The sequence below is a fragment of the Lethenteron reissneri genome, chromosome 17, assembly GCF_015708825.2.
Source record: "Lethenteron reissneri isolate LAM-NWPU_2019-01 chromosome 17, ASM1570882v1, whole genome shotgun sequence".
NCBI lineage: Eukaryota > Metazoa > Chordata > Hyperoartia > Petromyzontiformes > Petromyzontidae > Lethenteron > Lethenteron reissneri.
In genome coordinates this window covers 9,335,581-9,479,759 of record NC_083795.1, presented here as the reverse complement: position 1 = coordinate 9,479,759, position 144,179 = coordinate 9,335,581, and the positions used below count along the sequence as shown (strand labels likewise).

Here is a 144,179-nt window from a genome sequence, read left to right as displayed (position 1 = left end):
CACCTGAGAGTGTTCCAGAAGGAAGGTGTGGCCAGGGCGGAGCCGGCCATGAACTGGTATACAAGCCAGGGCTCAGGGAGTTCTGGCTCAGTTATCCACACGCCGAAGACTGAAGCCCGGGATGGAGAATAGGACCCTGGACCCCAAGCTCTGCAGCCCTTCTAAGGGCTGGAGCTCAGAGAGGCCAGTGGTCAAGACCCACGGACCAGGAGGTCAGGGTCAGTTAGCCTCCCCTAGGTCCCAGCCGGAGGACGATAGGGAACGGGTCACCAGAGTAGGTCCAGTATAGTTCGGAGGCCATAGCTCCCTAAGCAGCGGGTGAAGGGACCGATATACCCTTCATGCTAGGGACCCTGTAGTAAAAGACAATAAACAACGTGTGCCTCATAAAGAAGTTTATTCGTCATATTTACAACACTACACAGGAAACAGTTAAAATTGTACAAAAAAAGCGCAAGGCAGCAAGCTTTAAAAGCTGAATCACAAACAGTGTGTAAACTTTTGTTACATACTGTAACTAACCATAAATTATCTCTGATCATGTTTGAGATGACTGAGTATCTTCCACTGATTGAACAGTTGCGAAAAACGCATAAGGGCAAATATGTGGTGGGTTTTGAAAAAGTGCATTGATTTTGTTTTCACATGCATTATAATTTCGCCAAGAAATGTAGAATTGAAATAAACTTACTCTAATGATGAAACAGTTGAACAAGTCACCGTGAGGGGGTTATACAATACAATTCAGCATCCATGAGCAACGTATACATATCGCACAACATCTCGGGGGACACTAACCCTCAAGCACGACATTAAAAGCATACCACATTTTTTTGTAAATGTGTGGACGTATTTTTACATATACAGTATAGTAATTTCACAGTTGTCATATATATATCATAGCAGTCGACATGGAACAATGCAAAATTGTGAATGACCATTAAATTCTTTATATGAGGAATACAAGTTGACAGAACGTGCAGTTTTATTTGTCTAATTTGCTTTTGAAAATAAATGACAAGCATGTGACATGCGCCTAGCATTTATGCTGTATTGAACTGCACGTTGCAATTGTGAAGGGGAGCTATTGTCCTCTCACTGACCAAATCACATCCCTGATAGCAACAGATTGGGTACAGGCACCATGGTTACTTACGTCCCAATTATTTTAGTATTCCAAGTGGTTTGACAAAATGGTCACGTCTCATCAAGATTCATATTATCATTGTTTGAAAAAAAGTACATTCACCGATTTAACTTTGTAATATTTCATTGTTACAATATTGTTACGAATAATATTGTTGTGTCACAGGATCGTGATAAGTGCTGGTGGCGACCCTTATCCAGCAGTAGACTGACTGGCTGCTGATGATGAATATTGGTGTCGTTTAGAAGATGTTATAAAAATTTATATATTTTTTTTAAACAACCTTGGTGCCATTAAAGCATGGTGCACTTTGTGTTATGATTGTAATTGTAGAAACAAAATACAAGGACCATTAGACCTTGAAAATGCTTGGCTAAATACAAAATCACAATTTTCTTCATGGCTAATGCAGTTGTCGATCTCTTTGTCTTTATGTAGTGATTACGGCTTTCCTGGCCTATGAGAATATTTCTAAAGGTGGACCTACTCAAGAGGCGGTACATGTAATGGGCTAGTAATGGATGTTTTTCACCAAAAAATGTGCTCTTAAAACATCATTATGCCTTTGGTTACAATTTATTGTCTTTATCTTTTAAAAAAACCCATATATTTTAATATTTTAAATGGGAGGTCTGTTTCTCCGTTACTAAATTCACACATGTATAATATATATTTGTATGTAAAGCTTGTATAACACAAGTGTAGTGGCATCGGTGGGTGTCACTGCATGTCATGTAAAGCCAGCCTGTGTGAGGCACTCCACGTGCAGTGCCAGGCTCTGGAGGTTAGGGGGCGAGAGTGCCAGGGAGGGTGCAGGGGTTCACAGAGAGCCATGGCACTCCGTATGAACCCGGAGGCCTGGTGACCGGATGTACCGGCCGAGGGGCCCCAAAAGAGGGGGCTGGGGGACCACGGGACCAGGACCAGGGCCCTCGCGAAGGCTCGAGAAGGGTGGCTAGGGGCTAAGTAAGCCCCGGGGCTGACAATAACACATTCCTGCGGAGGGAGCTGGTAGGAACGTTGGGTTGCTCGGTCAATGGCCAGGGTCAACGGCGGCGTGGTGTATTCCGCAAATATGGCCGACTGTGAGGGCGGGCACAAGCCGGCGTGAGTAGGTTAAATGTTGTATAAGGGCACCACGGGGTGACCAGCCCCTCCCCACCCAGCCCCATCCTCCCCACCCAGCCCCTCCGCACCCACCCCTCCCCACCCAGCCCCTCTCCACCCTCCCCTCTCCACCCAGCCCCACACCTCCCATTTTTGGATCTACAACGGACGGACGGACACAATAATCCCCTGTGGGCTGGTGGAACCAGGTGGTTCCTACCAGTATAAGCCGGACCCCTGAACGATCCGGCTGCTGTTGTACACCTGAAGACCTGAAGCCGTCATCCTGAAGAGAAGCCCCAAAGACAAGACCCGGACCCGAGTCGGGGTCCGGTCTCTGATAATCTCCCCAGTTGTATTAGGGCCTCGATTAGCCCGGAGGGACTACCTCCTTAGGTTACCTGGTGGAAGGGGCAGATACCCCTTTGTGTTAGGGCTTTTGTTATTGTTATAATAAACGTGTTGCCTCCAGAGAAATCTCTCTCTCTCTCCATTTGTCCCCACTACACAAGTAATATCTTTGTCAGCCACTGAAAAGAATGGCAATGATTTAAAAAACACATTTTGTGTATTTTTACGTATAAAGTATACATGCATAAGCATCAGCTGCACTTACCAAATAATCTTATAAGAGCTGTCGCCGTACCTATAAAGACCAGAAGCAACTTGGATTGTCAACTGTATATAATATGGACAGTACATATGTCATGTGTCCACAGCACTATTTTGATTGTGTGAATCCTTTGTGACAATGTGTTAATTGTTCTTCAGGAAATGCGAATTTGAAGGTCTGAGAGATACTTCCAAGCTGGGATGTCACTTGAATTTGATTAAATGCAATTTAAAATCACCCAGGAAAACATAAGAATTGATGGGACGCTACGCTACTGTACGTGCTTGTGTGCATGCTGTTGCTCGATTCTTCATCCATTGACTCCATTACCTTTTGATTCTGTTGAGCATGAAGTCTACTTTGGCCAGTTCAGATAACACTTGCCACTGGTTCGCCGTGTCCGGAAATAAAACTACGTTTTTATGCCAAACCACTACTCCATCCATTTATTTTCATATTTAAGTGCAATATCTTCAAGCATTATGTTTTACGGTTTAGGAATCTTATAGTATTAAATGTTAAAGTAGAATTTAATAAACCACACAACAGATGTATTTCTTTAAATGCATATTTTTTTATCTACAGAAAGCCTTACTCTTTGGTTTTTTCGGTAAAGTCACGTAGGTATGAAATAAAAGAAATCACGACATTTCGGGCGCAACACAAGCGTCCGTCATCACCTGATGACGACGTCGTTTTTTTATGTTAAGCCTACGTGACTTTACCGAAATAACCAAAGAGTATGGATTCCTGCAGTCACGAAAGTTTCAAATCAACACAGAAAGCCTGTTTGTGACGGGTTGGGCTTTTCGAGCATCTGGCTGAGAGTACATAGTGCTATTTACGAGTACCCAAGGGAGTGCAAATGCCAGAGAACAGACTCTGCACTGCAATGTTAGTTTATGTAATATTTATTCACCCACACATATAATTTCCAACATATGTATATATGAATATACCAATGAATATTGTATATTCAGAGAATGATGTGCCGATGAAGACATCCCCACTCCATTCATTCATGTGGGTTTTTTTACTATACTTAAAATTGGTGAAGGCAGCAGTCGAGTGTTGGTGACAATGCCACTCTCAGCCACTGCTGTTAGGCATGACCTCGAAACACTCACATAGCTGGACTTTATCGTGAACAAAACCCTTTATTATGAATCATGTTGGTCGTGAAAGCCTAAGTGTTAAACATATTTGCTAACCCAAGAAATGTTGGTTGAAGGTAAAAGTTTGTAAAGGTTGGTGTGTATGCAGCTACCAGTGTCAGCTGGTAAGATGAAGGAGCAGGAGGTGCTCCAGAGTAACAATCACTGTGTACAAACAAAATGCCAACTTCAGACATTTCTACCAAACATGCAAACTCTGTCTGGCGAATCAAATATTGAGCGAGACGGAACTGCAATAAATTAAATTGGGACCGTTGAGGGGTGAGGAGAGAAAATTATAAAAGGATAGAAATCAATAGTTTTGAATGGTGGTGACATTTTCTCTATTCGTGGAAATTCCACATTCCTACGGCAGTTTATATGAGATAACCACTGTGAACGTCCCCAAGGTGGTACTCATTTGAGATCTTGGAGAAATGAGCTGAGTGAATCCCCAACCAGGCTTTGAACTCATCACCTAATGAATGCAAACTGCTCATTGCCTCAGAGCCACCTGACCTATTATATGTAATTCATAAGCCACCTTTCAAAGTTTAAATTAAAATGGAAAAGAAGTTGTGCGCATAATTAAAAACATTTTTTTACTTATTTATTTCCCCATTGCATCTTTGGCCCTGTGCTGTAATTAATACATGGCCCTATTTGCATAATTTAAAATATATATACTTTTGTACTTAAATGATATGTGGAGTATATTAATGATTGAGAATAGGTTTTTCCCCTTGTATCTGGCAACAAAACAGATGTTAAGTTGTTAAAACACCAAACTGAAACCTTTTACAAGGAATCATGTCTGCATTAACCACTATACTTGTGGTTAAAATGCAAACAAAAACATACTCTGATAATATATGCATTGCCTTTTAAACTGATTGGTCCACACCAGAGACAGCTTTCTTTTGAGCCTCGTCTCAAACGGTGTTAAAAGGTTTCAGTTTGGTGTTTTAACAACTTAATACCTGTTTTGTTGCCAGATAATAGGGGAAAACCTATTCTCATATTTTGGTACTGGCAAAGGAGGTCCCATGATGTAGATATAAATTATTATATAATTACCAAATCAACTAAAAATATCCGGGAGCATCATAAAAATGTGTGTAATGTGTATATATGTTGAACTTCTTTCACACCGTATGTAGCCAACCGTGCTAATCGGAGGTGCAAAACAATACAAATACAGTACAAGAGAATAAAACTGAAGCCAGTTAAAATCACCAAATATGACTCAGGTAGGATGTACATCTGTAACACACTACAAGGTGTGTGTGTGTAAATATATGGAAATAACTGAAGGTGAATCAGGGTTAAATTATCAAAGCGATTGGTGAAGGAGAACAGGATTGGAGTGAGCCCAACCCAGTGGGTCATTTGACCATACTTCATCACGCCAGGCAGGCGAGGGTGCTGGGGAGCATAGTTGTGGGCGTATACAAATACAGTACAACAATTTATGTTACCTGCGATGCTCTCTGCTATCCATCAAATTGCACCAAAAATGCATTTTACTTCTATAAAAGTGTAATAAAAGACTCGGACGCTTCTCTCTGACTCCGTGTCCTTTATTTGGGTTCTTGTCTTTTACCCTCACGGCACTCTCTTAGAGACCCTCTGCTTGCAGCCCCTGGCTGTTGTCACTATTGTAGCCTCCTTCCTCTCCTTGCAGACTCGCTGCTAACTCCGTGTGCAGACCCCCGCTGCCAACTCCGTATGCAGACCCCCGCTGCCACCTCCGTGTGCAGACCCCCGCTGCCACCTCCGTGTGCAGACCCCCGCTGCCACCTGCAGCCTCCTCGCTGCTCCGGGGTCGGTCACCGTTGGCCGACGGTGCCGAACCTCGTTCCCCGTGTACGTGGCGATCTCGCCACTCTCCCGCTCTCGCCCTACGTGGCCTCACTCGTTCCTAGTCTCCCATCACTCCCCCTCCTCTTCCGGTTTCTCTCCCTATAGACCTGACCCCTCTCCCCCACGTGACGTAACTCCTCCCCTCATGACGTCACATCCGGGAGGTCGTTTACGCCCGCATTACACCACCCTCCCCCGTAGAGAAAATCCAGCCGACCTCGGCTGAACAACCCCTCACGGCACTCTCTTAGAGACCCTCTGCTTGCAGCCCCTGGCTGTTGTCACTATTGTAGCCTCCTTCCTCTCCTTGCAGACTCGCTGCTAACTCCGTGTGCAGACCCCCGCTGCCAACTCCGTATGCAGACCCCCGCTGCCACCTCCGTGTGCAGACCCCCGCTGCCACCTCCGTGTGCAGACCCCCGCTGCCACCTGCAGCCTCCTCGCTGCTCCGGGGTCGGTCACCGTTGGCCGACGGTGCCGAACCTCGTTCCCCGTGTACGTGGCGATCTCGCCACTCTCCCGCTCTCGCCCTACGTGGCCTCACTTGTTCCTAGTCTCCCATCACTCCCCCTCCTCTTCCGGTTTCTCTCCCTATAGACCTGACCCCTCTCCCCCACGTGACTTAACTCCTCCCCTCATGACATCACATCCGGGAGGTCGTTTACGCCCGCATTACAAAAGTACAAATATGCTACATTTAAAATACGTGGTATTTCTCAATAAAATGTCTTATTGGAGTTTCTGTTTAAAATGCCCGTTAACATTGTCTTTAAAACATCCTGAGAGGAAAATGTAGACTGAAACGTATCTTTAATAATGTTTTAAAATATGCAAACCTTTAGTAAGATTAACGTTTTCATGAATTAGCTCCTAAACTCTGTATAGAGTACTAGCATAAGTACCCGGCGTTGCCCGGGTGAAAAATATATTTCTTAATAACCTTACATATATACACAGATGGGCTGCTACCCCTGCCCCCCCCCCCCCAGCCACGATCTCCTCGGCCGCTGTGCAGTAATATGTACGGCCTATAGTGTGGTGGGGTGTCGAGGCCTAATACCGTGCAGAGCCTCCGGCCTCGCCTAAATTGCCCACCCGGCTGAGGCTGGGTACCGGGGCCGTTACCCCCCCCCCCCCCCGCGCTACAATAAAACTGTGTAATCGCTATAATTTTATTATCTACCGACCCTATAATAGTAATTGCACACATTGGGGTGGCGGGGGAGTGAAGAGGACGTGAAACTTTGATGAATTTACCTCATTGTCGCGTGGTGGGTGTCGAGGCCTAGTACCGTGCAGAGCCTCCGGCCTCGCCTAAATTGCCCATCCGGCTGAGGCTGGGTACGGGTGCCGTTCCCCACCCCCCCCCCCCCCCCCGCGCTACAATAATACTGTCTAATCGCTATAATTTTATAATCTACCGACCCTATAATAGTAATTGCACACATTGTGGTGGGGGGGGGGGGAGTGAAGAGAACGTGAAACTTTGATGAATTTACCTCAGAGTCGCGTGTTAATGCGTGCGCCTATTTTTAACGGGAATTAAAAATGGCGTCCACCCCACGGCGAATGCGTCGCTATCCGTTGCCAGGGGCAACCGCCGGACCAATCGTGTCTCGCAAATCCCTGACATTTCGTCCAATGAAACTGCGTATGGTCCGATACACAGACACACACACAGACAGACCGACAGACAGACAGATTTGTGATTTTATATATATAGATAAAAACAGGGTTTCTGCTAAGTGTTCTTACGAGCGCTCTGTCGTTCAACTTTTTAATCCACAAAAGTGTGGCTGGAGTTGATAATCTCCCAACAGGACACCGACAGTAGCCACTATGTAGCACATGTAATTAAGTGTTCAAAATATGCACGATTTAACATTTTACACCATTTATTTACGGGGGGTGGGGGGCGGTACTAAATAATTGTATATACACACCCTGTTAAGAAGTTAATCCACCTACATTCTCAACCCAGACAACAACGGTAACGATTGTAAAAACATCTAGCTATTTAATTTTTATATTTTGCAATCCGTTTTCATTGTTGTAAAAAGAAAGCACCTTCTTGGTTCTTTCGGTAAAGTCACGTAGAAGGGAAGTAATAAAATAATAAAAATAAAACATAATAAAACAATTCTCACGACGTTTCGGCCACAACGCAAGCAGCCGTCCTCAGGTGAAAACCAGGTCCGTCGAGGCGACAGAGTCTGAATGAAACAGCACACGAGCTTGGAGCATATATATAAGCTGGGCGCATTGACAAAGGAATTTGCATATCAACAGGAATTTAGCATATTTATGGGAAATGCAGGAATGTAATTAGTACTGCATATGCATGTGCATTATGCAGGATTAACAGCATCAAAGGGAGCTGTAGTTACTGCTGCTGCAGTAGTTGCTGCTGCTGCAGTTGCTGCTGCTGCTGCAGTTGCTGCTGCTGCTGCAGTTGCTGCTGCTGCTGCACTTGCTGCTGCTGCACTTGCTGCTGCTGCACTTGCTGCTGCTGCTGCACTTGCTGCTGCTGCTGCACTTGCTGCTGCTGCTGCAGTTGCTGCCTTATCCATTTTAATATAACACTATGTATTATTCTACCCACCCTAATGTGTATCATACTGCTATATGTTTACTGTACAATTACGACACCATACATTACTCTGCACACTGCACCATGCCAGTGAGTGGAACGCGGTCTGAAAGTCACCGTTAACGTGAACACAATCAGTTAAGATCCGAAATGGTTTATTACGTCCTTCCAATGATTGCTAAGCCAGAATCCATCTTCTCGGTTGAAATTGTCTCTGTGTTTGTATATGTGGATCGCCTCATGAACGAATCTCTCATGATAGCCAGATGGCTTGCAGAGAACCTCTGTCTTGGAGAAGTCAATGTCATGTGAGCCCACTGAATTGTAACAGTGATCTGCCACGGCTGAGGTGTTTGTCCTACCGTGTTTCAGGTCTGCCTTATGTTCACGGATGCGGTCCGAGACATGTCGTTTGGTTTCTCCAATGTAACTGCTACCACAGAGGCAACTTAGTTTGTAGACGCCAGGGTACTGTATGTCTGGAAGCACATCTTTTACAGACGGGACCAGATCACGGATTTTATGTACTGTGTTGAATCGGACCTGGATCTTGTGTTTAATCAGGATTTTGGAGATCTTTTTTGTGACCCCAGCAATGTAGGGTAAGGTGATGGTCTTGAAAGGCTCCTCAACAGGATCCTTCTTGATGGTTGGAGTGATGGCTTTGCGGATTGTGTAGTCGGAGTAACCATTAGCCTTAAGAGCGTGGCGTACGTGTTTGAGTTCACTGGAAATGTGTTCATGGTCGGAGATGCATTGGGCTCTATGATATAGAGTCTTGATGAGGGAATTCTTCTGGGATGGATGGTGGTGGGAATCCGGTTTTAGATAAGCATCCGTGTGGGTGGCTTTCCTGTAGACAGAGTGGCTCATTGAACCATCAGGTCTCCTTTTGATTAGGACATCCAAAAAGGGTAGCTTGCCATCATTTTCGACTTCCATGGTGAATCTGATGGCTGGGTGTATGGAATTGATGTGGTCGAGAAATTGGTCTAGAGCAGGCCGGCCATGTGGCCAGATGACAAAAGTGTCGTCTACGTACCTCTTCCATCTGGCCACATGGCCGGCCTGCTCTAGACCAATTTCTCGACCACATCAATTCCATACACCCAGCCATCAGATTCACCATGGAAGTCGAAAATGATGGCAAGCTACCCTTTTTGGATGTCCTAATCAAAAGGAGACCTGATGGTTCAATGAGCCACTCTGTCTACAGGAAAGCCACCCACACGGATGCTTATCTAAAACCGGATTCCCACCACCATCCATCCCAGAAGAATTCCCTCATCAAGACTCTATATCATAGAGCCCAATGCATCTCCGACCATGAACACATTTCCAGTGAACTCAAACACGTACGCCAAGCTCTTAAGGCTAATGGTTACTCCGACTACACAATCCGCAAAGCCATCACTCCAACCATCAAGAAGGATCCTGTTGAGGAGCCTTTCAAGACCATCACCTTACCCTACATTGCTGGGGTCACAAAAAAGATCTCCAAAATCCTGATTAAACACAAGATCCAGGTCCGATTCAACACAGTACATAAAATCCGTGATCTGGTCCCGTCTGTAAAAGATGTGGTTCCAGACATACAGTACCCTGGCGTCTACAAACTAAGTTGCCTCTGTGGTAGCAGTTACATTGGAGAAACCAAACGACATGTCTCGGACCGCATCCGTGAACATAAGGCAGACCTGAAACACGGTAGGACAAACACCTCAGCCGTGGCAGATCACTGTTACAATTCAGTGGGCTCACATGACATTGACTTCTCCAAGACAGAGGTTCTCTGCAAGCCATCTGGCTATCATGAGAGATTCGTTCATGAGGCGATCCACATATACAAACACAGAGACAATTTCAACCGAGAAGATGGATTCTGGCTTAGCAATCATTGGAAGGACGTAATAAACCATTTCGGATCTTAACTGATTGTGTTCACGTTAACGGTGACTTTCAGACCGCGTTCCACTCACTGGCATGGTGCAGTGTGCAGAGTAATGTATGGTGTCGTAATTGTACAGTAAACATATAGCAGTATGATACACATTAGGGTGGGTAGAATAATACATAGTGTTATATTAAAATGGATAAGGCAGCAACTGCAGCAGCAGCAGCAAGTGCAGCAGCAGCAAGTGCAGCAGCAGCAGCAAGTGCAGCAGCAGCAGCAAGTGCAGCAGCAGCAGCAAGTGCAGCAGCAGCAGCAAGTGCAGCAGCAGCAACTGCAGCAGCAGCAGCAACTGCAGCAGCAGCAGAAACTGCAGCAGCAGCAACTACTGCAGCAGCAGCAACTACTGCAGCAGCAGTAACTACAGCTCCCTTTGATGCTGTTAATCCTGCATAATGCACATGCATATGCAGTACTAATTACATTCCTGCATTTCCCATAAATATGCTAAATTCCTGTTGATATGCAAATTCCTTTGTCAATGCGCCCAGCTTATATATATGCTCCAAGCTCGTGTGCTGTTTCATTCAGACTCTGTCGCCTCGACGGACCTGGTTTTCACCTGAGGACGGCTGCTTGCGTTGTGGCCGAAACGTCGTGAGAATTGTTTTATTATGTTTTATTTTTATTATTTTATTACTTCCCTTCTACGTGACTTTACCGAAAGAACCAAGAAGATGAATCCCTGCAGTCACGAAAGCTTTAAATCGAAAAAGAAAGCACGTCCAGTAATTAAAATTGGACCTGTGCAATCTAATTTAACTATTGATAATAGGTTTTTCCCCTTTTTTCTGGCAACAAAACAGGTGTTAAGATGTTAAAACACAAGACAGCTTTCTTTTGAGCTCAAAAGAAAGCAGACATGATTCCTTGTAAAAGGTTTCAGTTTGGTGTTTTAACATCTTAACACCTGTTTTGTTGCCAGAAAAAAGGGGAAAAACCTATTATCATATTTTGGTACTGGCAAAGGAGGTCTCATGATATAATTTAAGTATTCTTTCTCATGTTAATTTATCAAAATATTAAATCTGTAAAAATCCACAAATGCTCCAATGCATTTGAATGCTAGTTTATTACATTTTAAATGCAACCTTTGCGCCTGATCAAGAACCGTGCATGATTATGCCCCGTTATTCAACCTGGAAGTGGCTGCCATGTCAATCAACGAAGCAAAAGGTAAAAGGTGCAGCCCTGAAATTGCTTGCTCATGACACTGCTGGTGGATAGGCCTCTACCATGGAGAGTCCAAGAGAACCCCAACTCTTGCATGCTGGCCAGACATGAAATAGAAGAGTACCCATACTTTACCTCACCATATGTGACCTGCTGATCAACTAACTGTGACCTAACCATTTATGCTGCCGGGTGGACTGAGCTGGGGGCATTTAAGAAACTTGGCCATGGTTTTAACTGCCACAGCGGGAGGTCGAATCACTGACCTCTGGATTGCAACTTCAGTATACTCACCATTACACCATAGCAACATCGCCAGCCAAATAAACTAGACGCATAAATAAGCTGTGCAGAACAGAATGCGGACACTTTGAAATAGGTCTTGTCTTAAAGCTTTTGGGACTGCAGGAATTCATATTCTTTGGGTCTTTCGGTAAAGTCACGTAGATAGAACAATACAATAATAAAAATAAATACAAATGAAGTGAATAAAAAAGAATACAAATATCACGACGTTTCCATCGCAACACAAGCAGGCTGTTTTTTGTAGACGCCGGGGTATTGCATGTCAGGGATCACATCCTTCAGAGATGGGATTAGATCACGAATTTTATGTACTGTGTTAAATCGAACCTGTCTCTTGTGTTTGTACATGATTTTAGAAATCTTTTTTTTGGTGCTGGTGACCCTTGCTATGTATGGCTTACATACATAGCAGGGGTCACCAAAAATATTTCCAAAATCATGAGCAAACACAAGATCCAGGTTCGATTTAACACAGTACATAAAATAATTCGTGATCTGATCCCATCTGTGAAGGATGTGATCCCTGACATGCAATACCCCGGCGTCTACAAACTAAGCTGTGCCTGCGGCATTAGTTAGTTACATTGGGGAAACTAAGTGACATGTCTTGGACCGTGTTCGTGAACATAAGGCAGACCTGAAACACGGTAGGACCAATACCTCAAGCCGTGGCTGATCATTGTTTTAATGCAGTGGGCTCACACGAAATTGATTTCTCGAAGACGAAGGTATTCTGCAAACCTACCGGCTATCGACAACGATTCGTTCATGAAGCCATCCAGATATATAGACACGGACACAATTTCAACCGATAAAATGGGTACAAACTGAGCAATCATTGGAAGGATGTTATTAACCAGTTTAAGTCATAACTGGCTGTGATGTTTCCATCCTACCTTCCGATGTTAGCAGTTATTTTCCACTCTGATTTTACATTAACAGGTTCACACTAACACAGCCGTCGTTTACATTGACATGCTAATCTCTCTCGCATTAACATCACTAGCCCCGCCCACTTTGTTTATGACCCTTGGGCTACACCCATTTCAAACTTTTTAAACAGCCTGCCTCAGCAGCTTTCCTCCCATTTTTCAACGGTTTTATTTAATTTCTCCTGACGACAATTGTTTGTGTTGCGATCGAAACGTCGTGATATTTTTTTTATAACTTTATTTTCATTTTTATTTATTCTTATTATTTTTTTGTTCTATCTACGTGACTTTACCGAAAGACCCAAAGAATTTGAAATAGGTCGTTTGAAATGACTTGAACCTTGCCAAGCGTCACCTGTCCATCTACATGTCGAAACAGTGGGCATCAATACTAACTTTAATCCTGCAAAAATATGATGTTTAAAAAAAAAATTTTCCTGCAATATTCCTTAAGGATCCTGTACTCCGGCATTATTGAACACAAATGGTCACTGCATCGCGTACTTTCAAATGCGTTTCTGCGACCGTCTGCAACACTCTTCCTTCCGATATTAGGAAGCCCCTGGAGCTATGCACTTTTAAATCTAGACTGAAAACTATTTTTTTTTAGAACTGGTTTTTGCGTTTAGTTTGTTGTCCTTCCCTCCCACCTCCGATTCGTATGGTAGGCTATGTACGGTCAAAATAAGTTTAACATCCTTACATGTGTGTGTTTTGTTGTTGCTGTGCCCACACCACATATCTCCCTTGTACAATAACCAGATAACTGGCGAAACAGGACCATCCGTGTAAGATATCAAAACAACCGTAGCACAAGGTGACATAGTTTGCCTACAGAATCTCAAGGAAGGCATTGGAGGTTTAAACGTGATACTGAAATGTTAATATTTGCAAATTTGGATACAGTATAGAGGAACGACTAAGCACGGAGGTTACGGGCAAAATCGCGTTCAACAACTAATATACCTTATGGTAAAACTGGGTTGTGTTCCTGGCTCTAAAATTACCCCCCCCCCCCCGAACTCCCGTTGTTTAACGAATTATACACGATTTCCACAGTTTCTTTTGTACCAAAAGGTGCCAAGAGTCACTCTATTAATTCTGTGTGACCACACTTAACTCTTCAATTTCACCCGACCACAAAAAAACCCCATCTCCATTATTCTTTCAGCACAGCGGCACTCACGCCCATCGCTCACTCGCCCCCACACCGATTTCCCAGCCCCACACTCGCCCCCTAACACTGTCACTTGAACATTCATGATTCACCATCTAGGTGTCCGTATGGCTGATGGCCTCAACAAGTGGCCGGCTAGATGCATGCAGCAACGTGTACGAACATTTCAATTATGCATGAGCGTGTTGAGTACTGTACCTGGTTACCACTACCACAAACACAGGCTAAATAATTCGTTCACACCAGAGTACCTTCCAACGGATGCAACGCTTGCCCTCTCGAAAGTCTATCGAACCACAATTTTAGCAACAATGTAACCAACGCTAACCGCATATAGCATAAATATCACCCCTGTGTTCTGGAAAACAGACCTCATGAAATAAACCGTGTATCGCCAAAACATCCATTTATAAAACCGCGTTCGGTGAGGTCTTCCTGTACAGAAATCTGTTACAGCCATAATTAGCAATGGTCGTTGTTGTTTTACCAAGGATAGGCAGATCTTTTTCATTTGTCATTGGGGGGTGCTTTCGATAAACATCTGGCCTGATAGGATGGTTGACCATCCCAACAGTGGATTGACAAAGCGCCGTACATTGTCCAAGTGTTGGTTTTCTGGGTTACGTGCAGCACGACCCAGAAAAACACACTTGAATTACAAGCGGATGGAAAAACGGACATGTAACGCCGTACATTATATAAATTATATCTTCCTGTAAAAGAATGCTCAATTCGCAATCAAAGGGGTGCAATTTCAAATGCGAGTCAGGGGGGAATAAACTCATCGTGTTCTTGATTTGAGTACCGCTCGGTGTGGAGCCTACATTTGTCATTCAATAGACTGGCTGTCATGGGAATGTGACATTTCCAACAGTGGTTTGGGGCCACCAGCAAAAATTTGCGTTGTCCCATTTGCTCATTTGAGCAAAGAGCTGCTTTGACTGTTCACAGTGGCTCATTTCAAAAGAAAAGTCGCTTGGCCCAAACACATTATTGCATTTACCTATAAGTATGCATAACATCTCACGCTTCACATACGCATATTATAATGGTAATATTGCTCTTGGCTGTCTCGTTGCAGATCAGGTTATTCACCTCAGACCAGTGATCGCGGGGAGACGATTTCCTAATTCGAAATTGCACAGCATTATTTCTATTTCGTAAGTGTAATTTGTTTATTGCTTATGCCTAAAAAGTATATAAAATGGCTATTATTCGCCACAAACTTTGCTTTTGTGACCAGGACTTTACGTGAAGGAATGACACAAATGCACATGTTTTCTCATTGAAAATAGAGTACATTTCAAAATATCACTGTCCTGGTCACTAAAGTAAAGTTTGTGGGGAATAATGGCCATTTTCTGTACTTTTGAGGCATAAGCAATTAGGAAATAACACTTACTACCCAGAAATAATTGTTTTGTTGGTGTAATTAATTCGTCTTTGGGTCCGATTTCATACGTACGAGACGTTTACTTAAATCCATCACACCGGTTATACTCTACACGCACCATTATATTGATGCATGTTGTAGAGTGAAGCTATGCAACAAATTATGCAGCCTTCATTTTTCATCCACCTGATCAGTTTATCGATGGCATTAAAGTCAACTAAAAGGTCCACCACCTCTTCAAAAAATTTAGTTTTTACAGAAATCAGAAGTTTGTTAGTCATAAAAATTCTTGGCTGGGTATTTCCCCCACATCTGAACAAAAATCAAGATAGTTGTTGTGGTATTGGGTATATCTTGTACAGCTGTCATTTTGGTTGTGCCAGAACTCAAAAGATACACCACCAGTAGGAACTTCTATATAGTATTTGTGCACCATAGTATACAGGCTGAAGCAGTGTTTTATTTGAAGCATTTTTCTTCAAAGCCTTTCCACGGTTCAGAGTCTTAACATCTTGACATTGTAAGATCTCTGGGGCAGGCGTGCAGAAAAAATCAACCTCCAAACTTCCCTTGTCCAACCCTTTCATCTAGAGCATGAACATTTATGGACCGATACAATACCATTGGAAGTCCATTTGAGAGGGCAGTTGCAAAAAAAGCTATTCCGCAAAGCCCTTTCTAATTTTGCCATAATGTCGTGGGTACTAGATACAATATTCCACAAAGACATTTTTGGAAACAGTTTGCCAGAGTAAAGATTTTATTCCCTTTTTAAGCAAGATTTTAATTACTATGGAAGCAATGTTTCTTATAATTAAACCATCTTGTGAAACATTCCTTCTTGCCGAAAGTTATTAAAATATTTAAAGGACGTTAAATCTTTTTACATTCACAAAGCCTCTGGAAAAATGTTAATGTCAAGTTTAAAATAAAAAAAATATATACATTGCATTCTTGCAATTTTCTTCTGTAGTTGCAGTAATAAGTAGCTGAAGTTTGGACATTTCAAACAATACACCCACGAAAGTAAGGACATATCCCTTAAATTAAATGCAAAGTGCTACATCTGCCACGGAGCCAACTCTTTAAAATTAACATACGCATTAAAGTGAAGCATTGGCATTCTGCATTTTAAAAGTAGTTACTCACATCTTAGAACGGGCCGACGCATTCCCTAGGGTGATTCACCCAGAACGTGAATCCCCGAGCAAACTTTAACGTGCTCCACCCGAGTGGGTGGGTGCCAACGGGCGTAGCAGCATGGACACCGACCCAATTTGGGACAATCTTAAGTGTTACTCCCACCAGGTCACACACACTTTACTGGATATCTGTCAAAAGAAAAACGTTAAAGCCCATCAAAATCCTCCAGTACGAATACATATTCTGATTCTGAAAAATGTATATTCCGATTCTGAAGTAAGATGTGGGCAGCAGCTCAAACTGTGCCACACATCCAAGAAACACAATCCCAAAGCCCTATGCCTAAAGTGTACAAGTCAGAACCTCTCGGCTATGGCCCTATGCTAACCCAAAAGTCCACGGAGTCCCTGCATGGCTTTGCAGCCCATCTGCTACAAGGAGCTTCATCTGAAAGTCCAGCGCGGTTGCTGCAGAATCCCCCAACAAGCTTCAAGACTGGATATCACCAGAGCATCACCGGTCGCTGCATCGTCTGACCTTTTGGGCCTGCTGGAAATATGTCGGCTTTCTCTCTGCAGAATCTCCTGCCTTCGCACACTCTCCCATCCGTGGCTTCCTCGCCTTCTGTTCACTTCTAACCCTCCAGCCTGCAATCCCACCAGGCCTCCTGTAAGCATAGCTTCGTGACAGACACTCCTCAAACCATAAATAAACTATCATGGAATATTATGTAGTGAGCGTAAGGTTTTGATGTACGACCTTGAAGACTGTTTTTTTTTTGCCAAAGGACCTACTGTCGCCTGATGCTGCTGGTTTTATGTTGCGCTCCTCGACACTTCCACCCTTCCCTAGCCCAACACATTCCTGCGGAGGGAGCTGGTAGGAACGTTGGGTTGCTCGGTCAATGGCCAGGGTCAACGGCGGCGTGGTGTATTCCGCAAATATGGCCGACTGTGATGGCGGGCACAAGCCGGCGTGAGTAGGTTAAACTTTGAGTTTTATAAGGGCACCACGGGGTGACCAGCCCCTCCCCACCCAGCCCCACCCCTCCCACCCCCCACCCAGCCCCACCCTCCCCACCCAGCCCCACCCTCCCCACCCCTCCCCACCCTCCCCACCCCTCCCCACCCAGCCCCTCCCCTCCCCACCCAGCCCCTCCCCTCCCCACCCAGTCCCTCCCCTCCCCACCCAGTCCCTCCCCTCCCCACCCAGTCCCTCCCCTCCCCACCCAGCCCCTCCCCACCCAGCCCCTCCCCTCCCTCCCCACCCAGCCCCTCCCCACCCAGCCCCTCCCCTCCCCACCCAGCCCCTCCCCTCCCCACCCAGCCCCTCCCCACCCTCCCCACCCTACCCCTCCCCACCCTCCCCTCCCCACCCAGCCCCTCTCCACCCTCCCCTCCCCACCCAGCCCCTCCCCACCCCACCCTCCCCTCTCCACCCAGCCCCACCCCTCCCATTTTTGGATGCACGACGGACGGACGGACACAATAATCCCCTGTAGGCTGGTGGAACCAGGTGGTTCCTATCAGTACAATTTCTGTTTTCTCGCTTACCCTTTAAGCTATCGACCCCCCCCCCCTCTGCTGCCTTGGTATTGGCTCATCAGCCTCATTATTTGGGGTGGGTCACCTGTAGCCACCTGTGGGTTTCAATTACCCCCCACCTCGCTTAATCATCCCTTTTGTTTTCCTCAATTTAAAGGAGTCTGATTCAAACCAGCTGATGCCTTTGTTGAGCATTAAAAACTGGTCTACCAACCGGTCCAGCAAAAGACAACCTTCATTATTACAGAGCTTCCTCTCCCAAAAACACACACAAAGAAAATGTGCTGCGCTTGTATGTATGTGTATGTTGAACTTCTTTTCACACAGTACAGAGCCAACCATGCTAATCGGAGGTGCGGGGAAGGACAAAAAACTAACACAAAAAGCAGTTCTAAATAAATTCGTTTCCAATCTAGATTTAAAAGTGCATATCCCCAGTGGCTTCCTAATATCGGAAGAGCATTCCAGATGGCCGCAGAAGCGCATCTGAAAGCGCGCGATGCAGTAACCGTCTTTGTTCGATAGCTAGTTATCCAAAAGCCGCTGCAAGAATGAGTTTGCATTGATGTGATCAGCAAGGTATTGTGGTTCATTTGTGGCAAGCAATTTGTGTGTGATGAGTGCGACCTTAACGTATTCGTTCAGCAACTGGAAGCCAATGCACCTCAGCGAGCACCGGACGGACGTGGTCGGATCTTGCAGTTACCGTCACGACATATGCCAAAGAATGTTGTAAACACTGCAGCTTGCTAATGTTTTTGGCAAACGTCCCGTAGAGTAGTGAGTTGCAATAATCAAGCCTTGTCGATACAATGCTACACGCCACCGTATTGGCTATCTCGTGATTCAATAGTGGCCGAATGTGGTGATAAAACGACATTCTGGTGGAGTATGGTATCGAGGCTCGTTCGTCGAGTAGAAAACTGAATCCTGGAGTCTACGACCGCCACACCTGATCCCCCACAAATGTTTTCGCCTGAGCCCGAGTGCCAACCAGCAGAACTAAGCAACACTCGCGTGCAATCGTCGACGTTACCGAGGCTCTCCATATCTAACTTCTACTTCACTGCGTTTCATTAGCATATTGATGGAACTTGATATCTTGCGATGAGATGACATCGGCGAACAGAGAGACTATGTCTAAAATATTAAGGGCCCGAGGACGGACCCCTGTGGTACGCCAACTTGTTCACGGCTTCACGAACTGCGATCGACGGTGTAGGTGTAATGCGAGCAAGGAAAGAGGGGGCGGAGTCTGGGTCACGTGAGGAGAAGGAGGAGTCAGGGTCACGTGAGAGAGAGAATTTAGGGGGAGAACCGGAAGCGATCTGGGAGTTGAGAAGGAGTGGAAACAGGGGGAGGCCACGCTGGGCAATGGCGAGAGGGTGGCGCCATTTGCCACGTGGTGGGAGGCCACGGCACCGTCGGCCAGCGGTGTACGTGGGGCACAGCAGAGCAGGTGGGCTAGAGTTAGTGGAGTAGAGCTAGCGGAGGAGAGCTAGTGGAGTGTGGGAAGCTAGCCGGGCATGCAGAGTGTGCGGAGCGGAGCAGCGGTGTGGCTGCAAGGTGCACGGTGGAGGAGGTGCGGGTCTGAGCGAGGACGCCGCAGGGGCGAGAGAGACAAGAACCCGAATAAAGGACAACGGAGACCTACGCTGTCTGAAGAGTCCTTTATTACATAGGTATGACTCAATTCACTCGAGTGCCATACCCGATACACCGATGAGAATCTCATGGTCTGATCGAGGCCAACCAATGCTGCAGCACGCCGGTCATGCATGAACTTGTAGAGGTCATCCATGATCTTGTCGAGGTCAACAGTGATCTTTAGTAGAGCCGTTGCAGTATTGTGGAACTTCCAGTATGCGATTGTAACCGTTTAAATCACAACTGGGGACAACTTCTATTGTACCCGTGACAAGGAAAATATAGTTTTTCTATCAACAACAATCAAATATATGAAGGATAATGCAATATCCATCATGAAATGCTTTGTGCATTAGACCAATACATTTTTTTTCACATTAACAATTTAGTATTCTCATGGAGTTGTATTTTAACAGCGTTGTGAATACTATAATGACACGACTTGCAACTGAAATGATGTTGCTCATGCAATGCATTCTTTTCGTGAGACTAATGCAGTGTGAATTGCTCCTGAATGGTAAGAGATGTTTGTTATAGTCCTGTGTATAAAAACGGTTGTTGCCAAGAGCATAAAAAACACAAAAAATTTGTCATGTTCCAAATAATGAACAATAACAGTGACCAGAATAGTTGTCAATACAACAAGTGTTTGAGTTTTTTTTATTCATATGCATCCGGTTGTCGTCATGAAATTAGCTTTTTTACAATAAAAGTTGTATTTAAAATGATACTCAATTATATACTCATAGCTGCGTGTCAGCCCAGTGTGTGGCTTCATTACAATCTACACGGAGGCTTATTTCATGGCCATTTCTTTCAAGAAGAATGGCTATAAATAATACTAAACATATGGCACTATTTTTTAAGAAGAATGGCTATGAATAATGCTAAACATATGCCGCTATTTGGAAGCACTACCAGCACAAAGTGTGCTGATGGTGCAGATGTCTTTAATAACCAACATTAAACGACACAGGCTGAACACCTTTCTCTTCGACAACCTGAGACGTGACTCTGAAAGCACGTGGGACATTGTGTATGCATTACTGTGTACTGCCCTACGATGAAAGGATCGGAGAACGAAGGTTATGATCAATCTGAAACGTTAGTAAAAGCTTGTATTGTTACGCTAATAACTGTTTCGCTGTAGTGAATTCAACATATTTTATTTGAAGTGTAAATTTACATACTCTTTGGTTCTTTCGGTAAAGTCACGTAGGTATAAAATAAAATAAATCACGGGAAAGCTTCCCCACCTGATGATGGACGCTTGTTTTGCACCCGAAACGTCGTGATTTATTTTATCTTATACCTACAGTGAGGGAAAAAAGTATTTGATCCCCTGCTGATTTTGTACGTTAGCCCACTGACAAATAAATGATCAGTCTATAATTTTAATGGTAGGTTTATTTGAACAGTGAGAGACAAAATAACAACAACAAAATCCAGAAAAACGCATGTCAAAAATGTTATAAATTGATTTGCATTTTAATGAGGGAAATAAGTATTTGACCCCCTCTCAATCAGAAAGATTTTTGGCTCCCAGATGTCTTTTATACAGGTAACGAGCTGAGATTAGGAGCACACTCTTAAAGGGAGTGCTCCTGATATCAGCTTGTTGCCTGTATAAAAGACACCTGTTCACAGAAGAAATCAATCAATCAATCAGATTCCAAATTCTCCACCATGGCCAAGACCAAAGAGCTCTCCAAGGATGTCAGGGACAAGATTGTAGACCTACACAAGGCTGGAATGGGCTACAAGACCATCGCCAAGCAGCTTGGTGAGAAGGTGACAACAGTTGGTGCGATTATTCGCAAATGGAAGAAACACAAAAGAACTGTCAATCTCCCTCGGCCTGGGGCTCCATGCAAGATCTCACCTCGTGGAGTTGCAATGATCATGAGAACGGTGAGGAATCAGCCCAGAACTACACGGGAGGATCTTATCAATGATCTCAAGGAAGCTGGGACCATAGTCACCAAGAAAACAGTTGGTAACACACTACGCCGTGAAGGACTGAAATCCTGCAGTGCCCGCAAGAAAGCACATATACATGCCCGTCTGAAGTTTGCCAATGAACATCTGAATGATTCAGAGGACAACTGGGTGAAAGTGTTGTGGTCAGATGAGACCAAAATGGAGCTCTTTGGCATCAACTCAACTCGCCGTGTTTGGAGTAGGAGGACGAATGCTGCCTATGACCCCAAGAACACCATCCTCACCGTCAAACATGGAGGTGGAAACATTATACTTTGGGGGTGTTTTTCTGCTAAGTGGACAGGACAACTTCACCGCACCAAAGGGACGATGGACGGGGCCATGTACCGTCAAATCTTGGGTGAGAACCTCCTTCCCTCAGCCAGGGCATTGAAAATAGGTCGTGGATGGGTATTCCAGCATGACAATGACCCAAAACACACGGCCAAGGCAACAAAGGAGTGGCTCAAGAAGAAGCACATTAAGGTCCTGGAGTGGCCTAGCCAGTCTCCAGACCTTAATCCCATAGAAAATCAGTGGAGGGAGCTGAAGGTTCGAGTTGCCAAACGTCAGCCTCGAAACCTTAATGACTTGGAGAAGATCTGCAAAGAGGAGTGGGACAAAATCCCTCCTGAGATGTTTGCAAACCTGGTGGCCAACCACCAGAAACGTCTGACCTCTGTGATTGCCAACAAGGGTTTTGCCACCAAGTACTAAGTCATGTTTTGCAGAGGGGTCAAATACTTATTTCCCTCATTAAAATGCAAATCAATTTATAACATTTTTGACATGCGTTTTTCTGGATTTTGTTGTTGTTATTCTGTCTCTCACTGTTCAAATAAAGCTACCATTAAAATTATAGACTGATCATTTATTTGTCAGTGGGAAAACGTACAAAATCAGCAGGGGATCAAATACTTTTTTCCCTCACTGTACATGACTTTACCGAAAGAACCAAAGAGTATGAATTCCTGCAGTCACGAAAGATAAAAATCAATATTGTAAATTAATATGCTTTTGATTTATGAGTCAAGTACAATACAGATAGATTTAAACAAGCAGTGTTTTATTTAAAATGAAATGATAACAGATTTGAGACTTACATACTGTAAAGGTGCGTATATTTTAATTTGCCATGCAATACAGTTGCACAATGCCGTGTAGTTATGACACATTGGTTGCAATGCACAAGTTTTTTTCAAATGCAAAATATGATATGCAAAACATAATTTTACATCACCTCATTCAACTGGTTGTATTATAAGCACACCAAACACTAATTGCACACAATATCAAGAAAATGCTTAGAGGCATTTGCAGTAATTGTGCAAAATTACGAATTATAATCAGGGCTTCATTTCAGCAGAAACAGTCTGCAGTGGTGCTCCATTATTTATTTGCACGCCATAAATATCTCACAATATTATGTTCTGATTTGTACAAACTTGTTAATCAGATTACTGTATAGGCATAAAAGGTACAATAACCTAGAAATATTATTGGTGGGCATACCTTGCATTTGAGTGCCGATAATAATCCATACCCCAAGTCAGACTATCAGTGTTCTAGAAAATAGTGTGAAATTAAGCCCTCCTTATATTACTCTTAAATTAAGCTACAACAAACACAACGACTGGACTTGAAAATGTACGTTACATCGTCGCATGTTACTTAAGCATAAACACTCCAATGTAGCAAGCGGTGAGGAATTTTAAATCATCGTGCCGACCGGAGTTTTGATAACCCGGGGGTTATGTTGCCTTACTGCTGTTGCTCAGTACGATAGCGAATGCGTTTAACCTTTAGAGAGCGTACTGGAACTCAAACGACCGAGCCAAATAAAAGCATGTTTGCGATTCGGACTTTGGTTGGTTCGTTAAAATTCAACTCGGGGATAAAATAAAAGCGAGAATAACTGTTACACAAAAATCTACGACTTGGGGTAATTTTATATGCTAGTGCTGAGATTAAGACATGGTTTAGGTAACTTCTTTACCAAGTAAAAATTTAAATTTGTATAAAATTTACAGCCGTTATTTGACAATACTTCACCACATATAATACTTAATTAGTCGTTTCGGTGTCACGTATTTATTTGTTTCACTTCCAGCGCATTCTCTCTTTCTCTCCCTCTTTCTCTCCCTTCCTCTCACTTCCTTCACAACACCATACTGGCGATGCCGGTGTTGTTACTGGGAGCCACCCTCCGTTTCACCGTGAACATCTTCTTGAGCTCGCTTCGAAATCTGTCGTGCAGCCACGCGTAGATGAACGGGTTGTAGCAGGCCGAGCTCATGGCGAACCAGTGGCACAGCAGCTGCACCAGATTGAAGTAGTACTTGTCGATCAGGCGGATGTCCACGTCGCGCAGAAAGTTGAATATGTGCAGCGGCAGCCAGCAGACGCTGAACGCAGTGACCACGAGAACCAGGAGTCGAAAGGTCTTGCGACGCCGGGCGCGATCCATTTCCGCCTGGTTCTGGGTCACCGTGCCTGGCACCACGCGGTTCTTCAGCTTCACCGAGATCTTGAAATAGGATAGTGAGATGACGAGCAACGGCAGTCCGTAGGTGAGCACTAGGGTGCTGTAAGCGTACGCAAGGCGCTCCCTCTCCGCGCCGATCCAGAACTCCTCGCAGATGGTCATGTGCTGCTCCGGGAACTCGCAATAGTAGGTGTGAGCCAACGCCGGGGCGGCGAGCGCGCACGCGGTCACCCAGATCGCGGCCAGCAGGTAGCCGCACGTGGGGATGGTGATGCGGCGGCGCAGCGGGTACACGGTGACGATGTACCGGTCCACAGCGATGACCGTGAGCGTGAATACCGACACGTACACGGACACGGGCTGCATGAGAAACACGAAGTAGCACATGAAGCTGCCGAACACCCACCCGCGCGCGTCGAACACGTACGCCAGAGTGAGCGGCACGCACATGGCGCACATGAGGAGATCGGAGAAAGCCAGGTTTCCGATGAGCAGGTTTGTCACGTTGTGCATCTTCTTGACGCGGCAGATCACGTAGACGAGCAGGAAGTTTCCTACGACGCCCACGACCACCACCGCTGTGTAGAAGAGCACAACGAATGGTTTCAAGGTGCGGATGAGCTGCACGCCCTTGAAGGGGGTCGACGCATTCGTGGTGGCCGAGGAGGCGGTGGTGGCCGCGTGGTCGAGCATCATCGCGTGAAGCGACACGTTCCTGTCACCCCACTCGTCCATGGTGAACGTGCTGAGCTCCATCGCGTGCGACGAACGCGCGGCGCCCGTTCAGCACCGGGGACAGCTACTTTATTAAATTAGCCGCGCGCGTTCCCGTTTAGAATCTAGTGCCTAATCGAGGCTTCCCCAGAGGTCCAGTTAAATTGATGTGTTTGCTTGAAGGGCAGAGCCTGGGAAAGTGACATTTAAATAACACGTGAATACATTGTCTAAGCTGATTCGGCTTGTGCAGCAACAAAAACGCTGGCTGCTCTATAAAAAACATATTTTAACATTGAGCTTTTGTGTTCGAATGAGTCAGCTTCGTTCTTTCACCGGTAACGGCCATTAACGCTGCTCTCAGAATGCATAACTTTCACACGGACGCAGCGAACGGTGTGATCGCAGCGAACGGTGTGATTAATTTACACGTGCAAACTTCACAAGCAGAAATGAATGATCACATTCCTATATGCGCGTGCACTTGTTTTTTGTTGTTGCAAAACACGCACCCGGGTACAGCAGTTTGCATCGAATATGCATGCACGCTGGAGACGTGTCGGTAGGATGTATTACGCACTTACGTTTTTTGCAGAGTGAATGGTCCCTTCCAAGCAGCTTAAAGAGGCGTCTGAATAGTGGCTGGCAAGCCCACCCTCTGACGCCTGCTGACATTCAGTCTCCGGTTTTGTATGCCTTCAGGTCGACATATTCCGACACGAGACCATACACCCACCCACTTCCTCCCGTCCCCAGCGATTTACGCTCCCCCCCCCCCCATGTTTAACGCATATAGTTGACAAGCGCAAACGGGGTAAATTGGAATGTAAATGGCATACCGAAGGTGCCTTTGTTGGCGTATTTTATGATAATGTGTAACGTGCAACACAAACGCTTTTATATGAACGGTTTATTCTGTATTTTGAATATATGTAGCATTTAGCAGAGTATTGTGCAATACGGTATTCACAGTATAGATATTTATTAATCACAAATGTGAATAAGTGACATTTTCACGGACATATCTCAAAATTAACCCCCCCCCCCCCATTTGTATTACAACTGTACTATCAGTGTCATGTCAGTCATGAGACAAATACTTCTTCCATATAGGTAACTGGCAGCTAGCAGTGCATCACTATGTGTCTGTTAACAACCCCAGATGATAAGGTCACAATTGCTTTATACTGTCACTTCAATCGACTTATCTTCACAATATGGGCGCACATTCTTTGTGCACTGCAATCCATTGAAACCGATTTTCTATTTTATTTTTGGAGCTGGAATAAACTCAATTCATCCATAAACCAAAATTAATGATGTTTGTTGGCGCGCAGTTATTGGTAAGCGGTCCTGAGGTCATAAACTGCACTTGAGAATCCGGTTTCACTGCCTGTATTCCCAATCCAGGATGTCGGCTGTGCCGGCCCATTGCTCTGACAGAGCATTCCCCTCCAGAGTCACCAAACGTGCATTTTTCAATAACATCGGCTTTCCTCAGTTGCTTCAGCATCCACCACACCATCCTCCATCTCCAATTTGCTCACACTTATATGTGAAAATCACTGTCTGATCCTTTCTGAATTGAGAGTATATATTACCATCCCTGAATAGAGGCACGATATACGTAGCCTAAGGTACAGTGTTATTAAAATAATATTTAATTGGACGATATATAGTTCTCATAAATACGACAGCTATTCCTAAAAATGTATTCAATTTGTGAAATAACAATCGAAAATAACCACAAATTCATCGGAATTATAATAATGACACAAGAATATGCACAAAAGATAATTAGCCTCAACCCTCCGAGGACAGTTTTGTGGAAATTTCACTAAAGGAGAATATTTTGCACATTTTCAGGTCCATTTGCATTTGCACATGTAAGCAGAATTAATTTCCCTATTATCCTTAATTATAAAATATAAATGGAAAATTATGACAATAGGCACTTAGGCACACTTCCATACGTATTATAATGTTATTAACGAGGAACTATTACAAAAAGCCAAGGGCATCACAATTGATGAAAAATATATACATTTTTAAGGAGGACATGAAAGATTAAAATGTATTCACAATCAGTTAAGAGATTCAACGAAACAAAGAGTATTTAATCTAAATTGATATGGAAATGCATATTGTTACATTCATATAACAGTACTGAACTTGTAAAATTATGTTGTCTTTTGAAATATTGTATCTTTTTGGCAAACGTGAATTGTTTTATTGAATCGCTAAACTATTCCAGAAAATGAATTATTTTAAAAATAGTTTTCTTGACAAAAGTCTGCATAATCCAAAAGAAACCTCCTTAAAATACTGAAAACTGATATTGCTAAGTTTGAGAATGCTTTGATATTGGAAGATATTTTTGAATTGTTTGATGCCATGGTATTGTATAGTCTCATCATCATCTATCACTTCTGGATGATGGCTTACACACGCCGTGATCATCCCTTGCGGTCTTGCGATGCAACAATCCGTTTTGTATGTGCGGATCGCTGATCGCATCACGCCACATCGGAGGTGGTCATCCTCTTGGCAACATTCTCTTCTTTGGTTTTCCATTTTGTTACGAGCCTTGCCCGTTGGCCATCATCCCTTTGAATGAGATATATCGTCTATCCGAGACTACTTTTTCAATGATTGATATGGTAGCCCTGATTTCTATGTTTCATTTCTAGTGCTGTGCTCCTCTTTTTGTTAACGTAACCCTGAGCTTGTACCGTGGATGTTTATTTTCCACCCATTGTTACTGGCAGTGTGTAATTAATTAAAACATCCACATCGTTATCATGTTCATCTTTCTTGTTGTCCTGTTTATATCAACAGTTTAAACCTGATCTTCCTTTAGAAATTGCCTAGCTATGCATATTCTATAGGTTTTAAAAACGTTCTCTCACAATATTATTTAGCAGCTTATGTTGTATATGCCCTTTTTTATTTAGCTTATGTTTATCTTGAGTGATTCTTGGTGTCCTTATTTGTTAAGTTTCAAAATTATATCTTGTAAGTTTAAATTAGTGTTTATGAATCATCAGATAATGTGAAATGGTTACACAACATGCTGTTTATCTATCCAATATCATTTCCGTTAAATGTGTTCTAATGTTGCTGAGATAAACCCTGGTGAAAATGTATGTTGTCTGTCACCTCTTTTATTGTATTTTTCTGCATTTTTAATGAAATCTCATGCAGTGGTATTGGTATGTGAGACCTTGAATGAATGCATCTGTACCCACTGAAAAAAATACCTCTTTGAAAGACTTGTTTCTTCACGTCTAGTGTTGTATTAGAAACAATGGTGATTTAAAGCTTTCGTGACTGCAGGGATTCATATTCTTGGTTCTTTCGGTAAAGTCACGTAGAAGGGAAACAATAAAATAAAATTTAAAACAATACAATTCTCACAATGTTTTGACTGTAACACAAGCAATCATCATCAGGTGTGAAAAACACAGCAAGAACATTTGAAATTTTCTTGCTGTGTTTTTTCTTTCTGTGTTTTTTTTTTATTGTTTCCCTTCTACGTGACTTTACCGAAAGAACCAAAAATACAGAAACAATGGTGCCGCGGTGGTGAGATGTTTTTGGAGTATGCATGTTTTCCCGATCGTCGTGTGGATTTTTTTCCGGTTTCTCTGATTTTTCCATGCACATTTAGATCATTTGGTTGCAATACATTTCCGCAAAATAATCCACTTCGTTGAGCTATCATTTGTGGCCAGTCGCTTCTGAAAAAGAGCTAATAGCTCAGTGGGCTTTCCCTGGTAGAATATAAATATGGGAATGAATGGACATATATACACTTTAGTGTTGCAGACAAATGTATATACACAAAGGGTGGGAAGATCTTTTACCAGTAGGGTAGCTGGGCTTTTATTGCAGGTTGACCTGTCTAAGGACAAAATGGAGGTAAGATAATCTACGCTGCAACTAAAGTCTTATAACGTAAGAGCAAAGAATATGTCTGTTAAATACTCAATACAGTTTTTCTTTGTTTTTTTCAGACGTAGAGAAGTGCTTTGTAAGCAGAGGTGCATGTATGTTATGAAAAACACACGGGATATAATGGGAGGTCTAAGTTTCAGGGTAGTTATTAAATGATAGCATTCCATTTTTATTTGTGTTCTAGATAAATGCTATTTTAGCCTGGAGTTCAGTAGTAGTTGAGTGTGGGCAATCCTAGAGCACATGTTGTTTTAAAGAAGTGGGTTTGTAAAGCTTAACGTTTTGGATAGAGTTCAACATACATACATACATGGAGTTGTGTTGCACAGTTGTGTTCCACAGACATCTTTAAATTAGTTAAGTATGTATACCTAGGGGGCAGTTATTGAAGGTGGACTGGGATCAAAGTTACGTAATAAAATAGGCAAACGAGAGCTTTTTAACAATGCAAAACAACATAACAATGGATCTGAAGAAGAAAGCGTTTGAATCAGTGAATATTCTCTGTTGTGACATATGGATCAGGAAGGTTGACAATGCTGTTCTGAAGGACCACAGTCGCACACTGGAGAGTTTTACATTTTCCAATTATGCATCAGGTATCCGCATCTGCCATGATTTGTGCGGATGCGGTTTAGTGTGGACCATGAGCTTCGTGGAAGGTCAAACCCAGGATCTTCTGCATTGGGTCTTTGACAAGTTGTTTGTTTAAGAGTTCTTTTGAACTCGTCAGTCAGCTAATGTGGTGTCAACAGCTCATCCTGCTTCTTTGGTGATGTCTGCGGTTTTCTTGTCTGGTCTAAAACCTTTCACTTTGTAATAAAGGCTTTTGGGTTAGATCGCGTAAGTATAAATGTGTCGCAACCCTCCACCACCCGACAGGGCCAATCAGTAAAACATGTGTCACGTTATATTCACTTAAGGGGAGAGACATTGTTGAAAATCATCTGATGAAATCTTTCACGTCTGGCACATTCTCATTTTCAACGGTTTTACTTAACTTGATTCCTCTGTTTGTCGTGGTCAAATCTTATAATCAAAATTTCGTCCACTTCCTGTTGTCCAATCATATCCACTTTTTGCACACGTACTCAGATCCGGTGACAATGCATGCATGTGTAATGCGAGCGTAAATGGGGTTGCTGCTGGGCTTTGGCCCAATCATACGGCCCGGGGTATTGGAGGCGGAGCCCGGTATGTGGGGCATGTGGGAGGGGCCGCCGTTCACCTCGGCTCCAATGGGAAGCGAGGTGAATGGAGGTGGAGCCAGCAGGGCAGTATGGGAAGGCCGGATCGGACGATCCGGAAGGGGAGGAGTCAGGGTCACGTGGGAAAGAGGATATAGAGGGGAGCCCTGAAGAGATCGGGGTCAGTTGATGGAGTGAAGAAGCGGGACCACGTTGGGTGGCCGCTGCGCCATCAGCCACGTGGCTGATGGGGCTTCGGCACACCGTCGGCCAGCGGTGTGCGGAACGGGGAGGAGCGGAGCGACTGACGGGAGAGGAGCTGACGGGAGAGCGCCGGCGCATGTCCTCCAGCGACCACGTGGCAGGCCGCCGCCATCTTGAACATCGCGGCGGAGAGGCGGCCGTGCGCTGCCATCTCGGAGGCGCCGCGTAGTGGGCATCCTGCTGCTGAGCAGCTGTTTTGCGGGAAGGAGCCGCAAGGAGAGGACGCCGATGCTGCTGCTGCCGGGGCGGGAGCACCCCCGTCCTGGCTCGTGTGCGAGACACCGGAGCAGTCGCGGGAGGACACCGCACTCACCGACCGAGTTTTTCGAGGCGTCTCAAGTCACCACCCTGCCGTCCTCTGCTCGCTGCAGCCCCGGGCGAGTCGTGACGATATGCACCCGGCCCTAACACACACCTCACCCATCTTGCTTGTGCCGGGGTGCGATTGTTGTTATGTTTCGAGCGTGCGGAGCGCGGGTCGGGCTGTGTGTGTGTGTGAGGATGGACGCACTGTTTGCTTGTGTTTGCTCTTTGTCAAATAGTGGTTATGCGTTGCGGCATGGGGATGTTATCTTGATGGCAAAGTTATTTATTAATTCGGTTGCATCGAGTGTCCCACGCTGTTACCATCCCGTGGGTTGCCGTGTGCGACGTGGTTATTTAGATTTTTTTTTTTGCTGCACGGTACGACAGGGTTAACGGTGTGTTGTCTGCCTGCAGCTCTGCTTGCGATTGTGCATAATGTACGCCCTGTGTGGAACTTTGCTGCTTGTAATCGCGATATGCTGACTGCACGTACTGTATAGACTGTCTTTCTGTACGGATACGGTGTGCGGTGCATTGTTTTGACCATTAGTTTGGGGTTGTTTTTAGTTGTGCGTACCTGTTCGGAAATTGGTCAATTCGTGGGGGACCCTAATTTTTGGTTATATGGGTGTTCGTGCACACGAGATTGCATGTGTGTTCATAGGAAATTGCGAGTGAGGGATTGAGGGCGTTGTTGGTGGCTCTGCTGTCAAGGGTGATGAGGCCGTAAATTGCCGCCAAGTGGCGTCGCTCTTTCCATTGATTGCGTGCGGCGAGGGGTTGCATTGCGAGTTGGTGTGTATAAGCAATGTATCTTGGTCAACTATGGGTTAAAAATTCCCCCGATATGACTGCTGTGCGCAGCGAGCTGCGGCTATGCGTCGTATCGTTGGGGGTTGTTAAAACGTGACAGGGGGTGTGTGTTGTGACCCCCAACAAGGGGTAGCCGGGGTGCACGCACGGGAAAAACTGCCGAAGTGGTCGCACATTGGGCCACCATTTTGGCTAGGGCGGGAAATCGCGGGGATGCGCTCGGCGCATGGGGCCGCAATTTTGAGTGCGCGGGGAAAACCTCGGTGGGGCGCTTCACGCGTGCCGCCGCCATTTTAAGTATACACGTCGAGCCGCGGGGATGCGGTTATGGACATCATCCCTTGACTCTCGTGTTGCGCTCTAACTTGTGTGTGTGTATTGCGTGTTGTGCGCAATGCTGGCGGGTTGGCGCCCATCGGGGTAACAGGAGCATAGTGGCCCGTGTCTGACTAAGGGGGGGCGTGTCATTGCACCAGCATTTTGGGACTGAGATGCTGGCTGGGTTCTATTCTGGGGCAAATATTTCACCAGTATACGCCTGCCATTGTTGAATGGGTGATGCACAAGTTGTGGTCACATCGGCCTATGGCCGATGGCTGACCTGACAGCCCGGAGGCGAGACACTCCGTGGTATGTCTCAAACTAATGGGCCGTGTGCTCATATGGCTCGGGGAGTCGGGGTTCCGTCGTGCGGTGGCAGACTGTTAACCTGGTGGGCCGGGGGCTCACGGAATTCAGGAGTAGAGGTTCCATTACGTTGCAGCGAACGGGGAGACCTGGCTAGCATGGGGTGAGGATTCCCCTTGTGGGTCCTCCAGCGGGAAGGGCCGCGGACTTGTTCCGCTCTGGGTTATGATGTCATTGAATGTATAATAATGGTCATTGAAGCGACTTCTGGAATCCGGTTTTTATTCGTCTTTCATTACAGCACTCCTTCACGCTACTGACAGACAGCGTGAGAGGGATACAAGAGAGAGACGTGCGCAGCCACGTGGCAGCCTGGACCCTCGCTCTCGCGTGGCCTCTCCCCTTTGTTCGTTCCAGTTCTGACCACGTGTTGTTCGTCTCCACCCCTATTTAATACCCGGGTCACGTGGTACATTTCCACCAATCCTGGTTAACCTCTATGGAATCTTCCAGACTCCACCGTAGGCTCCCGGGACCACGCCCCTGACTCGTCTCCCCATTGGCTGTGGCTAAAGCCAGCAGAACCAATCCTCTACAAACAGCTGTCACCTTTCCATTACGTCAGGGCCACGCCCCTAGGCTTCCCCCCATTGGCTATGGACTAGGACCGGCAGAGCCAATCATCGTGACGAGTTGTAATCCGTCAACGACCTGGATATAACCTCACATTACAAATGTATAAGGGAACTAGTCCTGCAGATCCTATTCGGGGATATGGATATTGTGGGGGTTCAAGTGATTGGAATATGGCCTAGGTTAGCGGAATGCGACGGGTCCGGGGTGATTGCTAGGACGGCAGTGAGGACACATGCTGGACAGCGGGTTCAGCCTATTGGTGATAGTAAGCCTAAGTTGTTCAGAATGCGTGTTGGGGAGTGCGACTCCATATCGTCAAGATATTGGCTAGGGAACATTGCCTCGTGGGGGGTCGATGGGGTCTGGCCTTGCCAAGGGATGAACCTTCCCTTGTCTGTAAAACATCAGACTATAAAATGCTGAGGTGTGTCCATTGGTGATGGGATAGTACGGGATGGAGCATGGCTGAGTTGTTGCGATGTGCCATTGTCTCGTCCCCGAAATTGCACTGGCCGAGTGGATGGCCAGTGGACGTTGCTGTGGTTGGACGACCACGGTGCGGGCGAAGGCAAGTTAAATGTTGCCGCTGGGGCTCTCTCCACGCGAGGGTGTGCGGCCGGGGGCTGTGTTGAGAGTGACAGTGGGTAGATGCTGTGTACGTGAGATGTCTGTTCTAGTCCTCAAGGGAGGACTGCTGATGGGCAAGAGCAGGAAAATTTTTGTTGTCACGTGTAAATAATATTTTTTTAGTTAAAATGTAGATACTGGGGTATCCATCGCGTCGATTTTTGGGTATTTATTGGGTTTCTCCTTACGCGGGGCGGATTTCGATCATCTCCACTACCCTGGGGCCGGGTGGCTGTTGTGTACGACATGCGGATGTGCGTTTCGTCGTGCTGTGCCTCAGGGGGTTGGGTTCTCCTTCTCGTCACAGATCTTCGGCGCCTGCCACACTGGGTGTCACCGGTTGTGCTAACCGGATGTGGACTTGAAGGGGGAATGGAGCGCCTGTTCGTCACTCCTGCTCTACCAGTTGTTCTCTGAAGTTGGACTTGAGCCAGGCGGATGGACCAGCAACACGGACACGCTCTAAGACACCACATTCCTGATTATGCGCGTCTGCCGTTCTTGCGTGTCAGTTACCGTTGTTGTGCATTGCATTCCATTCCTTAATTCTTCTTGCTTGTTGCACGGAGGATGGGCCGGTGTTCCGTACCGGATCCAGATCCCTTCCCTTTCGTTAATTGTGTTAGTCGTTGTACTCTCCATGGTGTCTGGGGTGATTCCTGATTGTGATGCCGTCATTCGCCTTTGTTTATCCTATTGCAGCCGGGACGGCTGGATTTTTCATCAGGGGGGGGGGGGTCATGTAATGCGAGCGTAAATGGGGTTGCTGCTGGGCTCTGGTCCAATCACACGGGCCGGGGTATTGGGGGCGGAGCCCGGTATGGGGGACGTGTGGGAGGAGCCGCCGTTCACCTCGGCTCCAATGGGAAGCGAGGTGAATGGAGGTGGAGCCAGCAGGGCAGTATGGGAAGGCCGGATCGGACGATCCGGAAGGGGAGGAGTCAGGGTCACGTGGGAGAGAGGATATAGAGGGGAGCCCGGAAGAGATCGGGTTCAGTTGATGGAGTGAAGAAGCGGGACGTTGGGTGGCCGCCACACCATCAGCCACGTTGCTGATGGGTTTTTGGCACACCGTCGGCCAGCCGTGTGCGGAGCGGGGAGGAGTGGAGCGACTGACGGGAGAGGAGCTGATGGGAGAGCACGTGCGGGGCACGCGCGAGGAGGAGCTAACAGAGGAGCGTGCGCGGCACGTGAGAGGAGCGTGCGCGGCACGCGAGAGGAGCATGCGGGGCATGCGAGAGGAGACACTGGTCCCTTGTCAGGACCAGCGGGGTGTGAGGACGAGTGGAAGAGCTGAGGAGGAAGTGCGTGCGGGGGCGCGCGCGAGACGATGCTGGTCCGCGGAGGAGACCAGCGGGGTGCGGAGAAAGAACTTGAATAAAAGACCAACGGAGACCAGCAGTGCCTAACGGAGTCTTTTATTACACATGAATAAAAATCGGCATTTTCGCTACTTTAAAGCAATTAACATTTTGTATGGATGCCTTATTTATTTATATATTTGTGTCGGTCAAATACGCCTCGGTCCCTAAACTGTGGAATCGGCTCGCACAAAACGCAAGCGCCGCGTGTCTCAGGCGACATTGACGTACTTCTCGACCGTCAGTTAAACGAAGTTGTTAATAAAACCGTTGTTTAAAAAAAAACATTTTTTAACGGAGTTTATTATTATTTACAGGGATCTTTGTAAAATGTCTCGATTATACATTGTGGTTCCAGCATGCTTTGATTTTTATCAAAAATACACTTCCTTTTTGCTGCCTCTGATCAAATTGTTTATTGTTACATTTTTAAATACTTTGGTGTTGTCTGATTTATGTTCTCATAATTTTTTGGTAATAAATGTACGGAGTTTTCTGTATTACACATTTGGTTTGGAAATGTAATTCGTTATCACTTGCTTGTTTGTCCGTCCTAGGACGGAAGTTGTGATATTTACGAAAAAATTGAGCAGAGTAATTGTATCTTGTGTAAATTTAATGGCAGTGAATCTGGCACAAACGAAGTAATAAAACACATCACTGCAGTTCACTCTAGCACTATATTAATGGCAGTGATTCTTGCACAAAACTGTCATAAAACACCTCACTTCATGTCACTGCAGCACTGTATATAACTGACCTTCAATTTGTTGAAATTCACTGCTTTGATACTTTATTCTTTTTTGCTTTTGGTCGCTGGGGTTGAAATAAATTGGAATTCGATACAATATCTGAAAAATCACCAATACGTGTCTATTTTACCTTAAAGTAGAAGCATAAATTAGACTTACCTTTTGTCTCAAGTGCTGAAGAAAGAAAGAAATAAAGACACCAAATACACTTTGTTGCGTATAATTATTTATTAGATTCAATTTCAATAAAAAAAAACATCAAACTTAAAGCGAATTTGCGGGAAAAAATATATTCCCGCTCGACTTTCTTCTGCGTGAGTGTAAAAATCCACCCGCTCATGAATATTAATGATGGGGGGTGCGGCATGTGGAGTGACGTCACGCGCATTATACACAGACATTCTTGGCTCATTATAGTAGTAATAACTCCCCTTGATATGTTTGGTTTTTAATCTGATTGTCTTTTAAATCACCTCCAACTTCGAGTGCAAGGGCATTGAAATGATTGTTGTTTCACGATTGTGCTACCATTGTGTTCATAACTTTGCTTCTCTAGAAATACAAATACAGTATGTTGCTTGGTTCCAGTACAACATTTTCACCTTATGAACTATTCATTCAACGGTCTTGTTTTGGCCAAAAAATTGCTTTGTGCTCTCTTTGTAAATGTCGGCATAAACTAACACTGATCACCTGCTGTGTTAAATTTGCTGAGAACAAAGATACCCCGAAGGTTTGGCAATTAAGCGACAGAATTAAATCAATACCGTTTTCAAAATATCTGCTTGTGCTAGTCTACAACAATTTTGTATAATCCTTCTTTTAAAAAACGTATTCATAATCAATCTTCACATTTGAGCTTTGAACTCAAATATGACATTCTCCTCTGTCTAAGACGACATTTTCCAATTATATTCTTAGGTTTTTTCGGTTAAGTCACGTAAGTAAAAACATCAAACCACACACAGAAGAAACAGCCACATGAAACTCCGACCAAAACTATCACGTTACCATACATAGCAGGCGTGACCAAAAAGATCTCCAAAATTCTAAACAAACATAAGATCCAAGTCCGATTCAGTACAGTGCATAAAATCCGTGATCTGATTCCATCTGTGAAGGATGTCGTTCCTGACTTACAGTATCCTGGAGTCTACAAATTGAGTTGCATTTGTGGTGATTGCTACATTGGAGAAACAAAACGTCATGTGGCTGATCGTGTCCGCGAGCACAAGTCAGATCTGAAACACGGCAGAACTGTTTCTTCGGCCGTTGCCGATCATTGCTACAACTCGGCGGGCTCTCATGAAATTGTCTTTTCCGAGACCAAGGTTCTCTGCAAACCTCCTGGCTACCATCAAAGGTTTGTACACGAAGCCATACAAATATACAAACACAGACATAATTTCAACCGTGATGATGGGTACAAACTCAGTAATCATTGGAAAGATGTTATTAACCACGCAAAAAAGACTTAATTACACTTTTTTGGACCATCTTATCTGACAGGCACTATTTTAATTTACTTCACCGAGTGTTAACATCCCCACGTGCAGTCTTTGATCACCGCTCACCCTCCGTCCCGACACGTTTCCATTCATTGTGTTGAGCACTGCGTGATGTCTTTGATCACCGCTCACCCTCCGTCCCGACACGTCTCCATTCATTGTGTTGAGCGCTGCGTGCAGTCTTTGATCGCCGCTCACCCTCCGTCCCGACACGTTTCCATTCATTGTGTTGAGCACTGCGTGCAGTCTTTGATCACCGCTACTCCTCCCTCCCGATACGTTTCCATTCATTGGCTACCACAGTCTAAGCTCTCCAACCCCCCCCTCTCCACCTCCCTTCAACTTGCTTATAAGGGATTACATCTTGAATCATTGCTTCACTTGATGCAGCTAATTCGGCTGTGACGGTCCCAACTGATGACGGAGACTTGTGTTGCCTCCGAAACGTCGTGATTTTTATTTTTATTTTATTTTGATGTTTTTACTTACGTGACTTAACCGAAAAAACCTAAGAATATGAATCTTTGCAGTCACGAAAGCTTCAAATCTAGAATTTTCCAATTACCCTATCATTTCTGTGTATTGAAGTCTCCCACTGATAATGTAGTGTGATTTAATGGCACTTTATAATGTGCTAAACCTCAACATATATTGTCACCTCTTGTACTTTGTCTTGGTTTGTTGGTAAAATATGTATTTAAAATAGCTTTAAATTGCATCGAATCAAGAACATTTAAGTTAGCTGGGCAACTGTCTGAACGCATTTCTGCTTTTTAAAAAATACACTTAATTTGGAATTTAGGTTTGACTGCCATGTCAAAAAATGCAACAATTGCATTTGCTAAGCAGGTGGGGGAGTAATGCCATCTACTGGAGACTAGATGTAGCTTAAAAGGATTTCAGAGGTAGCTCTGTAATATCCGTTTTCGTGGGCCATTATCGAACACGAAAGTTTGCCGTGCTCTGCGAGAGATCCGAATGGATTCTTCACATGACACTAAGAGCACAATTGGGTAAAAAATCGGGGAGAAATGGTTTGAAGCAAAAACTAATTTCATGCTTAAATGTAACATTCTTGGAAATTAAATTAATTAACTTTAATTTCAAATCTCCACATATTAAAAAAATACTTGTTTTAGCCGAGCAAGCTATTTTCCCTTATTTCCTTATGTAGTGTCGTCTGTGCGTGCGGGTGGCGTGCGACACGCACACAGCCAGAGACGAGGTGGTCGTAGGAGGCCCCGCTCTGCCCTCTTTATTCGTTGTTGTGCCGAGCTCACGCCACCACTCGTGCCCCCTCTCTCTCCCACACACGACCCCACTGCCGCACGCCCCATCCCAGACACGACCCTGTCCGCGTTCCACCGATGGCGTCGACCGGGACAGCCAACCACTGTCCGGCCGCGCAATGAACGGGTGAAGGCGGCGGCGATGAGGGCGACGACAACGACAGAGATGGCGAGACGAGTCCAATCCCGGAACCGGCAGCCCAGAGCTCTCGCTCCCCGCCGCTTATATTCCCCTCGGCGTGGCTTGGCTCCACCCTAGCCGCGCCTCCCTTATCGAACCCTCCAGAGGGTTCCAGGGGCTTCCACACGAGATCTATCATGACCCTTGCCCCAATTCCTCCACCTTGCCGGCACACCCGCGTATATGCTCAGCCGCGTATGCGCTCGGTGCCCACCTGCAGTTACTGCTGCTGTCCAACAGTCAGCGCTATGTCAGTACACTTACATTCACCAGATTTACCATTTGTTTAGGCATTCTTGGGCTCGCTTTCGACTTCTGGGCTTCATCAACAGTCAGCCATGATACACAAATGCTTTATTGGTGGTTTACCAGATGTTATTGGTGACATCACTCCTTACAAATTATGTGAAAAGCATTTTTTTTCTAAATAAAACTATGAGCTTTAGAGGCGGACCAGACCTGAAGTACCTTTGAATCGTAAAACTCTGATTCTAATTTCCAATAAGAGACAAAGAATCCCACTCTTTCATACTTACTGTTGTCTTCCCTTCTATTGTAGAACATGTTGCAACAATTCAAATCCATAGAGTCATCTGAATCTCTCCTCATAGTCCAATTACATCTCAATTTATTTTTACCGATTCTAACTGGTGAAGGATTTATTTCCTTGACAGAGGCAACATGATGTTCATAGCAGTGGTGAATCCCAGGTGGTATCCTATTCATACCCGGGGGTTCTTAACATCATCTGCTTCTTCAACATGTTTGTGAATGCCTTGCCTGGTAAATTCAGAGCTGCTAAGGATTCGGGGCCTGTGGTTTATGTCTAAGTCATGAGTATTGCTAGATAATTATTCACCACTCCGAAGACTGCGTATTGGTGAAGGAATGATATTTCGTATCGCCTCTCGCTGGGTACCTGACTGATATGGGTGTAAATTTCGATTTAAAGCTTTCGTGGCTGCAGAAACAGAGCTCTGTTTCGTCACCTGAGGACGGCTACTTGTGTTGTGGCCGAAATGTCGTGAGAATTTTAATTTTATTATGTTTTATTGTTATTATTTTATTATTTCCTTTCTACGTGACTTTACCGAAAGAACCAAGAAGATGATATGGGTGTCCCTATCATAATTTCGATAGGTCTTCAAGGGTTCCAAAGCTCTTTCACCAACATTAAAGCAGCGCACCTTTGAAGAAGAGTGCATCACGTACCATCAAATGTCATCAAATCCTAAATTGGCTATATGGGGACTGCGAGGGCACATTAATTGACAGTCTCTAAAAGAGGACCACACAGAAATGTTATCTACCCAACACAGCACTATTGTTGATCATTTATTTTACGTTGAATCTTGTGCTTAACATATAGCAAAGCGATTTGATATAAAGTATGCTAAGTACTCATTCATTTTAAGTAGTATGGATATGTAACCTGTTTTCAATGAAAATCAGTGATTAATGGTTGAACAAATTGATTCGGAAAATTCGGCATAATATATTATGACCGAGCATCTGTGTTCTTAATCAGAAGTTACAGTAGATGGCTCCAATGTGGCCTCCTGACTCAGGGTTATTGAATTTGTATACATATATATGAATGTGTTGTCTTACATTTTGGCCAGTTTGGTGCAAGGAGTCAAAGGTTAGAACTTGGTCCATGCTTTGAAATGTCATTTCAATGGACTGCAATTTTCTTTTATTGAAACTCCACTAAATATCATGCACATTGAGCTTCTTTCGATCCGTGAGGGATTATTAAGGTGCCAAGATTGATCACAAACAGTGAAACGGTAGAATAGGGAGCCTGGGGTGGAGGTGAGTGAAGTCGAATGTGTTCCTTTTTAAAAATGGTAAAATATTGACAAGAGAATAAACATTCAACTGTACAACTGTATTAATGTAATGCACATGGAGCGCCATCTAGAGGTTTTTTTATATTTTGTGTTAAACCTTTTATTGTATCAATCTTGATTTGAAGTTTTCGTGACTGCAGGAATCCATACTCTTTGGTTCTTTCGGTAAAGTCACGTAGGTAGAAAATAAAATCACGACGTTTCGGGCGCAACACAAGTGTCCGTCATCAGGTGGGAAAGCATGGCATGCTGCTGATGCAGACTGTTTTAAAGGTTTGAAATTGGTGGAGCCCAAGGGTTATAAAGGAGTGGCTGGGTCTAGTGATGTTAATGTGAGAAATTAGCATGTAACTGGGTACGGAAGTGGCTATGTTAATGTAAGAGATTAGCATGATGTTAATGTGAGAAATTAGCATGTAACTGGGCACGGAAGTAGCTATGATAATGTGAGAGATTTGCATGATGTTAATGTGAGAAATTAGCATGTAACTGGGCACGGAAGTAGCTATGATGGAAACATCACAGTTAGTTAAGACTTTACCTGGTTAATAACGTCCTTCCAATGATTGCTCAGTTTGTACCCATCATCTCGGTTGAAGTTGTGTCTGTGTTTATATATCTGGATGGCTTCATGAACAAATCTCTGAAGGTAGCCGGAAGGTTTGCAGAGTACCTCCGTCTTGGAAAAATCAATTTCGTGTGAGCCCACAGCGTTAAAACAATGATCGGCAACGGCCGATGTATTGGTCCTACCGTGTTTCAGATCTGCCTTGTGTTCACGCACGCGGTCCGAGATATGTCGCTTAGTTTCCCCAATGTAACTGCTTCCACAACTCAGTTTGTAGACGACAGGGTACAGCATGGCAGGAATCACATCCTTTACAGATGGGATTAAATCACGGATTTTGTGTACTGTGTTGAAACGAACCTGGATCCTGTGTTTGTTCAAGATTTTGGAAATATTTTTGGTAACGCCTGCTATGTATAGCAAAGTGATGGTTTTGGTTGGCTCCTCAGAAGGTTGTCTCCCCATGGCTGGGGAGGCAGCTTTGCAGATTGTACGGTCCGAGTATCCGTTTATCCTGAGCAATCTACTGCTGGATGAAGGTCTCCTCAAGCAACGACCATACATCGCAATCCTGCAATCCAAAACATTATTTCAATCAATATTTCAAAATAATTATTGTTTTATAGTGTGTATAAATCTACCGTTGCATATACTGCACTACGATTTTATTACCAGTCTAGAATTTTGAAACTTTGGTTACATGCCTCTACTTGACATATCGCTATTGTGCATATTCAGCCAAGTTGTTGTTTTGGATTGCCTATCACGCTATCGGAAGGGCTGCCTGTTGGAGTCGTGGTCAAAGATTGACTCAGACAATCATCACCGATTGTTAACACATTCCTGCGGAGGAAGCTGGTAGGAACGTTGGGTTGTTCGGTCAATGGCCAGGGTCAACGGCGGCGTGGTGTATTCCGCAAATATGCCCGACTGTGAGGGCGGGCACAAGCCGGCGTGAGTAGGCTAAACGTTGAGTTTTATAAGGGCACCACGGGGTGACCAGCCCCTCCTCTCCCCACCCAGCCCCACCCCTCCTCACCCTCCACCCAGCTCCACCCTCCCCACCCAGCCCCTCCTCACCCTCCCCACCCAGCCCCTCCCCACCCAGCTCCACCCTCCCCACCCAGCCCCTCCTCACCCTCCCCACCCAGCCCCTCCCCACCCAGCCCCTCCTCACCCTCCCCTCCCCACCCAGCCCCTCCCCACCTTCCCCTCCCCACCCAGCCCCACCCCACCCTCCCCACCCAGCCCCTCCCCACCCTCCCCACCCAGCCCCTCCTCACCCTCCCCTCCCCACCCAGCCCCTCCCCACCCTCTCCTCCCCACCCAGCCCCACCCTCCCCTCTCCACCCTCCCCACCCAGCCCCTCCCCACCCTTCCCTCTCCACCCAGCCCCTCCCATTTTTGGATGCACGACGGACGGACGGACGGACACAATAATCCCCTGTGGGCTGGTGTAACCAGGAGGTTCCTACCAGTATTAGTTTTCACTTTGTGGGTAGTCAACAGTGATCATCTTATAACAGACTGCTTCCTGTCATTGTAATGCGGATATTCCCACCACTAGTTCAGCGGCCACCAATGGAGACGAATACCATCCCATTGCTATCATTGACCACGCACGAACTATAAAGCAGATTCTGAAAATAAAAAGGCAAATACGTACCGTACCAAATCCCACGTATGCCTCGTCGCTGGAGAATGTGTAAAGGCATTTGACTCGGCGTATATGAATGCAGTCACCCAGGCTCTCGACAAACCGAGGCCTAAATAATATATGTTAATTTGTGATAAAAAATATATATATTTACAAATGGTCTCCCGCAGGAGTCAAATCATCCTATGAAGTATGTAGAACTTTTTTCGCACCTACGTGGCCAACCGTGCTAATCGGAGGTGTAGAAGGTGAACAAACTCAAAGTTCAAAAGAAATTCGTTTTCAATCTATCCGCATTTATGCATGGTAAGCGAGGCTGATAATGAGAATAATTCATGTGTCAATAATCACCACATACTAATTGTTCAAAAACCGTCTCAATAGATTTGAATTTACGCATTTTCATGCGTGGATCCAAAAAACACAAGAAAAATAATGTACCTATTTTATTTTCCCAGTAGGTGGAACCCGTGTCAAACTTTGACACAGAGAGGGCGTTCCGTAACCTCGGTAAACAATTGTTTACGAACATAACCTTACCTTAAATATGTTATGAAACCATTAATGTTTTTTCACAATGGTATTTCCACCACCTAAAGGTAGGAATGGCGAATACACTATGGTACATCACCTACACGTGATACTTTTGCAAAACAGGTGCAGCAGCGTACGTTAGTATTGTGTGATATCACAAATAACAAAGAATCAACACATTCGTGAATGGCATTTCGATGCTTTGAAGAGGATCCATTGTCCAAAACGCCGCCTATTATATACGTTTTTCCTTTTAGGGCAGTGCTCTTAATGTGTTTATTTACATTTTGAGGTTATGTGAGGTGGTGCAGTGTCATGTGTATTTGCATTTTTGGTGTACGTTGTCCATGTTAACATCCATTCATTAAACGCCTCAAACATTTATGTCGTTTTGATTAATGACTGCAGAGTGGGCTTGCACCATTACATTTTTGCACACTTTTCCCAAAACATTTTCACAAGATGTTTTTTTTTCATACTTGATCATAAACTTTCTTTGTCAGATGTTACACAAAAAGTATAGGAAAAACAATCTGGCAGATGAGCAACAGAAAATACACACAAAGATTATCGTCAAAAAGATCGACATGCAGTCAATAACTCGTGAAGCAGTGAAGCAATCAATGAAAACACACAATCAAAACACTGTTTGAGTCTGTCCTGAGAGTAAACACTGCTAATGACTGCCTGAATACTGGAGTATAATGTTTCTGTGTCTGAGGCTTATCCTGACAAGGTATTGATCAATGGAAGGTATAATTACTGGTTGATGAAAAATATATATAAGAATGTCGGTCAGGTCCCACTAAACTAACACTGTCAGTACAAATGCTTAGTAACCTGAACGTCGTCATTGTGCATTAACTTAGAGTATGGCTATAACCTTTATCCATGTTTGACAGCAGATTGACGTGTTCCAGTAAAAGGCGGTGACAATTTAGTATTTCATATGATGAAAGAATGTTAATGTGAAGTACTGTTAATGCATTCCTCTACTTAATCAGAGGTGTTTGAGAAGTGCCACATTACCAAAAGCATAACTCATCTACAATATTTCATGCATACTTTCATTCCTCCAAATTTTATATAGCAAAAAACCCACCTCCAGGTATATTAATCAAGTGGCTGCTGATGTAAGGTGAAATCTGAGGAAAGTATGAGGAGTAGAATGAAACAAGATACTATAAAATGTATGTGATATTTGGCAGGCATAAAAAAACACATGTTTAATGTTTCTTTTTGTTTAAAACCAGCCAGTACATACCAGACATCCTTGGTAAACTTAAATATTTTTGTTTCAAATTTTCACTTTGCCTTTAGTCTTTCTGCAGGACAAGTGCATTTTTCCGGAGATTTGTGTACGTAACAATGCTACAGTTATACACATTTTCGATAAGAGTGTGTGTATATCAAGGCCATAATTATAATAGATATTGGGGGGGGGGGACACACATCCCCCCCCCAATATTCAAATATGCTCAAAATGTCCGCCCCAATATATTGCTATTAAAAATATAAAAAAGTAATAATAATTGCTATGCTATTTAAATAAAAACAATTTGCTAAACCTTGGCCACAATATCTGGACTTGTCTTCATATAAATCAATGCATAGATTTGTATGTATATGATAATGGTTGTACTTTATTAATCCCTAATCTCAAACATTACATACAATGAAATAAGAAATGGAAAAAAAAAACCGAGAAAATAATACAATACACTATTAGACATTATTGTAAAAAATAAATAAAAAGTTAATCCCATGTGTTAGTGAATTTTAAAATATTTTTAGGCAGGAAATGGCAGGAAATAAGTTTTCAAATTTTGATATTTTTCTGGTTTGGCACCCCCAGACCCCCTGGAAGATTTGGTCGCCCCCCAATGTTGACCCCATGGCTACGGCCTTGGTGTATATCTGCTCTTCATTAGAAAAATAGTATACCTTGCTTTGCCTTTAACATTTGCATGGCATTGTTCGCATTATTATTGTGAAGTTGTTTTACTCATTCAGACAACTATGGCAAGCTTATCCGAATAAATCTAGCTTAAACATACCCTGCGGTTTGTATTAATTAAACGAATTACGTTCCTGTAGTTACTTCCACCAGGATGTTGGTATGAAGTGAGGTAGACTGGCATCATTGTGAATTCTCAGGAGGGCCTATAATAGCACCCCATCAACATTGATTGCCATAAAAAGGTCAGGGGCAGTAAATAACCTATATGAGTGCAGTCCGACTCGGTCTGATCATCAAACTGCCAGTGCCAACTGTTTCTGCTTGGTCAGAGAGTGTTGCAATTATTCCCATTAGAATTCCAGATCATGCTCTTGGGTTAGTTTTAGTCTGACCTTAATCCAGATGCAAATGTGCACCAACTATATAGTGAGTCAGGCAGATATTTTGGGTAACGGCCATTTAGCCTAGCATGTATTTTTCAATGGTGACCTACACTGGTCATAGCAGCAATAAACAAATGAATACAAACTATATTGTTACTGTACTACACTTCCTTGCACTTCATAGCTATGCATTTCGTTTAATTTTGCCATAAATTGTGCTAAATTGAGATCTGAAGAAAGAAAAGCAAGCCAGCGTGACTGCAACAGAATAAACAAATGTCTCAAAGACGATACAAGCAAGGACGAAAAATCATGAATATGTACAAATGTTCATATTTCCAACCATGCGTTTGGCCTCAGAAGTAGATTTTTAAGAATACATATTGCCAACTATGATGTCGGGATACAAACAAATCGAATGCATAGGCTAAGGCCATCAAGTAACTTAGTAGTGTGTTCAAATTGGGTAATTGCTACGATTTGTGCCCCACCTCGACATACACACGTGGAGATCTAAAGTATCTGCGCTTTCAACCTTATTAGGAAGGAGATAAAGTATGAATAAGCACAGTTTTTTGGTGACTGCGCTTTATAGATATTCATCATAAGAACGTATACATTACTCAAGATTTTCCACGAGATCTAAAAAAAAAGGTTAAAAACAGGAGACACCAAAATCCCACCAAACATTTTGCGGCTACTCTAAAAAAAAACACACACACACATACATACAAAAGACCATGCAAAAACTGGACGAGAAAGAAAGCAAGCTGAAGGTGGAGCAAGAGTTGTGTGGGGCCAAGCTTGACGCTGAATGAATCCGTGACACCAGAGCCCCACAAGGCAAGCGAGCAAACAAGTAAACCCGTAAAAACAAAGTTTTTCACTATAAATCCTTTATATGCGTGGCGGCGAACTTAATATAAAGGATTTAAAAATATATTCGCCTGTGGAGGACGCGGGGATCAATCCCGCGACCTTTGGCATGGGAAGCGAGGGCGCTACCAACTGCGCTACTCCGCCACGGCCTGTGGAGGGGTTACGCTCTGGGCTCTTACACTCTGACGTTCAGCCAAAACCATGAATGCGTTCTATTTGAATATATGTAAAATCATTTTTTTTTGCCTAAAAAGTGTAAAATTTTGGGAATTTTTTTTCACGAACAATAATTGTCTGGCACAACGAGTCTGTGTGGAAAATGTCAGCTCGATTGGATCACGGGAAGTGGGTTAAAAAACGACCGAAAGATTTGCACGGTCCCAAGCAAGCAAGCAAGCACGCACGCGAACTTAATATAAAGGATTTAAAAAGCCTCCCCACCACCACCACCAACACTGTGTCCTCCTGTACCCCACCCGGCAGCATGTGTGGCAGTGTAGACGACGCGAAGTGGGCGTGGACATTAAGCCACAAGCGGCCAATGACAGGGGCCCTCTGGTGGTGTGCGGAGGGCCGCCCACGTCTCAAGCCACAGCAGCTTTGGGTCCGATGCCCTCCTCCTTGTCAGTCGAAAACTATCATCGTGGCTCGGCAACTTTTGGTCGTTTTCGTTCGACCCCTAAAAGTTGTTTGCTTTGTAACACGCGACGCACCCACTCGTTCGTCAATCTCCCTTTATTTTAGCTGTCACGGAGCGGGACGTCCTCGGTCTAAACCAGAGAGGGGCTAGCAGCGTCATTTCGGTACGTGCTGCTGCTGCTTTGTGTGTGAACACATTCACGGATACCGCTTAAACCACGTTTGTATTGTTTGCCGATAGCCATTATTGCACACGGAGAGACAGAGATGATGATGATGAGGATACAGGGTCGGGTTAAACTAATGGGACGAGGTATGGTAACAAATATCGCGGAGCAATGTTACAGGAAAAGATGTTAAACAACGCGAAACTTATCTCACGAGCACTGCGCGCTGGGTTTAATTAAACTCCCCATCCGCCTTTCTTGTTGTTGATGTGATTTATTTTATTGTATAACGAAAGAAACGTAGACGCGCCTGTGGTTCTGTATTGTTACATTGTGCTAATGCCATTGTATGTGTGTGTCTTTGTAAATACATATAGATAAACGCATTGCATGATGTGTGTATTTACACACGCACGATATAACTCGTTTATAAACTACTGTACAAGGGACCCTTTCAAACGAATGCTTTGCTGTACTAAACAAACACGTATATAGATGGTGTACTTAAGGCGTTGGCCATGAAGGTGTGAATTTAAATAGCTTGTGTGTACTTCCTTAGGCATGCGTACACTGCTGTGTAGTTAGCACAGGCTTGGGTACCTTTGCTAGGTAACATCCTGAATATCGACCACTTTAATGTCAGGTGAGTAGAGTTGCCATGGGTTTGTTTGGCTGTCTAATATATATTATTACACGCAGAGATATTTTTGTATTCTCTTCTCGGTTAGAATTGTGTGCTCTTGATAATTGTGTTATTGAGAGGTGGTGGTGGTAAGGATGGGAGCGGTGGCCGAATCGATTTACGCACTGTGATATGAACCCAGCCTGGCACGAGTTCGACTCCCGGTCACGGCTAACGTCAGTGGCGAATGATGTCCCAACCAGCCTGCCCCCCACTATCTTCACCAGCCCGTGTGATGGTCAAACAACATACGATACGCCGTCCGGGAGACCCTCATATCCACCAGTGGATTGACAAAGCACCGCAAATTCTATCCAATTGTCATGTTATTTCACAGTTCAGCGTTACGGTGAACTTGCTTTGCCTGTATGTTGAGTGTACTGGAGTAATGTAGTGTTTTGTAGGCGACCGCGTTAGTACTACTTATATGTAAACAATGCTGAGTATGTGTGGGGGTAGAGATGGACTGCACAGCAGCATGGTACCGGGGTGAGAAGCACATGCTTGCAATTACACGGAGAGACAAACGGGGCTTTTGGGCAGGACACGTCGCTATAAAGGAATTGATGGTGGTCGAGACTAATGATGGAATGAATGGCAGCCAAGGGAGAGGGAACCCGCCAGAGTTGACGTCCGTGGCGGAGATGGAGCAATGAAATGAGCTCGTGGAATGGTGCTAGGTGGATTATTATTATCGCTACGTCGCTGGTCCGTAAGAGATGACAAGGGCTTGGGGGGGGGGGGGCTTCATCCAGCAGTCGAAATTGATCATGACCTGATAATGTGTGCATGTGTGGGTTTGCAGAATCAATTATAGTTTTATATTGAGTTTATGTCCTTTAAAGTGCAAAATTTGGCATTGCATGTCTTGCCATATGACAACTTAAGTTAATGGCGAACAAAGTTGTATTCATTGTTTTCTACCACCAAAGAATGGTCATGATGATCATGACCGCAATTTTAAATGGTATTCCTTCCAATATTGAGATGTTACCCCTGCCAACAATAAACAATCCAGTACTGTACACCACACTGCAATCCTTATGCAAGACATTCACCTTTTTTGTCAGCTATTCCGTATAAGGGAGAGTTTATACGTATGCATACTGTTTGCACACATTGCATGTACAATATACTCCACACACAAAGTGAGGTGGGCATATGTTCGGTATTATTTAATTGCATTTCTCGCAACAAAGCAAATCGGTGAGGTGCCAATGTGTACAGCTCTTTGTCAGTTATGTTAGATGAAGGTCTGCTCACAATGCTGAGGAGGGGGAATAAACAATCGGTCCTTATGTCGGATGTAAGGCACGGTCAGGAATGAAACCGTGCCAGGTTTGAAGCGTGGTCCTGTGTCACCCCTCCCCGGGAGATAGCAAGTCCCACACGAATATTGCTGGCATGTGCCAATGTAAGTAAAACACTAATTTCAGTCATGGCCAGTCAATGATGTATGTGACAACAGTTTTACTGTACTATTTTGTTGATTTCTCATGGGAAATAACAATATTGCCTGCATGAAGGTATGGTGCCACTGTAATTGCTTGCTCACGCCATTACTGGCGGAAGGGCCGCTAACCTAAGGGTGCTTTAGTGGAGGCTCTGGAGAGCTCCCTGGTAGAGGGCATTTTTGGCCTACTCTGCCATGCTGGCCAGACGTCTTGGAAGACATGCGAGTACCCACACTTTACCGTCCCAGCACAGTGGTGTACCCATTCACATTCTGCTGGTGGCGGGAGTTGATTTAAGAAACTCGCTCATTGTTTCAACCGCCCATAACAGGAGATCTAATCAAACTGGCGACCTCTGGATTGCAATTGCAGTGTGCTTACCATCGCACCGTGACCACATAACAAGATGTCCTGCAATAACCTACTATCTAAAACATCTCGCGTGTGTGTACGTGTGTGTCTCGTAGGGCTGTGTAGGAGTGCTCTGGGATGGTGGGGAGCACTGGCCTCAGACAGGGACGTCGTTGTGCCCATGGGATGGCCTCCCCCTCAGCCTTGCTGTTGACCCTGCTGTGCCTCAGCCCAGCTGCCATAAGTGAGGACCCAACGCCCCGCATTGTGGTGCGCTACGATGGTGAGTGCTTTGTGTCTACCCGTGTATACATTTACATTTGAATGTGTGCGCAATCTGCTCCCCCCACCCACCCCCCATTCTTTGTTTTTTTGTTTTACCCTTCATTTACTTTAGAACCGCCTTAATGAAAGTTATCCATTTTCCGGTGTTATTTTAATGGAGATGTATAATTAAATAATAATACTGATACTGTAATAATCATTTAGACACATTCGTTATAACACTGCTAATTAAGACCTCTCCATGACATGCATAATTATTGGGATTGTTTAACCGTACTTCACCGTCATGGTTAGAGTAGGTTGGTTAAGGGGGTGCCCTGGACTGGTTTAGATATCTCTCCCCAATGTTTATTAATTATGATTCTCTCACTATCCATGGCCAATAATCAAACTCGGGTCATCGGGCTTGTAATCACAGTGCGCCAACCACTGCAGCACCACCCCACACCTAGATGCATTAATTCGTGTTGAAATATTCGTAATTTAGGAACTAATTGTGCAGCAGTTGTATATATGTTTATGTAATTCGTACGGGAGAGAATACTGGAGTGTACTATGACTTTGCGCTGATAGTTGGCAGTATTCCTCCACAAGCTGTTATTCTCTTTCATGGTCATAAGTCATTATCTTCGTAGTCTCATCATTAATGCTCCTAGATACATTACAGTGTGCTGCTGTGGGCTGGGGTTGTGTGTTTTTATACCAGGTTACTACGTTTAGAGTTGGGCGTTTCTAAAAAACACAAGGAGATCCGGCAACGGTGCCCATTGTAAACTTAAAAACACAGCAGGCACTTATGATGGCAGTGTCTTTTCTTCAAACAGTATGCGGCCCGTAATCTATCCTTTGCGCCACTCAGAAATTGAAGGATGTGGTTACAGCGTGTTCCACATTGCGCGGATTGTCCGTTCATACACTTGGACGACGTCCTGCCTAACGCTGTCTCACCATAGAAGTTCTGCTTTAATGTGCCACAAGTTTTGCATGCAGAAATGACACCGATATCGCATATGTTTACATAGATTGGTAGGCTTACATGTAAGTGGATAGGCTTAAAGTTAAGTACCACAACATTACACTTTATGTACTTGTTCGAGCTATGTTTGCGACCATGGCAAATTAATGCTTCAGTTTTTAACTTCACGCCTTGATAATGTTTCATACACCTGAGTCTCGGCATCCACAGTGCTGGAACTCTGGTCTGTCCACATTTGGTAATCTGCATAAGAGACCAAATCAGTTAATGCTTACCATAGCACCTCTATCTCCCAGCGGGATTTGTCGACTTTCTTTCTCCACTACGTCACCGTGTACATGTATGTGTGGGCCATGTGGATTATTTTGCCATTCTGCACCGCGTTGGTCAGTGAAGGTTGGTTAAGATGGGGGGAATAGATGTGGGAGCATGTAAGTACTCTACAACAATGGATGCTGTTGCACTGCCCACTCCTGACCACCACGCAGCACAGCAGTGGTCCATGACAAACCTATTTGTGCAAGGTGGTCACCCATCCAGGCACTATTCAGGCTATTATATAGCATCATTCATGCGAACTGCTTCTCACGATATTGCACAATTCACAGTACATGGTGGTGCATGTACTGTATGTTAAAACGTGTTGAGCAAATCGATAAGCGTCTATACATGTTGAGGGGAAACCGGAGCACCTGTAAAAAAATCAACGCGTGCGAGTGGGCAACGCTCTATCCAACATTGATAGACCCAGGTGGAGACTAGTCCACATTTGCTGTACTCCATTCTCCTGAACAAGCCATGGTATAGGGCAGCTTGACGTCGACAGAAAGGGAGTGTCATCAACCATTTGTGTGATACACCAACTCTCGCCTCCATAGTGCTGGATTAAAGGCATCCACCACTGCTAGACCGGTGGTGGTGAGCGATTGGGATGCATTCTGGGATGATCGGTCAAGGGCCACAACCACAATCAGGTTTAATCGCATTAGAGCTGGACTTGGCTTAAAGCTAGTCATGTGACTGATTTGGACTGCATTTTATCAGTTGATGGAACGTGGAGTTAACTTGACAATAATGGTTACGGTGTACAGTAGGGTAATTACATTTGGACATTGAAATATGCTTGTATATACAGTATAAACAACACTTAAGATCCTGCACACGTGTATACTGTTAATGAAAAATGGGTGTTTCGCTTATAAAGTGTGTACAAATTGTAGTAAGAAGGCCAAATGAGGGCGTCTGTTGGGCCAAATCATGCTGAAATTAGGAATGCATATTTGTGCTTTGGTTACAGAGCCTTTGTTTAAAAAATAATACATTCATGTGAATAGTGCCTGCTAATTAGACCAAGGGGATGCAAGCGGTGAGCTCGGTGCTTAGCACACTGCGCAATGAACCAAGCTTACAGGGTTAGATTCCCGGCCACAAGCAAGCATCAATTGAAAGTGAAATTTTGAAAACGGACCTGGGTGCCCTCCTGTCTTCACAAACCCACACAGTCCAGCGGGGTGAAGTATAGTTAAGTAACCCCCACGACCGACAGATACATCGTGGAGAGGTCTTCATCCATCAGTTTATTAACAAAGGATTGTAAATTATTATTAGACTAATATGCGCAGCTATACAAAGCCTGTGGTGGAAAGTACAGAACGTATCTGTTTAAGCAAATAAATTATATTTGCTGTCGTACAGTATATGCCAGGGGGAGGTTTGAGGTGCCTGTTTGGCCTTGGGTGATGTAATGTGTATCGTGTATACAGTGCTGTATTTAATGAAGTCATCAACGTACAAGCCATGGCCACACGTTCTCAGATGGCTTGCTGACGTTCCACCGTTATAGGATAGCATCCAAGGCTACTTTTGCATGTTCGTTTAAAGTCGCGCTTTACTTGGCTCTGAGTATTGTGGTTAGATTTTGGGCATTGAGAAATTCAATTTGCTTCCTAAACAATGATGAAATTAGAGGCTTGGCTTATGTGCCATCAGACAGTACTGATTGGTCTTTCCCGGTCTCATTTGAATGTCAATAGCAAGTGGTGATTGGGCTCCAGTCCTGACAGTTTGATTCGAGCTTTCATTAACATGTTAATACTGTAGGCACAGCTGGCTGGAGAGCCGATTGTGTCAATGTTTGAATTGCTCTCACTCGACGGCGAGATCCTCCGGATGTATTCCAGGGCAAAGATTTTCCCATGGGGTTCTCAAGTGTTTACATGCTCCGGTGTACACATGTATTTGTGATATTAAAAACGATGGGTATAACTTTTTGATTATTTTTTAAAACAACAGAAGCTGTGATACTGCTTTGGCAGCAGTGCCACACATAACAACAAAAAGCTCAACACCATCAATAAGAGGGGGAAATTATTATATTGTACTGTACCAGGTGACGGTTCAGGCAATGACCCTTCATTGCAGAAGTGGTCATTATGCTGTTAAGGGCCATTGGACGAAAATTTCGCCTGTTATGGCATTATTTGTTTATTGCTTTAGTGATGAGTTATTGACCGATGTGTTTTAAAAAATGTCTAAAGGTAAGCGTCACGTTTTGCTATTGGCTGCTCCAAAAAAAGATTGCATCCTTTGCGAGGTATTTGTCAATTGACTTCGTGGTATTGTTTCTAATTGCATTGAAAAGGGAAAACATTGCAAGTGATCTGTGGCTTTGTTTTATTTCATGTTCTTTGGCAGCTATGTCGAGTGCTATATTTTACAGTTAAAGTTAATGCAGTAATTTTGCATTGGAGAAGTGCGCAGAGGCAATTTAAAGTATAACTCATAATAGAGGACACCCAGATGGAAACACAAGTAAAGCACACCCATTGGATTAAAATAATTCGTTCAAATTACCACATTTTAACCGGCCTGCATACAGTATGTATTTAAACAAAAAACATATATAAGTCGAGTGTGGGAACAAAGTTCCCTGCATAACAAGGCATACGTCTTTGTGTACAATATAGAATCAATTACACATGTTTCATTTTCACAAAGGCAACAGCACTAATAGTGGATGCACATGCACGTAATTGTTTTTCCACATGGTACCACTCTGTGATAGCATTTGCATGTCGGAATGCTCGTAGAGGGGACTGCGTGATGTAATGTGCATCGTCAACGTATGTGCCAAATGTGAGCACTGCAGTTGTAGTCTCTCTGCAAACTGCCAAGACCGGATGATGTCACTTCACCGAGGTCAGCCGTTTAAAACCATCTGTATGCATACGTTTCATTTTCATCTGTTTGTAGTTGAGGTTGTAAGGAAAATTAAATAAAATTGCGGGGTGAAATGGTGGTGCGAGTGATGAGCGGAGTGTGCTACAAAAACTGCCGACTCGAGTTCGATTGCCAGGCACGGCTAACATCAATGGTGAGTTATAATGTAAAATGGGCTGTAGATACATTATACATTTAAATAGCATATTTTATCATAACAAATATTTCAACTTTATAAAGGTACGTAGAAGTTAGATGTGAATTTTAGGCTTTTAGAGAACAGTATATCTGTTGATTTAAAGCTTTCGTGACTGCAGGGATTCATATTCTTGGTTCTTTCGGTAAAGTCACGTAGAAGGGAAATAATACAATATGAAAAATATAAAACAATACAATTTTATTCTTTTTAAAAATATTAAACAATACAATTTTATTGTTTAATATTTTTTTTATTTTATAATTTCCCTTCTACATGACTTTACCGAAAGAACCAAGAATATAACAGTATATCTCTTCACTTTAAATGTGTGCTATTATTTGCAGATGAAGGCCTCTCCACCTGTTGTATGTTAGGGTGGTTTGTTCGACCATACTTTACACTGGTCAGTGCAGGTTAATACTGGAGGGGGATGGGGGAGCCCAGGACAGGTTAATCTATCACTTTGCACTAATATAACTGATCCAGGCAATTCGAGTTGGATTCCTGGCCAAAGTACTGTAGTGCAGGACGCTAATCACTGTACAACCACTGTCCCACTCATAAGTTATGTTCGTTAAAACTTCAACCTTTGTAAGATTAGGAAAATTTGTTCAATATGTAATGGAATCATGTATAGAGAATGAAAATGCTGCACTGTTGTAATTCGAAGAAACCTTGAAAATTAAGCTGTGTTTTAAGTTAATTTGAGCGAACCTGATCACCCCCACTGAAGCTTTACCCACACAGTGATTGTGTTGAGTGATTTATCCTCACTGGCATGTTTATGTCTTGACTCCTTGACAAAGGATATTGATGTGTGCCATGGGGAGAAGCAATACACTCCAGGAGCTCAGCAGGAAGCAGTGAGGTTCATAGACTTTCAGAAATATACCCAACTTTTCACATCCGTTCACAGCATCTTGCCCGGTATTTTAAACCCAGATGTAAAATCATTGAAAAAGGCCTGGGAACAAGGTTTAATGGTGGCGCATATTGGTTATGAAACCGTGCAAGCTTTTGAAGTTCAGAAGTCAACGTCTGTTGACCAATAAACACACTTGGGTACACATTGAACAGCTACCCTTCTGGTAGCTTTGCAAGTTGATTTTCGTCTTCCGTTGATCATGTTCTGCAAATTACTGCCGTAAATATGGTTTTTCGAGCATTGTTATTCGAATTATTACCATAAAAGTCCTTCTGGTGAGTGCATCCATTGCGTATAGTAAATGCCACTCGAATGTATAATGTTAAAGGCACAGTTTAGATTTTTTTTCTATCTACTGTTCCTGCAATGTAAACGGGTTGACAGTTATGTACTTGAAGTTGGTGTGATCATAGATCAAGTGAGGGATGCTGCCATGGTGTAATGGTTTGCACACTAGTCTGGTAATCCAGAGGTCACTGGTTCGGCCTCCCAGTGCGGCAGTTGAAACAGTGGGGCAGGTTTATAAAGTACCCCCGCCTATCACCCAGCAGTACAAATGGGTACACCACATACTCTTTGGATTTTTCAGTAAAGTCACGTAGGTAAAAAAATAAAATAAATGAAAACAACTAAATTAAATCACTACGTTTCGGGCGCAACACAAGCATCCTTCTTCAGGTGGGGACAACGTAGCGAAAGCACATCCGCCTAAGTTTAGTTAAGTTTTTTTCATTTATTTTATTTTTTACCTACGTGACTTTACCGAAAAAACCAAAGAGTATGAATCCTTGCAGTCACGGAAGCTTCAAATCTGGGTACGCCACAATTAGTGGATCCACAGGTCGCGTGTAGTGGGGTAAAGTGTAGATACTGCCAATGATTTCAAGACGTCTGACCAGTGTGGAAGAGTAAGCCAAAACATCCTCGAGAGGGGCTCGCTTGGGCTCCGTTTAGAGGAGGCCTTTCCGGCAGTGGTGGCATGAGCAATTGCAGGGCTGCACCTTTTACTGGGGAACATCACTTTTAACTTGAAAGTGGTAATCCTTTCATTGCTATAACATAAGATTTGAAAAGTTGTATGTTGGAAATTGGAGTGTCAGTCGTGTCATTGGAATGTTGACGTACTATAAACTCCATTAGTAATCCTAAACTAAAAAATGTAAATTGTTCAATCGTATTAAAACATTTTATCTGCCACAGTTTTGTTATAAATATCACCACGTTATACAATACAGTGATTTATACCATAAATAAAAAAAATGTAACGACTCCACTACCTAATATACTTGCCTAACTGCCATTCAAGTTAAAAGATTTGTTTACTTTTAAGAAGCAGCCCACATAAAAGTTAATTGCATTTCACAGGGTTTGTTTTTTTAATGACCAAACTTGATGACTTAGACGAGGCTTTTAAACTAAACCACATCCTCCCTTCTAGTCTCTATGCAGGCATATCAAGGAGGGGGTGGTGCCTTATTGTGAATGATGCACACTGCAGTGCTGCACAGTTAAATCCTCATTACAAAAGACTGAGCTAGAAATGCATTCAGAATTACGTTTCCTTATTCCACAGCATGGGATTGGTGCCATGGTTTAATGGTCAGCACACAGGACCGGCAATTTAGAAGTTGCTGGTTCGGTTAGATCTCCCAGAATGGCAGGTGAAACAATGGTACAAGTTTCTTAAATGTTCTCGTCTCTATCCACCCAGCAGTATGAATTTGTACGCCAAAGTTAGTAGATCGGCAAGTTGTGTGTGGTTGGTTAAATTGTTGATGAAGGGGTTCTCTTAAGCTGCCTCTAGCGGAGCCCTCACATGAACAGTGGCATGGGAAATCAATTGCAGAGCTGTGCCATTTCTACTGCAGCACCCTTGGTATTTCACAAGCAGAATCTTTATTCATCCTGGAGAAATCCGATGAGCTAGGAAGATCTTTTTTTACAGACGACGTCCAGTAGGGGCGATTAACTGTCCACCAATGAAGAGTAGTATGAAACCAAGCCAGGTGGCTCAACTTGTGTAAATGCCAAACACTGCAATTCCTTTTGACTACAACACTGGAATTGTAGTAATAATTACTAGGCCGTTATTCATTAAAATAAAATCATCTAGCTTTTTATTAACTTCAAAAAGATATGGAGAAAAATGCCCTTCCAACCCCACATTTATAGCGACAAGTAGCTGGCATGCTTAACAGGATGGTGCCTCGCCTGCAAGGTGAGTAATTTCCTCCCAGCATGGTTTGTGTATGTATGTAAGGTGACTTACATAATGCAGCTATACCAATTTAGTTGGATGCTGGTTTCAGATTACAAGAGTTGAGTGAGGTTTAATTCATGCTCCTGGCACGGGATTTTTCAGCGTCCCCAAAAGATGTTTTCCAGCTGCCACGCATTGCTTCCACCCTGCCCCATCCCCCACACACACACACCTTTGCACCCTCTGCCATTGCGGTCTTTGTTCCTACGCCTGTCTACTCAAAGTAACTCCACCTACTACAGAGCCAATTCAAGTGAGATAAACGTGTCGCTGGTCATGCTATATAGTATATTATGGTAGGTTACCAATTTTTTGGAAGGGGGGAGTTCTGGCTTCGTGATTATTGCACTGCCTTCGCCAAACTGCACTAACCAGAATGGTGAAGTATGGTTAAATAAAAACCCTCAGGGCTGACGGGGCATGTGGAGTTCTTCATCCAGAAGTAGATTCGCAGAGGGCTGTAAATATTTGTTTTATTAAACTTTAAAGAGAATATGTTTCACAATGAATCCTGAAGTGACCTTAAAGTTCCTAATCATCATTCCTTTATAAAGAATCTTTACAGTTCCCCCCCCCCCCCTTGTCACTTTTAAAACATGGAATGTGCCCTGCGGTGATTCACATTGACACTGTACTTTCTAGAAGTGGTGGAAGGAGTTCGATAAGAGCAAAGATCAATTTCTTGCTTAAGTTTTATAAGATCTGATATTCGATTCCCACGGCAGTATATTAAAAGCAGAATTTCCACTGTTGAGCTCCGCCTCGGCAAGGTAAGGTAATTTACCATTTTTACTGGGTAAAAGGGTAAAGGTGTCGACATGCCAAGGGGTAAGGTAAAGGGTAGGATAAAGGAAGAGCGGAAGAATTACCCGGTAGGGTAAAGATAGCGCAAAGTTTTACTCGGTAAATACCTTGTTTACCGCTCGCTAAAAGCTCCGTGGCGCAGTCCGTGGCCTCAATTTCAAATTGGAATCATCGAGAGTATTCTATACAGTACTAGCTTTACTACCTGGCTTCGCCCAAGACTTCGATTATTGTCTTGGATTAATACACGGCCTACGCGGAGGATGGGGGGTGCGTGACGTCGCAGGCACACTGCGTGACGCTGCCGCATGCGGGTGACATCACAGATGTGACGTCAACGCTCACTTGCCGTGCAAAATATATCCATTATTGCGCGACCCCCCCCCCCCCCCCAAAATGCAAAAGTCTATTTTTATATATTTTGCTTTGTGTACAGTCTGGAAGCTGCCCACATGCCAAATTTCAAGTTAGTTGCATGTTGGGAAGTATGCTAAACATTTCGAACAGGCACACATATTCACAGATTTCCCTTTTATATATATATATACATATATAGATGAATAAAGCGCTGTACCTAGCATTTACCTGTTATAAACCTTGTTCATGTGTAGTACCCCAGCAATTACCCTGTAATCGGGTAATTTGTATGGGGTAAGGGTAAAAGGTAGGGTAAAGGTAGGCTCGTTGTTTTTACCTTTTACCTTACCTTGCCGAGGCCTATGTTGAGCAATGTTTACAATTACAGTAACATGGCATTTAAGAACGTTTTAAATCCACTACCAAAACATTCCACATATGGGAGAATTCTTCTCACGTGGGAGACCAATATTGTGGATCCTATTATCCACAATTTTTACTCCACTTATCCGCATGAAAACATACCAATATCAAGAAATAACAGGATACATTTGCTGCACGACTCTCCTTAACCACGAAAAATGCAAACAAAACTCGATTGGGGGAAAACACGGAAAATAAGAAAGAATAGTTTTAACACCTGATGATGATTGCTTGTGTTGCAATCGAAACGTCGTGAGAATTTTATTGTTTTATTTTTATTATTTTATTATTTCCCTTCTACGTGACTTTACCGAAAGAACCAAGAATAAGAATAGCAGCACAGATAATAGGAGTTCCAATGGAAAAGAGAAGTCAAGAGTAATAGGCTCCATTGATAAAGGGCGGTCTGTTTCTACCTTAATCCCGACTTGATTCCACTGTACAGGATTACAATATTTGCTACACAATATATTGTGTGCTTCTTAATGTGGTGTGTGTTAAGATACGTAACAGAACGTATTTTTTTGGATATACACGTGCTTCCTTATTCCGTAAAGGGCCATAAATGTTGAAACGAAAAGATACGTCAGATTTTTTTTTGTTCTTCCCTTAGGCCCTTTATGAGCGGTCTGTGCACATATATTTTCAGCACTGCACTATTTATCAATGATGTGCAAAGAGTCGTGTGTAATATATGCGACTGTATTGTTGACGTCCAATTAAAAACGTCAAGGCATGCCCCGTGTATATATATGTTGGTGATATGTTGCTTGAAGAGGGCTTCCATTTTCCGTGGCTCCGACTGGGACCGCTAAAAGGTCGAAAACCATGGTAACTGCTGGCAGATGCTGTGTATGTGCATGTTCCGAGCTGTGGCGTACATTTGGTATTTCTAAAGGTCAAATCATTTATACAGCTTAAAATTTAGTTTCATCGCAGGCAGAGACATGGGTGTTTGTCAGGATATGTCTAGAATGTGTAAACACTCTCCAACTCTCCTTTCACTGTACAGTAATAAAGTCTTATTTTTTTGTATGTTTTTTTGCATTCCTATAACTTAGTGTGTTATTCGTATACAGTCGTCCAAAGATTTAACAAAAGGTTAGTGATTCTTGTTCAAATGAGCATAGAGGTGGTATTCCTCTGCTTGCAGCCTTGAGCCAGTTATGTAAATTCCACATTGCAGTGATGGGGGCGACAACAGTTTGACTTCCCCCACAGTAGGTACTCATTTAATGGGCCCTCTGAGGGATGATGGGCTTAGTAAATTCCCAACCAAGATTTTAATTCGCATCTTTCCCATTGCGAGCCGCTTGCCCTACTGTCGCGCCACCCGGCCCCTATAGTCCACAATACAGCCGGACACCCAAGTGGCAGTTTTAATAACCACAGAAATGAATGCTTTGTGGACAGAACACCATAAAGGCCTGTTTGCCTTGTTTCCATGACCAGTGGGAACCACGCTGGCACGATGCTTGCACCGGCCCGATCCCAAGAGCCTGTGTTTCCATGACAGCCCACCCAGCAGGCAGCCGGATTCCCACTTAATCCCAGAACCGGGTCGCCATAGTCCATTCTCGCATTGAACGACAGACAAAGTTGTCGCATATCCTCCGCCATGACCAATTAAACACCCACACCCCAGTGGCAGCTTTTGTGAATGACGAGACTTGTCATTTTGTGTCGACGTTCCAATCTGCCCGTATCTCAGTCCCCTGTGAGTATGAATATCTGATGCTGTACTGTACAGCCAGGCAGAGCCCAGAACCAGTCGTGGTGTTATTAGGTCAGCGAAGTAACAAAATACGTGCACCGTGATATCTCTCGCTTGGTTTAGTTTCCGTGTTGTGTTCGTTTTAAAGTTCACAATAGATTGCAATGACTGTAGAGGTGTCCGCCCAGTGCTCAGGACATTGTGAAATTAACTCGGCCACCTGAGTTTAATTCCCGGGCACGGCTAACACCAACGCTCACCAGCATGGTGAAGTATGGTCAAACAAACCCCTATCACCAAAAGTCCCTCAGCAGTGGAATTTATAAAGGGGTGGACATTGTATTATATGCTAACTTAACTCGTGTCAATCTTTGTTTCAAACTTTCTTTCAAGATTACTTACCAACCCCCACCCCTTGGCTGTAGAGGTTAGCTCGAGGGAAGAGGCAGTGGGAGGAGATGGAGTGGAAGGTGTCGAGTAAGTGCATGTACTGTAATCACATGCAGGTATGTGAACTACCCTTATCATCCCCCGTCTTGGGATTCGATGAAATGTCACAATTCACAGTCTCAGTTACAGCTGTATAATATATGAAGAATATTTGTTTTTTTAATCAATAGTTTGTACAGTTATTTTTGCTATGTGAGATGAAAAAAAGTTTTACGTCGCATCAAGTATGGAGACACGTGGGCCTGGGCCCATCGGGAGGTTACTGAGTCAGTAACTCGACCATTCCTGGGCAGCACTGCATGGCTCCCAGTGGTTGTGAAAACGTGGCACAACCATCGAATACTATACAGCCAGTCCACTGGAACAGGTGACAGACTAAAGCATACAATCTCCATACCAACCATATCTAAGAGTTTGCAAATACAGTACAATCCACTGCTGAATGAGGGCCTCCCAAACACCATGCGGGTCGTGTGGGTACTTTTACAAACTGGTCTGTGTGGGTTGGTGAAGGCGGGGAGGATGAAACGTGAGTGTCGAATTTTGCTACAGTGTGCCCTCTGCTGCCCACAACATAGCCCTATGACAAACTGTGTGCGAAGTGGTTACCCATCCAAGCAACTCTCCAGGCTCTCCATTCTGCTTATCTTTCTGAGAATTGACAGGATATGGCGCATTTAGGCTCGAATGCAATACTGATCGGTACTCTACTACAACGTATTATTTGAAGTACATACCGGACTGATGTATATGGGTATTACAACACGAGTAAAAAGATAAATATAAAAAACAAATTGGTAAATAAGTTTTGTTTATGATTGTTTAAAGGATTAACACGCTCTGTTTACATGTATGGCTCTGCTTTGTTTGGGATAGGTGTGCTTTAATTAAGAGTGGCTTAGACCTTTTTTTTTCTTTAAGACAGATATGTTTATTTTTAATCATGTTTTTGTATAAGCACATTTTTATTGATGATAAATAGGCCTACAATTTCAACAATATTTTCAAGTTGGAGAGATATGTTTGAGAAAACATGCTTTAAACAAATACAAAATCTGGTAGATGTGTGTTTTTCAGATTTGCCATTGCTTGTCAAACTGGTTTTTAGAATGCTTCAGTGGATTTACCTCCAGTAGGGAGATGTGTGGGTGTGTTTTTTTTGGGGGGGGCGGAAAAGAAAGTTGTGTTTAATATTTTGCTAAGCCATGCAACCCTCTGGAAGGGCATAGCTGAATCACTGTAAAACCACAGAACGTGAGTAGAATGCACTTTTTTAAGTTGTTTTGGAAGAGACTGTACCTATACCACACCTATGTTGCACGCCATCTCTGAGTAATAAAGACCTGTCACTTGTCTTGTTTCATTGTCTCGCAGCACAGATGGACATTGCTTTAAAAAAGCCACAGGGGGTCTAATAACCATAATGAATGGTTGTTTCTGTGCTGCTCTTTTTTATACGAGACTGCTGGATTTTTTTTAAACACCAAGTGTGAGGGCAATGAAGCACATTGCCCATCTGTTAACTTATACACAGTTCATTTTTCTTAGTTTCTTGTTTTTAAAACAATAGACAATACAGTACACAGAGATTGCTGCCTTTGTGCAATGGTTATTACCCTGGATCCAGAGAAAGCCAGTTAGATTATATCTCCTAACTTGGCAGTTGAAACAATGAGCAAGTTTCTTAAATCTCTCCCCCCCACCCCACCTCTGTTCACCCAGCAGTATCTAAAGGAACACCACATTCAATCTATATGCAGGTCATATATGGCGGGGTAAAGTTTGGGTAACTCCAAGATGCCTGGCCAGTGTGGAAGAGTAGGCCAAAATAGAATCTTAGAGGGGCTCTTTAAAGCCCCATCTAGTGAAGGCTCTTCTGCCAGCAGTGGTGTGAGCAAGCAATTGCAGGGCTCTACTTCTATCGTATTTTTAAAAAAGACAATACATCACGCAACAATGCATTGACATAGTCCCCATATTTAACAGCTGGCACGTGTGTACACACAAATTACAATGTGCATTGTTTGTGGAGGGAGAGCCAGGGCGTGTGCCTTCCGTGCTCTTGAGCAGAGACGTGGAATGAGTGGTCAAAATGGCCTGATTAGCTGGGTTGGCCAAGAAGCGTGCAGCACCATTGAACTGCTCTATAGGGGTAAGCCTGAGCCAAACAATGTGCCATTGACTATGAATGTTTTTCCTGCTGAGCTGCAACTGTGCAAGCTTTGTTTGACACACTGAGCCACGAGCAGTAAGCGGAAAGTTGTTTTGTTGCTCACATTTTTGGATCGTGGTTTAATTGCAGGGATTTTATCAGAATACAGAAACTTTCAAATTGTAACAAGAGCACGGTAGTGGCTCATTCATACATTTTAAAAAGGACCTTTAAAGAAGCATGCATCTTAAAGGAGTAATTGTTTTGTGTACAGTAGAGCTGTTAGTCTCACGATTCATAGCCTAAAATTTGCAGCTACATTCTTAGAATCTAATATGATTCTTAACGGGTCTTGGCCAGCCAAATAAAATCCTCATTGAAATGTATGGTCGATCCGATGTCTAGTGCATAGGACTGGCTTAATTTCACCCTGATTCCAGAGTGGCATTCAGGCAAGACAAAAAATATATAGACTTAGCTGCTCAGTGCATACCAGTTGTGCATTGGCAGAGCAAAGGACTATGCCCAGGCTGGCCTCCACTAGGTCGTCCAGGCCCCACAGGCTCCCCATCTGGGGTAGAATCTGGCCAAGTCTGTGCAATCGGCGTCAGCTGTGCATTTTAGTGGCAATTCTTTCTGCCAGGAATACTCTTATATCAGCGCACAACTTTATCTATCTATGATGAACGCTGCATTTTCCATCGTTTTCATGCAGGGGGCGCTGCAAACCTACGCGCCCCCTGCATGAACGACGGAGGTGCAGGGACAGACGTTCGATTACGTTGGAATCGATCTGCAGATGGTGGTCTTCTCGCACGGCCAGCTCTATGTTGCCTTATCTCGATCCTGCAATCCCAAACAGGTGAAAGTCCGCATCGAACCGAATCCCCAGCAAGGCCATCTACTTAACGACGAGAGAAAATTCACGGGAAATGTCCTTTTCAATCAAGTCTTCCAGATGGAAAATTACATAAGCTTTTAATGAAGAAATACAATTATCTAATTCAAAACAATACAATTCAAATATATTTCATTTTAAAACTTCAAAACGGAGCATCGGGTGCTTGCATGAATGCGTCTTTTGTGTGAGATTGTTTTGTGACTTTCCTGGCCGAAGGCCGTAAATGGTTGTGAGGGGTGCCATAGTCGCCACCGTACAACTCCTCGTCCTATCAAATTAATGGATATTTCAACATTCACCCATAAAATAATCTAAATTCCTGAAAATAATAATCCAGGTTGGAATCGTAGGCACATCCTTACAATGTCTTTCTCATTCCACAGCTGGCAAAATAGCCTCCACTAGAGGGAGCTTTAGAGAGTCTCTCTTGAGGGTATTTGACCTACACTTCCATGCTGTCCAGACATCTTGGAAGAGGTGGAAGTACCTACACTTTAAGCACATACAACCTGCTCATTGACTAACTGTGGTGTATCCATTTAATAAAATCTTGCTGGGTAGACATGCGCGGTGGGGGTCATTTAAGAAACTTTCCCATTGTTTTAACTGCCACGCCAGGGCGAGAACCGACGATCTCCTGGACTGCGAGTCCAGTGTGCTAACCATTAAACCTTGTAAACATAGCAATCAAATACAATTCTTGTAGGAATTGGCCAGCTGTAATGATGTCCTCCCCATGGTCGCGTGGCTTTTTCTCCAGGTCCTTCGTTTTTTCCCTCCACGTTTAGAAACATGCTATACATTTCCACGTGTTAAGCCACTTCATTGAGCCATCATTGGTGGCCAGGTTGTTTCTAAAAAAAGATATAGCTCATAAAAAACTATACTGTAGTAGTAAATAGTATAATACTGTAGCTTTGAACTGCAAGCCCACTGAAGAGAGCAGGTAAGTAAACACTGTGGTAGTTCCTGCGTCCAGCTTACTGTGGGCAGGCTGTGAACCTTCACATCGATGTGTCTGTACACATGCCAGGCGGTTTTTTTTCTGACTGTACAGTATTCACTACATATGTGCTTTGGAAAATATCCAGCTTTAATTGTGCGCAGACGACGGAGGTTTTCTCAGTTCTGTCTCCAAAATGAATGTCATAATACATTGCACGTATTCTGATCCGCCTTGAAGCTTTGCTTTGTTAGTACAGTTTCTGGTCTTGACTTGATCCGACATGTACAGTAAATAGTCTCTTGTGTAGGATAGGTGTGGGTGGAGTACTTGTGCAGTATATTAACTTGCTGCTGTAGCTCGGAGCGATATTCATGTTTACTGGTGGTGGCTTTTAGTGTGTACACCCCCCGCCCCGAGCACACTACAGTGCTGGATGTCACGCAAGCGAAGTTTCACAGTGAATACGAGCCAGCAGGGAATACTTTACAGTGTGTGTGTACTTTTTTGTTGTTCTATCTCATTCTTCCTGCCTACGATTCCTTTTTGTACACGTGGTGTTTTGGGAAGTCGCTTGACAAAGTACTCTGTGGGAAATGAGTAAAGAGTAATGGGGCAGATGTTGTGGAGATGTTGCCCATCTTGGGATTTGAGGGGGCCATGTCTGCTGTAAAAGCTGATGGTGCCTGGGGTCATCGCCACGCACAACGGCTCAAACTGAACACGTGCCACAGCTGGCCTGACCTTCAGCTTTCCCTTCTTCCTGTTATCATCAAGGAGGGCCACTTGTGTGTTCCATTCAAGGTGTCCTTGAACAAGTATGGGTTTTTTTTTGTTTCCCCCTCTCGAACTTGTTGGGTTAAATATCATACATCTCCAAAACTGTCCTTGGAACCGGTCCACAAATCACATCTCAGCACCATAAGTGATATTACCTTGGGGCTAATGTAGAATATTTGTGGGTTTTGGATGTGCCAGTCATGTAACGCTGTGTTTAATCTGATAGCTTTTTCTTGTTTTTACTGTAGGCTCAAAACCTTGCTTTTTTATGTACACTGTATATATATAAAACTTGGCATATATGCAGCGGTAAGAAAATAAGCAAAAAATTGTCTTGACCAAACCACAGCATATCATTTATTGGTACAGTATTTTACAATGCTGACTGACTGGTAACTTTTATTTAGTTCATTTTAAATAAAAGAATTTCAGTGAAAAGGCTGGGACTGACAAATAATCACCCCTCTGTATGAATTGCTGTTCCCGCAATTTCCTCAAAATAGTTTCATCAGCCTTGAATGAAATCATCAAGGGATAGTCTGTTACCGCAGTATTTCATGAAAAATTGCTTTTGAGGTTACTGTTACACTTTCAGCTGTGCTCTCTTCACTATTGGCCAACCCTCATTTTTTCAGAAAATATCCACATTATTACGCCGTAGGAGCATGGGTGATGGTGATGGCTTGGGAGGACTTAATCCAGCAGTAGATGAATCAGTACCTTGATGTGACGCACAGTATAGTCTTACCATTCCTAGGCTTAAATCTTGACTTAAAGCTTTCGTGACTGCAGGAATTCATATTCTTTGGATCGTTCGGTAAAGTCACGTAGATCGGTTAAAAGAAAATAACAAAAAACTACGACGTTTCGATCGCAACACAAGCGGTCGTCCTGATGACGGCCGCTTGTGTTGCGATCGAAACGTCGTAGTTTTTGGTTATTTTCTTTGAACTTATCTACGTGACTTTACCGAAAGACCCAAATAATATTAATTCCTAAGCTCATACAGTGCAGTACGGCCATAAGCATAGTTTATGAAATGTAATACTGTATGAAGTGCTTTTCAGGTACATTGTACCATAATATTACGAATGAGACACATTTGTTGTCGCATTTACAAATCAACTGAAGCACGAGCATAATAAGCATACGTAACAATGTATTGTTGTGAACGCGAGAGGTTGTATAAGCATGCTCGTGTTGTATTTCTCACGATGGATGTTCGTCGCTTTTTGGCTGTCGCGCACCCTATGTTTGTGCTCGAGAATTGTTTTGAACACCCAACAGCGGTGCATGTTTATTGTCACCTCGTTCAGTTCATTTATTAGGTATAGCCCTGTGAGCCATTCGGCTCTTGAATCGGGTGCAACCGCAACAAACAAAAACATGAGCAAGAAACATCTTAAAGTAACGCGCAACAGAAAAGTCCAGGAAAGTCTTCCAGAAAAAGCACCGTATATCATTGCTGTGTGAAAAAATCCCAGTTGTGGTGTTTGTTGTTGTTAAAGGTGCCGCACGAAAATGCGAACGATGCATCTCACGCACGTTTGAAACTTGTTAAGTTCACGTTTCTGTTCCAGCTGTGTACAACAGTTTGCTTAAATTCCACGGTAATCATGTGGTATCTATTCATAAAACCTCTTCGTTTTTTTTGTGCAAAAAATGTAGTTTTCCCAACTTTAAGAATATCAAAATGATTAATCTCAGTCGCAATAGGAAACCTGATGTTTACTGTGTATGCTATTTTATAGTAACTCGTTGGGCGTTGTTGTGGAGCATTGTGGGTAAAAGCATATGTAAACAGTCTACATCTGTCTAATGGATTTCCAGACATTATCAAGTTTGCTTGCTTAAACAAATTCTGCAGAATCATATCGGTCTCGAAAACCAATACCGTTAAGTTCGAGGTACCAAAAAAAGTATGTATATGTGAAAACAACAGAGCTGCGCTTATATTTAGTTAAATTAGGTTCTTGGGTCCTGTGGCGCTCAAACACACTGTTTGTTAGCCTCCTGATACGTGCCGTATTGCAGTACACGCCCGAGCTCAGGTGTGTGCTCAGAGCAGTTCATGTTTACCCAGTGTCTCTCAAAGGGACCTTTGCCTTTCCTCTAACGTTCAGCAGAGAGCTAAGGGGCGTGGTATAACAGTGAAAATACACAGAACGCTCACAAAGCAGTATGTCTACCTGTGGCTAAAGTGGGAAATGCATTGTGCTGCTGACTGAAGAACACAAAGGACTTCCAAAGTTATTAATGGTCACCGGTGAGACAATTCTAATGGGATGAGAAAATACACAATGAAGCTGAATATTCTCATTATAACTCAAATAACGACCAGGGAGAGCATTGGAAGGGTGTTTGCATTGGTTAGATGCCAGTACATATATATGAAATGTGCACACAATAAGATCCCCTGCAGTGTGTTTAGGAAAAGAGTAGACGCAGTGTGTTTCTATTCATCATGATGATCCATACTGGACATCTGTGAAAAAGAGCTTCATAGCTTCTCGGATTCCTCCAGTGTCAATAATGATGCTGATGATTGTGCCTTAAGTGCGATAGTTTATGCTGCTTGACTGCTGCCCCCTGTTTCCATTGCTGGCCAATACCTTTGCCTGACTCAGGATACGTGGCATACTCTGCCGTTGTCATTCTGCAAACATTGTCTCCAGGGCAAAGCTCGCTTTCTGTTTGAATGTATAACCATTGTTCTCCAAAGGCAGCTACTGTCTTGCTTTGTGCTAAAGAAAATAATTCCTGTACACAGCAGTGGCCGGTGGGTAAACAGGCTGAACCGTTTAGGGATGGCCCACTAAAATATTACGTGCAAATTATTGAGAAATCAACATTTTATTATACTATATAAAAGCCTCTACATGTTTTCCACCAATATCAAAACACCAACAATATTAAGTATATTAACAGTCTCCTTATACGTGATATCGCCTTGCTTCTCTGTTCCTCTGAGATATGGAACCACCGCTTTCACAAAATTCAGTTCAATGTAGAGAGGAAAGTAAAAGGGTCATTAGCAATCGGTGGGATTTGACCCTGGAACGTACGTTGGTGGAGCACAAGTTATGATACCCTTTTGCAAATTATAGCCGTTGGATTAATACTTATTAGTTTAAGATCCACAAATTAATTAATAACGTTTTTAAAACACTGTTTCAGAAATTGTTAATTTGATCTTTGCCTAACTTAGCCAGATTGCCCAGGATGGCATTTTGGTGATTAACCATCTGTGAAGGTGTTCAAAAGTCAGACATGCACATCCGGACTTGGCTTGGTGGTTGGAGTAAAGAGTGGATTACTCAAAATTAAGATTATAGGGTGGAAGGTTCAACGGTTCCATTCATTCTATATGATCTGTACTACAGAAGTACTCATCTTATCTGTGGTATTTGCAGATTCTGTAGTTCTTGAAAACCCATGTGTGGGTATATTTTTGCTATTACCTGCAATTATCCATGGATTTTCTCTGTGGATCGGTGGGGTAAATTCACGGATAATACTATCTACAATATTTGCTCCCCCCCCCCCCTCACAATTCTGTATAAAATGAGTTTTCCTATATTATTAACAGTGAAGTCCTCAAAATTCATAATTAAAACAACATTTTGAAAGAGCAAGACATGTCATACAGTTAGTGCTAGTTTCTTAACAGAATATATTTATTTGATATTTCTTGACTTAGATTTGAAGCTTTCGTGACTGCAAGGATTCATATTCTTAGGTTTTTTCGGTAAAGTCACGTAGGTAAAAAAATAAAAATAAAATTAATAAAAATAAAATAAAAATCACGACGTTTCGGAGGCAACACGAGCTTCCGTCTTCAGGTGGAACCGTCACAGCACGATTGCTGTTTCAAGCAATCGTGCTGTTTCAAGAAATCGTGCTGTGACGGTTCCACCTGAAGACGGAAGCTTGTGTTGCCTCCGAAAAGTCGTGATTTTTATTTGATTTTACTTTTATGAATAAAAATGTTTTACCTACGTGACTTTACCGAAAAAACCTAAGAATATTTCTTGACTTACCAGACATGTTTCTGTTTTCAGAATTTTAGCTTCCTTGTATAAATTAAATATAGTTATAATAACCTTGAAAAATAATAGATACGGTTTCACATCCTGCCATTATTTCTGTGAAAATGTTCCTGCAGAGATTCACCCATACTGTTTGAGAATGTAAATTTAAACACTGTATATGTCTTGAGATGAAATTGAGCTGAGGACTAAAGCATTTCGCAGAGCACAGTGAGGTCTCATGGAATGTTACATCTGCAAAAGTAGAAAATGGAAGATATATTGTTATGACATGGAAAACTATGAGTTATTTGACACCTGCCCGTGACAATGTGCAGTGACCCGTACCACGAGTGTCTTTAACATCCAAAACATAAAAACGCATTGGTGTTTGATGAGCCAATTCTTTGGTAATGTAATTGACATAAATTGTGTGGTAGCATTGTTAGTTGACAATGTTCCACCACGTGCGCCTTAACACGTTTTCACAACACGTAGGTATTTTCAGAGTAGATGAAAACGCACCTTATTTTTCAGAATTGCTTTTTGGGAACCATCATACCTCGAAATGTTATAGATTTACAGCGCAGTTTAAAGGTGAAATATGGCTCAAGGCGTCAGGGAATCATGTCGCATGTGTCTCACGCTATATACCCCTTGTCTCACCTGACAGATGTACGTGGCAAAGGTGTGTCGCGCTTTTCTGAGTCGAACACGCACAATCTGTCAACCCTGCTGCTACACAAGGGAGGCAAGGAGCTCTTCGTGGGTGCGCGAGATGCCATCTTCGCCCTCAATGCTGACGAGGTTGCCGTGCAACTGAAGCCCAAGGTTAGCAAAGAGTTGGTTGTGGCTGGGGTGCTCAGAGGTTCGAAGCAATGAGCTGATACCTCTGAGAATCCTGGGTTTGAATCCAACCAGGCGCCCTTCATAAAACCAGGTCTCAAGTGTCGTGATTTAATCAGCTCAGCCTGGTCACCAGTGACTGACTCTACACACACCAAAATACATGAAATCTGCAGTCCAACTCGAGCCCAGTGTGAGAAAAGTGAAAAGTTATGCAGATGGCTCAGAGGTCTGAACACTGCTTAAATTCTGGGTTTGAGATGCAGGCAACCATCTGTGATTAAACTGGGTTTGAAAGTGTAGTGACTTGATGGCATATTTTTTTCACTTTTTTTGGCTTATTCCACCTCTGAGACTTAAAAGCACTGTGTTAGAATTGTCCAAATATCCTAATGCACAACACTCCGGAAAATTACTTTTCAGACTCGGTGAGGCTTTGGTGAATAAAAGACATTCATAACAATGTTTCAATGTTCATAATATTAATTCTATCAGCAATCATGGCCAGAAACCAGCAACAACAATGGCTGGAAACCAAATAAAATATAAGGAGATTATACCAGTGTACCAGCATAGGGTCATGTGTGTGTTTTTACAATGTTTTTAATATAGTAACAGTTTTTTTTATCACATTTTATCTATGGTTCAAAATTTCAATATCAATAAAAACCAAAATGTCAAACTTTACAGCAAACTGAACTGTGTATGAAACCTTGCATTGCAATCGAGGTTGCTTAATTTCCTGGCTGCCACATTTTCTTCCAGATCAGCTGGCAGGCATCTAAGGAAAGCCGTTCAGAGTGTGAGCAAAAAGGCCGGAAGAACGAGGTTTGTGTCTTTTTGTACAGTACATTCTATAGCGTGGTATTTTGTATAACATTGTTGGGCAGTTCTGTAAATTAAACAAACTCACAGTGGAATGTATTTAATTTTCAATAGTAATAAGCATGTACAATTTTCAGATAATTATCTATAGTCTTAGAAAACATGGCTTATTTGTAGAAAAAGTCATTAGTTTGACACATACATTAAAATGAATGCACCATCACCCTCCCTATGTGGATGAAAGAGTCAGATTATCTGAATGTCTGACACGTGGAATACTTACCTGAATTAGTCATAATTGGTTTGACATACTACATCCAAGTAAAATGGATTTCATTATTATACAATTACCCACATCTCTATAGCGTCTTAGATGTACGTCTGCAATTGTGGAACTGCCCCTACGGCTATGGAACTGTGTACTGGATTATTATTGTAATAGTTTAATTTGGGGAAGAGGAAATATATATTTCAAATTTAATAATGCAATACGATAAAATGTGGAAGCAATATGTAAGATAAAAATAAAGATCCAATTATGAATCACCAGTGATGAATATATGGCTTTATTTGTCTCATGGAATTTATATTATTTACGCATTAGAACTTGTTACTGGTATAATGTTTGCTGTTATGATGTTTAATTGTGAGTTTTAATTTCTAGAACTTTAGAAACTCTTGTTACAATTATTACAAAAATTATGTTTATATTTGTTTTTTTTATTTTTTGAGATCTAGGACCTTTTGCTGTTACGATGTTTTAAAACCTTATATTTTGTTGCAAATTTGTATTTCGTGTAACAGAAGCTCTGTAATGTTATCATGTACTATATTTAGTTTTACCCAGGTCTCCCTTGAAAAAGAGGCTTATTTTCTCAATGGGCTCCTACCTGGTAGGAGGTAAAGTAATTGTATTATATTTCAAATAATAATAATAAGGCAGGTGCAATATTATATAACTAGATTGTTTTTAGTATGTGAAATCAATCTGCCTACCATGCCACATGATTACATTAAGTAACATCCCAGAGATAATGTTTTGTGACCTTTTGTTCTTCAGACACAATGTTCCAACTTTGTTAAGTTCCTTCAGTTTTTGAATGAAACGCACATTTATGCTTGTGGAACATATGCCTTCCAGCCCACGTGCACATACGTCGTGAGTACTTCACTCATCACAATTTTTCTTTGCACAGTTCAATGTGAAATTCACTCATGTATTATGCACTACACGTTTATGTACAATTTTGCTTAACTTACATATTACATTAAATGTATTATCATGGTGCTCAACAGAATTCAAATGAGTTTGTACGAATGAAAGATGGAAATAACGTGGATATCTTGGAGAATGGCAAGGGCAAGTGTCCATTCGACCCTGAGCAAGGCTACACGGCACTAATAGCTGGTAAGGAATTTCATTTTGTTACGTCAATTCACACGTACTCCAGAATGTCAAGATGTGAACTTAGCTGTTACGTTCATGGTGTAAGCTCCGAAGCAGAAACGTAGCAGTGCACTTTTCCTGTGCGGATTCTACCATGGTGTAATGGTAAGTACACTGGATTTGCAATCCAGAGGTTGTCACTTCAGTTCACTCTTCAGGCGCGGAAGTTAAAACAATTGGCAACTTTCTTACATATCGCCACCACCACCACCACCTTTGTCCACCCAGCAGTTTAAACAGTTATAGCACAGTTAGTCATACGGCAGGTCGAGTGGGCGATGGGCACTGTCCCGTGCTCACGTCAGCGGGAAATTACTTTGCTGCTGGAGAAGCTGTGCTTTGTAATTCCTGTTTTTTTTGCAGTAAAGTGGACAATGGATTACAGCATCTTTGTTCATTATTCATAATCGTGTGACTATATAGGCCGGTCTCATCTTGATTTGTCCTGTTATGACGCTTGTGGTTATGCCAAAAAGGGCACACTGGAGACATTTCATACTTTGTCCAACACTCCTGCTACAGAGAGACTGAGGTCATGTTTGCAAAGATCATCAAATATAAAAAAAAATATTTAGCTTGTTCGAGCTTTTCCAGTTACTGAAAAGAGACTGTTCTTGTGAATCATTCACGTTTATTTTCTAGCCTAAACATTAGGGTATGTTACGTGTATGCACTTATTAACAGTAAGTGGTGCCTGTCTTTCCCTAATTCTGTTCACTGCAAAATAACTACAGTGCAACATTTATAATGAGAAGTGTATTTCCCATTACAATATATATTTTAAATAACATATAATTTAGTATGGAGAAAAACAACATGTGCAATTGATATACGATATATTTATATATTACATGTGTTATAAACTTTAATTCTGCAAAAAAATTCTCAATGTGATGTTTCATGGCTCAAAAAAAGCAAAGTACAACCTTTCTGCACTTTGTAATTGAATTCTGAAAAGGTTCAGGTTAAGAAAATTTAAAAACGGAAACACCTGCTGATAACTTCCTCTGCGTAATTATAAGTATTTTGCTGCTTCAATTTGGGCCCTGTGAATCAGTGGAACAAAGAGCTTTGGTTGTTCTTCACTAAAGGGATGATTATTGCCCTTCTCTGCAACCAAAAAAAATCATAATTCCCTAACACTTTTTTATTTTTTGCCTTTTTTAATATGAAAAAACATTTACAGCTGGCAATACCTGGCAAGCTGCGAGCCACCGGGAAGTTTTTTTAGGCAATTTTTTAAGCATTCTGTGTGCAACTGAGTGGACGTTAAATACCTTGTTGCATTCATGGATATATCAATCAGTAGGTTTGCATATGGCAACACACAGTATTAAATGTGCACTTGTTTGAGTTCCATTAAGCAAAATTGCATTTCTCTTCACTTGTTTTAGTTGCATTATTCACAAATACATCTCACTGTGAACTTACATTTCTTCAAATGGTTTCCTGAATAGCCGCGGCTGGCCGAGCCATTAAGGGATCCGTAATAAGCAAAGTAATTTGCTCTTTTTACAACTGAGTGGCATATGTTTAATGTAGCACCAACTCATCTGTCACGTTATGTTGCTAGACATATATAAATGTTGTACTGAGTCGTCTCTGTATGCTGAGCTACCAGTATCATCTTTTTAGACAGTGTTTTGTATTTTTGTGGCCATCATGCTACCACACCCCTAGAAGCTTAGCTGATTAAAGCTTGCTAATTGTAAAAAAAAAGCAGAAGATTCAAGTATAGGCAGAGGCATTAAATGAAGTGAGGCACTGACCCATTTCTAAAACACACAAACGCTTTTCTGCTGTCATGCGAGATGCCATCACTCGAAAATAAATGCCCTACATTATGAGATTTACTAAATAACTTGTTATCCCAGTGTTACATTTTGAAGCATACGAATGTAAAGAACCACCACCTCTGTGTGTCGGCTTCTTGGTTAGAATTTGCCAAACTTGAAAAATTACCCGCAAACTACTCATTTTATATTACACACACGGCAATCATTGCCCTCTACTGGCAGACTGATGCCTGCTTTCAGGCTAGGTGCTGAGTCGTTGTGTGCCACACAGGGACAGCTGCCACTGGGGGTGCCCTTTCGCATGTTTTAAATGAGAAGTGATGCCTTCTGCTCTGTCAAATGCGAATCATTATAAAAGGCCAGTTGTGCATTCATGTGGATTTTTAAATTTGGGCTTGAAAAAAAAGTCTTCACTAAGATGAAATGCTGTTATAAATACATTCACCATCCTTTTGGGTTTCAAATAAAAAAATGCAATCATGTTATTTCTTATGGCTGAGTTTAAATTATTTTTGGAGAGATATTATAAACACTTTATTTAATTTGGTGAGCTATAGGACAGTGCATTTCTATGCATGTTACATGATGATAATTCGGTAGTATCTGGTTCTACGTGAAATTTAAGAGCAATAAAATTTGGAATTTTGAGAGAAATGAACACAGTATAAAGAGAAAAACACCCCCAAAACCATCCCCAAATGAGATTATATATGTGAGTACCTCTTGAGATTGGAATGGCGCATTAAGGGGTTGTGTGGTCTGGTCAGCAGCATGCATCACCTCCATTGCGCATTTAGAGTTAATGTGCAGTCCAGAACTTGCTCACGCCACTGCTGTCAGGAGGGCACACTCTTTGGCTTAATCCTACACACAGGCCAGACATCTTGGAAGAGATCGGAGTACCCACACTTTACCCCACCACACACGACCTGCCGGTCAACTCACTGGTGTATTCATTTATATTGCTAACTTTCACATCAAATCCAATTGGTTGTTTCTGGATTGCAAATCCATTGTGTTGACCATACACCATGGCAGCAACCCACTAAGTTGAGATCCAGTACAAATTTAAGCACGACTTTGCACTGATGCTATTCATAGCTAGGAATCAAACCTAGGCAACTGGGATCACAGTGTAGTCAGACAATCATTGTTCCACCACTCCCCTATGTAAATGTACAGCTCTGTCATTACACTGCAGGATGAAATAGTCAACTGTCCCATTTCTAGACACATGAAGAGCATACGCCTTTATTCCGAATTGTCACCTAATCGGCTGCCAAGTTAATATCCTGAGATGGCGCTGGTACATTTTCCGCAGCAGCTGCGAGAGGGCAACGTGCAGTATGAAAGTGTACCTTTTGGCAGGGCATCATATTTCACCGTTCTTAGAGCATCAGGGATACGTCTCTTGGCAGATCACTTTAATAGACGTTATTCATCCTTGGCTGGTGTGATGTGAGAATAACTGTACTCAAACTCAGCATGCGTTGTGATATATTGCATAAATCGACACAAAACTGTACGAGGATTTAATTTTCCTCCAACGGTGGACCAGATTCTGGCACTTTCACCGTGTGTCGTGCGTAACCATAGTCAAATCTAAAAGGTGTCCTGTTTGTACCCGGTAAGTCTTAGCAGCACCTTCACTTACCCAGCCGGCGCCACGACTGGTGGAACCAAAGCTGCTGGGGTCTGGGGCCCATGGTTTAGTTGGGTTCAATCATGCGTGCGATGTCCATATTGCATGTGTTAATATGCAACTGTATATGCGGATTTTTTCTCTCTCCAAGTGTGGCCCAGATTTTGGTTGAATAATAAGTCCTAAGTAATGGGTCTGGACAGTCATATCAGTTCTGATCTCGTGAAACTGCTCTGCTTTAGACACTGGGTACATTAGCAAGCCCCAGTAGATTATATCTTTTTTGCAAGTTTATAAAATAAACCCTCTGGTTTATATTCGGATCATGCAAAATGCCCACTTTTGTGATGGGGGAGAAAAATCTGGTTTTATCTGCAACACCTTTTCACCACTTTTATGATGACCCAACATTTGTGTGGTAGAAATGCAAAGTACTATGCTTTAACAAAAACGCTTCACGATAATTGCTTAACATAGAACTGTAAGTTCATTGCCATTTTGCATTGGTCATCAAAAACTGATCGCGAGTTGTGAGATCACCACGAGACCTTGTGCTGTGCCGAATGTGTGTACAGTATACCGTTACGGGACCCTATGTGCTATGCTTGGTTATTGTTTATAGGTGACATCATTTCTCCTTCAAAGCTAATGGTGTTTGTTGAATAATGCCTGCAGAGGGAAGGGTTGTGCTTATTAGTGTTACATGCGATAACTAGCCTGTGAAATTTTGAGTGCTTTGAAGTGAAAACCCCTATTATTGTCTCAAAAGTACATTGTGCTATACACAGCATGTAGGGTGGGAAAGCAAAGCAATAAAGAATGCAGAGACTATATGTTATGAGCCCTAACGAGAATACAGCAGTACATTTTATCATAGAAAATTGAGCAGAAGTAGATGAGTGGCAGTGCCATATGCACAGGTGTGGACTCGTAAACCTTGCAAATAATTGTCAAGCAACAGCAGACACTCCGACTGAAAATCATTGGTGTTCCGCACAGTAGATTTCGTGTTGTGTGCAGTTTTTGTACACGCTTTTTCGGTCGCAATTACAATGATGAAGCATGATGGGTTTGATGCTCAGCTTATTCTCTTGCTCACCCTCAAGGCTCATGGTCACCTCGGCGCTTGAAAATGATAATTACATTCTCATGTCCAAAGCCCTGCCTCATCTTATGTGCATGGGCAACGCTGATGGTGTGTTTATCACTTCATAGTGCGCATATTCTATTTTTATTAGTTGAGCGTCGTTGTGTTACTGTATTATTATTAATATGACGTGACATATCAAAGTGTGAATTTTTTGTTCATATTTTCTGAAGACTAAAACGTCTGCAACACTTAAAACAATTAAAATACAGTATAAAATACGGTAGTTAAGGGATATTTAAAATGATGCTATTTCGTTATTTAGTGAACTTGAGTTTTTTCTATGTGAAAGGGAAAAGTCAGGTTAAATTATATACATAAAAATCCCACGATTAATATTCATGCCTTCGTCATCATGTGTCATGGTTAATCCACTGCTGGATGAAGGCCTCTAAGCCCCGCCGTCACTTCTCACGATTCTGCTGTGTAATAATCCATGCATTGCTATTTTTATGTATGGAGATTGGAGAAAAACCTCGAGTAAGTTGTTTTTATAGGCGTCCATAATCATTCAAGATCACGGTGAAGGGTTTTTCATTCTGGGTTCTGTATCCCTTGCATTTCTAAAGGATGGACATGGCAATAACATTGTTCTGTTTTTGAGGTAAAGCTATAAAAGACTGTAGTTCGTGTCAGTGGCAGGATGCGTTGGTGTGCATATGCAGTTATTGTTCTTTCCCTTGTCGTCGATTCCAGTTCATTGCAGAAGTAATTGGTTTCACAGACTTAAGTATCATCATAATGTGTCTTTGCCCTAAAGGGCACAGTGCACAAGACCGACCTGAAATCTCATCAACCACACACAGCTGTGCTCAGTATTGGCGTTGTGGGTAATGATCCTAACACATTCCAGATAATTAATATCTGTGATATAATACCTGTTTGTTAGCATCGCGGTGGACTGCAGTTTTTCAAAGCAGTCTCAGCTGCAGCTAATGTGTGTTTGTGTTAATTTTCTAAGTGGGAAGAAGAGACTGCACACATTGCAAAGCGGGCTTGTCATCACACAATTGGGAGTCGCACAACAGTCATTTATATTTGGACCTGTGAAGTGCTATTTCGTACAGCCAAATTGAAATGGCTAATTACCCACTAATGTGATAAACTGACATCTGAAATATTCACAACTTTAGTGCTCTCTCTGTGAGACAGAAATATCCCATGGCTGCAGGCTACGAAAAGAATACTTCAAGGCTGCGGGTTTGTAAAAAGCATGGGGGTTCATGTCGGTATTTTAGGGCTGCTCCTTCACAAAGAAGCAATTTTATTTAGCTCTTGCATGTGGGAATCATCTGAACAAAGCGGGAATGCATGTGCCCTTGAATTATGGGATCTGGCTCGTGTCGACAGCACTGATGTTTGGAAAGTTAAGACAGGTATGAGCGCTATATGAGCAGATGCACATGTGAAGCCAGACACATGGAGCACAAAATGGTCCCATTTGCATTTGCAATACATTACTACTGTAATGGCCAACGACCAAATTACCCTGAATGCACCCGATATTGGAAGCTAAGCTGATTTAAGCCTGGCGAGTGATTGGATGGGCGACCACCATGCATATAAGACAGGTGCTGTCGGCTGTTATGGGGCTATGTTGTCAGCAGCGAGCAGTGCAGAAAACTTTATGCTCCAATGTCTATTACTCAACTAACTTAAACTGCAGCTGGGAATTGGATTCTGGTCGCCAGGGGCTCAGTGCAATGAGCTAGCCACTCCAACACTGCCCCATCGCCGTGCATAAAGATTGTTACATTTGAATAATGGTGTCACGGTAGTTTGCAGCCTGAGATGATAACCAGGTTCCACTAATAAATGTATGTGATTAACATTAACACTCCAATTTGAGACAAGGTGGCTTCAAGTGTGATTGAATGATATTCACTGTGCATATCACAATACACTCTCTACCGAGCAATTAGATGATTTTTCACAATTTGGGGTCATGGGTAGATTCAGGATACTATTCTTTGTCTCTTTTTCACAGTCTCGTTTACATTTTTTCTTATTTAATTTCTTCTGTTATTCGTTCCATTCGCCTAAATGTGACAGTATAATTTACATAAGGATGTTGCCACGGTGGGATGGTTAGCAAATGCTGGACTTTTTAAATCTGGAGACATTGTGGCTGTTAAAATAATGGGCAAGTGTATTAAATTCTTCCCTCTGTCCACGCGGCAGTATAAATGGTTATGACATAGTCGATCGGAAGGTTGCGCGTGTGGGTTAAACTTTGCATACTCCCACTTCTTTTGGTTATCGTGAAAATGCCCTCTCGAGAGGTTTTCTTGAGTTTCCTCTCATGGAGGCCCTTATGCCAGCAGCGGCTTGGCAGAGCTGCATGTTCACTTTCGTAAGTTTGCGTAATTTGTCAATTTTAACCTCATGGCTTACACACACGATTTGATGTGATTATTGTGAGCGTGAGAGTCGATTTTAATCAACCAAGCGATGCATTGTGTTTTACGTGCATATTCACCTGAAACAGAAATAAAACAGCCCGAGCAGTTTCCTATCTCTGTCTGCCAAAGCGATCGCACAGCTGTGTTATGATTTACACTCAGAACGTATTTCCATTTGGTCTAATGTAAATATCTGTCGCAAAAAAAAAACACCTTAAAGTTCACACTGAAATAACTCTTCGTGTGTTCCTGCTTTGGCTTGCCTGTTCATCCAAAACCACTTGTACTGTACGCGGGTTGAAGATTGCTATGTGGCACATGTTTAAACACTGCCTGGGTGTGTCTGTGGACTTGGGCGTGCGCGTACACGTGCACTGCGTGGGTCTAGATGGGAGTGAAATAACGCCAAGGCAGAGTGAGGCAAAGGTGATAGGCAATGAGCCAAAACTATAAAAACAAAAATCCACAGTACAGGCGGGGGGGGGGGGGTCTTGTTGTTTATCACATAATTAAAAAAATATTCATATGAAGGCTCTCCAATTCTCCGAGCAGCTGTATTTTGATGTGATCAGCCATGCGGTGACAATCACAGACGTTAGAGCCCTCTGCTCAATAATCTATCGCGCACCGATGAACAGAAGAAAATGTGTTAAAATGCTGCAACATCCACGGTACTTTGTGTTTGCTGTTTAAGGCAAACACAATAACATGCCGATCATGAATGAGTATTACATTTATAGCGGTTGAAAATTTCCCACCACACACAATCAGGTGTTCTGGTCTGCCGGCTGAGCACCTGAATTTGAAAGCACACACACGGATAATTCCATATGCAATGTGCTTCACTTGTGTTTTCATCAAGGGCTCTGTTCGAGCAGCCTCTAAAAGCGGTCATTGCATACAATGAGCTGCTGTTAAGGCAGCCTCCTGACTGCACTAGGTAAGCCTCTTAGTGCTAATCCAAACAGAGCTGCGTGCAATTGCGCTTATACTGTGCACAGCAAGGATAACCAGATTTTGGAACTGAGTTTGGCTTCTGAAAAACGGCCCCATGATGTGCTTGGGCTTATTTTTATAGCACTTTCTATACACATTTAAGCATTTATGAGATTTTTATATGTGGAATTTTTTGTGTTCAATAAATAAACTTTAATAAATATACTCTTCATGGCACTGATTTATAAACTGGCATTGTGTTACAGTGACAGTTTTAAATCGTATAACATTAATGATTAAGAACTATAGATAAAATCTCCACCTTTTTATACATGGCAAATGCTGGGAGTGCACTTTTGTATGCTCCTATAACCTCTGTAAAAGTGAGATTATTGCTTAATGATGAGACCAAATGTCTAACTTGTGTGTGCATGTGTATACCTATATAGCTAATAATTTCTCTTATTTTACAGATGGGGACTTTTATGCGGCAACCACAAATAACTTCTTGGGAACAGAAATGGTGATTTCTCGGAACCTGGGTTCTCGGCAAGCTCTTAAGTCAGATTATGTTTCCACCTGGCTCAATGGTAAGCATTTGCATGAAGTCCTTTTGTTACAAATCTACATGACCCCCCATGGTTGGTGACTACCAGATGCATTTTGTGGAAACCCTCAGGTAAAGATTTGCCCTCGAAAGAAGTAATTTTAAATCGCTTGCAATTTACTGCACATTGCCTGCAATAATTAAATTAAAAGCTTGTACTCTTGTTTTCCCTTGCATTGAGATGAATATCATTTTATTCAACGGTTAACGGTTTTGTGCTGCTGTTCCTTTATTTCCAACACCAGAACCCATTTTTGTGGGATCCTCATTCATCCAAGAGAGTGTGAACAGTACATTTGGTGACGATGACAAGATATACTTCTTTTTCACCGAGACGGCAAAGGAATATGAATTCTACAGCAAGCCCATCGTGTCTAGGATTGCTCGAGTCTGCAAGGTTCGGCCCTCAGCAAATGCCACATAAGCCGCTTTAAACCTGTTGGGTGTCAAAATGTCATTCTTAGTATGCACTGCAAATTAACTTGCACTGAATAATTTTGCTCCTTCAAAAACCTGATCCATAAACTGTTATGACATGTGGAATTATGATTGGTGATTGTAGATCAGTCCACAGTTTTGATGAGGCTATTTCACTTTCTTGTCTCTCGATAGCTGCCTTGCATAACAATTTTACAATCTTGGACCTGAATATATATTTCTACGAACTCATGCATTGTTGTAGAGCATTGTGGGTAACACCATATGGTACATAAGTAGAACTCCATTCTGTATCTCCACACACATACAAATATTTAGATATATTTTTTTATTTGTCGGCCTGTTGGCTGATGAGAACTAGAAAATCAAAAACCGGTCCAATGTGTGCTTGCTTAAAAATTGTTGTTTGACAACATTGGTCTGCAAAGCCATTATCCCACTTGGATTTTTAAAATGTAATTTCATATACATTTGGAGACACGGAAATGTGATTCTGCTTACATGTATACAATGACTGAAAATGCACCGAACACTGTTGTTTTTTGGGAAGGGGTGATTCATCGTTCTGTGAACTTTCAGGACGATGCTGGTGGGAAGCGAATTCTGCAGAAGCGCTGGACCACTTACCTGAAAGCGCAGATCGTCTGTGCCCAGCCGGAGATACAGTTCCACTTCAATGTCATCCGGGACATATTCGTTCTGCAGCCAGCAGACTCTTGGGAGGACACCGTGTTTTTTGGGGTGTTCACCTCACAGTGGTGAGTGTGTGAATGCTGTTACTGCCAGCCATTAACGTCACAATGATGGGCAAAGGCCTAACCCACCCCCCCCCCCCCATTTTCTTCCATTCATTCCTTTCCTTCGTCGCTGCTGTTCTTGACTGTCCTCCAATTTGAGTCGCCTCGCCCTCTCGTCCATATGCTGCAACTCTTATTTACGCACTTAATATTGTCAAAATACTTTTTAAACAATGACGTTAAGCTCAGAGTACATATGACCTTCATCCTTTTGTCCACTGGTTCTTTGGTTGGCACACCGACCCGCCCACCCCGGCTTTCTCAGATGCCCTCCGTAATGTTTAGCTGTGACTGTGCACACTTAGGGATGCGGCGGTGACGAAATGTTAAGTGCCTCGTCTGGTATAGAGGAGGTTGTGGCTTTTATCCCGACCCTGACGCCTGCTGTATATTTGGAGTTTGCATGTTCTCCCCGTGGTCGCATAGATTTTTCTCTGGGTCCTCCGGTTTTTCCCTCCACATTTAGAAACATGTGTTTAGAGTATTTGGCTGCAATACATTTCCATATGATACACCACTAAATTATGTTATCATTTGTGGCCAGGTCGCTTCTGAAAAAGAGATAGCTCAGTGGGCCTTACCTGGTAAAATAAAACATCGTTTCATTTTAAGGAACCAGGTTGTGTGACTGTGTGCTTTCCTGTGTTGTTGGCTGGGTCCTTTAGGAGCGAGTCTGCTGGATCAGCCGTTTGCAGCTACAGCATTAAAGATGCCCAGAAGGTCTTCATGGGCCCCTTCAAGGAGTTCAACGAGGCCACGCAGAAGTGGGGCACTCACACTGGGTCCCTGCCCTCCCCCCGCCCCGGAGAGGTACTGCAGAGGGGATGTTCACGTATATAATGCGGCGCAATGCAGCATCTCTGACCAGTAGATCTACCCCGACCAATTAACTGCCAACAGCCAGTGCAGGATTTGTGCGAGGAGTTATTGAAGTCTTCTGCAGACGTTCACAAATCAGAGCTTGTCACATGCAGTAATGTGTTCTTAATCTCACGTACATTCACTGACTGCTAAAGTATGGTAGTATTTTCCTTCGTTTAAAGCAGTTTGTGTTTTATCTATGTCCAGTAACCTATTTTTGCATGGTGTAACTGTCACGTTTTATAAATGTTCACATCTTGTGGCACTTCCGCCCACTGCCTTTTGCCATTGTAAAACAATCTACCAGATTAGAGACCACATAGTGGTGAACCACTAAACGCTGAAAATGAACTCCGGCATTGAAGCAATGCACCACATCAACTGAAGCCATTCACTAGCTAACTAATGTGGGCATAGAATTATACTGTACATCGTTGTTCATCTAGGCATAGGCAAGATGTGAAATTATTAACATTTTCCATGCATGTTCACCTCGCTCTGCCCATTGGCATGTCTTGCACATGTTTGACAGTGTATCATCACCAAGTGGATAGACACCAGTGGATTAATAGTTGACTATGAAGAAAAGTAAGTGGGCTTGGGCAGAACGTGTCACACTGGAAGTGATAATGGCCAGTGATTGAGACTATGAACAGAAAAGGCAGCCAAAGGATGGATCATGCCTGGGAGGATGCCTGTTGCAGAGATGGAGCGATGAAATCAGTTCATTTAGCAGTTTGTATGTGGATTGTTGCATCGCAGGACGGGTGAGAGATGGTGACATCTCGGGGAAACCTTCTTGCAGCAGGGGATTGATTGTGGATGATGATTGCTTGATCATTAAATGAGAAAATTAGTTTAGTGATCACTGTACCATTTCTCATGCTTGCATGTGAGACTTTTCCAATGCAACTGCAGTTGCTGTTGACAAACCATGGATCACATGGTACCACCACTGCCTGGTTTGGTCATTTGCTGGCAGCATCTCGGTGATTAATCAGGCTAATACATAAATACATACTTTTCTGATCTGCTCACCATACAAAAGAATAAGGGGATATGTGATCATATAAAACCATATTGTTTGTCCCCCCCCCCCATCCCATTTAATCTTCCAATAAAGCCCTCATGTATAGCTTCTTGAGATGTGGTTGCATGCAGCCGCTATGTAAACTGAAGTTGGTTTGTTTCTTGCTGTTTGTCTCAGTGCATCACGGCGCAGCACCGGCAAGCAGGCTACAACAGCACGCTGGATCTGCCCGACCAGACACTGACATTTGCTCGCGAGCATCACCTCATGGACGAGCTGCTACAGCCCCTGGGCGCCCGTCCTCTCTTCTTCAAGCGTGGCATCAACTACACGCAGCTGGCGGTGGTGCGCGTGAGCACCGCCTCCGGGGACCATGACGTCTTCTTCCTCGGCACTGGTAAGGACGAGCTGCTGGGCCACACACGCATTCGCTCACTCGCTTATTCACTCGCTTGTCCGCTCTAACTGTCTGCGCATTAAATTGTATCCCACTTTCGACTGTTGAATATTTCGGGCCACCCAGTGTGAGCCACTGTTAACTGCTTCTCGAGTGAATTGTTTTTTTTTTGTAATTTGCAAATAAATCGTTTGCTTTTGTCCATTCCAAAACGATATATAAATGTTGTTGTAATGGGCAGCCAATGATGTGTGAAAATTAAGATAATAAAAGTGAGAAGATATTACACGCATTGTAAATTTAAATTGTCTATGTACACGTACAGCCGTCTTGGCAATTCATTGCTGGATACGTATCCTGCAATAATATGATGTTTAAAGTCTAATTATAAAGTGCTCCATTTAGTTTTTTTGGGGTTCCGCCACATGTTATTCCACATGGCATCTGACCTGTTGCTCCAAGTGCTGGGAGCTTCTTCTAGAAATGGCTCCCAGGATGTGGAGCGAAACGTCGAACATCGCACAAAACACGCACCCACAATACAACCAAAATCTACATCGAAGAGCTATGAAGGTATAACTAAAAATATCAACGCAGTTGTATAAGTCCAACGGAGGTTTTCAAGTGAGCTGTTCTCAACATGTTTTCAATGTCCATTTCTTCAAAGCTGATGGTGAACTACATAGAGCACAGTAGCTCATTGTATGTGTTGAAAGCCTTTCAACATGTTCACAAAATGCAACAATCAAAACAAGCTTTAGTTTATTTTTCGTGCTGAGGCACCAATGTTGTAGAGCATCAATTTAAAGAAAGTTATCTTCACCTGGAACAAGGGTGGCTGTGATGTAGACTAGATAAACATTGCTTTTTTTGCCATGGCTCCTATGAAAGTGCATCTTCTAAAACCAAACATACACGTGCACACGAGTCTGCAAACAAGGTCCTCCTGTGTGCCGGCCTTCAATGCAGGACTTTCTTCTGAACCGTGTTGATTTTTTATTTTTGTCTGTAAGCCTTACGGTCGGTGTTGGCTACAGCGGAGTGAGTCGGTATTGTGCGATGTTTGTAGGCAATGGCAGGCTGCACAAGGCTGTCAGCTTCGGAAAGATGGACACGCACATAATCGAGGAGCTGCAGATTTTCCCGAGGGCCGAGCCAGTGCAGAACCTGCTGCTGTCCAAGGAGAAGGTAGAAACTTGTTGCCAAACACATTAATGGCCTTTTTGTGGTGTGTGTGTTGCGTGCATGTGTGTGGACAAGAACTGAAGCCAAATTCTACGTTGGTCAGAGGCATTGCCCACACACAATTTGAGACGTGTATGCCTTTGAGTTTCCAAGTTCAGTCATCATCCACATGGTTGACTTGACATAGCTATGCTTGCATCTGTTTGATCGTTTGTTTGAGTTATGATAACAAATTTCACCTGCCTCTACAGAGAGCCAGATTGTAATTTTGTTTATAAAAAAATGTTAACGGCATTGCTTGTTGATGGTTTACCACCATGTGTGTGTATGTGGGTACAGTACAGTGTGTTGTTGAGTGTGCGTACACAGTATGTCTGTGTAATTGTGTTAGCTTTAATATATTATTGTTTATGGGTCGAGCAGTGCTGTAGTAGTTAGTGCACTGCACTATGAACCCTGGGCTCAATTTCCTGCAATGGCTAACATTCCGGGCTTATTAGATGTGAAGCTGTCCCTTGGTCTTTTCTAGGTCAACTCCGCCTTAATGGAGGACCTGGTGTTGTGAGTAAACAGCAATATCGTACCAGCATTCGTAGGTGCTCACGAAGAGCCCTTGCCCCAACAGCCTGTGTAGGCTATGTATAGGGAGTCTTTGATTTGCTGTAATGTACTATTGGAGTGCTGGCATAACAATGACCATGGCAAACATTAGTTGTGAGGGATATCCGAACCGGTCCTTGGCTCCCCTTCACCAACCCTCACTACTCGGCGTGGTGAACTACCATCCAGAAACTGCGCATGACCAGCCCGGTGTGGGGGAGGCACTTATTCAACTAGTGGATCTACAGAGCTGTAATTTGTATGTCATTGTGTATTGATTTGAAGCTTTCGTGACTGCAGGAATCCACCTACGGGACTTGACCGAAAGAACCAAAGAGTAATTTTGTATTAATATAAATTTCTGTTATATTTAGTGTATTATTGTCTGTGTATTCACTATTCTCTTTTTCCTTCCAGAATCTGTTGTATGTGGGCTCCATTAGCTCCGTGCTACAATTGCCGCTCGCAAACTGTAGCCGTTACCGGTCCTGCCTGGACTGCTTGCTTGCTCGAGACCCCTTCTGTGGCTGGGACAAAGCAGCTGGTGCCTGCTCCAAAGTGCCTCAAGCCAGTCAGCACCAGTAAGGGCACATTAACATACAGCTGACATGTGCCACCTGGTCTCATATACACTGCTGTTGGGTCAAGCGTAGAGTCGTTAAAATCGTTAGCTTTTTTGGCATTGCTGGTAACCACGTAAATTGTATGGTGAAAATAACCCATTCCTAGGTTGCACCCTCATAGACATGCCTGGCGTAAAAAATACAAAATTTCTACCTTTGTAACAGAGAAACTGTTGCCGAAGTGTAACGGTTTCACACTGGGCTCGCAATCTATAAGCTGACGGTTCATTCCATCTTGCGGCGTGGCAGTTGAAACAACAGGGCAAGCTTCTAAAATCCGCCCCTGCCTCTGTCCATCCAACAGTAGGTCACACGTGGTGGACTAAAGTGTGAATATTTCCCACAACGTATCACTAAAATTCCACTGAAATGTTACCGGTTCCTGCCATTCGGAGTCTGTTATCGATCTCAAAACGGTTACTAGTTCACCGGTTACCATTTATCAGTCTCTGTCCAAAGTACTGCAATTTATTTACATTAATTAATAAAAATATATTCCCTGGAATATCACCTGCCATTAAATACCTCATTTGTAATCTTGTTCCAGGTGTCAAGTGATGTGTAAATACCACACATAATGACCGCCAGTTCATATATAATATTCCCTTGCATTCTATTGTCTCAATGTTGATGAGTAAGCAGGAAAAAAAAATTCATTCAGCATTTTTGACATGTATGAAACTGCTTTTTTATCACCATGTTTTTAAGAAATATGTATTTTTATAACACATTGTGTTCACAATTGCCTGTTCAATGTTAGCATGCACTGATGCTATATTGTTTTAAACTTTTGAAAAACATTTTTTTTGTAAAAGAGGAAGGTCAGGTCCATTATTCAGAGAATCTACGCAATACGCCAATGTAGATGTAATTTAATGTGGGTGTGTGCGCTGTTTCCTGTGCTCGTAGAAGTGCAGTGCCTCGTTTTGATAGCATTTCTGCATCCGTGGGTTCAGAATTTTTCATGTCACGAGGCTAATGGTTTTTAAAGTTGTTGACGTTCGGAGACGATCCGCTATTTTTACGTACAGCACCACAGCTAGCATGCTGCGTCACAGTGGATGTCGTTCTGACTCGACACTGCCATTATTAAAAATAACAGTAACACCATTGTGAGGCTATGTGCGGGTCAACACAGGCATAACTTTGCAATGTGTTTTCGAGTTGTGCCACATGTTATTCGGCATGGTGCCCAACATTTCACCTTACAAGGTTGGGAGCTTCTTGAGGAACTGCCTAGAGGCTCCCAGCACATAGAGAGAAACATCGTGCTGAACAATGCACGCAATACAATCTAAAAACACATCGGAGAGCTCTGAACGCAACTGCGGACCCCTGCACAGCAGTCACACGGCTTAGTATGGAATGAGGTCAGCTTTGCTGGTTACTAACATTAAATATTCATTAAAACCTCATTAAAAGCTTTTCCATCGATTAATTAGTGGCCAGGTGCAGTGCAGTCGCCTTTGGTGCCGCATGTTCGCTTTCGTAACGTTAAGTGCTTTGAGAAGCATTGTTTAGTTGAGCAGAAAGATGAATGGAACATTGGTCTTTGGTCATATGTTATTTTTGTGAGAAACTCATTGTGCTCATTATCGGTGCACATCAGAGGTCGCAATCGGGTACCCGATACCCGGCTACCCGTACCCGGCGGGGTACGGGTACCCGTTTGCGACCCTGGTGCGGCCAGGTACGGGTAAGGAATCAAAACCCGTTTGCGACCTCTGGTGCACATTCATAAATGTTCCAAGTTATTTGGCCGCTCTTTTAGTCGAGTTTATTATCCTTCTGTCGCATACTAGTAACCAGTCGGCGATTTTTCTAATTTTTTTCAAACTGTGGGTGCATCTTTGTACGTGACATACATGCGTGGCAGCCAGGGGTGCAGTGGTTCACGTATTGAGCCTACAATCCTGATTTGCTTGGTTCAATTCACAGCCACGGATAGCATAGTAGCAAGTGATATCCTTAAATGAGTAGTTCCTCGTGCGGTGTGCAAACATCAGAACTGGAGAGGCGTTTCAGCACTTGAGGGGAGTGTGCTTTGCCAGCCTTAATAGGTGCTCGATGGGTCTCACCCTAACTCCTTAGCTGTATGTAAATATAATAGCAAGTGGCATGAATAATGAAACACATTTTAAGATACATTTGTGCATCCAAGGAGTTTTCACTTCCTTACTATTTCATGTGAAATGTAGCCGGGAAATGCACATTTTCCCAATCTGTGCAACATTGCAAGATAATTTCTGATCTGTACATTTATTAAATATTATTGTAGACACGTCAGTGCAAAAGTGGTATTTTTAATGAACTGCTTCGTTCATAGCACACAATGACAGTAAGGCGTAAGTTGGTGTTCATAGGCACGGCAATAAATCAAGGCAGGTGCATGAAAGTATTCGCCTGTGAGGTTATGTGGCGTGCTTCATCTCAGAGGAAAAAATGGGGCCCATGTGTGGTTCAGGGGCTTGCTTTCCCCAGACTTAGATTCACTACTGACAGCCAATAAGCTGAACCGTACCCACACGCAAGGGGGGGGGGGGGGGGTTGGGGGCAAGGGGGGGGGGGAAGCGCATCTTGAGAGAGAAAAACACATTTGGGGTTCAAACACCTCAGCTGCTGGGATGTCCAGTGTGGGAACGGTTTTGAGCGTCGCGTGCGTTTGCACTGAATGATTGCAATAGCCAGCCCCTCCCATCTCCTCCTTCAGCACAACAACAAAAACTCGAACGCGGTCCAGCCCTCCTCTTCCTCCGCCCTTTCCCCTCCATCTCCCTTCCCCTTCCCCTGCCAGTGTGTATAAACAGCCGCCCTGGGACTTCTGGAAAATCTCTCGGCTGACCTCGCTACTGGCCTCCCACCCCTCCCACCCGTTTTCCCTATTCCCATGGCCTTGTTCGGTTTTTTTCTCTCTTATTTTTCACAATTTGGCCAGAGTGTGTGCAATGACGTCAATGCACACAGAGACCCTGCAACGGGAAAAGGAAGTATTAAATGTTGATGATAACTTTCTTGATTTTAGGCAATAAGCTAATGGCCATTAAATTTAGCTGATATGTAAGATTTGTATTTTAAGATTCTGCAAGCTTTATCCCAACTCATTATTACTATTATTACAGAGATTTAAGAATACTTAAGCAATTTTGCATGAATTAAAGTTGAAATTGCTATTTCCAATTAAAACTATTGCATTGACTCTTTATTATATCAAAACAATACACCTTATTTCAACTTGAGTATAAATATCCACAATCTCATCGTAAAACATACTTAGATGCTTCGTAAATAATAATTTTAAGAATGGCCCTTTGGTAGTGTTACTAGTAATACTGCCGAATATGCCTTGTAAAATAAATAAGTGTATGTTGTATCAATAGGCTGTCACTATATTTGAAGAATCAATAATTTCCCCCCCCCCCCTCCCATTTGTTTAGTTGATTAGCCTACAGGACATTTTGCATGTATTCTGCATTAATCCTAATACTAGATGCATACATCCATCGTTTGTTAGATGTATCATGGTTGAAGTAATTATTTTTAATTGCTGACTCATTACATGCAATTTAATTGAAGTTAAAGCATAAGTTCTAGATTTGAAGCTTTCATGACTGCAAGGATTCATACTCTTTGTTTTTTTTCTTCCAAGCGGTTGTGCTTTCGCTACGTTGTCCCCACCTGAAGGACACTTGTGTTGCGCCCGAAATGTCGTGATTTAATTTAGTTTTCATTTATTTTATTTTATTTTATTATCTACGTGACTTTACCGGAAAAAAACTGTATTTAAATCATAAGCACAAGTTGTTTTCAATTATAATTATAAAGAACAGGCATAACATAAAAACCTACAAACATACACATTGTAATGAGACAATTTTTACAAACTGCTTAATGTCTACAACAGATATTTCATTTCTAGGGGATATTTCGAAAAATATGGACAATACGTAGTTTTTTGCACACTGCACTGTGAACCTGGCGACTTGAGTTTGATTATCTGCCACGGCTAAGTGAGTTCTGAACCATTCCAGCATCGTTCATCTCAACTCACACGAACTGACGTATGGTCAAACAATTCCTATGACGGATACAGGGTGTGAGAAAGGCCTTCATCCAGCAGTAGATTGACGAAACGCGATACATTCTGAAAATATACTTTATCAGTACCTTTTTTTTGTTCTCGTGAACTTGATGATGAAATTGCCTTTGAGATAAGGCGTTCCCTTGCATTTCCCTAGTGCCAACTGTTTGTGCTAACAGAAAAATTCTGGACACTCCGGAAGCGCACACGAGCACACGCAAAATGTAACGACTGCAGATAACGGCCTGCAGCTTTCTCACGCACACGCACATGGGCCCACATGGCATTGTCCAGGTCACTTCCTGCCATCCATGGAAGGAAGGGGCAGGGTTGTAGGGTGTGGGGGCAAGAAGGGAGAAGGGGGCGCTTAGTAAAGGTAATGTCAAATGCGCATTTCCAGCCTTTGTTTAAATTGCAGGAAAAATGAGTTCATTTGTATATCCTGCCCCTCTTGATTTTGACATGGGGACCCCAGGCAAGGGCTTGATTGCTTTACTGTATGTTTACTTCAGTAAAGGTCCCTCCAAATGAGCAGAAATTGTTTGTTTGTTTGTATTGTTAACATGAAAAAAGACGGGCACTTCTATAAATATTTAGAGAGTTTGCTTATGCCATGTTATCATTTATCTTGCCAACTAGATAAGACTGCAAAATGACTAGTTGTTGATAGTTGGGCTTGTATCTGATAGAGAGGTGTTGTTTTCCAAAATTGTTCACTGGTTGTGCTATTACTGCAGAATAAAGCAAATAACGTAACTATTGAAAAGGGTTGCATGCGCAAGTAGATACTGTATAATATTAAAAGTCTGCATTGTCATTCGTATGGTAATGTAAGAAGGTCATATTGTTTTACCGTAAGTTGTGGTTAAATTAATTCCTTGTGATGTGATTTTATTTCCCCAGGAGGTCTCCGTAAATGTTTTGTTTAGTATGAAAAGGTGGCCAGACAGGCGTAATGTTGATTCTTTTTTGCTTTTGCATTTTTACAGAAGCGGTTTTCTGCAAGAGTTTAATGTAAACAATATTGCTGCACGTTGCTCTGCTCAAAATGGTACGTGCCTGAAAAACACACACCACTGTATTAAAACTACGTTTTTATCTGGTCTTAAATATGTATGTGGACAGACCTGTATTTATTTTTGGGGGAAAGATGCAAAATCATGCCGTGGTTACACTTTTTCAGTCATTTGGGAAGTTCTTTAATTATTATAATTTGCAATTTTAACTACACGAATGTTTGAAGTTTATTTTAGTAATGAAAAGAGGAAAAACCTGCCCTATTTTATCTTAAATGAAAGCATGTGTGTAATGACGCAGGCTTGGGCTTGGCAAATGGGGAGAGTAAGGTGCATGAAACATTGCCAGCCTCTAAATGAATCCTTCGTTTCGCGGCAATATATGCCATGTGCATTTCAAATGAATATTTGTATATATGGAGGCTGCCGTTGTATAATGGTTGGTACACTGGTCTTGCAATCCAGAGGTCACGGTTCAATTTCCAGGTGTGGCAGTTGAATCAATGTTCAGGTTTCTTAAATCCCCCCACCTCTTTCCACTCAACAGTATAAATGGGAACACCACAGTCGATCAGCAGGTTGCGTGTGGTGAGGTAAAGTTTGGGTACTCCTACTTCGACAACAAAACAGCTGTGTTAAGATGTTAAAACACCAAACTGAAACCTTTTACAAGGAATAATGTCTGCATTAACCACAATACTTGTGGTTTAGAATGCAAACAAAAGAACATACTCTGATATATGCAGTCTTTGAAACTGATTGGTCCACACCAGAGACAGATTTCTTTTGAGCCTGTCTCAAATGGTGTAAGACCAGAGGACGCCAAAAGATGTGGACCAATCAGTTTCCAAGACAATGCATATATTATCAGAGTGTGTTCTTTGTTTGCATTCTGACCACAAGTATTGTGGTTAATGCAGACATGATTCCTTGTAAAAGGATTCACTTTGGTGTTTTAACATCGTAACATCTGTTTTGTTGCCAGAAAAAAAAGGGGAAAACCTATTCTCATATTTTGGTACTGGCAAAGGAGGTCCCATGATGATATACTCCTACTTGTTTTAAGAAATCTGTCCAGGATGGAAGAGTATTCAAAATACCGTCTAGAGGGGGTCTATATTGAACTCCCGCTAGTTGTGTGAGCAAGAATTTGCAGGGCTACACCTTTACTTCTTACGTGTTTCTGTTTACCTTTGTTTTGCTGCATTCTCCATAAGTTAAACATAATTAGATTTGTCCAGTTTAACGTAATTAGATTTTTCCATTAAACACATTAGCTAGAGAGAGAGATCTACTCTCGTGCCCTCCAGAGAGACTCTCTTGAACTCGTCTAGTGGAGGCCCTTGCGCGACCAATAGTGTGAGCAAGTCACCACAGGGCTGCATCTTTTTGCGACAGCGTGTTTCCTGCATTTTATATGTATGTGTAATGCATATATTCTTTATTTTAGCAGAAAAAATGGACACCGTGTTTGTCGCCGTTCCTATTGGGGGCGGCTTTAAATTGATCTGCGAGCTGCGATCCAAATTGGCGAAGGCGACATGGCTCCACAACGGCAAGGCGCTGGCCCCAGCGCAGGGCTCAGAGTTGCGGCCGGACGGTCTTATTGTGGTTTCATCCCGGTACGACAACTATGGGACGTACGAGTGCTTTTCAGTGGAAAGTGATACTTCTCAGCTGGCCGCACGGTATCTCGTGAACATCACAATCGATGGCGGTAGTTACAATCCGCTCACGCCCGAACCTCGCAACGAAAAGCATACGAGCACGGTGGTGGTGGTTCTGTCCCTGTTTCTCGCCACTGCGATCCTCGTCATCATTTTCCTCTGCTACATGCTGCTCAGAAACCGGCAAAATTGCAACCTTTCAACGGTGGGCTGCGGAGCCTCAAAGTCACCCAACGGCGGCATCCTGGACTGCTGTTCAACGCCCAAACGTGGACCGAACGGACACCACCATAATGCTCCCGTGTTCTACAGCAGTCGGGAAAGCATCCTGGACAAGCTGAAAGGTCCTGGAACACCAACCAAAAACTTGGCCAAAGACTTGGAGCAAAATGCGATACCTAAAGGTCCAGAGTCAAAGCCATTTATTATCATCGCGGACACATCTGGGCCAACAGCTGAGACCTCAATATGAAAGTTTGTCTTTTTATTCCCACTTGTGCTTGTTCCAAGACCTCGGACCCATTGGTGATATTGGGCGACAGTGTTTACAAGCCACTCTGCCTTGAGGCAATGTCCATTTCTTAAGATCATATTCTTCTCCACCTGTACTTTTGGAGTGGTCATTGGTTGACCGGAACACAAGCCACGTGGTCACTGGCAAACGCTTGCAGTTTCCTCGCAAAGTCTCAGGTGTCTGATGGGAGCAAGAGCTGGCGGGGGGAGTATGCACATTGGATCAGGTGTGGTTGACAAATGAGTTGAATGCCTATCTACGTGAAGGCAGTAAAATATCTCAAAGCAAACCGAGACTTTATCTGCATTTGAAGATATATGGACGGCTGTAATGAAACACATTGGAACTTTTAAATGTTGGCTTGGAATTATGAATGGCTGAAGCATACGAACCTGATCAGGCACTGATTGCCATGTCGGAATGCTTGAATACAGAGCTGTGAATCAAATAATGATTCAATCACTGACACAACCTGTGCATTCGTTCTCTTTATGAAATGTGTTCCGTTAATTTCTAGAACAGCAAGCTATAATCACTGAAGGCATTTATATTCCATTCAGATTTCCTGTAAAAGTTAACGTCTGCTTCGAGACACAATGTGGCCTTGACAGTTTGTCATTTAGAACACTGCACATATGAAGTCGAAAGCAGCCTGAGGGGGGAACGATGTGTGGCCTTGCAGAGTATTGTTGCTCTTTTCTGTAATGACATTAATATTTAGAGGCGGAATAAAAGCTCACATATAACTGCATCCACAAACAGAGACGTCACGTGAAAGCTATAACCAAGAGCTCCATATCTGCGCTGTTGGCATGTTTTTAGTTTCGAACTTGGGCCCACAGTAAACATTGCAACATTGTGAAGTGGTTTATCTTTGCTCAGAGGTGCCTTGGGGCCAGAACCCTGTGATGTGAAAGGACGCACAGGGGTCGGGGGTAGAGCGGAAACATGGAGAAGCGCTGAGCTTCTACTGCAATGACCGCCCCCATGGGGCCCCGGCAGATGTGGAAGTTTCCCACACCGGGATAATGTGTCGCTGGGCCCCACAAAGCAGATGCCGTCTTGCAAGCCAAATCTTGATGGGGGAGGGCATTTGTTCGCTGAGGCCGACATAATTTTGCTTTGTTGTGGAGTATCATGCATAACAGATATCGACAGTCTTCACATGCAAATATATTTTAATAATTGGCCTATTGCCTTTCCATTCACATGTTATCCAGCAGCATTTATTTAAGCAGGCAACCTCTGGACCGATTCAACATTATGGAAGATGTTCCACAAGGTTCAAACTGGCCTAAAGTTTGCTTGATTAAACATTTTGCTGGATAATATTGTCTTATGTGACCAGGTTGTTTGTCGGTAATTTTTGTTGTCGACAGACTGAACTGTCCGTGCTTTAAATGAAAACTGTTCCATACGCGGTTTTGTGTCTTTCCCATTTTGCACATTCTCAGGACCAATGATCCTTTGTGTATTCATGTACTGTACCTGGTTACTTATGGGAACATTTGATTGCATACACTGGTAGAGGTTGGTTTTTAAAGGGGATGTACATTTTCCTGATCACAATTTTTTTATGCTGTAACATGGGTGCAAACGTAATACATTAATTTAGCTGCCAAATTATCCAGTGATAAATACGTGCCTGTTATCTAGGCTTTATTTAGTATGAAAAATCTGAATGCGATTAAATTTTGTTCAAAGGTAAAAAAAGTGTCCCACAATTATTATAGTCGCCTTTGATAATGAAAACCTTGTAAAACAAAACTGTAAAAATCCTCGAAACCATTACCCATGGGAGCTGTAGGGATTTGAGAACTAGTATTCATGCTCTTATTCTCCCCATTCATTTTTTTCCACAGCCTTAGCTTTTCCCATCTTGCATTGTGAAATGGATTCCTGTTCTAAGCTATTTTTTTTATTATTGCTGTTAATTGGAGTCATGTAGCTATTACCCACGGAATAGCTGTCGGTATTACCCTTACATTTTTCTGTGGCATAACTCCAATTATCTGCAAGATTTTTCACGGATAAGAGTTCATCATGAAATTCATCCTATCTGCGATTATATGTGATTGCATTCTCCCTGTGGATAAGTGGGGTAAACCCTCCGCAGTTAAGTGGAATCCTGTTGTAACTGATGTCTCAAACACGGTGCATCTTTGATTCGCCGCACTGTAGTGAACTTGTCATTTTCGACTCATATTGAGTCACTTTCACCTGAACGAGGCACAGAATTCCAGCATGACACGAAAGTATCTATGCCACATTTTATTGAAATGTATATTTTATAATGGTCTTTTCATTAACCCACCTGCCCGACAAGTTGTATAACTCATTCTAGCTTTTAAAATATAAATTTTACATGGCTGTATATATTTGATGTAAAGTAAGTGAAGCAGTCACCTCAATAAATTCCATCTGTGAACTAGCTTATTGTAATTAGCCTTTTAAAATTACGCATTGTTTAGCACATGTGCAGTTATTTAAGCTCGCGTGTAAATATTGTCGTGTAAATATGCACAGAATTAATTGTTACCTGGGCTGTTGAGCATAAAAATGGCATTTGCTCGGTGTTGATTTACAGCTAAAATACATCAGCCTTAACTGCGCTAATATGGTTGGGCACATCACATGTCTAATAAGCCAGTCTGAAATCAAGCACACTGACCTAATACTGCAATGCATCGATCGGTGAACAATTTTCACAAAATTGGTTGTCAATCTATTTGCAAGAAATAGTGCCCGTGCATATTTCGCCAATATGCAGATCAATTGTTGCCTTTGATGTAATAGCTAATTGTATCACTTCAGGGAGGTAATACAAAATACAAATAAAGCAGTTTTAATAATGAAATACTATGTTTGCATATGAATGATCTTAAACCAGTAGTTTACAGTGTCTAGAATTGACACTGATTGAAGTGTCAATTGGATCATAATTACGTAGTTACAGAACTCTTAACCGTGACAATATTACTATCGACTACTATTATCCGCTGGAGCCGAACATGTTTCTGAAACCCCTATTATCCATGGACCTATTCTTGCTATTCCAAAAAAAATCCCACGGATTAGTGGGTAAAAATTGCACCTGTGCGGATAATAGGATCCATGATATTGGCCCCCCTCATCGCCACGTATAAGATGAGCTCTGTATCATTGTTTGTAAGCATCAACACTTTAAAATTGCACACGCGTTTGGTTGTTGGTCTTGTGAATGCATTGGGGCACAGAAGAACAAAAAAACACTATTTGTTCTTCACAAGGATTCGATTACAATCTGACGACTGAATTAATCCACTTGTCTATGTATTACACATCTGATTGCATTTGTATCTGTACAATACTGTATGTATACAATGTTAAAGGTGGCGGTCAAACAGGTTTGTATCGTACATGTTAAAATTATTTTTTATAAAGATGTAAGGAGTTGTATTTTGTCCAGCAGTACTGTAAATTGTTGGGTTGTGGTTTTGTAATTTTAGAGCTTTTTCCTAAATAAATATTGTGGTTTCAAGATTGTTACTGTAGTGCGTTTTTACTGTGGCTGTACATGTTTATCCAAGTATTGTTGCAATCACTCGGTCTGTAAATAATGTAATGGACAATACTGTGTGCCCATATCCCTGCATTGGTAGGCATGCCTTTCAGAACAGCAGATGCTTGTGTTTGACGATTGACTTGATAAGAAGCGATGAGGAAGTGTCTACAGGTGTCTTCTTAAACACCACACTGATGGCACGCCAACTTGAAGCAGAAATACTCTACCGCACGTGCTTGTGGCGTCAGCGAGGCTGCTGTGACGTCACGGTTGGCACACTGGACTTGCAATGTAGAGGTCGGCATGTTTGATCTCTGGGCACTAAAGTTTGAAACAATGGTGCAAGTTTATGAAATCCCCCTAAATCCACGCATATATATAAAACAAAAAAGCAACATTCTTCAATGACACGGTCTTAAAATGAGAAAAATATAGAAAAAGTGACGCTTCGGGCAATGACCATTCTTCATGGCACTGAGTGCAGAGAGATAGTGAATAAGAGTTGGAGACTGCACACTGCTGTAACACATTCCTGCGGAGGGAGCTGGTAGGAACGTTGGGTTGCTCGGTCAATGGCCAGGGTCAACGGCGGCGTGGTGTATTCCGCAAATATGCCTGACTTTGGGCGGGCACAAGCCGGCGTGAGTAGGTTAAACGTTGAGTTTTATAAGGGCACCACGGGATGACCAGCCCCTCCCCACCCAGCCCCACCCTCCCCACTCAGCCCCTCTCCACCCTCCCCTCCCCACCCAGCCCCACCCTTCCCTCTTCACCCAGCCCCTCCCTCCCACCCAGCCCCTCCCTTCACGACGTACGGACGGACACAAGTAATCCCCTGTGGGCTGGTGTAACAAGGAGGTTCCTACCAGTATAAATGGAGACTGCTGTTGAGCAGTAAGTTGTGTTGGTGGAGTAAAGTATGGGTACTCACAACTCTTCAAAGATGCATGGCCAGCGTGAAAGAGAAGGTCAAATACCCTATTGAGGGGTTCTCTGGAGCTCCTGCTAGTGGAAGTTCAACCAGCAGTGGCATGAGAAATACATTTCAGGGCTACACTTTACCTTGTCCGTGTAATTCGTTTCTGCCTTCATGTTAAACTGAATTTTCATTCTAGATTTGAAGCTTTCGTAACAGCAAGGATTCATACTCTTAGGTTTTTTCGGTAAAGTCACGTAGGTAAAAATAAATAATAGAAATAATAATAGAAATAAAAAAACCTAAGTATGAATTTTATTTGTTACATTAAAAATATATCATCTTGAGAGAGGTCTATTGTAAGCAAAGTATTGCCACTTAAATTCATACAATTATTAAATATGAATTGCTGTGATATATTATGAAATGTATATATTCCTATTCTTGGAAACCTCCAGACCAATGGTTCATGTTATACAGTACATGAGAACTCTCATCCGCAAAAAACTTGCGTCATATGCAGCCCTATTCCTGTTACCCATTTTCCTGAATACATAGTGAAGCGGCTTCCAAATACTCGATTTCTTTCCATGATAAAAGGAGTTGCATAGCAAGTTCTTCCTATTCGTGGGGTTATCCGTGAAGAAAATTACCCCGTGGATAAGCGTAAAATCAGGAATTGGATCCCCGATAATGGTCCCCCATATCTGTGGATAAGAGTTCTGTTCAATCACATGTACCACGACCTGTGTAGCATGGGGAGGCCCTCATCCAGAAGTGAATTAACAAATATGCTGTGCATGAATGTAAACAATACATTGCATAACACGGTGGTTATAGAAAATGGTGGCTTGCCACCTCCATATTTTGATAAATATGTTATTAGATTTAAGTGTTTTTCAATCATCTCAAAAATAATTTCATACGTTTAGCTGAAAGATTTTTTTTTAAAGAGGGACGTTTTGCTGGTACACGATATGTTTACATTTATTTTGGCATGTTTAGCCTTGTCATTTCAACACTGGTTGAAGCTGGGGGAAATTTCATTACCAAACAGCGTTGCCAATTGGGAAACCATTTCAAATTTGTTTTCACAAAATATCCTCCCGTTTTATCGCATCGTTCAGATTTGTTTTGCTCCAATATTGCCTGTAGACAGCATCTTCCTTCATGTGCCTGTGTGCACAACCCATTTTTTTCCCCTTTCCAGCTTCAACAAACGCCAAGAATAAAGTAAACAGAGCAGTTTCCTGTGTGTCTGCCAGATAGTGTTCATCCAGCTTGCAACGTTGCTTCAGCGGTAGAAGCTGAGCTTTTTAGGAGGCAGAATAGCTGCTGTTAACTCAAATTAATGTATCACAGGGTAAACAGCTGAGGATGCTGTTATGGGGTATACGGTTAGCACACTCGACAATGCTTTCCAGTTGGATCTCCCGTTGCAGATTTGAAACAATGGTGCAAGTTTCTTAATTCTACTCGCCTCTGTCTATCCAACAGCATAAATGAGTACTGTATCCCTAAGTCGATCGGCAGGTCAATTGTGGTGGGATAAAGTGTGGGTACTCCCTGCTCTTCCAATATGTCTGGCTGGTGTGGAAGAATAGGTCAAATACCCTCCAGAGAGGCTCTAGAGGCAGTGTTCTTCACTCATTTGCAGAGGGGGGGGGGGCACTTTTGCCGATAGGACATCATCCGTGTGAGGAACGCCACACATGAACACCGCTCTTGAGCTTGCTTTGAGTCAAGGTCCTTCCACCAGCAATGGCTCGAGAAAACCATTGGGGAGGGCTGCACCTCTTCCGTTTAAAGCTGAAATAAAGCACTGAGTACCCGGAGATGACGCAAATATTTTACAGAATTGCGCGTAGGATATCCATTCGATCAAACACTACAGAACATTTACATTATCTAGGTAAACTGCTTGAGAGTACGTACTCGTGCAACTGATTTCGGTGAATAGACTTGGCAACATGTCGTCCAAAACTATTCCCTTACATGTACGAGAGTTCAGGCAACCTTTGAGTGAGCCACCTGGTGGCCAGGTCAATGCACACATCTGGTCCCACAGATCCCTGAGATTGAAATCTTAACGGCTGCCCGTGATTAATCCGAATTGTCGAGCGTAGTGAGTTGATGGCGTCAGCCTGGTAAGCAATTATTGCACGTAAACACATTCCTGCGGAGGGAGCTGGTAGGAACGTTGGGTTGCTCGGTCAATGGCCAGGGTCAACGGCGGCGTGGTGTATTCCGCCAATATGTCCGACTGTGAGGGCGTGCACAAGCCGGCGTGAGTAGGTTAAACGTTGAGTTTTATAAGGGCACCACGGGGTGACCAGCCCCTCCCCTCCCCACCCAGCCCCACCCCTCCCACCCTCCCCACCCAGCCACCCTCCCCACCCAGCCCCTCCCCATCCTCCCACCCTCCCCTCCCCACCCAGCCCCACCCAGCCCACCCCTCCCACCCCCCACCCAGCCCCACCCAGCCCTCCCCACCCAGCCCCTCCCCATCCTCCCCACCCTCCCCTCTCCACCCAGCCCCACCCCTCCCATTTTTGGATGCACGACGGACGGACACAATAATCCCCTGTGGGCTGGTGTAACCAGGAGGTTCCTACTAGTAAAATGCTCACTTAAATTTGGTTATACAGTGAATGCGGAAAAATCCCAGCCTTGAGAATGAAAAATGTTGGTTTTACTATCATGCGAAGAACATTGCTGTTAGTGGCAGCACGGGTGGGAGAGTGCCACCCATGACTGTTGCGGACCAGAGGTCACTTGAAGGGATCTGAAATGGATCTGCTTCCATGAGCCATTCTCTTACAAAGTTTTTTTTAATCTCATGCTATGACGTCAGAAGCATATTCGGGATATAAGTGGTAAGAAAAAAACGTCTAAAGGCGTATGTTTGACTTCTTTCGCACCATACGATGCCAACCGTGCTTAATGGGAGGTGCGAGGGAACGACAAAACAACAAATCACAAAAAGCAGTTCTAAAGAATAGTAGGCAGCGTGAATCATGTTGCATAGGTAAATGTCCACAGTGCACCTCTCTTGTTCACATTGCTATAGTATCATGGGACCTCATTTTCCAGTACCAAAATATGAGAATAGGTTTTCCCCTTTTTTTGCAACATAACAGGTGTTAAGATGTTAAAACACCAAACTTAAACCTTTTACAAGGAATCATGTCTACATTAACCACAATACTTGTGGTCAGAATGCAAAAAAAAAACACACTCATAATATATGCATTGTCTTTGAAACTGATTGGTCCACTCCAGAGACGCCTTTCTTTTGAGCCTTGTCTCAAAACAGTGTTAGACCAGAGGACGCCAAAACGCGGCCAGCACAAATACAATACACTATCAGAGTAATGAGAGCTCGGGGTTAGCAGCAACATCATGGGACCTCCTTTGCCAGTACTAAAATATGAGAATAGGTTTTTCCCCTTTTTTCTGGCAACAAAACAGTTAAGATGTTAAAACACCAAACTGAAACCTTTTACAAGGAATCGTGTGGATAAATCAGTTTCAAGGACAATGCATATATTATCTGAGTAAATTTTTTCTTTGCATTCTGACCACAAGTATTGTGGTTAATGCAGACATGATTCCTTGTAAAAGGTTTCAGTTTGGTGTTTTAACATCTTAACACCTATATTCTTGGTTCTTTTGGTAAAGTCACGTAGAAGGGAAATTCTAAAATAAGAATATTAATCCCTGCAGTCACGAAAGCTTTAAATCAAGATTTTAACACCTGTTTGTTGCCAGAAAAAAGTGGAAAACCTATTCTCATTACTACAGTATTTACTATCTAGATTTGAAGTTTTTTTTACTATATTTTGCTGTGGGGGCAGTTTGTATGTATGTTGAACTTTTCTCGCACCGTACGTAACCAACCGTTCTAATCAAAAGTGCAGGGAAGAGCTCCAGTGGATTCTCAATATCGGAAGGGTGTTCCAGACGGCCACAGGAGCGCATGTGAAAGCGCGCCATGTTGTGACAGTCTTTGTTCGATGGCGAGCCATAAGACGCTGGGAGGATGACCGGGGTTCGCGTGATGATTTATTCTCCTTGACGAGATCAGCAAGATATTGTGGTTCATGTGTGGCAAGCACTTTGCGTGTCATGAGTAAAACCTTATGCATTCGTTCGGCAACTGGAAGCCAATGCAGCTCGGCGAGCACTGGACGGACATGGTCGGATTTTGCAGTATCCGTCATGACACGTGCCAGAGTAGTTAGCATTACAAGCTGTTGGAACATGATCAAGTGCTGTGGGTTATAGCCACAATGGCCATTTGCTCCATTTGTTTATAAGTCTGTTTCCCCCCCCAGCAATTAATCCGATTGTGCTATTGACATGATGTCATGAGATGAAGTCCGTACGGAACTCTCACGAAACAGTGCATCACCCTCTGTTAGACAATGACCCATAGAAGTTGGTATCACATAACTACTGGGATCCCTTAAAGGGACCTCTTATCCACTCTACGGGAGCTGTACTTTTATCTGTGCCCCTGCTATCTTTTTTTAGCCAACTTAAAAAATCTAATTTAAAATGTGCTTGTTTTGTTGTCATTGGTGGCTGTGCTGAGAACATTAACTCACTACATTTTTAAATCTGGGATCTCCTTGGATTGAACCCAGTATTTTGGCTATGTTGACAGTTCTGACCCCTGAACCACCCAGTCACCTCACTCTTAGCAGTAATTTATTATGATCTGTGATGAAAATGCTAAAATATGCTCAACAAACACTAGTAAATACAGTCCATCCGTAATCACTCACCCATTAAAAGGGAACATTAAAAAATACTGGTAAAACTGTACTTACACAAAAACACGTTCTGCAAATATTGGGCATTGAATTGTGATTTAAATGTATAGGATAAACATGGTTCTGTACGACTGAAATGTGATGCTTTCTGTGGAGTACTAAGACTAACATTTTATTATTTTAAGCACTTCATGAAAAGCTAAATCACAAATAGGCATGGACTAACGTGATGTACTGTGACAGCTCTCTTAATGCTTTCAGGCTGTTCGTGGAATAATGCATTATGGATGATTTAACCATTTTCTCTGTAGTCCTTTGCTTATCTCTCACTCTTTTTTTCCCCGACCTCAAAGCTTAAATATCGTACAAGCACATGCAAGTGTAATCCATTGTGATGCATGAATAGCCAATGCCTGGTTTAATTTGTAAACCTTTGGCTAAAACCCCTTACCAATGTTAATAGGGAAAGGTACCTCAATGGTATACTTTAAAAATGAAGGTAATATTTATTTAACTTCCTTAAATAATACGCCCCACACTAATCTAATCCCATATATGTTATTGACTTGTGTCCTGCTTAAGCAAGCGGGCTTACAGGTAAAAGGCGCCTTGCGGAGCAGCAGATCGGAAGAATGAATCAAATCATCAGCGAGTGTCTAAAATTTTATGAACTTCCTTTACTTTGCAGCAGTCGACCACCGCCCGACTAAACTCACGAGGAACTGCTGACCAGCCAGATTGGGTGGCACACACCTGGCGAGTGGCATGGAAATTGAATGGGAGACGAGCGCGTTATCTTTCAGTGCAGACCCAGCTGAGCGTGGTCGGCAAATACGAGATGGTTACATTTGCGTCACCTTTCCCTTTCTGTTTAAAAGAAACATTTCAAAACACAGTGCAGGCGGCATTATCAGAAACGGGCCATTAATTCTCAGCATGCCCAGTATTGTTCCCTTTGTGAGCCACCGTGAGACCTGTCCAGGACATTGCAAATTGTCACATTGTATGGCTTTGGTGGGTTTATTTAGTTAAGTGAAAACGAAGCAGCCCTGTTGCTGGGGTGCTTTGTACAGAAAAGTTTGCAGGTGACTAAAGTTGCACATAAATGGTTGGTAAATTACCTCAGTAAGATTTTCCATTGACTTAAATATGTATGGAAACGATCAGATAATTTCACAATTTCTGTGGTTACGGAACATCTGTTAAAAAAAATATATTAAGTTGCACTAAATATGGTAAATGTATTTCCAAAAGGAAATTTGACCTTTGTACCCAAAGGTCAGTCTCAAATCGCCTCTGGCAATTTGATGATTCAATTGCCATGATTCAGACCTGTGAAACAAGAATTCATTATTTTTGGTCTAATTCTTACGCTCATACAGACTTGTTTGTTCCGAATGCCTAAATGTAAGTGTATTATCTGTATACATTTAGTAAAAAATAAAACATACCCGTATTCCCACGCATGCCATGAGGTGCATGGATCGAAAGTCTTAAGACAATGAATACATGCATTGAAATACCATCTTATAAACAATAGATTTATATCCACTAATGATCCCAAAATCTCAGGTTGTTTTTGAAACGTACAGTATTGCATACTTAAGCTTCTTTGCGCATATTTCTAGCCTCGTGGCAAATTAAAATTGTCAATGCATACATCATATGCATTGCTGCCCTCTGCTGGGTGTTGCTTTACATTTCGGGTGCAAGGCGGGACGATAACCTTACAATACCCTCATTGAAAATGAAGGTTGATGGATTGCATATTCATTTTACCACAAAAATAGTACCTATTATTGCCATGTGACTTATGAATGTAGAATTTGTTACGGCGCTCTTAAATATGTGCATGCTGATGACAAATACCAGTGCTACGTGTCTAAAGCCTTCTTGCCACTTGCTGCAACGGCCTCTGTGAGCATGGGGAACTTGGCAATTCAAAAGCATTGCAAATAGATCAAAGTGACAATGCTTATTTGTTTTAGATACAGGGCCATTCCATGTTGATACAAACAAAAGTATTTCTCAGAAAACAATGCTACGCAATGCAAGATCGGGTGGAAGGAAATGCGTGTCAACAACGGCACAGCAGATGAGTTGCAAGAGCCCTTGAATCAAGTAGGAAATGTTTTTCTTACCAACGTGACTTTTATTAACACCACGAGAATAAAGTTTCGTTACATTTTCAAATATTCAATACCTATTGTTTTCATGTCGTTTAACCAAATGTGTTTATTGAGAAAACCCATCGTGTAACATAAAAAACAATATTCATTTCGTAGATGTGTTCAATCAAGTTTAATATATTATGTATAGGATCAGGATATGCTGGTGTCTCCTTTGCTCGTCTCAACGCAAGCAGCTATCTTCTTCTGCATCTCGATATTAATGGTCGGTCGCTTGTTGGTGAAGGGCTGCCACATGCCTTGAATGCTGGGGTAGTCGGTGTGGAACGGTTTGCGGATCCGCACAATGTCCAGCCCTGACTGAGTGCTCAAGAGCTTCACTTGCGATAGGATCTCCTCTGATGTCTTGCGTTCCACCGAAACATCTCGAACAGTGCCATTCACTGTAACAGAATGTCATTAAAGCATGTGACGGGGATTAAACAATGCTCCACTTGTATAATACAATACTCGTGTGTTTTTGTTCAAAGATGTTCCACAAAGTAATTATACTCACAGTACTCTGCAATAAGCCTTGGTTTTGAATCTTTTCTTGGTACAACGTAGATGACAGTCGCCTTGTTCTGCCTTGCAAAGTCAACCAAATGGTTTTCCACAAAATCCCTGCAGGTGAATACAACACAAACGATTCGTATCCAATTATTTACAGCCCAAGTTCCTGTCCAACATGAAGTTGAACACTGCTCTTATCCACAACAAGCAGTAGATACTAATACGCATTTCCCACCACTTCCTGATTTATATTACCCACGTATATGCATTGATAACGTAAATAATGTAACTGGGATAAGAGTATTTTCTGATAATTATAGGAAGAGTGGATACAACACGGATTAATCGGGAAAAAACACAATGCAGTTTTTATATTTTTTAACTCGTGTTCATAAGGCTCTTCAAGAGCGCACAGATGTTTCTCTGTACCCGGACGAATGAAGGATACTTTTAAGCCAATGTGACGCCTGGATGTGTTATAATTCGATTGAAAAAAGTGTCGTCAATCCTTGTTACTGAATCACGAGACATGAGTGAATAACAGCCGAGGACAACCACAATCCCTCTGAGGTTTATACTCAATCGGATGGTAACAGCGACACCCGGCGTCTAATAACTCCATAAATTGTTTCATATCCAGAAAAATAAATGCTATTTCCAATGACGAATAACAGAGCTAAAACCATTTACTTTTCAACCTGTGAACAAAAATCTTTATAGCTCATCGGATTCCTCCAGTATTAATATTCTGATTCTGACCAACATCGGTTGAATACCGATCCTAGATCAATGTGGATACAGGACAAAGATATAAGCCACACTCTCCCTTCTCTCTCTCAACTTTGACCTGTACAGCAAGTCGTGAGTGCTGCCCCAAATCCCTATCAATGAAGAACTCAAGTTTATTCTTGATTTGAAGCTTTCGTGACTGCAGGAATCCATACTCTTTGATTCTTTCGTAAAGTCACGTAGGTAGAAAATAAATAACGACGTTTCGGGCGCAACACAAGCGTCCATCATCAGTTCATCTCTGTGTTTCCAACGTTGTTTATGTAGAAACGTGTCCTGCTTAAGCGAAACATCTGCTGAACTTATGACCTTCTCAACATTCTGGTGGTGATATGATGATAGGTGTATGATAACCCGAAATATCTCGGTAGGTTCTAACCTGTAACTATAAAATGCTTGCTACTGAGCTAGTGTTTGTAGCAGAGGGCACGAACTGCATTCCTGACTATGGTGGTGAAGTGATTGTGGTGATTTACGTTGACAGCTTTGGTGTTGATGCTGATTAGCGGCCCTGATTGGTTGTGGTGGGTGGTGATGGTGATATGTTGATGGCAATGATATACAACGGGATTAATATTGATTGTATTACGCCAGTAGTATGGCACTAATGAGGGACAACGTTGTGAAGGCTTGGAGAGGCCTTCATCCAGCAGTGGAGTGAACATGTGTCGTGTGGACGCATGTCAAAAACCAGCACCTTGAATCTCCTAAACCCCTTCTCAAAACCTTCTTCGGTTCTTTCGGTAAAGTCACGTAGATATAAAAACAATAATAATACAAATAAAGTGAATACAAATAATTAAAAAAACTTTTTTTTATTTTTAAAATACAATTTAAATAATAATACAAATAAAGTGAATAAAAAATAATAAAAATGCTTTTTTATCATTGTATTCACTTTATTTGTATTATTCTTTTTTTGTTTTTTTTCGGCATAGTCACGTAGATAGAAAATTTATAAAAATAAAGTGAATGGAAATGATAAACATCTTTTTATCATTTTATTCATGTAGATAGAAAAATAATAATACAAATAAAGTGAATAACATGATAAAAAAACATTTTTCTTTTTATGCTTTTTAAATAATTTTATTCACTTTATTTGTATTAATATTTTTTGGTTCTTTCGGTAAAGTCACGTAGATAAAAAAATAAAAAGTGAATACAAATAAAACATCTTTTTATCAATTTATTCACGTAGATAGAAAAACAATAATACAAATAAAGTGAATAAAATGATCAAAATATTTTTATTCACTTCATTATTTTTTCCCCACCTACGTGACTTTACCGAAATACCCACCTAATAGAAGCCCCTTCTCCTCTCTTACACCTCTCTTAACATCTCCTTCTCGCTCACCGCATGTCCCTGCTGGAGTGCGACTCCTTGCTGAGCACGAGGGTCAGCCGCTGCAGCTGACACACGAATCGGCCCACGCCATTGTGCAGCACCGCCTGCAGGAAGCGGCTCGCCGTGCCGCGGCCCGTCATCGCAAACTTCTCCCCGACGCCTCTCGGCGACGCGACAACGCAGAACCACAACCACACGCGACGACGACGATGGTGGTGGTGGTGGGGACGATGATGGTGGTGTGGCTGTGATGGGAAGCTCCGCTGTTGGTGCTGTTGGCTTAACAACTCGCACGGAGCGACACGACCGCCGCCGCTACGAGTCAAGGGCGGCCCGCACGTGTTGTCTGTGTGTCCTGTGTGTGTGTCTGTGCCCTGTGTGTGCGTCTGTGCCCTGTGTGTGTGTGTCCTGTGTGATGTGTGGGGCTGCGATCGGTGGGGGACGACGCGGGAGCGATGATCACACCGCGGCCATATTACTCGGGGGAACGTGGCCACGTGACGCACAGCTTTGTGACGTCATAAAGAAGCCCCTCCCCCCTCCCCCCAGCTGTTGCCGCGGCAACGGGTTGCAGGGCGGGCTTCGTCACCCACGATGGCGATTCAGTCCGTCCCTCTTTTATTTTTTTCTTCTTATTTTTTTTCTCTTCTTTCGCGTGGCTGATAGAAGTGGACCTGCCAGTAGAGGGGGTAGGGGGGACGATGTTTGTGCCGAGTGTAATCAACGGTTGAGTAATTTGCGGGTAATGTTTCAGCATTTGCGACGTTTGGCCAGTAACAGTACCAGCTCAGCTCGTTTTTAGCAACGGGAGGAACCCGGGCAAGACTGAGGAAACCCATGCAGAACAGGGGAGAGCATTCAAACTCCATACAGTGCACAATTTCAGCAGCTTTTAGTTCAACTCAAACACACGTTTACTAAATGTCAGTATGATGTCTCAAATCAACTTACGTAAACTTGACGATGCACATTTCTGCTCTTGTTACGTGAATTTCGCGAGAGGTACTGCGCAGTTTTTAGCCTTTTATTTCCTTTTCCTACGAAAGATGGCGGTGTTGACAACTCACGCCGCTTCGTCCCCCCTACGCAAGATGGCGGTGTCGACTCACGCCACTTGGTTTTCCCCTACATAAGATGGCGGTGTTGACTCACGCTACTTCATTTCCTCCCTACGCAAGATGGCGGTGTTGACTCATGCTACATCGTTCCCCCCCTACGCAAGATGGCGGTGTCGACTCACGCCACTTCGTTCCCCCTACCTACGCAAGATGGCGGTGTCGACTCTCGCCACTTCGTTCCCCCTACGTAAAATGGCGGTTGACTCACGCTACTTCGTTTCCCCCCTACGTAAGATGGCGGTGTTGACTCTCGCCACTTCGTTCCCCCCCCCTACGCAAGATGGCGATGTCGACACGCCACTTCGTTCCAGCCATACGTAAGATGGCGGCCATGACTTAAATGACGTCACGTCCTTTTATTTTTTTGGCCGGAATTTAAAATTGCATCACGTGACGAGCGGACGAGTTCGGGTCTGAAATACCGCGTCATCGTCAATTGAGTTCCGCTTTTAAAGGGACGAAAGCACGTGTTGTTGCATTTTGCTTAAGGACCGTATTTGGCCACCTGACGTAAACTTCAGGACAACGAAGATTTATATTTTACTTTTATTTACGAAGCGGAGTTCATGCATTGCATTAATGTACGTACTTCTGTATTACATGCAAACACAAGTACGCAACGTCCAGCAACAAATTTTAAAGTTTATTTTTGTTGAACAATATTTACAAGTTACACTTGTGGTTTTCTAAAGTATTGTATTTGTTTGTAGATTTAAAGTTAAATATTTGTTGGTCGTGACAATTACTGCAAGTGCCACAAATTAAATGCTGCACTTGTATGTAATCGATCCTTAAAATCAATAGGTAAATCTACAAATTCCTCTCGAAGTATGAGTGAATTAATTTGCCGTCGAGTTCTTACAATATATACCCTTTATATGCTGTACCGTATTACAATCGTACATTTTCCCAGTAAGGACCTCAAAGGACTAATAGACTCCTTACACTGTGCACTCCGTCATATACGGTACAGAGTGTAGCCTTGCTTGGAAAAATGCAACCGCATAATACGAATGTCTGTTTTATTATATACAAATGTATTCGACACGAATGACGTAAAATGCACACGACAAAGCTTTCAAAAGACGGTAACAGAGACTAAAATTTACAGTTCATCAATAATAGTTCATCAGGAAACTCGCTTTACCTTTAAAGAGTATCATCCACCAGTATGTAAAAGGTACATCACTTAACCAGATTAGGCTCAGCCTTTAGCGTTGTAGTTAATCCTTGATAAAAACAGGTAGCATACATTGCTGGCAAATAACCCTATTTACATCAAGTGTCCATTCTGTTCAAGGCAGCATTCACATCGACTTTAATGTTTTAACATTGAGACATAACACTGTGATGCTGATAATTGCGGCAGGTGGTTAGAGAATGATTGTGTGCTTCGTCAAAACAGTAATTGACATTTTACACAATGGAAATAATGTAACCATTCTTTGGGTCTTTCGGTAAAGTGACGTAGATAGGTTCAAATTAATAAAAATAAAGAGGAAAGCAGCTTTCCCCCTCTTTTCCTCTTGATGACGATCTCTTGTGTTGTGATCTAAACATCGTAGTTTTTTTTTATTAATTTGAACCTTTCTACGTGACTTTACCGAAAGACCCAAAAGAATATGAATTCCTGCAGTCACGAAATCCTTAAGTCAAAATCTAACCATTGATAATGTAAATATAAATATTTCCAACGAGATTGCTGCTGCAGGCTTCAAGATGTACGACTCGCCAAAATTTTTTTTTAATGTCAAGTCCATTGAACTAAGTGCATTTTTTTCTTGACAATCGTCAATCTTCACGTACATTTGCACATTTCAAATTTGCACTTGTACACTCATCACATATTTTATTACGCTCAAACCATGTGTATACTCAGCCCTAAAGGGGGATCTTGATTCGTGGTCAAATGTTAGCATTTACTTAACTAGGTCACATGTGAAGTCCAATTATCCAGGTTTTCAATACAATTTCGATTCATAAAGAGTAACTACAGCTGCATTTTAAGAAGCGGTACTAATAGCTAAGGGTTTCGCTCGATACGCGATTACGTCAATCCTTGAACGGAGCAAAATGAAACAATGTTTTTGTACAAAAACGGAATCTGGTAGACAGCTTTAATTATTTTTTTACAATGTACTGCTAAATTCTGCAGGCCATCTGCTAAGACGGCAATAACAAACAGGACAGTACCTGAACCAGCCAGAAAGTGTCTTTCGTAGTAATTAAGGTAACATCTTAAAGAGAAAAAGTGGTATATGCCCTCGAAAAATAGCTTCAATACACCACGTTAATAGCATTGCACTCATTCCATAAAGTTACTCGCAATGCGTTTGCGTATGATTAAGGATGGTTGGAAAAGACGCAGGCTTTTTGGCTACAAAAAAAACTTTCCATTTCATGTTCTCCATACATAATTTCCACTGGATTGTGTAAAGTGAAAAAAAACAATTTGCTATTTATTATGCAAGGTGCTGCGTTCCTTACTTTATTTTACAACGCTTGAGCATAAAGTGGAACCAAATACGATGTTGCAGTCGATCTATGGTACAAATAACACATGCCCATCAGGCTAGTACATATTTGCATTGTTTCATGTAAGCACGTTTTACATTAAGCGCATCATTTGACAAATCACACACACAGCACAACAAACCACTTAGACCAGATCTACCTCTAGCTTTGTTTCAAAGAACTGCTTATTTACTTGATGTATTGCAAGGTAATATCACCAAGCGAATACAGAGGCAAGCTTTGTGCAATGCTGCATCACAACATTATGTTCTGGTCCTATAGCAGAAAAGACACCATATGTATTGTATATTCAGTAACACTGATCATTAGTGTGGAGAACTATTGTATGCACTTACTTTCAAATAGCAGTTCAAAAACGTCCATAGATTGTATAAAATGGGAATACAAGTGTGGCTAAATGTCTTTCCACATTTACAAACGTACGTATGCACTTATGTAGCCTGCATCGCCTTGACCTGCCACTAGCCAATGCCTAGGAAATAAACTGCAGATACTTTTTCAGTTGCCAGTTCTGCTCAGATTCCAGAGATGCAATACAGCAAGGAGAAGCAATATTACCCCACTCAGTTCCATTCATATTCGTATGTAGCCAAACTCCAAACACTGCAGCAATGATACAACATGCTTTCAAACTAGTTTTCAGAATGTAAATGGTCCCAATAAACACTGCCAAGTGCATTTAGTGTTAAAGAAATGTGAGGTCTTCTACACACAGTTCACATTAAATATTTCTGAAGCACAAATGGAGCCAACGACTGCCTCCTCAAGGGCTTCCACTTTTCTCCGAATCTCGTCTGTCCTTTTGAAGTGCAGAAAAAACCTGGAAAACAGGCAACACAACCTGTTAGAATGGATATCGGAACACTCATCAGGCATTCTTTTCATCATGACATTGTAAGAACTGGAGATTTAATGTTTGTGGCCCAAGGCATTACCTGACTCCACTTGCCATGCTTATTTTGCATGTTGATGGTGCCAATGGCAGCAAACAGTGGCTGGGCGGCAATGTTGTCTGGCAGGCGAGTCAGAAACTGAGCCCCCTGCAGGAAGTCTGTGCTGAGTAGCACATCCTGGTACAGACGGAGTATGCCCAGTGCTGTGCGGAAAAGAAACTCTTCCCCATCGCGGCAAAAAACATCCCAAACTCGACATGCCACGTCCAGAGGCAGGGCCTTGCTGTACAGCGTAAAAATCCTGCCAAAACAGAGCATATACACCTGAGCCATATGCAATTGGCTTTGTTATGCTACAAGTAGTGGAAATCAATAACGAAAAAAGGTACATAAATTGCATAATACAGTGATTGCCTAAAATGTCAATTTACAATTAACTTTGTTTTGTGTCATGGTGTTTTTTTCATTAAAACCTAGCGGTGAAAATTTTGCTCTCAAACAATCATCTGTACTGAATTACATCCGAACATCGCATGGCAAATGTGGCTATATCCTACACTGATGAAAACATAAGCATAGCCCCACACTGACTGCGGTCATGTCTCACTCATCATGAACCATGTGCTCGTTTCAATTATTCACTAGCAGCATATCAGATATTCAACAGGCTTCTAACTCCTGAAGGTGTCAACTGGCTCACCAACACTGCCACGAACACAAACGTTGCTGATCAACCCACCACAATGAAAGATTTATTTTTTACATACCAGTCAATCAAGTACAAGTCAGGTGTCAAGTTGCTGGTCTTGAAGTGGCTGAATAACCTTGGAAGGTTTTCTTCAAAGAAGAGCTCAAAGGCTTCAAAGTATTTAAGCATCTGTAAATGATTTAAGGTCAAAATTACTCATTAATCCATTGTCCAGCAACACATTGTCTCCGTATAAAATTAAAGTATTACAACATTTTTATATTCCGAGGATGTTTTATACAGTATATATATCAATGTTATTTTACTGTGGTACATGGCATCTACGAAAGTTCCAAGTAATTACCAACTGTGCCGAAAGCAACTATTGTAAAAAAATGCAATACTGCATTGTCAGTGGTGCACAAGCACAAACTGCCAAAATTCACCACATTTAACAATGATACTGCCCTAGAGAGGAAATATAGATCATAGGTTTAATTTCAGCCAATGGCCATTTGTCAGAGAAGGATGTTGTTGCACGTAAATACATATATCACTTTGCAACCTTAGAACTCCTGAAATCTAGACAGCTTAATAGAAAAACACTTTAGGTGGTGCATAAGAGACCAGTGCTTATGAACAAGCTTACACATTAGGAAATGTGTAATTGACTTGTGCTAGCTTGTGTCTGACTAACTAACCTGGATATGCCCCCAATCTCATCAGATCTCAGAATCGAATTAGGATTGTGCTTATATGGGCAAATGGCTGTACATACTAGCTTAGTAAGAAGGGGATGCAGTTTTAGTTGCACAAACCAGTGGGTGGTCGACACGGAAGAAGGCCATCTGGCAGGGCTTGTTGAGGAGGTTGGCGAAGGTGATGAATGCATCTGCCACGTCGAGGTTGAGCAACAGTACGGCTGCCAGGAACGACATGCCTTGCACCTGTTGGTACACGGGCAAATCCAATCACTACCCCGATGCCAAGGTAGGCTGCGCCCAACTGTTAAAACTCTCATTAGGTATAACAAATTGAAAAACATGTGGCCATTACTTATTTATCAACATGTAAAAGACAATATTAATTTGAGGAGTTTCTTGGATATAAAAATAATTTCCAAGTGATGGGGGTTATTTTCATGTCAAGCGAGGCAAATTAAAATTTCACATGTATTTGAAGGTGTATTTATGCAGACGTACATAGCCAACATCTGGACGATAGCATGTGTAGGCCCCAAGCACGCTCTGCAGGATGTCATGGTAAGGTCCTCGCTGAAAACAACAAAGCAAACTTTTTAAAAAGGTTCACATAAAATTAATGGATATATAAAGCAAAGCACATACAAAAGTGTAAAGTTGAATATGATAAAAAAAACACGAAATTAGATTGTCGTGACATTATATCCCTTGGGAAAAATGTGTGCGATGTCACAAACCTTCTGGAAGATACACAGAGATGGGAAAGTTCTAGATATGTCCAGACTTATCAGCTCAAGGCTGCTTTCTCGGTCAGCCCCATTACACCCAACATCTGGGAAATGACAGCCAAGAGGTTGACAGGTGTTATTTCCATGGCTTATAATGACGATTCTGCTTGAGGTTCACAGCTAATGGACATCAATGACAGTTGACACTAACCTCCATTCTCAGAATCTGAACCGGAGTCGCTATAGCTCCTCCACTTCTCTTTTGCCCGAGACAGAAAGATTTCGTACAATTCTGAAACAAAAATGTAAAAGCAGCATGTATTGCTAGACTCTTATTGTAAACACCACATTCAATACAAATTAATAACCAAATTACACCATATTCCACACTCTACAGATGCATTGGTATTTGTAATTAATGATGAAAATGATGGATGGTAGAAGCAGCTTACCAGGTGTGATGTTGAGCTCATTGCCAATAGCCAAACTCCAAATTTTCCCCCGGATACTGGGAGGGATGCCTTGCCACCATAAATCCCGTACTTTTCTCGAATTACACCTGTTTTCAAAATGTATCACAAGGGTAAATATTAAAGAGAAATAAATGTGCTGAAAGTAAACTTATGAAACAACAAATCAAAAGCTTAATTTACTTAGGTTGCATATTAATACTTTCCAACAACGTTGCAATCATTACAAGTCAAAGATAATTAATGTGTTGCATACATTTGTCTAGTTCAAATAGTTGGGATTGTCTCACAATGTTAGTATGTTCTTTCGCACCATACGTAGCCAACCGTGCTATTTAGGAGGCGTGGGAGGAAACTGCAGTAATCCGTAGAGAATAAAAACAAAATGCTTGAGTAGCATTAACTGCACCCGAGTGGCTGTACTCACGTTTGTTCCCAGTTTGGCAGAATCTCAGTGTTCCACACAGCCAGGGTACTGATGATCGAGTCTTCCTTTTTACAGCGCTCCTGCATCAGTTGCTTCTGCCGCTGTGCCTCTCGTGCTTCTATAAACAAACAACCACTTGAGGGGTAGGCTGGGAAAATGTTTGAGATTTTATTTTTGACAAAAGTCCTATTCACTTGTGCATTGTCACTTTTAAAACGGTGTACCTCTTACGATCATAATCTGCTATAGGCTGTTCTCAGTACCAATACAGATTCACAAATACATCATTGTCATGTGTTTAGAGGATGGTTTATATTATGAAGATGATAGTTATTGTTACCTCGCTTTTTAGCCTGGGAAACCATCTCAGCGTAAAGTTCCTGGTGTCTCTGCATCTCTTCGACAGGCTTAGCAGGTAGGTGCCTTCACAGCCACACGCAAACGGATTATGCAACGTACGTATAATACAAAATCTACCGCCCGCTTTAGGCTTGAAATGGTGATGAGGATTTGAACATGAAGTCACAATGTCTGTGGTTTCTCAATTTACAAAAAAGTGCCACAGATGTGATTTCTGTTAGCCCAGCTCATAGTGGTTTTAACCATAAAGTGTGAAAATGCCACTTACGCTGGCCGCTGCTCCAGAATGAGGGCTGTGGTGGAAAGGGGTTCAAAGTCCAGGTCCTTTCTTGATGGTGTCTGGCCAGTGGCCGCCTTCTCGCTTTTCGCTATCCTAGCTTCGTATTCCTACAGCACATGTGGGGAACCCGTTAAAAAGGATGACAAAACAACAAATCTAGCTTGCACTCTGGTGAAGCTGTTGAAGATGACAAATGAACACTGCTCACCTCGGTAAGATGCACGTGTTTATTTTACGAAATAACTTAAAAACTTGGCGATATATATTTTAAACACTCTTAACAAATTATTTCTTGTTCTCGCATGTGCACAACTTGAGAGAATGCGTCTCAAAACAAGTTCATTGTTTACAACAAAGGCATTGCTGCCACCCAACCTGTCATGTGACCCTGGGCATAAATCATGCATGTCAGATGTATTTGGTGAGGCCCGAGGTTCTCATAATTTTTTCCACGGTAGAAGCGGTCCGCTTGTAAAACAAGCGCAGTGGAAAACTGAACGTCCCGAACAATGAGCATTCACCCTAAAAATTTGACTTGGTGCCAAAGGCTTAAATGAACGTTCATAAGATTTCCATTCCTCAGTCGCCATATAGTCACTACATAATAAGCCTCCTTTTCCCCCCTTCCTGTTGGCACACCATCACATGTTCTCTGTGGCAATAACAGGAAACTGAGTCAAACTATTGGATAAACCGAATACTCCAAAGCTTGCCACAAGCACTTCACAGAATGGTTCAGTATTTAACTTTAAACAAATGCTGGAAAAGGTGTGTGTTTTTTTTTAAAATTCCAAGCCTTGAAATAGATTTTGATTTAAAGCTTTCATGACTGCAGGGATTCATATTCTTGGTTCTTTCGGTAAAGTCATGTAGAAGGGAAACAATACAATAATAAAATAGTTAAAATATATTGTTTTAGTACAATAAATCAGGAAATTAAGGTACCGGTAAAATAATTTAAATAATTAAGACTGTTTCATCTGCTTTAACCACAATAGAATTCAACTTATACTGCACACTAGCAAGAGCAACAGCAAAAGTTGGAGGCATATAATGGAAGTTATTTTAAGAAACATGCATTTTTATTGCTGAAAGATAAATCAAATGCTACAGAATAAAATACTATATGGCAGGTGGGCATATGACAAATTCCAGCTACATGTAAATGGTTAGTAGGAGTAAAATATATATACATGGAGACGTATTTTTACATTTGTGCAAAATGAAACTTTAAGAATGCACAGTATGTGGGAATGCTTGCACTTGCAAGCTGCACAGCTGTCCGCTGACGATCAGCAGGAATAAGAGAACAGTACTTCCCAGTCGATGCGTCACAACGCAACAAAGAATACAATACCAGGAAGCAAAGCGTTTAATATAGTTCTGCAAAATAATGTTTTTATCACTGTTATACATTCCTTCCTTTATGTAATGTGTACATATTAAACATGTTATTTTTAACAATAGTTTTCTCGTGCAAAAGAAGTTCAACATGCGTAAAGTTTTCAAACTAACATTAAAAGTTTTAATGCATTAGCTTTACGTCTGCCTGTAGTCAGAGGTAAAATGACTGTAAACATGATCAAATATAAACATGTTTTTATTAAAGTTATGTTGCTATTAGAGACTTAATAGAAAACTGGCCAAATGTATCAAAGACATGCCCAAAACTTGGCGATAACCAACGCTAAGCAAATTATCCTTGGCGCCCAAGCCAATGACGTCAGTTCACTATGCGGCTCGAAACCTATGGTCATTACCGCGAATCAGAGGTCGCAATCGGGTACCCGATACCCGTACCCTACCCGATACCCGGCTACCCGTACCCGGCCGGGTACGGGTACACGTTTGCGACCCTGGTGCTGCCGGGTACGGGTAGGCCGTGAGTCACTGGTGAGTCACCGTTTGTCACTCATTTCCCAACGTCTTGTCTCTTCTCACAATTCAAGTGCCTAAAATCAACCCACCCGCGCCTGCAACATGGCTTCATCCCAGAGGTCGCAATCGGGTACCCGTACCCTACCCGATACCCGGCCGGGTACGGGTAGCCGGGTATCGGGTAGGGTACGGGTAACCGTTTGCGACCCTGGTGCGGCCGGGTACGGGTAAGGAATCAAAACCCATATTGGAAAACATTTCAGAATCCATTCAGGACTTATGTTGTACCTGTTGAATTTTCTTAGGGTCTTTCTGTGGACTTTCTTTTGGTGGGACCCTTCCAAACAGCTTCCAGCCAGGTGGACTTGGAACACTCACTCTGCAGTCCTTGTTCCTCCACGTAAGTATGTTTCTGCAAGCAGTGGATGGTCATGAATAAACATTTTAATCACTTTTCTGTAAGTTCTCAATATAACCCAACTGCTATACTCAAAACCAGTATGAACGCCTAAAACAATGGATCTAATTTAGTTGACAAATATACTGCTTAATTGCAACTTTAAAACACAATTCTTTTTCGTTTAAAAGAACCCATATTCTTACACTAAACTAACAATAAATGCCACTTATTCCACAAGTGATACATGCTTAATTTTTGTTTATTCATGCATTGTGTAGAATTCTCAGCAAAACGTAAACGGTTTACTTTTGCAAGACAACTCTGTTACAGAGGACTGTGCCCCAGCTCAGAAATGCATCCCACGCACTGTAGATTGCCTAATGACCAGGTAATAATCTGTGGGAGGCCCTGGTACACTTTGTTCCCAGTGAATTCTTACACTTGACACAATAGTAAATTCCCATAAGATGTGTTATCACCGTGGTGACAATTTTTTTTAAAAAGGAGTTAACTGTTGTCTTGTATAAATGTGGGACATTTCAGCTGTTCACGTACCACTGTTTTTATTTAAAACGCCGGCTTCAAGGCAAATATGCTAAGTGCAGTATGTCGTAACACATTTAAAGGGACACCATAGGCTTCACTTAACAAAATGGCACATTCTACAACATCTGTATGCCCGAGTCCCAACGATAAACTTGAAGAGACTGAAATGAGCACATATGTTTGAATTTGACAGTGACCGTTTTATTTGCATGCAGTTTTTACAACACATTATCTTCTTACAGACACAAGAGTCCACGGCTGTATAAACATGTCACACAATAGTGGAGTGAAGCAATGTTTGCAACCATTTTTAAAAGGGAATCTAATAAATTATTGCAAGAACCAGATTAACCTGATTCCTAAAACACATTTAAATGTGTTTCCCATTTATGAAAACTTAAATTAAAACGTCAATCAAGACAGAGCAACATTTAATAATTGGTTTAAAGTCGAAGATGCCTTATTAACTAGTGAGAAACCCTTGAAATGAATTATTCCATTTCCAAAGCAGATCTGGATTCCACCAGTTATATCGGACAGTAATCACGTGTATTATGGTTTACTTGACGTATGCCTCAACAATAACATCCCTTTGAAAATACGGTATTCATTTAAAAAAATAATTGAAAGCAAAGTTTTTATGGGACTGCATTTTAAAATGCCGACAGTTAAAAACAAGACACGTTCGTGTAATCAATTACGTATGAGTAATAAATACAATTTTAAGTTACTGTTAGTGTAATGAACAAATACATTGTATTAATCCATACTGAGATTTCAACACATTAATAAGACACGTTAACAAACGTTAATTCACACAATACTTATTCTCGAAATTAACTTACCCTTCATAAATGAGAAGTGAAGAAGACAGAGCCATGCCACATGCTTAGAACACACAGCACTGCGGCCTACGACGCACACAAAAATCTCCGAGGCCAGACTTGGAACTTTGAAACATGGTAGCTGACTCACTGGCACAAGCAAACAGCCAAACCCTAGCAAAGTATGCCGGCTCTCTGAGAACGTTACTGTGGAATGGCGAAAGATTTACGTTGCCTATTTCTGTACATATTTAATAACTTGAATACACAAGAGTAAATATGTTACAGTACTGTATCGTCATACTCCAGCATCCAGGGGTGGAGAAGCAGAGTGGGAGGATGAAGACTCACAAAGGGTTGTTTCCTGGTCTGGTGAGTTAGCCAATCGCTTTCAAAACCAGGAAGCTGTGAACCACCCCATTTGCTTTGTAAACCAGAAAAGCCTGCCAAACAAGTATGCGTCTTTTAAAAAGACGTTTGTCATGAAAATTGTGACCAAAATTAACCAGATTTAAGCAGGTTTTTGAAATTCTTCATGCTCACCCACATTTCTCAAGGTCTGGGATTAAAATAGAAACGGGGCCTTTGTAAGAAAAACGAGAGCTAAAAAAACACACCAACTCTACTTTATTATTAGATTACTGTACATTGTATAGTATTGTAATAGTGGGCCATTCAAATTGTAACAGCTTGACTGGCAATATATGCAAGTCACATTTTTATATCCAGGAGGTATCAAATTAAAACGCTTCAAAGTTATATATTGTCCAAATTTCTTCAATTAAGCCAGTTTTCCAGGGGGGGATAATGTTCTGACACCTGTGCTTAATTGAGCAATGCGACAACTTTGTTCAGATAACCTGATGTGCTCTGCACCAAATGAATGGTACAGTATAATTAAAGTTACATAAACACAGTACATTATCAGCTTAAGAGGTTTTTGAGAAATTCCACATTTGTCTGGCATTTAATTCAAGGTTTTGTTCAAATAACTTATAATTTTCATCCCAAAAGAAACACTTAAGCCGACAGTGTTTTGAATGGGGCTGTTTATTTCCCACATATCAAGTTTCGTTCAGAAACAGTTTAGCATTGCTTGGAATGTCCGTTTTTGCACTTATGAACAACTTTTAACCCAATGACAAATCCTAGAGCAGCTGGAAAACAGCCGGCGTGTCTATTTGTCCATTATTTAAACGTCTTGGGCTCAGCTTAGACATGTATTTTAATACGTACTGTATATGCATAGATCTTTGGACAGTTTCTGTACGAGAAACTTCCAAATGGCAACATTGCTTCAAGCCTTGTGTAGCCTCAGTTATTCTACGCATTCAGTTTCATTGATGGATCAACCCTTTTTTAATCATCTTTTTGATTGATTGAAATTAGTTTATAATGAATGCAGTGTATTTCCATATACATCCCTTGAATACACACATCCTCAGTATTTTAAAGCAATATTTGGTGTTATTACCTACAACAAGTTGTGATTCCTGATCCCTGCTATCTGTATTATCAAACATTTTAAACTCTGCTATGATGTTTACAGACAGCAATGGCCTCCAAAATATTCATTGGTTTACCCCATCACTGATTTTTCATTTATGGTTATGAAAGAGCCTGGTAAAAAAGAATACTTGATTAATGACATATTTGAAGATGGTATTTAATTTCCAAGTCTTTCTATACTTTTTCCAGGATTCTCGATGCATTATTCAAACACAATGTAATCAAACCCACAGGAAAGTAATTACTTCATTTGTTGTTTGAACAATATAGTGACTGATTTTTCACCTTTAAGAGTATTATCCAATATCAGGGAATCCATGAAACAGAATAAAAATATGCACCACTGCCAGGTCAAGTGGATGTAGTAGCAGCAGCCTTCAATACAATTAATTATTCCCATTGCATGCTGCTTCCATACCTGTCAACCCATGTGGTTTACCCGTATTCTTGTACAGGGAAATTGAGTTCGGGTCCATATGGCATACAGCAGTTTCAATACGGGCATTTTTTGTCTATTTACGTTTCTCCCTTGTGATGGGACTTTGTAGGACGAACGTTGAGATTTATAAAGGCACGGGGTGACCAATAAGGTCAGAATTAGTCTGTAATATGGTAGGCACTGATAAGGGGTTGGCAGGTATGTGCTTCTGTTCATCTCGTCTGTATGTTATGGAGGTGTTGTAGTATTATGGCTCCACAGGCATTAAATGGTCTATTAATACTATGTCGTGGGATTTCCCAGACCTGGCTTTTTTACGCATTTATATCCTGTAGGTCACTAATTGAATTCCCTTGCGAATTGCTAATGTATACGTATGCCTACGATGTACTGCTATGCTTAAGCTTTAAATAAATGTTGAGATTTCGTGCGGGCTCAAACTGTGTTTTAATTAAGTCTGAGAGGATTACATGATAACAACGTTTTGCTGATAAACAACACAAAATCACCGTTGCAATTGGATTCCTTTTCACCGTTTTTAAACATGGAATTTCCACTATTTCCATTATGGACAAAACAACATTGGAGCTGCACTGGACACGAAGCTATTTTACTGTTAAAATATAATTTCGATCCAATGCGTAATGAAGGCCTTCCCTCACCATGCTGGCCTGTGTCAGTTTGTGAAGGGGAGAGACAGGACTGGTAAAGCATTCACTTCGTCACCGGTGTTGGCTGTAGCTTTGCCACCACTTCAACTGTTACTCTATACAGAATTAGGTTAGTCTACTGTACTGTATATGCACTTCAGTATGTTGACGCTAACACCTTTCCATATTTTAGACCAATATCGACAGTTTCCATCTCATTTCTCCATTTGCTTGCTCATCTGCTTAGTCCAGATTGACCACACCGGTTGACTACGTCAACTTTTACAAGGTATGGCTGCTGTAAGCTGAACACACGGCATATGTATAATGTGCTTTCGTTACTTTTCAGTAGTACATTAAATCAATTTTCCAAGAAGTGCAGTGTTCGACACTTGTCATTTTTTCTTATCTCAAAACAAACATGTCCCTTTCAAGGAATAGAGCTCAGCTCATAAAAAAGTGTTTCTAAATGTAACTGATGTTCTTCCTTAACCGTGTCAAAGATTCTGAGTGCTCTTAAACTAAGGGCATATTGGTAATATGTAGACATACATAATTTTGCCAATCCACTGCTGGATGTGGGCCTCCCCAAGACATGCGGACTGTGGAAGTCATTTCGATTATACTTGACCATGCCGCTCAGTGTGATTTGGTAAAGATGGAGACCCCAGATGAAGAAGCATTGAATCACAGTCCAATGGATTTGGCTGCACTGCTCTCTGACAACATAGCCCCCCGCGGCAACCTACAACAACCTACAAACATTATTTAACGCATGATCGTTGCCCGTCCCAGCAATACCCAGGCATATTCCAGGCTTAAACCCGCTTAGCTTCCAAGATATGAGATTGGGCACGTACTGTGAGAATTTATCTAGAATTAAATCACATCCGCAGGTGTACCATTTTCCACTTAATGCGCATGTGTATTTGATTGAAACATATATATGGAAATGCTATAAAACATATATGTATTTCGCTTAACTAAAGCGTATACGCAGTAAATGTATAAGAACGTTTTTGTAACTTGTGAATGGCTCTTCATAAAGCTTGATTTCATTAATACTGTACACATGAATGAAGCGTGGTTTAAAAATAAAATCACGTGCAAAATTATATATTTTTCTAAATGCTATGATTTATCAATGCAGTGCACACAACTTTATAGGAAACGATTCCTGTATTTCAGTTATGCTGAAACCAACTTGTTTACCAACGGCAAATGGCCGCATTCCAGCTCTCGGTAATTTGCTGCCAAGATCCAAGGAGGGCCAAAACATTCTTCTTGGCATGTGGTTTAAATCAGACATGTTTTTCCTCTTGGATTCAATAAGCTGGTTCCCTCTGCATACTGTAAAATAAGGTTCTGCGAATCCAACGTTAAAAAGTAGAATTGTTTTCCACGGTTAATTATCACCAATATGAGACTGTATATGGCCATTTAAATAAAACAAATATGGGCATAGTTATAGGTGTTCCACGGCATAACTATATCCACGCATGAGACGACTGTAGATGCCGTCTTTAAATTAAATACACACGCTACATTGAGGCAATGCGATCTTACTTGACATCCTATTGTTTGCAGGCACAGGCGCATCAAACGATCAATACTTTTAAAGTATTCGTGTTAATATTCTTTGGTTCTTTCGGTAAAGTCTCGTAGATAGAAAAATAATAAAGTAAAAAGAATTAAATAATAATAAAAAAACACTAATGTAGACTGTAGCCTGGTTCTTAATCGGAGTGTACTGGCAGTCTATAATGTAGACTGTAGCCTGGTTATTACATTAAGAACCAGGATAGTCTGTATTAGTGGGTTTTTTGTAGATTTTTATTCTATTTTTATTCACTTAATTTTTTGTGATTATTTTTCTATCTACTTGACTTTACCAAAAGAACCAAAGAATATGAATTCACGAAAGTTTAAGGTAAACATGTATTCGTGTTAATGTATTATTTCCAGGCCAGCACCCAGCCAATGTGGTCATGACAGCATTATTCACAGCTCATTTGGTTATTGGGTGTACTGTTCTGGTCTTCTGGCTATACTGTATCTTACAGACGATGTAATGGGATATTTGGCACGCCACCAAGGCTTTTAAAGTGCAGTGCCATGGTAAAAAAAACCCATGTTGTCATACCTGTAGCCCAAGGTGTACATTTTCAGCTCAGCACGCCAACGACCCATTGTGAAAGGTACATCTCCATTTTATAGTAACATTTTGCAAATTATATCAATGTAATGTCACGCGTTTACCATCATACTACAATAAGAATCCTGGTTAGTGGCTTTATGCGAATCGTCAAAATTATATGATTTGCAGTAAAAAATATTATCTAATGGGTTTCATTTTTTGTACAACTATAAATGCCACGTCAAATTATTGACATTGCATTACTTTTACTGAAAACGCTCTCCCTCCCAACCTACCCCAGGTGAAGTCCTTGCTGAGCTCCGGCTTACATGTCGACGGCGTTGCCTCTTTATGAAAAACAAAATGCACTGGCGTGCGTGCAATAGGACAACCCACCTCGTAATGTACGTGGCCAGCCCGATGCGTTTCGGCTTTTCATCTTCGCACAGCTCATCCTGATGGCACTTGGGGTCATCTTGAAGGTCGGGGTCGTCATCGCGATGTGGAGCATCCGATGCCTCGCTGCTTGTGCGTTCTTTGTCCGCAGCACTCTGACACTGCTGTCGATTCTGCTCGTCAGAACCTGCCACAGCTCCGGCTGAGCCTCCCACACCTGCCGACAGATCCGAGCTGAGGCTGGAGAGACTGGAGCGAGACACCGTGTCCGCCTCGTCCATCTCCAACTCGCCCTGGGCCATGTGGCCCACGGGGCCAGACCCTGGCTCGTAGGCGCCGCGGGGGAACGTGGCCGACTTACGGGCCCGCTCGCCTGTCCTCAGGGCGGCCGAGGCCGACAGTCCTGGCGGAAGACTCCGGCTGCTCTTCTTGCTGGGCAGCCTATCCGCCGAGAGGCCTGGCTCACAACCACCACCAACACCACCACCACCACAACAGCCAACACCACCAGCGGCACCACCACCAGCGCCGCCGCAGGCACCGTTCATGGAGAACGCCGCCTGCAAGCCATCGGCCATCATCATGGCCATGACCATTCTCTCCACGTCCCTGCTGTTGGCGTGGGATCCCTCCATGTGCGTCACTCCAGAGTCCTCGGACACGAAGCTCTCGCTGTCCTTGTGGGTGCCACTCACCCTGGCCGATCCAACTTCATCCTGCTGGTCTTCCTCATCATCATCCTCCTCCTCCTCGTCGTCATCATCCTCATCCTCCTCGTCCCCCTCCTCTCCGCTCTTCACCAGGGCGCACGCAGACCCATTCATGAGGTCCAATCCGGCCGGGCAGGTGGTCCCGACTGCCGGCGGACACACGTCCACGTCTTTCATCCCGACCCCAACCCCAAAGCTCGAGCAGTCTTGCACATCCATCGCTCGGATAGGGCAGTCAGGGCAGGGCAGTCAGGGCAGGGCAGCCGGGCAGGGCGAGGCAGGCAGAGATGGCAGGGCCCGGGGTCCCGCGCCGAGATGCCCTCCCCAATGCATGGCTTACGAGGCCGTGCCTAGAATGCAATGCCTCGTATTCAATGTCCTTCCTTCCTGTGTGTCTGTGGTGCAGTGTATGTACACGGTGTGTGGTGTATACTTGAGTAAAATAGATACTGCGAGGCGCTCCCCGATCATCCGAAAGCGATGACGTCGTTCATTGAGCCATTTATCGCACACGTGTGACCATTACAGCATCACTTTGTACTTATTGTAATGATTAACCAGAGGCAATTATGCTGTTAATAAGACACCGCGTGCAATCGGTGCAGCAAGTAGCAATGGTATTAACAATTGCGATGATTGCTGTAAGTAGCACTCTATTGATATCCACAGAAACGGGCACTGGACTATGGATGATGTATTGAGCCACCAAGCAAAACGCCACGAGAAAGAACAAGAATGGTTACACGACACCTAAAAAAAATTCGTAATTATAACGTTAAATATGTTAATTAATCCGCACTGCACAAGGGGGTGTGTTGGGGGGGGAGTGACAACGACAAACGCGACCCCGTCGCCCACCCCAATAGCCAGACACCGTACTCACTATTCTCTTATTATAGCGGCTCCGAGCGGTCTCTCTCCCTCTCTGTGTGTGTCTCGGCGTGCACGAATGCGAAAATAAACAAAGGGTGGCAAGAAGGAGGAGAGCCGCGAGTCACTGGGCGGCGAGACGCACCGCCGCCTCCGCCGCACTCAGCTGCGCGCACCGCCGAGAAGCCATTTTGAGTCGCGGCCCCGTGCGCGCTACCAATTACAATCGCCTCGCTTATACGCGCTACCGATTACAATCGTCTCGCCTCTGATGCGCGTTACCAATTACAATCGCGTCGCTTATGCGCGCTACCGATTACAATCGTCTCGCCTCTGATGCGCGCTACCAATTACAATCGCCTCGCTTATACGCGCTACCGATTGCAATCGTCTCGCCTCTGATGCGCGCTACCAATTACAATCGCCTCGCTTATGCGCGCTACCGATTACAATCGCCATCCCACTGTGGGAGGGGGGGGGGGCGAGAGGGGCACGTGGGCCGGTCGCCTGGCGGGGTGGTGAGTGGGGGGGTGAATGGGGGGGGTGGATGGGTGGGGTGGTGAGTGGCGGGGTGGTGAGTGGGGGGGGGGTGAATGGGGGGGGGGTAGAGGGGTGGGGTGGTGAGTGGGGGGGGGGTGAATGGGGGGGGGGGGGTGGATGGGTGGGGTGGTGAGTGGCGGGGGAGGTAGAGGAGGTGAAGGGGTGGGGTGGTGAGTGGGGGGGTGAATGGGGGGGGTAGAGGGGTGGTGAGTGGGGGGGGGGGGTGGTGAATGGGGGGGGGGTAGAGGGGTGGGGTGGTGAGTGGGGGGGGAGGTAGAGGGGGTGAAGGGGTGGGGTGGTGAGTGGGGGGGGGTGGTGAATGGGGGGGGGTAGAGGGGTGGGGTGGTGAGTGGGGGGGTGGTGAGTGGAGGGGGGGGTAGAGGGGTGGGGTGGTGAGTGGGGGGGGGGGGTGGTGAGTGGAGGGGGGGGTAGAGGGGTGGTGAGTGGAGGGGGGGGTGAGGGGGCGGAGGGGTGGGGTGGTGAGTGGAGGGGGGGGGTAGAGGGGGCGAAGGGGTGGGGTGGTGAGGGTAGAGAGGGCGGAGGGGAGGGGTGGTGAGTGGGGGGTAGAGGGGGCGGAGGGGTGGGGTGGTGAGTGGAGGGGGAGGTAGAGGGTGTGAAGGGGTGGGGTGGTGAGTGGGGGGGGGGCGGTGGTGAGTGGGGGGGTAGAGGGGTGGAGTGGTGAGTGGGGGGGGGTGAGTGGAGGGGGGGTAGAGGGGTGGGGTGGTGAGTGGGGGGGGTGGTGAGTGGAGGGGGGGGTGAGGGGGCGGAGGGGTGGGGTGGTGAGTGAAGGGGGGGGTTAGAGGGTGTGAAGGGGTGGGGTGGTGAGTGGGGGGGGCGGTGGTGAGTGGGGGGGGGGGGGTAGAGGGGTGGGGTGGTGGTGAGTGGGGGGGGGGGGTGAGTGGAGGGGGGGGGGGTAGAGGGGTGGGGTGGTGAGTGGGGGGGGTGAGTGGAGGGGGGGGGTAGAGGGGGGGGGGTGGTGAGTGGAGGGGGGGTGAGGGGGCGGAGGGGTGGGGTGATGAGTGGAGGGGGCGAAGTGGTGGGGTGGTGAGTGGAGGGGGGTAGAGGGGTGGGGTGGTGAGTGGAGGGGGGGGTGGATTGGGCGGAGGGGTGGTGAGTGGAGGGGGGGGTGAGGGGGCGGAGGGGTGGGGTGGTGAGTGGGGGGGGTGGTAGAGGGGGCGAAGGGGTGGGGTGGTGAGTGGAGGGGGGGGTAGAGGGGTGGGGTGGTGAGTGGAGGGGGTGTAGAGGGGTGGGGTGGTGAGTGGGGGGGGGGTGAGTGGAGGGGGGGGGTAGAGGGGGGGTGGGGTGGTGAGTGGAGGGGGGGGGGGGGGCGGAGGGGTGGGGTGGTGAGTGGAGGGGGGTGAGTGGAGGGGGGGGGTGAGGGGGCGGAGGGGTGGGGTGGTGAGTGGAGGGGGGGTGAGTGGAGGGGGGGGTAGAGGGGTGGGGTGGTGAGTGGAGGGGGGGTAGAGGGGTGGGGTGGTGAGTGGAGGGGGGGTAGAGGGGTGGGGTGGTGAGTGGGGGGGTGGTGAGTGGGGGGGGGGTAGAGGGGTGGGGTGGTGAGTGGGGGGGGGGGTGAGTGGAGGGGGGGGTAGAGGGGTGGGGTGGTGAGTGGGGGGGGTGGTGAGTGGGGGGGGTAGAGGGGTGGGGTGGTGAGTTGGGGGGGTGGTGAGTGGAGGGGGGGTAGAGGGGTGGAGGGGGGGTAGAGGGGGCGGAGGGGTGGGGTGGTGAGTGGAGGGGGGTAGAGGGGTCGAAGGGGTGGGGTGGTGAGTGGAGGGGGGGGTAGAGGGGTGGGGTGGTGAGTGGGGGGGTGGTGAGTGGGGGGTGGTGAGTGGAGGGGGGGTAGAGGGGTGGTGTGGTGAGTGGAGGGGGGGGTAGAGGGGGCGGAGGGGTGGTGAGTGGAGGGGGGGGTAGAGGGGTGGGGTGGTGAGTGGGGGGGGTGGTGAGTGGAGGGGGGGTAGAAAGGTGGGGTGGTGAGTGGAGGGGGGGGTAGATGGGCGGAGGGGTTGGGTGGTGAGTGGAGGGGGGTAGAGGGGGCGGAGGGGTGGGGTGGTGAGTGGAGGGGTGAGGAGCGGTGGCGGAGCGGTCAGCGCCGCTGCGCTAGGAACCCGACGGCCCGAATTCGATTAACGCTCACGGCCACCGTCACCAGTGACGAATATCTGAACCGATCATGGGCTTCCCCTTGGTCGACTCAGCCTCAAATAAGTACCTGGTGGGGTGTGTGCACCCCTGGGTAGACGAAGCCGGTGCTAGCCACCCACCCCCTCGTTTGCCTTCATAGAGGTGCTCGCTAACAGCACTTGCCCCAACAGTCTGGGGGTGTTTGCTGTGTGATTTCAGTGTTGTCAAAAATAGACATCACCATCGTTATGGTGAATTCACTGGGCCTCCCCAAGTCGTCTGGACATTGGGGGTCACCTGACCATACTTCACCACGTTGAGCGGTCGTGGTGTTCTCACACCGGCCCTAAGCGCCAAGCGGCCAGCGACAAATAGCACCAAAGTAGATAAGAATTAGCACGTTTATTGAATTGAACAAGATCACAAGGACTTTTGTTTAAAAAAAACTATGGAGGTGGGGGGTTGCAAGGAAGAAGCACAACTGTAATGACTTGCTGTGTGGTGAGTGAGTGAGCGTGTTGTTGTGACTCTAAGTGTGGTGGTGGAACATCGTACACGACGACAAAAACCAGCCAGTCTGAGCATCCGTGTAGGAATCAGAGCGTGAAGTTCACGGAAACAATAACCATGGTACAAAATGGGACATTTTTTGTCAGTTCTCTTTTATCTTTATCACTACTAACCATGGTAGTAGCGATAAAAGAGTATGGGGGTGCGGGGGCTCACCAAAAAGACAAGGAGCGGACTTCTCTCTATAAACGGAATGGAGTTAGAGTGCGAGATGTCACCGTGGTTCCAGTGTTGTACATCATCATTAGCCATGGATGAAAGTCTTCTCTTTAGCCGTGCAGTTATTTGACCATACTTCACCAGGCTGGTTGGTAAATATCGGGCGGGGGAGGTGGGGAGGACTATTCATTGTGGATATTGGATTGTCAGGCATTTAAATAAAGCCAGGAGAGATCGTAAGAAAAATTTAGGTTTATGATGTACCCAAAGCATCCATCCCTCATGAGAGATGCTGCTGTGGGGTAATGATTAGCACACCGGACTTGGCAATTCAGAGATGGCTGGATCGATTTGATTTTCCGGCGTTGTAGTTGAAACATTGGGCAAGTTTCTAAAAGCCCTCTTCTCTGTCCGCCGAGCAGTATAAATGGGTTCGCAGCAGTTGATCGGCAGATGTAGTGGTATAAAGTGTGGGGTACTGCTACGTCTTCCACGACGTCTGGTCAGCTTGGAATGTAGCCAAATACCATCTCGAGGCGTTCTCTATACCTCCCTCTCCAGTGGAGTTCTCTCCTCCCCCAGTGGCATGAGCAAGATATTGCAGGGCTGCACCTTTACATTACTCCTCAATGAGGTACACAATGTTCCATAAGAGTGATCATAAGCAACAATGTCTTGTTTTGAGTACATTCCAGTGATCAGGCGAATAATCACTAATTTTGTTCCGTGGTGCAGCACGTGGTCCCACATTTCCAAACGAGACTCCTGGGAGCAGATTGCCGATTGCCACCCTCCCCTTAATTCCAGAGAGCCCACGCGACCTTCTTCTAGAAAGTTAAGATGTCAAAGCAACAGAGAAAGGTGCCATTCGTTCAAATACATGTCAGGGTATCTCTCAACTTTGTTCTTCCCTCTGCACCTCCAATAAACACGGTTGGCTACGTACGGTGCGAAAGGAGTTCAACATACTTAATAAAGCCACGCACAAACCAGTCCATGACGAATGCAGGTTGCACAATACAATTAAGAATACTGGCTTGACTGCATGACATATCCAAACTTGCGTCACCGTCAACCTTCACAAAATATTTTCATAAAACCTGAGTCAAGTATATCCTGCAAGCAGTGGACATGTGCGGCTTGTAGTCATGCATTTTGGAGACCAAATATTCGTGGTACATCTCCACATCTGTCAATTATACCAGAATCGTAAAAGCTCGCGATTTAAAATACTATTTCAGAGATGTTTATGTGAGCATTAATGTCAAATTTGACTACTGTTACATTTCAACACCAATTATAAATAGAGATGTAGGTAAAGTTGTATATAAATACATTTATGTACACCGTTCCAGCACATTTTAAGTGATGTGTGTCTATTACTCAACTATATTGGGAAGATAATTACGAACTACATACAATACTTTCTATATTGTAGTTACCATACATGCACATTGCAAGTTGTTCAAACAGGCCTGATAGTGAGTACATGCAGTTTGAATATTGTCAGTGATGAACTACACTACTATTGTGAGCTGTGTTAATTCAAATAACTTTACCAGTAAATTGTTAATTATATCTCCCACAGCATAATATTTAAAGTAATAAACTGATAGTAAACTGAATGCTACTACTAAAAAATATCGAATTATTGTATAAGACATGTATGTACTGTGGGTGCTTGCTGATATTACATTACACAGCATGTTCGTACATGTACTGTTCAGCCCTTTTGGCAATCCACTGCTGGACGCCGTGGTGGTCGTTGGATCATACATGACTTCATGACACTGATCAATGCGTGATGTGAAGACAGGCGGTGGGGGGGGGGGGCATTATGATAGGGAACGTGGACGCACAATACAACACTGAATTATGCTGCATTGGCATCTGCTGGCCACCACGTATCCCCGTAGCCGTTACCTATTTTGTGGATGTGGTCACTCGGGTTGCCAAATCTGAAGCTATTCCGGGATATTTTGTTATATATTAATTTATTTGATTTGACATATCCTATTACAATTCGCGTCTTGCTTTCAATAGTCACCGGTAGATCGATGCCAATTCCGGTCATCAATCCAGCAGATTTTCCAGCCCTCCTCGTCACCTAGCCAAGCACGATCCACACAAACCTGGTTCGTTTCTGAGATCTGACGAGTTCGGGGACCTCCTGGATACTGTGTTCAGAGGCATTACAGAGCATACTGTGACAGTACTGTGTACAAAACACGACGTTACTGTGCTGTCAAATAAACATGGGTTTGCAATCAACCTTGAGGAATGCAAAAAAACGCAGTGGAAGTCAATTTGCACTGCACTCTTTGAATTCCATTCGCAAGTAACAATGCAGTTCGTTGTATCGCTCATCTCTGAGATAATGCGTAGAAGTTTTTATTTTACATTACATTTCAGTGGTACAGTATTCAGCTAACCATACCATAAACTGACCAAACACAGAACATCCGTGGGTTTTTTTCTGTTTTCCCCCAAGAGTGATTTTTCCAGCAGCCAGGGCTTTTTTGCTTCAATGGCAGCATTTTGAAAGTAGGTTTCTGGGTCATAATTGTAACAGTTTCCTCAGCCTGTTTTACATTAATGTATGTATTGCTGATCCAGCATCCAAAACCAAACAGTAGGAAGTATAACGATACATAACTACACTCTTTGCGTGAATAAAAATGACAGCCCTTAGGCAAAACAATAGTGGATGAAGACCTCCCCATGCCATGTCAGTGATGGGGGGGAGGGGACTATACTTCACCACGTTGCGCTGTTTATAGATTGTTTTGAAAAGTTATGTATGTTCGTAATGATTTGGTAAATCAGTTATCAAATATTGTGCTCGAAGTACAAAGTATTGTGCATGCACGTGCTACATTAAAGTGAATGCACATTGGTGACTTATTGTATTAATTATTACACGTTACATGAGTGTGGGATTTATTTTGTCAATGCGGCAGAATTAGTATTTTACACCTTTACCGAGTACAATATTTTTTATATAGTTTATCTCTTTACAAGATGTTATGTACACTAAAACATTACGTTTATGCTTGACTATGAACCCCAGAGCAGGTTTTCAGCAGAATTTGCAGGGTTTTAAATGTAGTCACTTACATTTTCCACAAACTTAAAAATCACAGAATTGTTGCATATTATGTATCGACGAATACGACTTTAGAATTAGTGTAAAATGCCACATTGTACATTAACTAAACTTGCCATTCCCACAGGCCATCCACTTGAGTTGAATGTCACATTAGCTGGACAAGGTTGGCTTCTCTCTGTTGCTATGGAGAAACATGGAGTATTTAGAAGAAGAAAAAACAAGAACATTTTAAATTGCTGCTTCAAGTGCCTGCGGCTACTTGCAGTGTTTACTGAAGTGGCAAAAGTAGAGACATCTACAATGTTGCATTCAAGTTTGTGTGCCTTCCCACATACGTTTCCCTTCGTAAACACTGATATGCAAACTCGTTTGTGTAAGTCCTTGGGTGTGCAGGAAAACTGGTTTTATTTGCCTTCAGCTTAAGATTTGGCGAATGCATGTAGGTTACCAATGGTCACAAGACCCAAGTGGAAGCTATTCAAATATATATACAGTACTTCCCTGGAGCGAGAGTTTATCAAATTGTACATATAAATTGAGTGTTGATTTGAAGCTTTCGTGACTGCAGGAATTCATACTCTTTGGTTCTTTCGGTAAAGTATATCTACGTGACTTTACCGAAAGAACCAAAGAGTATAAATGTAGTGGTCGGACAAGTTGAAGGTAACCTATTCCTCACTGACAACCAGTGTGAGACTATGATGGATACGTGCGACTATGAAACACCTATCAGTGTTATGGACACGCCAAGAAAATGTTTTAACTTGCAGTATATTGTGATACCAAACTGATCTTTTTCTCACAATCTTAGATACTGTATAAAGTACTCGTTGCAAATGCAATCATACAATATTTTGAGAGACCTCATTGCTGGGTTTAAACAGCTGACAAAACTAGATGGGGTCTTGTGTAAAGGTCCATTGTATCCATATTCGGTTAAAATGTAACACTCTAAAATGAGGAGTGCGGAAAAACCGAACGGAAGGCAGCCAGTTGGCTCAGAGGTCAGAGCGCTGAGCTGGTATTTTAGTTTAGTTTAGGCATCCCTAAAATAGTTGGTTTGATTAAAGCTGAGTTCTCAAGTTTATTAACTTGATGGTCATAGCCTGCTCACTCATGATTGCACAAAAATGTTACACTTAAAATAGCAAGAATCCAGCTCGGATAAGTGAATATATAGGATTGACTGCAACATAATGGACATTACTGTCTGTTGCAGCTTGTGTGAGAAAGTGATAAATTATCCTCCTAGTGTGTGCATCAGAGGTCGCTTGGAGGGGTCTCAGAAATAGTTTTATATTTCCTTCAATGGGCAATTATTTAACACGGGGAAATGCAGTAAGTATACTGCAAGATATTTGAATGGATGCATTATCTCAATTGTGGTGGGGTGGTGGGCCAAAAATAAAAACTAAACGAAGTTTGTCAACTGTACAGTTTAGAATATTTTTTTAAGTTTATGAATTCGTTTTTAAAAAATGCAACTGAGTAACGTGTCACACGATGCCTTTGGTCACAAGCAGTGGGTCAGTCTTGGTGACAATAACACCATTCTGTTGCTTTTGCAAGTTGGAAGGCCTGGTGGTTAGCACATTTGCCAGTGAGCCAGTTTGAATCTCTTAAAAAAATACACTTACAACTGCTGTGTTGTAATGTGGACATTAAAAGACCTCGTGACAAATTATTTTGCAAATGCCAAATCCAAAACATGATAGCCTAAATTCAAAAACATGTTAGAAATGTACTGAACTTATTTGAAAACGATTTAAAATAATTGGTACTATCATATACAGTAAGCTGTATATTATTACAGCCTTTTACTTCGTTATATAGTTGTTGTAGTTGCTTTCAGGGTTGTTTTCAACGACACTTGAGGAAGGATGCACTGTGAATGGAGCTCCAGCCCTATCAAGTGGTGGGTCTTCAACTGAGTTAAATTTTTAAACAGAATTTGGAATGTAAGCTGACACCATGGGTCCATTTGAGAGTATGGGGTGGCGGGGGGTGACTGGAAGTCTGGATGAAGCAAGTGGGTGAATTCTCAAAGCATCAAATACCTCACAATAGTCTCCCACAAGTGAAGATACCTAACCATAACAATATAGAAATGGCCATACAGAAAAAAATAGTTCCACTTGTAACAACAAGTATATCGGGGGCGGTGGTGGCGCAGTATTTTTGTGTACTGCACTATGAACCCGGCCCTCTGAGTTAGATTCCCAGCCTTGGCGAACATCAGTATCGAGTGATATCTGAACCGGTCTTATCCCCTCACCCTACCCTCTTCTTCAACGTGCACTCATCAGCATGGTGATGAGTTGGTCCAACCCATGTGAGACTAAGCTCTAATATAAGCTGTCTCGGGTGTGGACCAATCAACTTCAAGGACAGTGCATACATTATCAGAGTTATGTTTTTTGTTTGCATTATGACTGCAGGTATCGTGGTCTATGCAAACATGACTCCTCGTAAAAAAGGTGTCAGTTTTTTGCCAGATAAAAGGGTAAAAAACCAATTATCAGCATGGTGGAGTATGGTAACAAAAAACGCTGTAACCAACATGAACTTCAACATACAGCACATACATTGTGTGGTGGAGGCTTTCATCCAGCAGGGGGCTGCACATATCTTAATAAAATGTCAAAATTGGTATGTTTATTAGAAGAAAAAAGGATACAAAGACAACGTTGGGGTTACCAACAAGTGTCTCCAGTGCTTGTAATGAACCAGAAGTTACCTAAAGTGTGCCCTCCTGTCGAACAAAAGGTAATACAGTACAGCCCTGTAACAACAAATTAAGCAGTACAATTTTCAGAACAGTGTACTGATAAAAATACATTCACAGCAGATTCACTTGCAAATGAATTTAATACATTCAATTCCAGGTACCAGTGTGCTTAAAATGAAAGCGTCTTCACATGAAGTCCAGTGTAAAAATGTAATTGAAATGGATTGGTGTGTATACATTCGTTATGTCTTCAGTGGTGTCAACACAAAAATGTTTACTTTTCAACAATATTTTAAAAAACAAGTGTTGCGGCACACTGCAAAGTGCGGTGCTCTTTATTGTAATTGGAATGAACAGAATAAATATAAGAATTCCATGAACACACAACCCACAAGCCAAAAAATTGACACGTACAATACAACATAATGGAGATTATTTTTCATGCCGTATTCAAGACAGGCAAATGAAAACAGCACTACACATTTGAAGTGTGCTCTCCTGCAGGCAGCTGTTGCATGATACATGGCTGTGTTCAGCTGGAGGTTTATACGAAACACATTTCTCAGTGGATGAAGATCTGTATCCATCCAGCTGGTGTTTATAGGTCTTTCCTCCATTACACTGGCAATCTGGAAATGATTATACGGAAAACATGTTATGTGGTATGTCGAGGTCTTTGCCCGACAATGGTTTATGTACATTTTCTTTCTACTATGCGAAACAGCACTGAGCTGTAGTTTATTTTCTTAATTCATTTAGTTTCTAGTTTTTGCATGTACAGCAGTGAAACAAGTAGAGTATCATTAACATCTGTAGTTGGGACATTGGGAAAAGGGCATTAAAGTATACAGTACTTAGTAAGAATCTATTTTCACTATATACTGGAATTGATATTTGCTGGAATATATACTTTTATATATTTGCTCATTACCAAATGACGTACCTGGAATGAGCCTGGTCGCATCAGATCTCAGAAGCTTATCAGCACTTCGATGGGTGACCACATGACACGATACATTGTTATTGTTTAGGATATGTGGAGGGTAGATGAAGGCATTACAGAAAAAAAACATTCTATTGTCCGTACTATATTCATAATCTCCTACGTCTGTGCTCCCTGCCTTGACTAACCCGCACCGACCAGCGTGACGTCAAATAACCTCTATGACCCGCACACCGTGTTGAGCCCCTTATCTCGAAATGGGTTGACAAAGGGCTGTACATATACCATTTCTATTAAAATATGAATGCTCCCAATCCAGAAGGTAATAACAAAGATGATGAAGTATTTTTATTTTGTATTTTATCCCCATTTTTATTTTATTTTTCCAATTGTGCTACCAATGCCATGCCACGGGCAGTGAATCAATTCAGGACTCCAGGTTAGAGGACGGCCTGTGGAAGAAGATATCACTCAAAAAATACTTCTGAGATCTCTTGAAGTGACCACTGATCGACTTTCCCACCCACTATGCTACAGAAAGTAAAGTTCGTGGCACAACGTGCCACACCAATACTGTATTTTTTATTCTGAGAATTTGAATATAGCCAAATGAAATTTAACATCTTTTTATTTAGTTGTGTGTGCAGCAATTGGTGACCAGGCTGAGACCATCAACTCATTATACTTGTGTACCCGAAATAATCACCAGTGGCTCTCATTCGAACCCACATTTCAGCAGTCTTCTTCTTTCGTATGGCTGGTGTCGAGGCAGAGCAACAACTATCATTTCACATTCATATGGCCAAGCCAGATAACCGTGTCAGGAGCAGCGGGGTATATTTTAGCGGTGTTAGTTCAGAAGTCTGACCGTTGAGCCACCCAGTCACATCAAAATAATATCAAATATAATCTCCATCAGTTAAATATATACACAGTACAGTATTAAAAAGCTATTTACATCCCTTTGTGAAGCCACTGTGTTTGTCATGGGTGTCGTTTGGCCATACTACTTCACCACGTTAGCCATTGTAGGTTGAAGGGATTAGACCCTGAACTCGTGTGGATATCATTGTATCTGCTCTCCTCGCCAAATACAATGCTGCAGTAATTATATCTGCAGGTTACAGACGTTAAGGACGATCCTTTAATGCAGTGTGCTGGTAAAGAGGAAAGTATGTCTTCATTTAGTTAGATTTGTGTACAATTGCTTTCACTTAAGTCCAGCTCATTTAAATATTTCCAAGAAAATTCTAAGCCCAGAGGCAGTTACGCTTAATTGAATTTTATTTTCCTGGAAAATCACCGTAAACTTATAGAGATTTCAGGAGTTGCAGTACTGTACTTCAGTATATCAAACTTCTGGTTTACATTTTCACAACAATCACTGGGCTACAACTACCCAGCGAAAGCCCTTATACATGCGCAGTACAGATGTTATTTCTTTCTTTATTTTCACATAACACCTATTGTTGTAAATATAATTGAATTCTTGAAAAATTATGATTTTAGAATGCAAGAAATCATTACAGCAAGTAAAGTAAACACGCTGATTATCTATAATAGAGCCTTTTTTGGTTAGATCGCTTAAATATAAATGTGTCATTAAACCCGCCACCACCCGACAGTCATTTAGTAAGGTTTGTCACGTAAACCAAACTTGCTAATTCGTCACTACTTCAGCACATCGGTGTGTTGCAGAGTACAACCTGCAGGAATTGAAATTCGAGTACGACGTCTCGCCAGTAAATACAACTAGCATCATTAGAGAGACAGCCAGAGTTGTGGATAAATCCTCCTGATTCGGTCTTAAATGGAGATGTAAAATGTGATGTCGTTACTTGTGAGCGAAGGCCAGAAAGGGGGGGGGGGGGAGTTAATGTGTGCATATAAATACAAAGGACATTCATTACCGGTTGGGTTATTCATAGGGCAATCAACCTACACCATGCCTGCACATCCTGCCGTTTTGTGTGAAAGAAATTGCAATACCTTCTGTTGTCTACTTGCAATTAATCATCATCGACGTATGGTGACCTGTATAGGTATGCAGTTAAAACAGTGTATTACTTGATAATTAGCTTCCAAGCAGCACTAAGCCTGTAGCTATCAGAACGGTTAAAACAATTTCAATTCCTCTCAATTTAGATAGACTCTCGAATTAGTATTGGCCAGTAGGAACTAGTTTTGCACAGAACTTCAACATCAAAATCAATTGAACATCCTTGTTGGCACACGTGTTCTTCCACTGCCAACAATTGTATTTGGGAGTATGCAATATTTTTTGCTGTTATTTTAGTCTCATGCCGATCATTCGTCCAGTTTAACCAACATAGCATATTCCACAGGAGCAATTAATCCGGTATACACCTTCTGTTGATAGCTTCAGTAATACATCTTTAGTCCCAGATGTTTTGTTTTTCCAAAAATCTAGCTAATTTATCAGTTACTCCCGCAATGTACGGCATTTGAATAGTTTTAATTGCTTGATCAATTTCAGCGCTTGGGCTATTTATTTGTTTTTGGCATTCAGTGCTCTGTGGATTTGTGCATCATTGTTTCCGTTCAAATGCAGAGATTATTTAACATGTTTAATCTCCATTATAGAGGTTTTCTGGGTTAGATCGCGTAAATATGTGTCGTTAAAACCCGCCACCACCCGACACAGCCAACTAATAAGGGTTGTCACGTAAACAGAACATGCAATTCGTCACTCATACAGCACGCCGGTGTGTTGGAGAGCCAAGCCACAACATTTACAATCTGAGTACGACGTTTCACCAGTAATTACAACTAGCTTCATCAGGCGACAGCCAGATATTTGTAGAAGTCTGTTTCATTCCTTATATAGAGTCGTAATCTCACTCCTCAGACTTTCACCATCTGACACTTTTTTAGCACGATGGATAATCTTAGTCACGAAAGCCTACGTGTTAAACGTAAATTATCCGTTCACAGTAATGGACTGCTGTCATATAGAAATATGGTAACTGCATTGAGCAGAAATCGGTACTATGGACACATCCATTGTGTCAGTTTATAATTTAAATACGTTAAGCAAACTCAACTTGCAGATATTTGAAGAGACATGATGACATGTTTGTTGTTTAATAAACCCACAAAACACATTCATGTACTCATGCACAGTACCGACCCATGTTGACATTTTCACAAAAGTTTTTATTTTATTTTAGCTCATGACAGTGTTGTATCCATCCACTGCCTCCCTCTATGGGACATAGTTAAACACTGCACATTCACGTTAACATTTCTCACGCTTTCCAACTAAGGTTGAAAACTTTTATGTATTAGCTCTGCCCGTCCAACTTTTATCTCTGTCCGCTCATAAACGGGGGGAGTGGAGAGGGAGAACCATAATTCTGGTAAAAATGATCCAATATGAACCGACATTTTGTATGAAGTGTTTCTTACAGGTGTAGTGGCGTAACGTGCGGGGTTAGCAAAGAGAGGGTTCAACTGAGGTCGCGCAGAGGTAAGCGGGGAGACATGGATTAGGCGCCGGAGAGGCGGCAGCATTAAGGGGAAAAAGCAGTGATTGAGCGGGTGCATTTGGGGATGAGCAGGTGCAAGCATCAAGACATGGATTAGGCGTCGGAGAGGTGGGAGATGGAGGCGAAAAGAGAGAAGGCGCGTGCCGGAGGCGCCGTGGAGGCGTCAGCTTAATGGGGGGTAAGGACCCCAAATGAGGAGGGACATATATAAGGGAGTGTGCGGAGCAACACGGGAAGTTGGTTGGTTGGTGCTCATGGGATGAGGAACAAGAGTTGGGGAGAAGATGCCTGGGACCTTGCCCTCCTAACCTCCTCCCCAGCAGTGTTGGCTGATCCCCTGCTGGGGGCAGGGATGAGGGTGGAGGTGTGAGGGAAGCAGGACAGGTGAGCGGAGTATAGAGTGAGAGGTTAGCGGAAAATAGAGTGAGAGAGATAGCGGAGTATAGCAGGGAGACAGAGTGGTTACCGCGCACGAGGTGTGTGGAGATGAGTAGGGGGAAGTCGGGGAGTTCGGAACAAGGGTGTTTGTGTGTTAGTGTAAGTGAGGAGTATCAACACTAGATGCAAGGTAAGTAAAGTGACACAGGAGAAAAGCTAACAGTGTCCGTGTGAGTACGCCACTACACAAGAATTTACTCTCTGGAAAACTGGCATAATTGATCAAAGGGTAGCAAAATAAGAATGTTTAAAGATAAATAACCAGCGCTAAAAGTACCCGGCAAGGAAACCTGGCCCTGCCGACCGAGGTGTGCCCTCCCAGGCTGAGCCACTATCCGTGCACCGAGGTCTCATAAAAAAACTATTGTTATTTTTCCATATTAAAGGCCACTCTTTTTACACGCTTTCATTTCACTCACTCTGTCTGTTGTCGTTGTTGTCGTTGTCGTGTCCTCAAATCTTGTAACTCAATTTTAACCCACTTCCCAATGTGGTATCGACTGCAAACTTGGTATACTTATGTCATACTGATGACAATAGTATATTCTATCATAAAAAATCTATATTTTTAAACATTCTTTTTTTAATATGTTATGTTTCGGCCTGGGTATAATTGTCCACGGTCAACTGACGTTGGTTGTAATTGGCCACGGTCCCTTTCGTTATGCCAAGCTTTGGGCCACTTCCTGGAGTCGTGGAGTTCTTCCATTACTAGTACAGTTAATAAAAGCGTGTTTAAAAGAACGTTAAAAATTTTTTTTTACTTATTTAGAAGCGGCCTGGCCACAAATGAAAGCACAATGAAGTGGCTGTTCGTGTGGAAATTTATTGCAGCCAAACATTCTAAACGCAAGTTTCTTAATGTGGAAGGGGAAAACTGGAGGACCCGGAGAAAAATCCACGCGACCACGGGGTGGTTGGAGGGTTATCTCGACGATAACTTTCATGGTGATTTGGTGAATACTTCCGAGGACAAACGCATTTTGGAAAACATCACATAATATATGCGTACACATTGTATTGTTTCCAGTATATATTTAGCTACAATTTAAATCAAACCTCTGTTGTGGCTAGACTCCACAAACGCCAGTGACAATTACTTTTGCAACAGTTGAAAATGTTTAGACATCTTTGTTTTTTTACGGAATAAACAATTGACATTACAAACATTCATATATAGTAGGATCGGTGGCGTAGTGGTTGTTATAGCACACTACTCTAAGAATTCGGCGACCTGAGTTCGATTCGAGGCCACAGCTAACAATCAGTGGCGAATGAACCTCGTTCACCAAATCCGTGTTGACAATCCAGTGTGGTCAAGCAATGCCCACGATCGATTGGGTGTGGGGGAGGTCTTCATCCAGCAGAGGACTGACAAAGGGCTGTATATGATTATAATCGGAGAACAGAATGTTGTTGTAACTGTCTATGACCCAATCCCCTGGAATGCGGCCAATCTTGTTAGGTATCGAAAGCCTGGAGAGTGCTTGCATTTGAAGCCACCATAATATGTACACACCATGTCGTCATAGGCGTTTGTGCAGCTTTACCAAGTAGTGATCAGCAGAGAGCAGTGCAGTAACATGCTCTCCACCTTCCTTCACCATTCCGCACTGACCAGAATGAAGTATGGGGAAATAACCCTCACCACCAGCACAGGTGCGGGAGAAGCCCTCATCCAGCAGTTGATTGGCAAAAAGGTTGTCTGTGCATGTACAAAACAACCCCGCCAATGTGCAGTAATTGCCATGACTTTAATCAGGATGTACTCGAATATGTTCCACCCCATTATCACTATAACTTAATAGGACAACGTTTCAGCAGGCACATTTACTCAAATCCATCTGCAATCTAAGAAGGATTTCAACCTCCCCTTTTATTTAATATACACGTAGGGCGTCTGGAAATTAGTATTATTAATGACATGAATACAATTCACCACTTAAAAGTAAAAATGCAAGTTGCCGACTAAAACCTATCCTGATAGTGGGGGGAGACATTCAGACTGATAATGATGATTTTGCTGTAGCCAAAACGTCTCACTTGTTAAAATACTGTCTCAACATTATAAGTAAATGATACCTGCACCAAGTTGCAATGTCAATGCCGTGTTGGTGATAGGGGTTATTTTGACCATACTTCACCACGTTAGTCAGTACGGATTATTGAAGGGGTTTGCATGGTTATGACCAGTTAAAATATCAGTCCACTTCTGAACAAAGTGGGATTCAAACGTTGAAAGCTGGGTACAGAGCATAGGCTGCTAACCGCTTGTCACTGTTTTCCCCGTTGTCTAAAGAAACCTTGTATTATTAAGAAACCCTAGTTTGGCGTAAGCACTTTAAATGAATTATAAATATGCCTTTAAATCCTTGAATATACTCAAGTCTCCAGCCAAGTTTGCCCTTCAGATTAACTAAATTTGCATTCAGTGGTTTGTTACTGTGTAAGTTAATCAATCCACTCCTGCCACTTCTTTGGAAAACACGATTCTCTGCCGCCCTGAACTCATCCATGTTACACGTGTACACGTTTTGTAGAAACTTTCTGTTGGTGACACAGCAGGACTATGCTAATCCGAAAAAATAAACATATTTTATAGAGGTAAGTCCCGCAATTAGTG

At 43.0% G+C, this 144,179-nt stretch overlaps 4 protein-coding genes across 8 annotated transcripts; 1 reads left to right on the top strand and 3 right to left on the bottom strand.

Moving 5' to 3' along the window:
• Nucleotides 1–22,914: 22,914 nt before the first annotated feature.
• Nucleotides 22,915–25,610, bottom strand: PRLHR (prolactin releasing hormone receptor). The gene is made up of 2 exons (XM_061552653.1): nt 25,504–25,610; nt 22,915–25,110 (listed from the first exon to the last, which is right to left on the bottom strand). Exon 2 carries the CDS (start codon nt 24,959–24,961, stop codon nt 23,879–23,881), a length of 1,083 nt encoding a protein of 360 aa, XP_061408637.1. The 5' UTR covers nt 24,962–25,110; nt 25,504–25,610; the 3' UTR covers nt 22,915–23,878.
• A 21,231-nt stretch (nt 25,611–46,841) lies between these two features.
• Nucleotides 46,842–98,344, top strand: LOC133343455 (semaphorin-4C-like). Of its 2 annotated transcripts, none has more exons than XM_061553084.1 (15): nt 46,842–47,064; nt 49,671–49,837; nt 70,644–70,801; nt 71,582–71,644; nt 72,702–72,800; nt 72,938–73,049; nt 81,485–81,601; nt 81,864–82,015; nt 82,636–82,814; nt 83,519–83,663; nt 84,922–85,141; nt 86,211–86,329; nt 87,344–87,507; nt 92,617–92,678; nt 94,097–98,344. In XM_061553084.1, the coding sequence occupies exons 2-15, from the start codon at nt 49,693–49,695 to the stop codon at nt 94,780–94,782; spliced, it is 2,421 nt and encodes an 806-aa protein (XP_061409068.1). In that variant the 5' UTR covers nt 46,842–47,064; nt 49,671–49,692; the 3' UTR covers nt 94,783–98,344. The 2 variants fall into 2 exon arrangements, with proteins under 2 accessions (XP_061409068.1, XP_061409067.1); XM_061553083.1 differs by having other exon boundaries at nt 94,094–98,344.
• A 5,640-nt stretch (nt 98,345–103,984) lies between these two features.
• Nucleotides 103,985–109,377, bottom strand: MRPL43 (mitochondrial ribosomal protein L43). The gene is made up of 3 exons (XM_061553082.1): nt 108,893–109,377; nt 106,748–106,854; nt 103,985–106,634 (listed from the first exon to the last, which is right to left on the bottom strand). The coding sequence occupies exons 1-3, from the start codon at nt 109,021–109,023 to the stop codon at nt 106,384–106,386; spliced, it is 489 nt and encodes a 162-aa protein (XP_061409066.1). The 5' UTR covers nt 109,024–109,377; the 3' UTR covers nt 103,985–106,383.
• A 1,156-nt stretch (nt 109,378–110,533) lies between these two features.
• On the bottom strand, nt 110,534–127,661 carry LOC133343453 (TBC1 domain family member 12-like). Of its 4 annotated transcripts, none has more exons than XM_061553078.1 (14): nt 127,456–127,661; nt 125,863–126,922; nt 119,250–119,373; nt 117,072–117,190; nt 116,784–116,866; nt 116,444–116,561; nt 115,999–116,105; nt 115,758–115,838; nt 115,556–115,650; nt 115,320–115,391; nt 114,936–115,064; nt 114,197–114,306; nt 113,472–113,730; nt 110,534–113,356 (listed from the first exon to the last, which is right to left on the bottom strand). In XM_061553078.1, the coding sequence occupies exons 2-14, from the start codon at nt 126,789–126,791 to the stop codon at nt 113,300–113,302; spliced, it is 2,283 nt and encodes a 760-aa protein (XP_061409062.1). In that variant the 5' UTR covers nt 126,792–126,922; nt 127,456–127,661; the 3' UTR covers nt 110,534–113,299. The 4 variants fall into 4 exon arrangements, with proteins under 4 accessions (XP_061409062.1, XP_061409063.1, XP_061409065.1 ...); XM_061553079.1 differs by having other exon boundaries at nt 125,863–126,718; XM_061553081.1 differs by lacking the exon at nt 125,863–126,922 and having other exon boundaries at nt 127,456–127,655.
• Nucleotides 127,662–144,179: the final 16,518 nt, after the last annotated feature.

Coding starts and splice junctions, on each gene's coding strand:
- LOC133343453 (XM_061553078.1), bottom strand. CDS start 126,791: ATGGATGTGCAAGACTGCTCGAGCTTTGGGGTTGGGGTCGGGATGAAA. Junction 117,191..119,249: donor ACCCTAAGAAAATTCAACAG/GTACAACATAAG, acceptor CATGTGCTGTAG/GAATACGAAGCTAGGATAGC. Junction 116,106..116,443: donor CTGCCAAACTGGGAACAAAC/GTGAGTACAGCC, acceptor TTTTGAAAACAG/GTGTAATTCGAGAAAAGTAC.
- LOC133343455 (XM_061553083.1), top strand. CDS start 49,693: ATGGTGGGGAGCACTGGCCTCAGACAGGGACGTCGTTGTGCCCATGGG. Junction 72,801..72,937: donor AGCCCACGTGCACATACGTC/GTGAGTACTTCA, acceptor GGTGCTCAACAG/AATTCAAATGAGTTTGTACG. Junction 82,815..83,518: donor GGGGTGTTCACCTCACAGTG/GTGAGTGTGTGA, acceptor TGGGTCCTTTAG/GAGCGAGTCTGCTGGATCAG.
- MRPL43 (XM_061553082.1), bottom strand. CDS start 109,023: ATGACGGGCCGCGGCACGGCGAGCCGCTTCCTGCAGGCGGTGCTGCAC. Junction 106,855..108,892: donor CACTCCAGCAGGGACATGCG/GTGAGCGAGAAG, acceptor ATTCACCTGCAG/GGATTTTGTGGAAAACCATT. Junction 106,635..106,747: donor AAGGCTTATTGCAGAGTACT/GTGAGTATAATT, acceptor ATTCTGTTACAG/TGAATGGCACTGTTCGAGAT.
- PRLHR (XM_061552653.1), bottom strand. CDS start 24,961: ATGGAGCTCAGCACGTTCACCATGGACGAGTGGGGTGACAGGAACGTG.